General features: G+C 41.6%; 5 protein-coding genes and 2 long non-coding RNA genes across 12 annotated transcripts in view; 1 reads left to right on the top strand and 6 right to left on the bottom strand.

Annotated features, from left to right (window-relative positions):
- Positions 1-5,782: 5,782 nt before the first annotated feature.
- Positions 5,783-99,454, bottom strand: CABIN1 (calcineurin binding protein 1). Of its 5 annotated transcripts, none has more exons than XM_085238163.1 (38): positions 99,278-99,453; positions 98,391-98,452; positions 97,864-97,926; positions 97,137-97,229; positions 96,876-96,989; positions 96,585-96,719; positions 96,152-96,332; positions 95,502-95,631; positions 94,990-95,139; positions 94,276-94,568; positions 93,781-93,949; positions 93,283-93,419; positions 92,688-92,905; positions 91,924-92,002; positions 91,478-91,665; positions 90,856-91,005; positions 89,910-90,098; positions 88,945-89,181; positions 88,049-88,202; positions 87,691-87,806; positions 83,974-84,135; positions 82,497-82,703; positions 81,995-82,140; positions 80,562-80,823; positions 78,792-79,052; positions 78,018-78,169; positions 77,311-77,489; positions 69,302-69,484; positions 67,284-67,621; positions 62,619-62,732; positions 37,002-37,165; positions 34,818-34,914; positions 33,015-33,650; positions 32,481-32,555; positions 20,771-21,065; positions 9,951-10,115; positions 7,806-8,032; positions 5,783-7,165 (listed from the first exon to the last, which is right to left on the bottom strand). In XM_085238163.1, exons 3-38 carry the CDS (start codon positions 97,876-97,878, stop codon positions 7,022-7,024), a joined length of 6,555 nt encoding a protein of 2,184 aa, XP_085094289.1. In that variant the 5' UTR covers positions 97,879-97,926; positions 98,391-98,452; positions 99,278-99,453; the 3' UTR covers positions 5,783-7,021. The 5 variants fall into 5 exon arrangements, with proteins under 5 accessions (XP_085094289.1, XP_085094291.1, XP_085094290.1 ...); XM_085238165.1 differs by having other exon boundaries at positions 77,398-77,489; XM_085238164.1 differs by having other exon boundaries at positions 94,285-94,568.
- Positions 37,176-47,026, bottom strand: LOC146543190 (uncharacterized). Its single transcript, XR_014886912.1, has 4 exons — positions 46,545-47,026; positions 46,030-46,445; positions 44,383-44,452; positions 37,176-44,274 (listed from the first exon to the last, which is right to left on the bottom strand). It is a non-coding gene; the product is annotated as an uncharacterized LOC146543190 (long non-coding RNA).
- A 1,968-nt stretch (positions 99,455-101,422) lies between the features above and the next one.
- Positions 101,423-102,742, bottom strand: DDT (D-dopachrome tautomerase). Its single transcript, XM_085238161.1, has 3 exons — positions 102,529-102,742; positions 102,280-102,455; positions 101,423-101,700 (listed from the first exon to the last, which is right to left on the bottom strand). Exons 1-3 carry the CDS (start codon positions 102,634-102,636, stop codon positions 101,628-101,630), a joined length of 357 nt encoding a protein of 118 aa, XP_085094287.1. The 5' UTR covers positions 102,637-102,742; the 3' UTR covers positions 101,423-101,627.
- Positions 102,743-102,761: 19 nt separating this feature from the next.
- LOC146543189 (uncharacterized) lies at positions 102,762-106,196 on the top strand. The gene is made up of 2 exons (XR_014886911.1): positions 102,762-102,904; positions 103,418-106,196. It is a non-coding gene; the product is annotated as an uncharacterized LOC146543189 (long non-coding RNA).
- LOC100538595 (glutathione S-transferase theta-1) lies at positions 104,105-114,416 on the bottom strand. Of its 2 annotated transcripts, XM_085238158.1 has the most exons (6): positions 114,144-114,410; positions 114,001-114,063; positions 109,658-109,745; positions 108,657-108,807; positions 106,756-106,932; positions 104,105-106,382 (listed from the first exon to the last, which is right to left on the bottom strand). In XM_085238158.1, exons 1-6 carry the CDS (start codon positions 114,253-114,255, stop codon positions 106,182-106,184), a joined length of 792 nt encoding a protein of 263 aa, XP_085094284.1. In that variant the 5' UTR covers positions 114,256-114,410; the 3' UTR covers positions 104,105-106,181. The 2 variants fall into 2 exon arrangements, with proteins under 2 accessions (XP_085094284.1, XP_085094286.1); XM_085238160.1 differs by lacking the exon at positions 114,001-114,063 and having other exon boundaries at positions 114,144-114,416.
- Positions 114,417-119,429: 5,013 nt separating this feature from the next.
- On the bottom strand, positions 119,430-124,724 carry LOC100538440 (glutathione S-transferase theta-1-like). Its single transcript, XM_010720323.4, has 5 exons — positions 124,543-124,724; positions 122,605-122,692; positions 121,890-122,040; positions 121,133-121,309; positions 119,430-120,310 (listed from the first exon to the last, which is right to left on the bottom strand). Exons 1-5 carry the CDS (start codon positions 124,652-124,654, stop codon positions 120,110-120,112), a joined length of 729 nt encoding a protein of 242 aa, XP_010718625.1. The 5' UTR covers positions 124,655-124,724; the 3' UTR covers positions 119,430-120,109.
- A 778-nt stretch (positions 124,725-125,502) lies between these two features.
- The window catches only part of DDX51 (DEAD-box helicase 51), a 9,109-nt gene continuing 7,206 nt past the window's right edge, over positions 125,503-127,405 (bottom strand). The window contains exons 14-16 of the mRNA XM_085238156.1: positions 126,953-127,016; positions 126,573-126,707; positions 125,503-126,076 (exon numbers count right to left, since the gene is read on the bottom strand). Of these exons, the coding sequence (XP_085094282.1) occupies positions 126,050-126,076; positions 126,573-126,707; positions 126,953-127,016 (226 nt within the window). The 3' untranslated portion in view covers positions 125,503-126,049. The remainder of the gene's footprint in view (positions 126,077-126,572; positions 126,708-126,952; positions 127,017-127,405) is intronic.

Here is a 127,405-nt window from a genome sequence, read left to right as displayed (position 1 = left end):
TTTAGATTCAATTTATTCTTTAATTTACTGGGTCTTTGAAAAGGGAGAGAAAAAATAGGCTGAGAAAGAAGTGGAAGGGGTATCAGTGACTGATCTCACAGCAAAAGCTGCTTTTTAACACATTTGTTGACTTAGCTTTAGACAGGCAGTTTCCTTTAATATGACAATGTGCTTAGACATTGTGAAGTATTCCTCCCACTGGGATTACATAATTGAATGCTTTTGTACTAAGATATATATACAATCATTTAGTTGCACAGATAGCTCCTAAATGCGGGCAGAAGTGTGATTTTCCTTTTCCCCATGGTAGAAGATTGTTTTTCTGATTCTGCAGTCAGTCAGCCCCAGTTACATCTCTCTGTCCTATTTCATGCACACCTCTGCAAGACGACTATAGTGCTTGATCTCAACTCCTGACTGCTTTAGGTAACAGAGATCGTTACACCAGATTTTTTCAAGCTTAAAAGCTCCATATTTCTTTCCTCATTCTCACATGAGCTTTTGCCCTTAATTAAGATTTGCTTTCATGAAACTAACTCAAAACAGTTTACAGATCTGAGCTACACATTTATCACTTACCCCCAGGTGCTGGTTACAGTGACACAAACCCCATGCTACTGTAATGAACCAGGTGAAATTAATCAGGACTGAGTATGATAAAGCTAAAAGCACTACTTGAGCCTTTTAGCACAAAACTATCAAAAGATATTCTTTTCTTCTTGATATAGTGTACTGAATGTTAAGATAATGAGAAATACCCAGTAGGTTTTTTATAAGGGAAAAAAATAGGAAACCAACAGATTTAATATGAAAAGAAAGCACAGAGTGCATCTGTTTTCATGCTAGAGTTGTCATATTAGTAACACAGTGAGCATGAACCTTTCTGGGTGTTTTTTGCTAACTGTATTATCAGTATTATTGGTGGTGGGTTGTTTTTGCAATGATCACGAATGAGAGACAGGATACTCTAAAATTATGAGGATTCTCCGTTCCTTTGCTTGGAATCAGACAATACATGTACAAAGAGGACATATGGGTTAGTAGAACTGTGGAAGGCCCTGGAAGCACCTAAGGTCAAAACCAGCAATGTAAATCCGTTTCTCAGAAATTTAAGGACAGATCCTTCCTTTATTTTTTCCCTGTCCTAGGGCACCCTCTAGCGCTAAGACAGCAGCAAGTGTAACTTCTGAGCAGCACAGGACAAACGCTGGGCACGTCTATAGAGATGCCCTGCTACCCTTGGATGGCCTTCCAGCCAGGCCTGCCACGTGTCTTGTTTTAATTCACACACAACATTTTATGAGGGATAAATCCACTCATAGGACAGAAAATATTCTGGAGTTAATATACAGGAAAGTGCTTTTGCATCCATACTTACGGCGCCGTGAGGTTGCATCTGAGCCTCTGCAGGCATGGAAATGAAGGCATGGCAAACAGCTCATATGCTTGCTATATAGAAGGCTTGTGGGTAGTGCAGCAAAAAATAAAAAGTGAGCATTTGCGTTCTGTATATATGTGCTCTAAGACTGATTCTTCCTAAAGGTCAGCAGTGGTCAAAAGAAATCCAGAGCAAGGTTCCCACAGAACAGTAACACAGGTGAGTAAATCGTTCTCCAGAAGCCAACAAAGCTCAGATCTGTTCTGTGTCCCTTTGCAACGCTGCTGTACTGTGCCACAGGGCAGCTCTCACAAAGGCTTAATTTGGGCTAGTGCAGCCTGCAGCACAAGTGCCCCAGACTTACTTCCAAAACAGTAACACAGGCTTCAGAACTGCCTTTGTGTCTTCCTACTCCCTTAGAGAAAGATGGCAGCTGGCACTCAGCATCTACACTAAGGCTCTTACCATTGTCTTCAGAGACAGGAACAAGGCTCTTTCATTCCAGTTTTACATAACTAAGAATTATGCTTGCTACCTTTTCTTCTGAGTGTCCCAGCTTACTTTCTTTGCCACCCTTCTCCTTAAAGACTGTCAGTGCCTGAATGAACTATGCACTTTGTGTGGAGCTGCATGCAAGCTGCATATGCCATTGGTTCTCCCATCATCCTCAAAAATATCATCACCAATACCAAAAGCAGGGTGTTGAATTCCACGACAGCGTGATCCCACCCTCGGTAATAAGAGTTGTTCTTGTCTCACCTAGCTCCTCTGCTGCCAGTCAGTCCATTTTGTCTCCAGCTTCTGCTGCCATGCCTTCCTCATCTTTTCCTGGTCCCTTTCTCCCTGACCATACGGTGCTTATTTTGGATGCAAAAGATATTAATTTCATTATTCATGAGAAAACTTCACTCTAATTAAAAACAAAATGAAACAAACAAAAGAAAACCCCACCCCAAATAAATAAATAATGATTTTTAAAAACCACACCAGTCCCCATGTCAGAAATTCCTGATGCTCTCAATCATCTGCAAATTATGCAGTTCTTGTGCCAGGAAATGAAACATGGTGCTACATGCCTTAAGAAAACCAATCAGTGCAAGTTTCCTTACTGTGTGTAAAACCAGTGCCCAATAACAGCACAGGGAACATAACAACCATACACAAGTTACTCTCAACATCTGAGTGAAATTGTTTTTTTCCCCCACTTTTTAAAACAAACGTTTCCTTGCTGTCTGCCCAGATGTCTCAATGGTTGGGTTGTCAGTAGCCAACAGGATTTGATTTTAAATTAATTACTGGCAAAAAAAAAAAAAGAAGAAGGAAGAAGGAAGAAGAGAAGTAAAAGCCTTCCCCTGCTCCCACCTAGTTGGTCTGTAGATGATTTAGGATGCACTGAAGCTTACAATTCTAGACTGACCTGAAAAAGACAGTCACTTCACTGATACACACACAAGACTTATTATGATAAAATAAGAAAACAAAAACCATCATGCAGGAAGCAGGTAATAAGAAAACTGCTTTTTCTTTCTGTATCTGTTTCTGTGGGAAATTGTTTCTAACCACAGCACCTGCAAATCTGCTCAGTTTTCTAGCTGCAAGTGTTCTGGACAAAAATGAATTTTCAGTTGGATGATGTATTTTATTTAGCAAACATTTCTATCTTTAAAGGTCTTCCAATGTTAGAGCACTAACCTATAATAGACTTTTGGCTGCATGTGACAAAAACAGCTTCTTAAACTTAACACAGAACTTACCTTTATGTTTCCTTTAGGCACCAGACATGCTTTTCCCTTCAGCCTCACAGGAAAAAAACAACTATACACACACACACACACACATATATATATATACAGGAGCAGTATACTTCAGTAGCAGCCATTTATTTGTCTGGCACAACATCACAAAGACATCTGGGAACACAAATTTCAGAAGCAGTGGTTATCCAGTAAATCCTGCAGATAGCTGTGGTGTTTACATTTGATCTGCAATACTGAAGGGAAGGAGTTAGAAGTCTGATCTTGCCTGTGCTTGGATGTCAAGCTAAAACAACTAGAATTAGATTGAAATCAAAGAAATTACTCAACTCATCACTAATTCATTGCAGTTTTACAATAAGGCTGTTTTTTTTTTCCCTTGAAAATTTCACAAAACTAAACTGTCAGGCTTCAGAGGGTGCTATATTAAGTGAATATTTCTGTTTGCATAGGATTTGAAGATCTTTCTCCAAAATAACTTTAGGCAGTGTGCTTGAGACAAACATATGTTACGTATGCAGTGCATCCAAGCATCTTGGCATCTTCTCTCCAGAATATGGTTCCTATGGGCTGCATCAGAAGAGGGATGGCCAGCAGAGCAAGGGAGGTGATTGCCCCTCTCTTCTCTGCTCTGTGAGGCTCCATCTGGAGTAGTGTCCAGGTCCAGGGTCCCAACACAGGAAAGATGTGGAGCTGTTAGAGAGGATGCAGAGGAGGGCCACAAAGATTATCTGAGGTCTGGAACACCTCTCCTATGAAGACAGGCTGAGGGAGCTGGGCTTGTTCAGCCTAGAGAAGAGAAGGCTGTGGGGAGACCTCATTACGGCCTTCCAATATTTAAAGGGAGTTTATAAACAGGAGGAAAATCAACTTTTTAAATGGGTAGTTAGTGACAGGACAAGGGAAATGATTTCAGGCTCAAGGAAAGAAGATTTAGATTAGACATCAGGGGAAGTTTTTCACTGAGAGAGCGCTGAAATGCTGAAAAAGGTTGCCCAGAGTGTGGATGCCTCATTCCTGGAGGTGTTCAAGGCCAGGCTGGATGGGGTCTTGTTCAACCTGATCTAGTGTTTGACCTAGTGGTTGGCAACCCCACCTGCAGCAGATTGTTTGGAACGTGATGATCCTCGAGGTCCCTTCCAATCCAAGCCATTTTACAATTTCACATAAACAAAATGAATGGCTCCTTTAGCACAGATCAGCAGTAATTCCCATTGTGGAAGATGCCCTGTCACGTCAAACAACACACCAATTAGCCACTGGCAGAAGAACAAGATCTGAAGGAGGTGGCTTGTACAGTCATGGCAATCTCAGTAACTTGAGATTGACAAAAAGCCCTCCAGCTACCTGACACATAATGGGAATACAAGATTTAAAAAAGAGAAAATCAGATAAAACTTTTGAATATAGGATGACAAAAATTTAAGAGTAGATCAACAACATTCATCAGCTCTTTAGTTGACTTGAACAGCTTCACTTGCTGTTCTAATTTTTCTTCAACAAAACATTAAACCTTCTCAAAAAAGAAGGACTAGAAATCAAAGAAAGAACAAGATCATGCATATTAAGAAGCACTGGGAGGGAGAAAAAAGCAAAATGTTTAGAAGAATAAAGAAAAACTATCATTTTCAATGGGCAAATTCATTTAAGACAATCAAATGTTCAGTCTTCATACCTCAAACCAATGCTGGAAGCACAGACCTATGAATTTAAACATCATCACAGTGTTAGCCTTACACTTTGACGAATGTACGTTAGTCAGTAAATGTACTTAATTTGAGTGAAAGAGAACTACTTAGAACGAGGTATCCATGTTGTCTTCCATTGCTCTTAAAAAAGCTGATTTCTATTTTTTCCATGCTATCTTCTGCAACAGCAAATGTAATTCCTGATTTTCTAATGCTACCTTAGGCAATAACCGTTCAACGACTACACAATATGCTATACATCGTGTTTACAGTAACTTACAGCAAATTAACGAGCAAACAAACACTGAAAACACATTACTGCTGAAAACACCCATTTGCTTTTACCATTCAGTTACCCTTCCCCACATCTTTTGCATCTTCCCCACATCATTTGCATCCAGCTCACCTATCACTTGCAGTAAGTGAACAAGTCACAGGAGCAACTGCTAACACGCTCAAGATGGAAACACTCACTTCCCTACAAATTACATTTTGTTCAAAACAAAGACACTGAGTATGAGAATAAAGTTGCAGTATGTTGTTTGACAATGCTTCTTTTTATCTAGGATCCATTCATTATTCTTACAGCAAATGAATGACCACTGCAAAAACAGATTTAATGCTGGGCTGTACATTGAAGTATTCTTCCCATGTCATCATATTCACCGTGTCTTCTTCCCTACGTTCATCAGTATTCAAAGACATTCAGACGAAAAAGAATTCAGATCATGTCTCAGTAGAGAAGTGAGCCCACTGCATGCATTCTTGGCAGCACTGCCTGACTCGGCTCAGGGTCACTCAAGACCAAATCCATCCTAAGATTTCTGGAAGTCTTCAGAAAAGAAAGAGGATTTCTCCCACCCCCTTCCTCCATTACCCTCTCTCCAAAAGGAAGGGAGGAGCAGAACATTTGCCAGAACCATGGCACCTTGCCCTCTCAGATGAATAGAGGAAGCAGTAGGTACATTTCAGCTTTATTAGAAAAAAACAAAAGTTTATACAAAGCTCTGCATTTTACAGAAAACCACCTCCCTCAAACACAAAGAAATCCAACATGGCAAGCTGTATGCATTTCCTTTTTTCAAATACATACATATATATATGTACACAGACATATATATGTATGTGTGAGCACGTGTGTGTATATATAGTGTGACGTAGGTTTTTTTTGCATGGATTGCATTCATTATTTTACAAAGGTAATATTCAGTAAAAAAAAAAAAAGATCTTTGTTACCATTATTTTCTCATATAAATAACTGTGAGCAGTCCCTCTGCAGATAGATAAAAAACACCTTTTCATGTCATTCTGTAAAAAACAGACATTACTGAAACGGTACTGAAATCTTAAGTCTTTTTCAATACCACCATAAAAATATCATCTAGCCCCCAGTTCAAAATGCTTGTCCAAGGCATTAGAAGAGAAAGGACTGTAAGACAATTCTGGAAAGATCAGTTCGTTAAGCCAACATTCAGGTTGGTAATTTCTGCTGGACCTTACATTGGTGTGAAATGAGCACAAACAGGAGGCCAAGCCCTCTGTCTGCCTAGATAAGCTGGTTCTTTGCCTACTGACACCAAGACAAATTCCAGCAAAGCACACAACTGTGCCAAGCAGCTGACAGCCTGTCCGCTCACCCTTTTCACCCCACAACAGACTTTCTTAATAAAATTAAATCCTCTACCAGCTCAGCAAACTTTTTCTACTCCATTCACCTTGAAAGGAGCTAGACTAATCATGGCAAGACCAGACAGAGATTCCACTGTTGAATTATTGGGAGAAAAACTTAACTAATGGCAAAAATGTAAAAAGACAACTAAAAGGAAGAAAACGATATAGAAAAGAGCTATTGGATTGAATCCCAAGGCTCTGGTTGAAGAAGCAAAAACAGTACAGAGATGCCAGTTGCAGCTAAAAAAAAAAAAAATCCTTGCATTTACTGAAGTTAAAGGTGACGGTGTGGTCCAAATGAATTAACTGCCTGGTAAACAATCGTTTTTCTTCTGTTAAGCACCATGATGGGGAGAATGGCGAAGATTTTGAAGGCAATACAAGTGGTAGTGGTGGTAACAAAGGTAATGAAAGTGAAGAACACGATGCAGATTAAATGGTGAGCAATGCCAACGAGGATGTTTGGACTGCCAGAGATGTTGGCAACAAGAATGGTTATATGGTTGGTGTTGATGATGGCCAGAATTCATTCATATGTCCATGTAGTCATCATCTTCATCAGTATCACTTTCCAGTGAGGACTCCTGGCTTGAGGTCTCTAAGATTTCCAAAGCTGGCTGACAAAGGCTCTCCTTCTTTACATTCGCTGCGGACTGAGCAGACAAAATAGCAGACTGATCCCAAAAAGAGAGAGAGAGAATATATTGCTAAATAATCAGGATAAACCCATGATCACAGGGATAAAAGCCAACTGGTTGCTATTCCGTCACATTCCAAAGCCCTCTTACTTCCATAAAAGATATGGCAACCTAATGTGAAACTACTTAACATTAACCAGTAGGTTTCCCCATAGTCACTATTCTGGTAGCTTTCACTAATGGAAGAATTGCAATTGCTGCACTAACTCCCTCACACATTTTGATAATTCTGTTTAATTCCCAAGAAAGGGAAACAGACTAGGATAGCTCTGATGCCACCCATGGCAGGAATTTCACCACTTCTTAAAAACTGAATCTTGTTAGTAATAGCTAGCTTCTTAGAACAAAATAGAATAGTTCTGCTGGAAGTGACATACAAAGATCACCAAGTCCAACTGTCTGACTACATCAGGGCTGACAAAAGTTAGAGCATATTATTAAGGGCATTATCCAAATGCCTCTTGAGCAGTGACAGGCATAGGTCTTCCCCTATTTATGCTACTTCTGCTTATGAACTGGGGACAGGAACAGTTGCTCCTTTCGCACGAGTATTTTATTGAGGGGCGAATTAAGATAAAAACAATAAGCCAAAAAATTACTGTTTCCCTTTTATTACCTTTAATTTTTGCTTGGTCTCTTCTGAAATGCTGCCCTTTGGAGAAAGGAGGGTGGGAGTGGGTGGAGTGACAGTGATCTCAGGTGGAAATTTGGTGACAGATGAAGGTATGAAAAGCTTTGGCATGTTGGGCAGAACGCGAGTTTTTACTCGGGTGCCATCTGTCTTGTTCTGCTGACTTCCCAAAGTCTGTGAACTGGAGCTGAGTTCAGGCTTGGAACTGGAGGCTAAACAGAAAATAATAAGAAAAACATGTTAGGAAGCTATGTAGGATTTCAGATGTCAAAGAAGAGCGAGCAGTTGATTGTCAGACATATGGCTAGCTCAAAAGGTCTTTCTTCAAGTTCTGCTTTAATTATGATTCAGAAACAGAAGAACAAAGCGCCTGAAGATTCTATAATGGCAACTGGAATTCAATAATAATTTTAAAAAATCTTTCTGGGCAGCAGAAACTCAGTCTATTTAAACCAAGCATTAAAGTGGTAGTACTGCACTGGCCCACCAACATCTAGATTAAAGGCTCCCCCAAATACCATTTTCCCACTCACTGCAGATGCAATCATCTTACCTTTGCATTCTCTAACTGGTTCCCCATTCTGTAATGCACCAAATAAAGCTACTTAGTTTTACTTAAGTCTTTTATAAACTTCCTCCACTATAGAGTTGTCTTTTTAGTAATTGAAATGTCAGCTCCTATTTCCTATCAATTCATATTGTCAAGATCCCCCATCAGTTGGCTACGTTTTCAAACAAGGCCTTTGTAGTTTCCACTACTGTCCTCACAAATTAAGAAAAATACATAGTAATATCTGTCAACACTTCCTCATTACTCTCTTCAAATTCTGTCATAAAAAATTTTAGGCATAATGTCAGCAAAGAAGCCAGATCTTTGGTGTGCTCATGTTACTGCATCACACTGATTAGCACCATCATGTAATCTCTACATACTCCTCAGCAATGCTTGCTGTCTTTACCAGCCAAGGTTGCTAAGAAAGGGCTCATCTCATGAGGCAAAGAAGGATCTGGCCCTTTCTTAGGCACTATCACAAAACAATACATATGCAACAATAATCAGCAGGAACAATGCTTTCACATTAAAAACTGAGAATTTAGCATAAATTTATTGATATTTTACTAATAATGATGCTTCAAGTGGATTTTTTTTTAAAGTTGTATGAATGAAAACAGATTATCCCAGATGCATAATAATAACAGGTGTTTTAATACATTTAATACATTTTTTTTTATTCAGTCTTGTTAAATCCTTCTTTGAAGGCTTCTGGAATTGACAAAGCTACCTAAACATGGCAAAATAAAATGCCAGATCCCTGATGCTATCCTGAAAAATAAACATTACACTGACTACTAAGGGATGTGAAATTGAATTGTATGTTCTCAGCAGTATACAAGAATGTAAGAACTGCCACAACAGATGAAGCTTTCCAACAAGGTCAGTGACCCATCTCCATTTGGAGACAATCAGCTCAGAGCAGAGTACCAGAAACACTGCAGTAATCAGACAGAAGATAATCTGACTCTCACAAATAAGAAAAAAAGAGAGATACCCTGAACATGAATATCTATGTTTATGCCTGTCTGAAAAATACAAATTTTACATTTTTCCAGTCTAAATATCAACTCCTACTTCTCTTGGAAAGGGGGCAGAGGAGGGATAGAAAGCATTAACTGTTGTAATGCTGCTTTTTATGTTAATTTGACTCAGTCTGATTATCACAAAAAATCATTTCCTTCTGCTAAACATTCCAACAGAACAATCGAGTGTTGTCATATCGCCCTGTGTTAAGATTTCAATTAAAAGAAAAGTTCGACTTTCAAAGAAGCTCAACCTACATAGCACAATAGCCTGGTACTGGGAGGTTTTTTTATTTGGCTTTGCTGCTATGGTACTTGGTATGTGAGTCATGCACCAAAAAGAATAACCATTAAGGGCTACAAGGAACTTCTCCAAGAAGCCGTGACATAGCCAAGAATGCCTCTATACTCTGAAATACTTTACTGGAAGACAAGCAGCAGAAAAGCTCTGTAACATGCATCACAACTAATGCATATCTAATCAATCAATCTCTGCAGACTGATACTCAAAGAAGAACAAATTTTCAGCACCGAAGCACAAAAAGCTCCTACCTTGGGTACAAACATGTCCCGAATTTGTGCTGGTCACTGATTCCACTTGCCAACAAACAGGCTCTGATGATGGTGCAACAGTAGCCATTTTCATCTGCTGACAAAGCCGTGACTCCTGTTGCTGAAATCCAAGACCCTCCAAAGGCACTTCAAGCTCTTCGTCCTCTTTATTAATGAAAGATAATTCACAGATTAACAGACATGCTGATCTCTTTCCTAAGCCTCAGTCCTTCTGCTGTCTAACCACCTGGTGGAAGTTGCTGTGGAATTTTTTTTTTTTTAATCTTAATTTCTTAACTATAAAATGATTGAGCATAATTAAATACTAGGGAGCTAAGATGGCAATCACAACTTTTTTATACTTGCTGCCATCAGTTCAAATTCTTAAAAAATGTTCTTTAAAAAGGTGAAGAAAAAAATCTGTTCTACAGCATGTTGTTACCTCTGCAAGAAACAAATTCATGCAACTGACCATTAACCTTTGCAGACACAAGGGGTGATCACTTGCCATACATTCAAAACAAAATCCATCGCCCTTAATGATGAGATGTGTGATCGATGGGTCTCTCTGATCTGCAATCATGGGCACAAGCTAGACTGAAGTGGAGCTCATTGCTAAGAAAGATTAATTACTGTGAACATCCAGCAACAGGGCCAAATCTATTCTATTTTTCTTCTTTATTTAATCAATATGAAGCTATGTAAAATGCTCAGTTTTCAGTGATAGGCTGACTCAATCAGCCCAAAAAAGTAATCTAATGTTCCCACCTTCTGCTACTCCAGAATTTGGGATCTTTACAACTCATATCCTAGTGTGTATGAGCACAGTCTCATCATTATGTATCCGCTGTACCTGCTTTTCTTACACACAGGGCTACATGCTGTACCTAGCAGGAGTCATTTTCACTGAACTACTATGAGCTACTAATGACAGCCCTTTCTGGGAAGGGCAGAGTGAAACAGCTAGCATTTCAAGGCTATAGGTACACAAACAAGCTCTCATTCTCTCACAGAAATGAAGACATCCTTCAACAACAAAGGGCTGCTCAGACAAATATGAATTATCTTACATTAGCACGGGGTAAGTTGTACACAGGCAGCTACTGCAGACAAGGAGATGCAATATATATTCACAGCCTAACTTCTCTAAAATCCTCATATGTCCACATTCTAATTTAATTTAGGATTTTATCTGCAAAATGACTTAAAAGGGATTATTTTTCAACTTTTCCTCATTGGAAAACTGCTCTCCACCCCAAACTCCCTATGCGTTGAAAACACTTCACCATTGTAGAGTTAAAATTGAAATTCTTGAAAGAGCTTGGTGGAAGTCAGGCAGATGCAGTTTGAAAGATACAACTTTTTAAATGCATTGTATTTCTAGGGTTCTTGAATAATTTGCATCAAAAAAGCTTACCAAAGCAGGCTGTTCAGCTCTTTCATTCACTAATTTTCATTGGTAAAATAAAAGAACCCATTGTCTAAACTGGTAGCTGGCAGCCAATACAAGCCTTAGGATAAATGAGTTTGCTTGCAGAGAATTCTCCTATAGTTCCCAAAAAGGAAAGGTCACACACTACAGCACAAATCACAGCAGCCTCTGTTCTGTGATGTTCCACTCTCTATCAAGCACAAAATGGAACGGTCTAGTGCAGAAGAACAGTTCTCATTCTCTTTCCTGCACAAAACATGGTCCTGACAGTAGGAAAAAATAGTTGCATCTGACCAATTCAGCTTAAAAGGACAGAGAAGGAAGCAATAAAACAACAGGAATCTGGATTAGGAGAATTCTAACTCATTGTTTCCTTGTTTGTGAAACAGAAGAGAGGCTGAAGATGACTCTATGTACGTGCCTGCTCTTTACATAAGACAGGCATGATTTAACTGCGTGCTGAGAAATACAAGGGACCATATGAAGAAGGATCAGCCCTCATGTGGCCCAAAGCCAATAAACACACATCCCACTACACCCCAAGCAGCTGACAACAAACGGAGTCTAAACCCAGACTGCCGCACTGAAATGGCTACAAGATACTCGGTGGGAAGACAGAGCATTACACCAACCTCTGAAGAAAAGCAAGATGAAAATGATGTCTTCAGATCATCCTGCAAGGCAGCTAAGACAGCAACTCTGTTTTGCTTACTCCATCGCTACAGGCTCAGAGTCTAAAGAATCTAGGGTAAGTACCAACAGAACCTTCCTTATCCACTTGTTAACCAAGGAGACAAAACACCAATTCATTTGGCAAATACAAAGCCGTATCAAGTGGAGATCCTGTAGCTTTAACTACACTGCTAACTGAGAACTATTTCCTATGTACTCAACTGCTAAATTACACTGGGGACTTAATAGTTCACCATTCAGAATAAAAGCTCTGATTTGCATTATTGTTTAATGACTAAACTCTACCTCTTATGTTGATTATAATCTTTGTTTAATTATAAGATATATCACTGCTTAAGCTGATTTGCTGAGCTTTACTTAACTAAATTATGCCCCCTGACAAAGCTCTTTTGAGCAGTGTATTTCTAACCAGACGCTGCAAGACTGATACAAGTCTACTTTCTTTTACGAGGCAGCAGCTTCTCACACAAATCTCCATCTTTTACATCATATTTGCTTTTCTTACTTTTGAAGGTATCGATTTGTAGCGTAGTAAAACTAGATTTAATTAGAACAAAACGGTGTGTCAGCCCTTTTTCATCTAGAAGTGAATGGAAATGAAAGGGCAGGACTTTGGCACACCAAGCATGTATTTCTATTACTACACTTCTAGAAACAGCACTTGTTAATATTCTATCAGGCTGCATCTCTCAGTACATCCAGAGCCACTGCCTGGTAATGAATCCTTCATTGTCAGGTGCCAAATACACAGTGACTGAATTTTATCCCCTGATTGGGTGATACACTTTATTCTTTTATGACTGTGCAAATTTGTTTTTGTGGTAACAGTCGCTTTCATGGCATTATTTCTAAGTTAAACATTAAGTTAATGAGAAAAATACATTTTTTAAATTTTTTTAATAAGATCTGGCTGTTCCAAGTGTCTATAATTTGCACTATCACTACTTCAATACAGTGCACAAATACATCTTTTTTCATTACAGAGAAACAGGGCAAAAGGCAGAAGGATAATCAGGAAGCAACACACAGCTGAATCTCCTGTCATTTGTCTGCAACAGATTTCCGAAGAGTATCTCTTGGTATTTACCATGTGGACAATGCTGCCACAGCCCCGAACATAACGTCCTAGTTTTTCCTAATAAAAACTTTCCCCAGGGAGGGAAAGACTTCACTAACTCATGAGCCACAAAATTCTTCACAAGTGCAAGAGCACAAGAATATAACTACAGCACAATCCAAAGGTGTTCTGAAGCTCGGATTTAATCTCAGTTAAGAAATCTTTTGGTAATACATACGCAGTACTTGCACTGTTCTTGCAGGCTTTCCAACGTTAGCTCTACAATCCCAGGTTAAAACAAAACCAGTTTGGGAAGATGTAATATGCGTTGGTCTCCAGGCTGAAGATGGGACAGGTTCTGCACTCTCACCTCGTAACGCAACACACAAAAAAGCATAGAGAAAACCCACGGATTTGCAATGCATATGAATATTTACATGGAAAAGTTCATCTCCAACCGAGCTGAATTATAAGTATTTTTGTCAGCCTTCCCTTTCCCGACAGCTGTCTAAATACATATAAAATAGTATACGCATAGAAAGAAGGACATCATACCTCTCAACATCTCCCTGCTTTAGTGAGGAAGAAACAAGCTGAAAACAATTCAATGCAACAACCTACTCCAGCTTTCCTCTCCAACCTCTTTCCACTTGTTGCCAGGGCAACCAGTGTTTGCAGATGCCTATAGCGGGCGCTGGGTTCATGACTTCATCACAGTTAATATTCTCTCGCTGCCTCTTTAGACAGAGAATACAGTATATACATACATCCCTACACTATAAACACAGAGATTATACAACTCCCCCACCTTTATTATAGTCAGACGACAATTTATGTCCTATTTGGACGTGTCTGTATGAAAATATTCACTCGGCAATTTGCAGATGTGGAGAAAGTTTAAAAGCAGCCGCACTGTAACAGCAAGCAGCTGCTCTGCTGTCTGTGTGCTGTGCCCTGCACTTCATTGCTCAATTTCCTTCTGCTGTCAGCTATAAGGAGACATTAACATCCCAGTGTTATAAAACATTTTAGCTGGGTTTTCGAGAAACCCTTTAGTCATGCACTCAACCTATTACGTGAGGGCTGGAAGACAAGCCCAGAAAATGTGACTGGCACCTGGAAAAATGCCTTCCAGTTGCTGAGGGAGGTGGTGTGAAGTATTAAAGCACAGATATGTGAAAGGCTACAAGCAACTCACGGCGCGTGCACAAAGCATCATTTCATTATGGGGAAAAGGAAGGAACTGAGCTTTGAACTCCAGAACAGAACACCAACACGATTTCAGAAGAGCATGCTTGGAGAAATGAACAGAGAAGAGCTTCAAGGGCTTACACAAACTGGTTGTGCCTCTTGGCTTCACCCCTCTGCAAAGCACCTTCCCCAGCACTTCTGTGTGTCAGACAAAAAGCCTGAGAATACATGACTATGATTTAGCAGATCTGTACCACCTTGCCCTCCAACCACTTCAAAAGAGTAACGACTGCATTCTGTGTGCCTGCAGACACCAAGAAATACATGCTTTATTTGTCCCAGTGACAAAGGATTTACTTTATATTTAAATGGCTACGCAGGTACTTGTGTCACCCATTTACCATACAGGTGGATATTTGTATGTTGATGGAAATGCACCTAATCTGTCGCTCCCTGACACGATGAAGTCAATATCCTACCACACCTCCAAAGAATAGCGCTAATGTGTAAACAATTAATTTTCAATATTCCATCTGCCTCACCCTCTGGCGTGCTTGGAATTTAATACAGTTTTTTTCCCATACAGCAGTTGCAAAAGGGCATGGAAAGCTTGAATTTGCAAGAGCTCAGAGTTTCCTCATACACTGTGCTACCAAGTCAATGGAAAGACTGCGCTGGAACACAGGTTGGTTCAGCTGAACGCAGCTCGGTTAAGAATGCTGACCCACAGAAGCAACAGAGCCATCAAGTAACTGCATTTGTGATGAGGTGCTACACCATACACCACAGCAGGCAGCAGTCAGTTCACCAAGGCGTATAGTAAGTATACTCTTTTCCTTACACATTTACCTTCTCCATATTAATTCCCACTTTCCTGCCATGATGTTTATTTCTAAAAATAACAAAACACAATCACACAACAACAAACAACGAAGTCATAGCTGCAGAGATAAGAATTTGACTTGAAATGCCAAATTCAGGAAATTACATTCAAAGCTGACACACAAAGCCATGTGTTAAAATTAAGCACCAGAGTAATTTTGGAAGCAGAAAGCTGTGCAGCACAAGTTCTACGGCTCCCTGAAATGAAATAAATTCAAACAGTCTGGTGAACAGAAGTTGGCACTGTAATAAGATGGCATACTGCTGTATTTATAACTGTGGTCCTGGCTATTAGACAGTGGTATCAGACATACCCAACGCTCCTCCCTAATGCCAAGGTCAGCTGTGACAGGACAGCACTGATGGTAGTAAAAAAACAGGTGGTTGCTCTGAAATTGCTTCTTGGGAATAGCCCCCAGCCCACAGTAACTCCCAGGCTTCCAGGCCCCTGGTATGGAAAAGCCATGCTGGGGCAGGCTAACAGTGCTGCCAGTGCAATTCTCGTGTCCAGAGAACACTTCCTGCTGCTCTCAAGCTTCCTAGAGATGCAGGACGTGCTGGTAAAGATACGCTCTCAAGTTCAGTAGTAACTTTCCTTCTCTCTTTGTTAAAAGCCCAAACCAAAACAAACAACATAGCAATAATCCCCAACACCTTCAATAAAAAAAAAACATCAGTGGGCCTAGATCAAAGAGATAACAGTTTTGTATGCAATTATGTGAACTTTCAAATGGCATTATAAGAAATAGTTAATTGATAGTTGTGTTTTACTACTGGATTTAGCAAGAGTACATCATTTCAGAGCATCACACACAGTACCTGTGGACAGTAAGTCACTCATCTGTGGTCTGCTCCTTGTGAATTGTATAGACTGATTATTCAACAAAAACCATAAGCCCCTTCTTCCTCTGCTAGTATTTTTCATCCTCCTCTGACCTGACAGCCAAATTAAACACAATACAACTGGGCAAAAGCAGCTCTTAGAACAGGTGAGTTTCATTATACTATTTCAAAAGAATTTTCCTAAGAAATCTGTAAATGCAAAACCTGTGCAGTAGGCTTATAACTACATCTCTCTTCAGTCTTCATTTGTGCAGCAGTGTGTAAAACATTCATTCTGCTGGCAGCGATCTAAAACTAGTGCAACTGAAACATACTGCAACAATATAGCATCATTACCATGTTCTTTTCCAAATCTTTGTGGTCTCCAGAAGACATCTTCTCTGTTAGTGCAAATATCCATATGGCAGAGCTTTCCCAGGATTTCCAGGATTTCTCTCTGACCCCAAGCCTGCCCAGCCCACACTCTGCACCAGGCTTCTTACCATCACCTCACAGGCCAGTTTGGAAGCTGTTGTTCCTGCCCTAATTGTTCTTACTGATTAACAGGGGTACATACAACCAACAACAATTTTAATTTCAATTCTGCACAATATTGGATTGAATAAACAAAATTAAACAAAATCCACCAAACAAAAAGAACAAACAACCCAAAGGGTAAAGATTAGAAATAGGCATTAAGTGTAGTGAAAAACTTTTCTGAAATGAATTTGTTGCAATAGCAAACTGAATCAGTTACTTCCAAAGGGAAGAGGAGAAGACACAGCTGACTGGAACTGCCTAAGCATCAGGCAAAAGGGAATTAAAGAGTCATTCACAAACAGGAAAACCCCTGCTGACATTCAGTGGTGAAGTTGTTTTCAGAGCACATCCACTGTGAAAAATAAAAAGCTTCATGAAAAGGAAGGATCAGATAGGAGGAAGTGAGAATGCCAATGCCAGCACAGGAGGCAGATGCAGAAAGAGAGCACAGAGACAATGCAGAGCTGGCTGAGGTCTGCCTGGTTGATTTCTATTAGCAGCCCTACAGTCACTAACAGATGACTTCCACTCAAGGATGCTACAACAGGCATGAGGTTACAAGTGCTTAAAGGTGAGATCTTTAAAGCCCCGGAGGAAAACAGCCTGGGGAACGGAGGTAGAAAGCTGCCAACATGGAAAACAAAGGAGGAAATAACAGAAGTCAAGTTGATACAAGATCATCGAGTCAAAGGACATGCACATACAAGAAAATCCTTACAGCAGGTAACTGCTGGAAGAGCAGTGTGAAATGAAGCTCACGTGAGGCCCCAGGCCTATGGTCAGTCTATAACATTTTCTGTGTTTCAGCTTTTTTGAGCTACTTGTTGAGATCGGCTCTGTACTCTAATGCACAATTTTGAATTCAGCAGAAAAAAAAACAGTGGAAGAGACTGATCATAAATCAGATTGAACTACTGCAGGTCCTTTCAAACCGAAAGTTTGAATTGCATTCCATAGCTAAAATAAGGTTAAACAAAATTAAAGCAATTGAAATTCATTTCTCACTGCAACAACACTGCTGTTTACCCTTTCATGCAACTTTCTTCACAAGCTCGTTTGTTGTAGTCTGAAAGTTCTACAGGTTGAAAAACATTCAAACCTCTACTGCCCTGCTGTGCCTGCATAAGAAACATCTGAAATTACAGCAAAGTACTTACATGGCTTATGGGCTGCGGCTTCCCTGCACACTACAGAAAGAACTGGTAGTCTTCCTTAGCTCTGAATTTCTAAGCCCAGACACCTATATCATGAACTTCCTGGTTTTCCATCAAAACATTTAGTGCTTCGTGAATTCAGTGCACATGAATTTAATGGAGGAAGGGGAAAATTGCTACTCTTCTACCTTTAATTTAAATGACAATTTGCTGAGTTGATTCTTTTAAGCAAAACAGGTATTAATTCCAAGTAAACAAACCTTCAAAAATAGGATATGAAAGTTTTCCTGTCCATCCCTTATAAGAATCATTATTTGGATAAGGACAACAAAAATGAAAAAGTCATGACTTTCCAACAATTTAGAACAGTGTATCAACAGAGCAATGTGACGCACTGGAGAGGGTTTATCCTGATTACCCTATTTACTTTCCCCAGAAAAAACTACAGGCTGCGTCAAAATACTCACATTTCCAGAGTCTCACATACAGTTATGCCTACCTGCAGGAACCTCTCATATCAAAACTACCACTCCTATTACTTTGATGCTGAATTTCATCATGCTGTATTCTGCCCTAGCTAGTTATATTAGACATAAAATCCCACTAAAACATTCACAAAAGAAATGAGTGAATACTTTTGATTTTAAAGCCATTACTTTTTCTAGGTGAAGGCACAGAAAATGATAGCAACTAATACTCTGACGTGCAATATTCTCACAGAAACAAACAGACAGATAGAAGAGGAGGTCACAAAAATGAGAAGAGAAAAAAGATGAAAACAGATTACTCTGAATCAGGAACAGAGCTAATGAGAGGCAGATGAAAAAGGAGTAAAACTGAATTAGAAATAATCCTTTTTAAAGGAGGTGGGAGCAAAGGTAGGAGAATTTAAAAGAGAAGAAAAGGAAAGGACACAGCAGTAATTGGTATCTTTCTCAGCTAGAGAAATGACCTGTCAGGTAAGTCTGAGAGCAGAAAGCCAGATACAACACACACACACACCCCGCACTGGAATCAGAGCTTTGCAGAGAGAGCCTCTTGATCTTCAGATGCATGGTTTCGGGGTTATAATTATGGCAGCTAGCTCTTCCATCTCCCTCAACCAAGATGATGTATAGAAAGCATAAAAGAAGAAAGAACAATGTGAAACCTCCCCACCTTAACAAAGCCTAGGAAGTCAAAAGATTAAAATAAACGTTCTAATCACTGCAAGGCAGCCTGGGAAATTGCAGAGAGGAAAGCACGTCAGAAATGCTCATGAGTTTTGTTTGAAAACTGAGAGAATGTGAGAGCTCTTTATTTGCACTGTCATTCCTACCAGTCTCCTTCGTAAATGCACAGCAACTGCATGATCTAGAGGATTTTCTTCTTCGTTCTCTAGGCACAAATCTGAGCGAATCCCTGCAGAACAAGCCTGCCAAGATATCTTACAACACCCTGCAACACCATTCCTTCAGCAACATAAGAACAACAATAAATGTGCTTTACACATTGACTCAGTCATTCCCTTCCTTATCATTCCCCTTTCCTTCTTCCTCTCAAGACAGATTTCTCCCTAGTTCTGTGAAAAGGGAGATTATTATAGATTATTATAATGCAACTCCTAATATAGGATATTAAATTTCAATGTCATTCTGTACCCAAAGCCCAACAAGTTGGGAAAACTGATTTCTCCCTCGTCTGCTCTTCACTGCCAATGAATTCAGAAGACTATGTGCATTTAGACACCAAGGCTGCTTATGTGAGGAAAAAAAATCATAAGTATATGAATAAAAGTCACAAAGCGAGATTACTTTAACAAAATATCCAGAGTAGATCACTCTGCTAATTATGAAATGATATTATGCAACATTGATTCCAACAAATATAGGTACTATTTCCACTGTATCCTCATATGCCACGTTCCCTAGTACCTGTATGTGAATGCTTCATTCAAAATTTTATCTGGGCTCTTATTAACCTGCCTATGGCATTTTGAGTAGGTTTAAGGTTCAAGCTAGTGAGCAGATGGAGTGAGCACGAAAAGTAGCAGAAGCTTTTTCAGAGAGTGTTCCTGCTAAGGATGGAAAAAAGTACAAGCTATAGCAGGTGCTCTGCCACCTTGATATGCACAGCATCCCACAGATAAGCACAGCCGCGTCTTTGGGCACCCAGGAGAAGTCTGGGGCTAACTGGGGCTAATCTTACTTCATTCCTGAAGTGCAACAACACTGCCTTGCACAGTGATTTTGATTACTGCTAACAGTGTCAGCCTGCCATGATGGCATTCTCATTTAACTCTTGTCATCTAGACAATCTATATAGGACCGAATACATAACACCATCCTGAGCACATCACATCATCTTTCTACAGAATAAATAACATTTGTTTTGCTTCTTCAATCCTTTTCTGTAGCCTAACCTTGCACATAGCCATACTAGGACTATAAATATATTTCCAGCATTCCAGTCCTGCCAAATACTTCTTTTCTCAAATGTGAAGCATAATGGTGGTGATATACTAACTTTATGAGTCATGCAGAAGCTTGGAATTTTCACAGTATTATTTATCTCTACACACATATAAGTGGCTGTGGTATCTATGCATCTAATTATGTTAATCAGTCACTTACAAGTCAGATGTAGGCTATCCACCAGTCTATTTCAATTGCAATCACTTTTAAAACATTTGAGGTATTTTGAAGAAGTTTATCTTTACCTCTTTGAAGAAAAACAACAAACCCTTTAATGCCACTAGAGACTTAAATTATGTATCTAAACATAGTTCTATTTTTAGGCTGCTATTCCATGATTTCATACGCAAGTTACATTCAGTGCTCTTTACTGTATCCTAGTAAATAAAAGATGTATTAATTTTATACATGCAACCCAAAACAAAATCTCTGTTTTATACATGCACCCCAAAACAAAACCTCTATTTGTGCAGCCTTTTGAGTATGGTCTAGTGATCAGAAAATGAGACAGAATCAGAACTCAAGCACTGACTCACCATGTGGCCTTTGCAAACAAATCAGAGAAGGCCAAGATGTTCTGCCTCCCTGAGACTTACCACGTGCAAGATCACTCATGCTGGGAGCAGTCTCTGCATTCTGACTCCGGAGATGTTCAGTGTCCCTGTGTGACTCCTGGGATGGAGGCACTGAAGAAGATGCTGAGGAGGAGGACGATGAAGAGGAAGAGGCTGGTTTGGATTTGGAATGCAGATCGTTCAATCTCAGGAGATTTTCAGGAGTCACAGTGTCTGGATTCACTGGGGCAGGATGCAGGGTGGCTGGTGTTACTGGGAAGAAGCTCTCTCTGTTGTCCTTCGTATGCTTTGGGGTTGTGGGTGTTTCTGCTGTGGACTGTGTAAAACAAAAGAGGGTAGGGACAGACATGAGAAAATACATGCCAGTAATTCTGCACGTGCTACCTGTTTGAGTGACACCTGCAGGCAGCTCAATTATTTGTACACGGGAAACACTATAAATATATATAAAGCAAATATAAAATCAATCGTTATTATCAAAATAAAATAGAGAACCTCCAAATGTCATTTTTTACAGATTTTTCTGTTCCTTAATCTATTTATCAAACAATTGAGCATTTATTCATATTCAAAGTTATAGTGCTTTACTTAACAAATCTCTCCCAACAACATACTTTCCTCAAATCCATCAGTAAACATGAATTACAAACTCTTACTAACAAAAATTAATTTATTTCATTCAAGAATATGTTGACAAACCCTTGGCCTGAATGAGCAGGCAAATGATTAAAATAAATTATTCTTTGTAGGTGGTATGAGAAGAAATGGGGAAAATAGAAATATGTATTTGCACACAGAAAACCAATCAGCCTAATCCTAAATCATAAATTTCCAGTAACTGCAGAACTGAACAATGTTGGTGCCCTATTCAGAACAACACATGGGAAAATGGTTGTGTTTACAGAAGTTAACAGTTGCACCAAGAGCAACACCTTCCTCTAAAGCCAGAACCAAGAATTCAATGCAGTGCTGTCAGTTACGTAGACTGAAGAGTGACATAAATTCACCACGGAAGGAAATCAAAGCACCCACAGAATGAGTATCTTCTCTATAACTTTTATCAGTAATAAAATAAAGCATTCTTGCCCGTGAGGCCACAGGATGTATTTATTTCATGTTCTTTCCAGTCTTCATTAAATGGAGACTTATAGTACCATAAAAGATACAGCTGAGTGAAACCTCAGCTGCTTATTCTCTGCCTTATACCTTTACCTCTCATATCTCTAACATGAATGATTTTAACCGTGGTGATTACAGCATGTTTGGAATAGAAATAAGGAATTCTGTGGTCAGATGTAGAATCACATTAAGCCCTAATATCTTAGATTTATTACAACGCCAGAAGAATCAGCAGAATTTAACTAGGAGAACAAAGTAAACATCATATGGAAAAATGATGCCTTGCAGTTCAAGGCTGGAAAGCATACACTTAAAAAATAAAGAAAGAAACAGTGGAATGTATTTTTAAAATTCCTGAAGTTAATTAATTAATCTCTAAATAGCATGTGATTAAATCTGTGAGATCTTATGTGCACACACACAGAAAAATTTAAAAAGCAGCTACATTCAAATCAGTTGCCACACAGGATCCAATAAGGTCTATTCTACCTCCAAAACCAGCAAGTTCCTGATGTATAAAGCATCAGTTCCAAAACCAAAGGTCTCGAGATGCACAAATGGGATTACATAAAGCTGAGGGATATTATACTGCAGAAGCTTTATGCCAGAAGTGAAATCATTAGAGGAAATGTTCTCAGCTGTGATTTAGAGGGAAAACCCCTCACACCCATGCATTTCATTAATTCATATAATACATTACATAGAACCTGTAATTTCTGTGCTCGTATTGTATTCATTGTTTTTCCCCAGCAGAAATATACGAGAGTACTACTAGTTAGTTGCTTGCTAGAAATATATCTGCACCTCAAATGGCATTTCTCTAACAAAGTACAACTATTATCAGAGGATATTTGGAAAATAACTCAGCAGACTGGGACAGAACTCGGAAGGAAAACGATTACTGACAGAAAGAACACGGCATCACGGAGTAATTCCAGCTGGAAGGGCTCTCTGAAAGGTTCTTCGGTCCAACTCCCAGCAAAGCAAAATTGACTTAGCTCAAGTTACTCAGGGCCTGTGTCCAGCTCAGTTCCATGCATCTCCAGGGATGGAGGTTCCACAGCCTCCCTGGGTCCCTGTTCCAGTGCTTTGCTACCTTCTCGTTGAACATTTTTTTCCTATCACCTTATCCAATGTTCTCTTGCTGCAACTTGTGACTGCTGCCTCTCATCGGGCTCCCTCCTCTCTACTGTAGATGGCAATTCAAGCTCCCACCCTCCAAGAGCCTTCTCCTCTCCAGGATGAACAACTCAGCTCTCTTGAACTTCACTGCCATAATGCCACACTGCAGACCCAGGTTCAACTTCTTATCCCCCAGGACTCCAAGTCTCTTTTGCAAAGCTGCTACAGCCAGTTACATTGCACAGGAGTCATCCTGCCTCAGGTGCAGGACTCTGAATTTCTCTTTATTGTTTGTCACTTCTGTTGCAGTTCCTGTCAGTGCAAGCCTCTACAGATCCTCTGCAAAGCAAACCCTGCTCTCCAGCTTTTTTACTATGCCCTCCGAGATGATACAATTCATGAGCTCCCCACAGGATCAGTATTCCATCAAGGGATTAGAGAAGATGCCACAGAACACCGCTGGGAACTGGCAGCTGAGCAGAAGGCTGGTGGCTGCCACATCACATCTCACTAGGCAACAGAGGCACCAACAAACACTGGTGAGAGGAAGGCCTTCCTGTAACTTGTAGATGATCAGCACACAAGGAAAAAAAGTTGAGACTGAAATAACCCTTATTGGTATACAGAGATTGAATGAATTCATATTCCTATTTCTCTCAAAATACAAATGTCCTATCAGGGGCAAAACAAAAAACAAATTCTATTTTTAATTGGTTCATCCAGAAGAAGTTGCAGGGTTTCTTTTTTCCAGAGATTTTTTCCACAGAAAATCAGCCTGCCTCATAAGGACAGTAAAATTTTAATTGCACATAAAGTAAAGTCAAAACTAGTATGTTTCTGTCTCAATAAAATCTTTCCTTATGCACAGTCAAAAAGTACCATCCTGTACTGAAGAGTAGCAACCATAGATTTTTTAATTAAGAATTTAAAAGGAGCCTTTCAGATATGACCTATTAAAGAATTTCTTAATCTAACAGCAAGAATTCTAGCACCTCTGATCAGTAAGTGATGCTACTCACAAAACCCAGGTTAGAGTATGACTGCTAGCTATGCTGCTCACCAAGAATTTTGGGGCCACATTTTTACCCCCATGCAGGTGAGTGCATCCAGGAAAACACCAGAACTTTTAACACTGTATTTGAGAAACAAACCCAGAAAAAGTCATTACAGGAAGTCTCCGATTTGCCAAAAACACGTTATGTTCATCTAGTTCTACTGCTATACAGGCAGTAAGGCACCATAAAGATTAGTAGAGCAGGAATTGAGCAGCAGTGACAACCCCTCTACCAGTGTTTTATGTGGTTTTTCATGAGGATATTTTTCTCAGTTTCTCCTTTCCATTGCTAAAAGAACAAAAATTCACCTTCCCTCATTCTCCAACCTACCTCACCGTGCTGAGCTTCTCCATTATCACTGCTGCTTTTGAAATACAGTAGCTCGATCATGAATTGGCTTTAGTTACCATGTCTTATGTTCACAAGGATGCTATTCAGAGAACAAGTGGATACAGCTGAAGTAAGATGAAAACTTATCTGCTTTCTTCCTAACTTTTGTTCTAATACCACATTCATCTGGTCAGGACTGGACTTTTTTCTTGGTTTTTCTGGAAATAAGTTGAGTTACAGAATAGAAATACAGAAGTATTTCTATTTTTGTCTGAACTACTATACTATCAAAGTGGATAGAAGAAACATTTAAGACGTTAATATCCAAACGTGTCACTGGCTGTGAGAAAAACAGCCCAATACTTCCAGAAATACCTGCTATCTTATTTCCTGTCCTTTCAAATATCTAGGAAAACGTTCTTCATTGTGAAATTTGTATAAAATCAAATTTCAAATGAACACTTAGCATGCATATTTGCTTGGATTATAATTTACACACATACAGGAGTGCATATAAGTCTCTGTATTTGCTCAAACCTTGATTGTTTCTTCATACTCCTTGCAAAGAGGCCATTCAGCTTCAGGAAGCCTATGAGGAAACCTTTATCACAGTGGAAGCTGGTGTAAACAAAGAACATTCAGGAAAATGGGCATTAGGACAGCCTACCTCCAGGAAAGGTAGTGGTAAAAATAAATGATTTTTTTCAAAGATGTTAGTGGAAAAAAATAGCTTCCTGTAGTTTCCCAGTGAGGCACTTCAGTAATGAGACAACAAAAGCAAAGAAAAAAAATTGGGCATTAAGTCAAGTTATGATAAAATTGTACTTTACAGACTACCTGCCAAGACACGAGCTGACAACTTGATCAAGGTTTTATTTCTGCCTTGTTGTTTTCAAAACACATTCTGAAAAACAAGTAAATCCTACAGGCACCTTACTGATACTGCCTCTGGAACACCTTACTGCTCTGTGGCTGTGGGAAAAAGCAATGATCCAATGTTCCATAAAATGGGAAAGCGACAGTCTTCCCAACAGAAGTTTCCTAACGAAAGATGCTGGCACTGTAACTGTTACATAACGTTTGGTGGTGGTGGTTTTTTAAATTGGTCTCATGTTGGAAGTGTGGGATCGTGGTGGGATTGAAGTCAGCATCCACTTTATAGAAAGGTGCACCAGGAAGCCTGAATGACAACCCGGCTACGTTCAATGTTGTGCTTTAATTACTACATGTCTTCTCACATTTTTTCCTCTCAGTCTCTCCATAGCAATATTTGAAGCTAATCTCCTTTGGAAGTTTTCTCCCAAGTACATTAGAACAGCAATATCCATCATCTGTAATCCAGACTCTGAGGAACCTTTTATTTCTTAATATTACGATTTTATATACAGAACACAGTGAACGTTATATACATCTAATTTAACTGCACTCCAGCCTAACAAAATCCTTTGTTGACACTTAACGTCCAACGCAGACAACATTCCAGCAATACTTTCATACACAAAATGGACCAAGAGAGAAAATGATGAAAAACATGGATAGACAAACTAAAAGATAAAACAGTGACTTTTTCCTTCATGTTCACTTAATGATTGCTTTTTGCAGCAGACAGAAGGAGGAGAGCTGTTAATTATATCAAGAATACACCTCCAGGATAGAGTGAGAGGGGGATGCCATGGCAACTGGCAAATGCAACAGTGAACAAATGGTCACCCTTTGGTAGGAGTGAGACCATAAGAAAAACTGTCCTTCTGTCCCCTTGACCCCCCACCTCCTACTTCCCTTCCTTCACCATCTCTGAGGCATTAATAAAGCATGCATACAACTCAAGAAAAACAACTTTCTCTGTAAGCAGCCTCTGACGTCTTGATGTGCAGGAAGATGAAAATTAGCAGCATGTGGGTGGAACAAAGGGAGGGGAAACACATGAGGTAGAACCAGAGATTATTATTTTCTAATTATTTAATATTTTCCTTATCTCCTTCAATTTCCAGCAGAACAATTTTACAGAAAGCTTTTAGCTCTTTCTTGAAGAGAACAGCTTGCTGTGGGTTGCTTTTTTTTTCCTGAAGCGAGAATTCAAGAAAATGCTCTAGACATTTGAAGTAGTTCACACAAGTCGTTCTCAAGTTCTCCCCCTGAAGAAAAAAAGCCTAGAAGACTCCATCACTGCAATGCTGACAGCATTCCACTGCACAAGGGGAAAAGTCCACAGAAGTGCCCTCCAGCTTTACTCACAGTAGACGATTTTCTTCTGTTCCAAACAAGAGGTCACATTCCCTGTAAGTTCCAGCACAGAGACTGTAACATCACTATACTGACACTCAAGACTCAATTCCAGTACTTTGCTCTCCAGGCCATGTCTGGTTCCAGCCCCAAGTTCCATAAGCCCATTTTCTACATTTCCCTACAATTCCTCACTGCTAGGCTGCAAGTGAATCACAGAATCACAGAATTGTAGGGGTTGGAAGGGACCTCTAGAGATCATCGAGACCAACCCCCCTGGGTGAAGACGACCCCACTGCCAGCACTGGCAAAAGTGGGATCCAAAACCTCTGATACCTGTTCCAGAACTAGACGTGGGCAGGAGTGGCAGCACTACCACACAGCCTTCCCCACTAAACACTGCTTTTCCTATTACAGCAGAAGTTCACAGAAGTAAAAAACATGCTGGCAGCCTGCCAGGAGCCTGGAGACACGTCTCATTTGCATAACCTGATTGTGCCTTTGTGTTATAAGAAAATTTACTTGTTTTGATTGATTCTAGTTGCAGCTTCTTTATGAAGCATCACGTTTAATTAGGTCTGACATTAAAAAGTGCTGAGGAGTTTTGACTGCAGGTTTAGGAAGGGAAACAAGGAGAAAACTCAGCTCGGCACCAGTAGATAAGAGAAGGTGGGCACAGATGTGGTACTTTTGTAAAGGTGAGCAAAGCTGTGGGCCAAAGGGAGGATCTCATCTATAAGCAGCACGGGAAGAGCTCAAGTTTGGCAGCTAGAGTAGGAAAGGGGGGGGGAATGAAAAATTGCTTTTCTCTCTCTCACTCCTCAGGGACAGAGCTGGTCCCAGAGCAGGGATGCTTTGGCAAGGGCAGTAGTGACTCTTAAATAACTCAGCAATGTTGAAATAGTCCCTTCTCATGACATTTAGATGATATACAATATTGTGAGGAGCCAACAGAAATTTTCAGCTGCTACAATGCTATCCATCAGTAGGAATTTCTACATACAGTTCCCTATTCTCAAGGGTCACAGCATAGGACTAGAGACTTAGTGGCATTTTGGAACTTTGCCTTTGAACATTATTGTATTTTTAGATGTTGAGTCTAGACCTCTGTGCAAAGTCCACGTCTGCAGAGTTTTCTATAAATTCAGTTCTCAGGACTGGTAAGATATAGCATATGCTAAAACACGGCCTGGAAGTTTCACCTGTCCCCTTCAAGCTACCTGTCAGGATGGTTTTAACGTGGATGAAAGCTCTAGTTTTACTATTATGGCACTCAATGTATAGTTTGCAGTGATAAAAACACCTTTTCAAATTCCAGGTCCAGAAAAGAAGGCAGGTGTGTTCTTACACTGAAATATTTCCATGCGCACTAATAGAATACCTAGTGTACAATGAATCTTTCCCTAGCTTCTGCTGCAGTAACTTTTCCATGCATGCATGTCTCAAACAGCAGCACAGACATCAGTATGATACATAAAATGAAGAAATTGGTAGCATCAACTTCAGGTAGTCAGTGGAAAGGCATGTTAGAAATTCTCTAATTATCTAGAAGCTTTCTAAGTGCTTTCTGCTAGCGTGTCCCCTCCTGGTCCTTAGGATCACACAATGAAGTGTAATGCTATGTCAAGGTCAATCCAGTCTGCCTCAATCTTTCATTTTCCTCAAAAAGGCCTCCTAGGTATTCAGTTTTCAGGGACCATTAATTCCATAAGAAAATCATTCTTGGCAAGACTAAAAATACACCTCATAACTCAGAGCAATAGCCAACTCTTTTAGGATGCCTGCAAATCTTTTTAATAACTTTCTCAGATTGAGAAAATTAAATGAGAACAAGTATCCTTCAAAATACTGTTTGACCCTTAACTAAATTAATTTATCACATAATCTCAGCAAATTAAATACTAATGACACAGGGACTACTGCTGGATTGCAGTTTCAATACAGTTGATGCGTGTCTATCAAAAACCTTGCTCACAGTGAACTTAGAGAGAAAAGCTCAAAAAGAAGAACGACTGTCAGGAATACTTATTCTCCATCCCAGTGCTGTGTGGCCACACAAATGTCTGTGCCAGCACAGATGGCAGCAGTGGGGCAGTCTGACAAAGCGGTGTTTGACATGGAAGTGCGTATGAAGCAGAAGTGTGTCACTGAATTCCACTGTGCAGAACAAAATACCCACCAGCAGGACATGGGAAAGCAAAACTGTATTTGCTATGGTAAAACATCAATTACTCTTAAAAGTAAGAGCTGGACATCATTAAGCTTGCACGGATGTTTAGCTGAAAAGGTTCCTCACCACACTAGAGCCCAAGGCTATAGCATTTTATCTAACTCTGTACTGGGTCAATACAGGTACACCTTTCTGTTAAAGGTATTATGGCCTAAGCACAAGCACACCATTAAGCATCCTGTAAAGATGTCTAGCAATACTTTACACATGCTGTTGCTGTGAATAGGAAAAGGACACAGTTTTGAAATCGAATGTTCTGTCCCTGACATGAGAAGAATATGCTGCTACCCTACAAACACCTCATGCCAAAATATCTACGTTACTTTCTTTGTTGATTTGTCTTTTTTTTCAAAAGAATGAACACAGGAGCTTACGCGTGCCATAATGATGGTTTTGCACCATCATTCTCTTCTGCCTCCTTCAAAGCAGGCAGTCAGCTTTTCCAAGTCACTTCCCCATGTACTGAGCTGACTTTGGAGAAGATGCTAGAGAGCCTCTTAACAGTGACTCAGTCATGAAGACCACAGAGGGTTTCTGAAATGAAGTGGAAGTGTCACACTAGTGCCAAGCTATTAAAAAGATCTCATCACAAAAGTATAATAACCCACTTTGTCAAATTCCGTTTACTGATTGCTGTATTGTTTCCTGCTTATGTCTGAAGAGGGATATAAAAAGATTTCAACAGAGCTGCTAAATATTTAGGTTAAAAACACTGACTGGTCTGGAAGAGAGTTGAGAAGTCACAATTCAAGCATCTCGGAATTCAATAGGAAGTGACAACTTTCATTAAAAGAACCCCGTACACTGTCTGGAACTGCAAAATACAAAAGCCAGCAGAGGAAGACATAGATCAAGGTGAGTTTTGTGTTCATTTTTTGGTCTGGGATAAGGGACTGAAGAACCACAGGCCCTCTAATCCTATTCAAACTCTCCAATAGCAAAGAGCTTCTCCAGCTTATGGCAGCTTTACGCATGACATCATTTGTTTACAGAAGGCAAATACTTGCCAATTTTAAATAAAACAGGATCCAGTCTGTTGAAGACAGATGTCTACAAGAGCGGCCATTCCTGTGTCTCCACGCTAATTCAGGTTATACGAGAAACAGTAGGACAGCCTCACACTGCTAACGAGATCTGCTAGAAATAGATGAAAACGAGACTGCAGTATGTGATAATCTCATTAGTTGGGACTGCTTCCTAAAAGGGAATGCTTACAAGCTTTGTAGTGCATCACATTAAGAGATATGTTTTATTTCAAGTGATTAAACATGAAATGTCATTGCCTCCAGGGCAGTTAAATACTAGCTCCATTATTATATCTATTTCAAGATTATCTGTGTGCAGGTTTTTTACCATTCTAACATTTTGCTGCACACATGAGGAACTGTTGACTTGGCTGGAAGAGCTGGCATAGCATACTAAGAACCCTTATAAAGGCCCAGCAAGAAATCTGGCTGATATGTGAGACTTTATTAAGTAGTTTTTGAAAAGGAAAATAAATCCAAACAGCAAACAGTTCTATTACCATCTAAAGAAGCTTATTAGGAAATTCCTTTTATTCTGAAGTCTTAAATCGCAGTACAACGACTTGTATTTTTTCCTCCAAAACAAATTATTATAACTAAAAGAGTCTTAATAGTCTGAGAAAAGATGTACTTATTAACAACAACAACCACCTGCTAAATACCAGACTGCAAACGAAGAAAGATTTCCACTGCACACCTCTCCTGACATTTCTGTTCATTTCCATGGTTCAACAGAAAAATGCTACAGGCTTCCTCAGGGGCAGAAACTGGAGAAAAATGTTAGTTCCTTGAAAATCTCAATGAAGAAAAGCTTCCTTTACTCTTACATTCTCTTCTGTTTTCCTGCTAGGAGGTGCACTGTCTAAATGCACATGTTAACTAGATGTGCTGTTAGGTAATTCTTACCTTAGTACTAACAACTGGGAACATTTATGGATGCTCAGGACTCAGACACAGTACAGACAAAAAAAAAAAAAAGGGCTGGCACATCTCCAGACAAACAAAAATTCATACCATCTCAGGAAGAAATTTAGTGTGCAGGTAATCTTGTACAGAACAAATACTGTGTAACAGAGCCTGCTTCAAGGGTTTGAAGCTCCTCTAGCCACCTCAACAAGGCCATGATAATCAGTAGAACAACATTCAGCAAAATGAGATGAGAAAAAATTACCTAGAGATTTAAGAGAGGGGTGCATGAAAATGCAAGGTTTATACTCCAACAGAAGGCACATGTACTGAAATAAAATGGAAATTAAAAAAAGAGTTCTGAAAGGTTTCAGGTATTTCACAGAAATATCAGGATTTCCTGAAGTTGCAGAACAGGCAGGACTAACTTCATGGCAGGACCTGATAGCCCCAATTTTGTACAGCTTTAGTAGAAAGAAAAAAAATAAAAGGGAGGCTTCTACCTCTATATAATACACAGCGTTCATTTTGCAAGTTTCTCTTCCTATTAACCAGCATCTAACGCCACTGCGCTTCTGTTCTGAAAACCCATCTGCCATGTGTGCTAACACACTGAAGGAAGGAACACGAAATATACATTATTTGAGGCCAGGAGGAAGACATATAAAGAACAGTGGCAGTGTGTGCTGGTGATGGTTATCTGATTTGTTTCACAATCTTGAAGAATTATCTGAAAATTTGAGATACGTATTTGTTTTGAAGCACAGGTGAATCAGGTATTCGGATCTATTTTACATAAAGACAAAAAAAATTGCTAACATCAGAGATACACCTCCTGAAAATGTTATGTTTTTGCAAAGCAGAGACAGCTATATCCTACAGAACAAAGGCCTCAGCCAATTTCAAACACGGACAGAAATTCTCCAAGACTTCTTTTGTCCATTTTAATGAAAATCAATACATAGCCAAGGGGGAAGAACCAAGCAATGGAGAAGCTGGCAACTGCTGCCTGGGAAGCTGTGATGCATTCAGTGCACATCTCTAGATCAGTCAACTGTGTGTGCTCCCCCTCATGCACTTCTACTAGGGAAGATGCAATGGGGAGATGAAGTTACAGGAGATGTTGGGAAGATTAGGCAAAATGAATCACCTCTAAAGATATCAGTGATTCCTTTCAGATTTCTTCTTGGCTTTATTTACAATTGAAGACTGATAATAACCATCCCTTTAAAGCTCAACAGTTGTTTGCTGGAGAAATTCAGAAACTATAAGCCAATATAAACTCAGTAACTTAAAGAGTTAAAAATCAGAGTTCTCAATGGTGCAAGTTGAGAGAAAAGATATTTGGTATCCGAGGAGAGTGCAATGTCAGCAAATGATGAGGTTGTCAACTTCAAGGGATCAGAGAGAAGTAATCACCATCCTGAAATTCTGAGAACGTGGACGTTCAGAAAATTGTAGTGTGCCACAAATACTTCAGTTTGAAGATTATTTTCCTAAAAACTCTTAGGCACACAGACTCATTGTCAAGCTAGACATACAGCAGCAATGAACCAAAAAAAGGATGAGCTCCCTCCACTAATGTGGTTCCAGTTATCTTTAGACAACAGCAATACAAGAAAATCAGATATTTCTCATTTCTGCAAATACTCAACCACACATTTGTCTTTGCAGACAATTTAATAAAAGCACGTTTTAAGCAGAGACTTCACAGAACTTACCTGTTTCTGGGCTGATGCTCCCATATGCACCTGGCAAAACTTGACTGCCTGTTCAAGTGCTACTTCTTCATCCACCTGAACAGAAAACCACAATTAATGAAGTCATAATTACTTAGATCGTCTATATATCCAATTAAATTCAAATGAAATGAGGATGTGGGGCATAGGGTAAGTGGGAGAAGATGCACTTCTGCAGCAGAGAGCGATCTTAAATTATTCAGGATTATAATTTAAAGTTACATAACTCTTCAAACTAACATTTGGGATGAACAAACTCCACACAATTGGTGTTAAGAGTTCTGAACTGATTTCAGTAATTTAGGACTGGACTCTTGAATTACGAAACACGGAGCAGCATACTTTCCACCCACACACCTTAGCAGCACTCCTGTCAAGAGAGTGGGATCTTTAGGAGACACTCATCTCCCCAACCTCTGAACAAATACAGGGCTGATTTCATACGGCTTAGTTTGGTGATTATTGTTACTCTGTAATAATCTGTGAAGTCACAAATACAAGTTAGTAATAGAATACCTGCTTAATCAGCATGTATGTTTCAGACATGATCTTCTCAATTTTACCCAGGTCGTAGGCCATAACTTTCTGACCTTGCTGCCACACTCTGTAGGCATCAAGCAGAAGTGTTTTCCCAGACTCAACATCTTCCAGTAATTTCCTCTTCCTGCTTGATCTCTGGACAGGTTCTTCTGTAGGTACTGCTTGAACTTTAGTTGCCTGCTGTTGCTGTTTTGAGCTGATGCTTAGCTCTTCCAAAGACAGTTCTGCAGTCCGGCTCTCTGGAACTCTCTCTTTTGAGTTCCTGCCAGACTGAAGACGGTCCGGCTCACTGTGTTTACACAAAGTATCAATTTTTTCAGGGTCATTGGAATATCCATCAAAATCCATAGGCTCAACAGAACCAGGCCTAGGGAGCTCTCTAATTTCCTTGGCATTTTTGTCCTCGTGTTCCAATATGTCCATAGCACTGGGGATTTGTCCCTGAGTCACTTCTTTCACTCCATTTTCAGTACTGTGCACTACTCCATCAGACAAAACTGGTTTTTTGGGAAGGACGTCTTTGCCCTCTTCAGCACTAGTTTTATTAGAAACGTCTGTTGTCATCCTTCCTGAGGTGAGGTTAGAAGTCTTGGCACTCTGATCTTCTGAAACCTTAATAAAATAAATCATTCTCCTCTGTTATTATATATATAAAATTCAGAAAGCACTTCAGCACAGCCGAGTAATGACAACGAGTACCTTTACACTACTGCATCTGCTGAAGAAAACACATTTACTCCAGTTTCATTCTTGCTGGTTCCTGAGTATTAATTAGTCTAGGCCACAAGTGCATTAATCAGTGAAAACACCACAGAGAAATCAGCAGCACAGGTTGAACCAAAGCAGCAATCTTTGCCTCCCCTCCGCCCCAGTACTTCATCCCATGCTATGGAATCCAAAAAGATGAAATTCAAGGTTAGAGTAGCACGAATTTTACTTCCAATGTATTACAATCAAAAATGAACCTGTTTCTTTCGGCAGCTGGAGATCAACTTCTAATTTCAGAATCTTCCTTTTGGTCATTCTTGCATAACTTTCTTCTTGTTATTACATGAAGAATTATGCAAAACACAGCTATAACATTTGAAATTTTGTACCTTTACTTTGGTAATGGTTTAAAGCTAGAAAACATCAGCACACCATCCCTTCTTTCTTGGCTTATGAACTATTCATTTATGAACTATTTTATACAGAGATCCAGTGTCCTTGAGGTTTTTTTTTTCCTTAGTTTGTTAAGCCTTGACACTAACATGCTAACTTGGAAAAGCCTGAGGAACGAGTTCTTCCTTGACAGTATTTACCAAAAAATACTTTCAACTTCTAGCTATTTTAACCTGAAAGATGATTAGTGTCTAAATGACATTTAAAAATTAAATCTTTAAATGTAGCAACAGATCTGGTGCTGTCAAGGACTAGCATTTAAAAATTGGCACACATGCAATATCTAGTTGTCTGGTTTTGTTTTGCAAGAGGAATTTCACTTCATTTTGTAATAAAGTTGCAACAGACTCCACCTGAAAATGCTGCAGTTCTTATATTCCACGTAATTACTATTACTCTAAATTTAAGGGAGAGTCACGTCAAACTTACTGTAATCCATTTTCAATCACTGTATTTAAAACTGAATTTCAAAAATAGAAGAAGAACTGTGCTAAAAGAAAGTTTTATATGTAATTGCATATAACTGAAAAGTATTAGAAGCAATAGCATCCTTCAATCTCAATAGATGTAAGGAATGAGCAAACTGAATCCGATGACCATGAAACACTTTTGCCTTACCTGTGTCAGATCGTTCAGCGTGTCCTCCAGCACCTTCACTGTCAGCACAAAGGCTTGCTGGGCCAGAACCTGGCGATCTGCATCACGTAAGTACTTCCTGTGCCACAGTGAAATAACACAAATGAAGCTAACTGCCAAAAAGCTGTATGACTTTAACAGCAAATGCTAAGATTTATTTCAAAGCAGCTCTAAACACGCTAGATGAAACGCAAACAAAATGTACTGTATGTGAATATAGTATATTGAAACATAAAACTTCATCCATGTTTTCTTCCAACTCTCCACTCCTATCCCCAAAACCACTGAAGAAGATGTGACAAAGAGAGAGGCTGTGGATGCGCCGTCCATCCCTGGAGGTGTTCAAGGCCAGGATGGATGGGGCCCTGGGCAGCCTGGGCTGGTATTAAATGGGGAGGTTGGTGACCCTGCCTGTGGCAGGGGGTTGGAGATTTGTGATCCATGAGGTCCCTTCCAACTCTGGCCATTCTGTGATTCTGTGAAAAGATGGATTTAGTGCTATCTACAAGTGGAGGAAAGGAAAGAGGAGAAATGCTAAAGCCACAAAATAAAACAGACAACCAGGATTACAATTTTCTGTTGTCAGGCCTCTGGAGCCCCTGAAATACTAGCTTTCTAATCAAAACTTTCTTGAAAGAGAGTATTAATCACACAAAGCTATCTTGAACTGTCAGGTGATTTTCATGTTCTGGATAAGCTGTAATGTGACAATAAGGATATCAGCAAACCTTTCCTCATTCACCAATTAGTTACTTTTGAATGTAGGCTTTTAAAGCTAAAACACTGGTGTGTCAACACTTTTTTTCCATTCACTATTATAAAAACCTAATACTCTACCTCTACAGAATATACCCATTCTATGGCTTCATTTAATTTACCAAAACATGGGAACTTCACAGTATTACACTCTAGATCACTTTGAAGGAAAACATTTCCAGCTAACCACCCTGCCCAATTCAGTTTGACAGAAAATAGGGTTTTTTTGTTTTAAATTTCAAACAGGCTGGTTTTTATAAAAGGGCTCAAATCAAGTAAATAATTGTGAAGAATATTACTTGGTCAGAAAGCCAACATTTTTAATGAACGTTTTATCTCTACACTATAACATTCTGAAAAGTAATGTTTGCTTTGTCTTTCAGGCAACATATATAAAAACTTATCATTACTTCTAATTAATTATTCATAAAAGTTGGGATGCTGAGGCATGCACCAGACACACCCAGTATTTATAAGTTCCTGTAATGACTGCAGTTCATCATGGCTGGCACTGGCTGGTCCAACACATCAAATCACTTGTTTGTTGAATTCAGACCAGACTTATAAATAACATAATATTTTTAGTACTACTTCAGGCTTGCTTAGAACAGAATTTAAGCCTTCTATGGTCCAGTTCTTCCGATATGTTAAAAGTCAATTATTTTTGGCTTCAAGTTTCCTGGACATGTGGTGACATATTCCCAGACATACTATGATCTATGCAAATTCATATGCACTCACGCTTGAAAACATGTGAAAACTGCTTTCAACTTACTGCCATCAATCATTCAGCTCAATCTCTTCAGTATCTGCCAGATTAGTTTCAACAAATCCCCCTCAGCAAACAACTTCAAACTACTGCAATTGCTTCAATGTTTTCTTCAGCTGTTTATTTTGGTCTTCCCATTGATACATATCTGTATATAGTTCACGTTAAATGGCTTTTTTTTCCTCTTAAATAAGGCTAATACAATTAAAATTAGCTCACTCCTGAATAGGATAAGCTTTTTAAATAGCATCAGCTGCCTGTAGCACCATTGTTCAGGCAGTCAGGGATTACAGGAAGGCAGGATGCCTGTGCTCTGACCTCTCTCAGTGGACGCAGCTCTTACACAAGAGGCCCTGAGGGATGCGATGCTCTGTTCCACCAGTGAACTCCTTCACGTGACAGCAGACCTATGGATATCTGGTAGGGCAGCTGTGTGGCTGCTCTGAGTTCCGAGGGAAATGAAGAAGAGCTCTAAACTCTATTCTGGAATCATAATCCTGAGAAAATGTAACCACCATCCCGCTATATTCCCAAGGAGGTCTGCCTATAGACTTTTTCCTAAAATAAGAACGTCTTCAAATAAAATGGTTATTCAAAGAACAAAACATAGGCAGCAGCAGATTAAAATAAATGCATCGTACTTTCCCTGATCAGGGGTCCTCTGTAGCATAGATGAGACTTTCAGCAGGGTGTTGTAATCCTTCAGCTGTGACAGCACATTGAGCAGCAGGACTATAGAGCGGTTCATATGAGATGCAAAACTGCCCGGGCGGTCGATTTCATCCACGGGGATGCGCCAGATTCCCTGCAGAGAAGAGGGAAAGCCTGAAGAAGAATCCAGCTGATAAGGAGAAAAAGCTTAAAAAATGCAGCTGGTCCTTCAGCTTAACAGATTTTCATTGAGGGTCATGGAATAAAGGGCTAAAGGACAATGCCCCAGTCCTTCAAACACAGAGATGTCGACTTAAATCCAACCAATTAATACCAATCTTAGCAAATGAGGAGTCTTGTAGAAGCCTCCACACACCTAAATATGTTTCTGAGTGATCCCCAGAAAGAAGCAAGCAAAGCCTACATTATATTGGGCAACTTTCTTAAATGCTTGCAATCACACCTACCCTAAGCCAAAGGTCAACAACCATAAACAAACAAGTTACTTAAAATAAGTTTTCCAGGCCTGAGACCTTCAACTAGCCCAGCCACAGCAAGTCTGCATCTTCAGACAACCTATAACTAAAGGCACTGGGAGCTGAGTTGCTGCCCTGATGCCAGCAGTGCTCACTGGAGAACTAACCAGCCCCATAAGAAAAACCAGATTCCTCAGCAGTATCCACTGTGGAGTGAATGTTTGGGGAGCGAGGCTGGAGATGGACAGAAAATACAATTTAATTATAGTTAGTCAGCTCAGATTTTGCAATGTCTTATAAAGTCGAAGGCAATTTTTCATTCCCCCAATGTTTAATAAGGATGCTGCTGTCAACAACTGGCAACTGTATTTGAAGAATGAAATTCAAATAACACCGTGCACGTAGCTTATATTGGGACCATTCACAAAAACACTGCTGTTACAGCAGTGCAAACCCTTCCCTCGTTTCTTCTGCTGCAGCTCCTTACGATGAAAATCCTCTGGGGTCTTTTGTACACTCTGTTGCCACGCAGGAACCCACAGTCTCACTGATAAGAGTATTGGACCGAAAATGACTTCTGCTTTCCAAGCCCGTGCAGGGAGCAGAATATACAAATATTTACTCTTTTATCCTTGCTTAAAGGTCTTGCTTTGATATTTTTAGCTTTACTTTCAGCGTGAGCAAAACTCTTCAGACCCTAATAGAATGTGAAAGCAAATAAAATGAATGCTGCAATCACGAGCGGAGTTGAGCACAAAAACAGCAGATATGTGTTTGTCTGTCTGCAGAGCCCCTCCATGTTTTCAGAGAATCTGCAGTTCCCACGTATGGGAACTTGGGGGACACCACACAAAAAAAAAACAACAACCAAAACCACACACAAATATCAGTGTTTTTAAATAGGACACAGTGACTTCAGCTAGATTTAGTGCACAGATTGTTCTGCCAACTTTCCTTACTCTTGCTCCCTAGTGATCAGACACCCGTATTTCCTCTTCGTTCTCTGAAGCTGTCTTTAAAGCTTTTTTGCAGCTTTTTTTTCCATAAAGTACCCAAACTCTCAGCATGATCGACCCCCAAGGCACAACTGTCACCTCCCACCCCCAAATGCCAACATCCACAGTACCCCCCACGGCAGCTGCAAAAGCTTTACCTGCTCAGACAGCTCAGGAACACTCACCTAGGCAGACACCTCATAGGAAACAGCTCCATAAAGCAGCACAAACTTTAAACAGAGAGTCTTTTTCTTCCCCAGAACTACACAGTGATTTTGCTCTCAGGCTACAGATGAACACACACATTCTAGCGTGGATATTTTTGCCTGTCTGCACATATGTAGGCTGGGTTTCTGCCAAATCCTAAAACAACCGAAGGCATCATAATGGCACCATATTGCAACAACCCACTCAGCCAATTTAACTATACAAAACAATTTATGGTCAACTTAGATGCACACTGCAGGAATGGAAGACAGCCAGCATGTAGGTTCCTGGTCTTTTTCAGCATTATCTCATCCTTTACTTGAGTTAGGCAGCTCACTTGGAGTGAGTTTGAGAATATCGTATCCAAGATCAGATGAGATTAATTCTGCAGATCTCACCCATATGTTCTGTGTATACAATCACCACGTACTAAAGATCACTGATTTGGAAATATCCACGCATCCTTTCTTTCCTTTAAGTGGAAAATGTGAGGGAGAAGATCAGGAAAAAAAATCTCTGAATCAACAGATTTAGTGCAACAAGAACGTGCAGGAAGGACCAACCCTGTGCATAAAACGTTAGCCTCCTTAACCTGACAAAGTTCATCTGCTAGACAGAAACAAAACTACCTGCTTGGGCAGTGCTGCTCTTCTGCCTCTCTCCAACACTAGGGATATCAGAAGAGCTTGAACTACAACTCACATTTTATGTTTATTCTAACATTTCAACAGAAAGCCTGATTTCAAAAGGAAAGAGGCTGACTTGTCCTGTGTTGCCTTGCAGTTTTACAAATGCAGAACGGCACAGCAGAAGATTGCTGTCCTGTTCCACATCTGCCCAGCTCATATGCAGCCTGCAGCCAAAGCAAAAGGAAGCCCTCTGTTGGGAGTCAGAACAACCTTCATTCCATCCACTGCGACTTCATTAAGCAATATGCAGAACAATTCTGCTCAAGTGAGTTTTTCAGATTCTACTTTGTGAGCGATGCTGAATTCTTTTCAAGATTGCAGCCTGAGCCAGAGGAGAAAGAAATGGTCTCATCCCAACCTTCACCGAGGTTTAACTAATTCCATCAGGCGTATATTTTTCCTTGCCAAGTATGAGAATCCTTCAGGAAGAAGAGTTCTGAATTTAGATGAAATACTGGAACTTCTCCTTTAAAAATGGCCAAACAGCTTTTATAGCAAAACTTCAGAAATGCAAAGCTTGAAACAGAGTAACTGGGGAGGAGACTGGAAAAAGTTATTCAGCTTCACTAAAGCTTTCGTACAATCATCTGAAAATTCAGATTTGCTAGCAAAGTATCTCCCTTGAAATCACACAATGGCAGGACAAACATCTTCAACTCCTCTGAAGGCATTTAGTGCTGACTGTCACCACACAGGCCACCTGACAGAGCATCTCCAGCCCAAGCCACCAGCTGGCCCTTGCAGCACAGCGCTCTGCAGTGCAGCTCCTGCTGCTGGCCTCCGCTCTGCAGCTGAAAGGTTCTCCTCCCTTCTGCAACAGCCAGCAAGGTTGTTTACATGGAACGGGAGGAAGAAGCGAGAGATGCTTCCAACAACTCCAGAACGGCTCTCAGGATCCAAAACATCAAGCTGCTTTTCATGCCTCCCTAAGCTAAACAAGCTCCTGAGGGGGGGGAGAAGTAAACCCAATACATGCTGCTGGGAACGATAAATCTGGGATTTTCTGTAAGTGAAAATTCTGAAACAGCTTCGTCTTGAACTTTACGTTGAATGTGAAGCTGAATGCTGAACTCAGCATACGACACTGCCCATGACACTTAGCTGATTTTATTCGGCTCAGAGCTTTCTGCACAACTTTCACATGTACAAGAACTCCAGACTCGAGGAGGGTGAGAAGAGAAGCACACTGTGCAGAGCTCTGTAAGCAGGAGCTACAGCAAGAGCAGTACTTTCTAGTTCAGCCACTGAAAATAGCAAGGAAGGAAGTGCTCGTTATTCCTCCACACTGCTCGCTTCAGAACTTGAAGGGAGGGGATTCCCTGGGGTTTAGGAATGCAAAGGAAACGCTGACAGTTCTCAGCAAACCCCAAACATCCTTGCAGATAACTGCCGTGTTTCAGAGTGAGCCATTTTCTAAGCAGAGGTCAAACTTTACTCCTTCAGCACTGCATGATTTCCCCCAGCGAAATGAAGCAACAGTTGTCACGCACCAGATGATCAAATTCACATAAGACAAGCAAATACATAAAGTAAGTATTGCTGCACAGGAACATCTCCCATCACTTTGGACTTAATTCCCAATTTATTACAAGGCCCCCAGAAGTGAAAGCTGCATCAGATAGCACCATCTCAGTTCCACTGCTGCTACCTGTAGGTGACCAAAGCAAAACCACTTTTCTGACCAAAACTCGTCAGTCTGAGTAGCGTCCTATCAAGAAAAGGCACTTTACTAAAAGCAAATCTAATTCGTATTTTTTACAATTGTTATAAAATATGACAAAACTAACAAACCAACCAGACAAAATGACCCAGAGAAGCCACCAACTCATAAAAAAGCCTATACAGTATTCTAAAATCCAAAGGTGAATTAAGCATAACTGCAAAACCCCTGGAAAGCCCATACTTCCCTAAACATGTGTATTTTTATAAATCCTTTTTACTCCAGGGTTAAACACACCACAGTGGAGTAATACTAGCTGTCCTGTGACATCCCTTCCCTGCTTTCTAGGTCAACATTAGACCATGCACTGAAGACCTGAAAAGGAAAGGAAGACAGTTCAAAATGAATGGTTTCAACACACACAACTCTAAATGTGGCTCTTCTCAACTCAAGAAAGCACAGTACAGCCCTTCAATGAAGAATATCTCTGCTCCTCCCTGCAAGCATTGCTTTATTTACTGCTCAACTTCTTGTGTGTGTTTGCTCAGCAACTCTCACGACTTCCTGCTAGCTCTGAGTGTAACCATCAAAAGCTCCTCCCCACCTCGTTTAGCAAATTACTACACCAACTTTTCCCCACCCCATCTTAACATGCTCCCATCTTGCTTATTATTTTGCTTTGTCACCTGATCTGAGTTTTTCCTACTTTGTACAGATAATTCATTATTTTCCTTTCTTCGTTGTTATGAAGAACATAGCGGAACAATTCCACTTCTGCGAATAGGACTGCAGGTGAGAGTTACATTCACAATATTATTATTAGCTGAAGAGAACTGCACCATCAAGAGAAAAAAGGAGCTCCTGCCTTCAGTCAGCAACCTGACTGTCAGCAGGGCTAAACTCAGATCTTACACACTTCCACAGAGCATTTAGGGAGCATCCCTCTCGGCTGGTTTAGTCTTGTTCGCACTGTACAGCAACAGAATATTAAAAAAAACCACAATATAATAACCAATAAATGACATTTTAACAGTCTAGAAATCTAGAGTATGATGCTCCATGTATGCTTTCTGGAAGAACTGTGGGATCCTGCAGCATGAATATAGCAGTCTGGAAAACAGTGATAAATGAAAATTCGCCACATGCTCCAATTATCATAGGCTGAGCAAAAAAAAATAATGCAATGGACCATTTTCACCCTTAATTTCTCCTCACAAAATCTAATTCTTGGAATTTTCACTGTGACGTGGTGTAACCCTACAAAAGCACACTTGTGAGCACAAGTCAGGGATGTGTGCATTTGAGATGCAGGGGAAGGGAGTCAACTCCTTGCTGAGTAAGCAATTACCTAAAACCAAAATGCTTCGTTAAGGTGCTGAGTTACAAGCTCAGGTGGAATCTGTCCAACAGCAGCAGGGGTACTGATAGCCTCTGCAAAACACTGCATTTGGGCCCCTGCCAGGCAGAATCTCGAGGTTTTAGTTTGCTTGTTCAGGAAGCTGGAGGAGATTTCAGTGCAATGTTTCCTGCGTACCATCTGATTGCACAATAAAGTCAACAGGCAGACACACACACACCAACAGATGCAAAAAGAAAGCATCCATTCCGCTCCACAGCTGCAATGAAAAGGAATACAGAGGAGTGAGAAGGCACAAGAGGCTGCTCTCTCAACACAACCTGTTCTGAAGGTGCCATGTCATTTAAGAAGAGACACAGCTGCATTGGCTCAGAGCTCTGCAACTGCACAACTCATCCCCCAAAGCTTGGTGCAGCTCCTGCTTTAATCCCCTGCAGACATTACAAAACTCTCATTTTCTGACAGCACATGGGATTTATTCAATTTCAGATGTCCATGACACAGACACACACATTCTGTGATATTATCTAGAAAACTTTTACAGAGAATAGGGCATTTGGAGGATGGCTCACCTGAGCCACAGGCTCTGCCCCAGGACAAGATGAGCTACACTCTGGAAACCACTCTCCCCTATGTGGAAAGAAAGCCTGGATGAGCAAGTCATAAAAGATAACAAATGTTAGGGGGAGACAGACCTCAACTGGAACATCTACAGGTGGTTCTGACTGACATTACTGGCACGCTGAGCCCAAGTCCCCATTCACTCTTATCACCAGGGGAGGTGCTACAGAACCAGAAAGAGAAGTGGGGTTAACATAAGGCTGGGAAAAGCTGGCAATTCCCCAGTTCCAAGCCAAGAGATGGACAAGGATCGTGAGACTACCACAGTCCTGAGAACCTGGCACATTATATCACTAACATTATTCTAACAACACTCCTGCCTAAAATGAATCCAAGAATAGTACAGCATAACCAAGACTAGGTAAAAAGAAAGATTAGAGACAGAAGATGTTAGAAATCAGTATTAGGAATACCCAGCAACATAATCCAGGGACAGAAGAGTTTAAATTTGGGTGCCAAATCTCAAATGTCTCTGTCTCCAAAAGGTGGCCTCTCTGCTGCTCTGAGAGTAACAACCAGGCAGTGCTCAAATGGAAAAGAAAGTCAAACACTGGCCAGATGTTCAATGACACAATCTGAGGAATCTCCAAATCCACCAGGAGCAAAGCAGCTGCTAAAAGCAAAAGAAAACAGATTTGTCACAAGAATATCAGCTAATTGTCAAGGTGGGCAGATGTGTGCAACAAAGGAAAAATGCTGAATTTTACCCTCCTTTCTTATAGGTACCTTTCTTCAAGCTGCTTAGATTGGTTCACTTCTAACATTAAGGTCATTAAACAAGATGCTACAAGCAAAATGACAGCAAGAGCTTCATAATAAGAACTGCTGTGTTAATTATTGAGATTCAGCACATTGTTAATGTAGAATTATGAGTTGTTCCGAGCTTCTTCTTGCTGAAACACTGCACTGAAAGTCTCCTTCCCATACAGGATGTCACCTCTTCACCTACACATCCAAGCTGTACACCTAATGGTTTACCCAGCACCCAAGACATAGGAGACTTGTTTTCACAGAATCACAGAATAGTGAGGTAGTCCCCACGTACAAGACTTAATGGATTTTGAGCTTTTCAAACAAAGTTCTCAGAGAGTCAATAAGTCCTTCAACTTTGGTTGGCATAAAAATGTGAATGTTTTGGTAGATCTTCTTTCTCCCGTCCTTTTCTTGGGAGCAAACAGAACTCTCAGCTCCTGCCCCACAGCTGACATCCACGAGTCCTGCACTGACAGCAAGAGGCTCTCAGATTTTAGACTCTCTTCTGTGTAATGACACACAAAAATAGCAAGATAAGAAGCATCAAAATCTGAGCCTTTGAAAAATACTTCAATGCACTCATACCATACCTAGAAAAAATACCATCACCCACCTGTACGCCTCACAAATAGACGGACAAGTTAAATCAGCAGCTTATCAGAAGCTGGAGGGTCTCAGGTTAGCTGCAGAGGAAAACTTTCATCCTTTTTTGGTTTTCAGCACCAAACCACACAAATATATGTCAGGGGTGGATTCTGCTCTAGGAGATCTTTGAGCCTGAAGGAACAGGAGTCAAAAAGTCTGCACTGTTCAGATACGCGAGTTCCTTTATCTCAGATCATGCAGCCGAAACACCTAACTTTGGGACACCACAAGGACTTTTAGAAGGAGCACATTTCTCAGTAACCTGTTGGGCAAAGCTTCTTACAACCAACCTGGTAAATATGAAAAGAAATGTGTTCTTCCACCTCTGAAGAAGACTGAAGCGATGCAACACAAACCTCAAGGGACCCAATGTGTGATACACACTGCAACTTGGTTGAGAACAAGGGAGGCTGTCATTAAGAGGTGACGTGCTGATCTGCAGCTGTAATGACTACCTTTGGCTTGGTACTAGCAACATCACATCAAATCTTAGTTACGATCACAAACTCATGTTTAGTAGCTTCTGAGCAACAGGTGGGGGTTTTGTAGCTTATGTAGGGCTAAGCTGAGATTACAGAAAGTTAAAAATTCCACTGAAAAGGCTGTGAAATGATTCACAGAAGTGTAGGAAAACTGTGAAGTGGAATGTAATGAAGACATCAATATTTTTAATACTATGAAAACAAACAAGTGCTATCAATGAGAAAAAATATCATATTAGTAACAGTACTCAGCAGTTCATTATTAGCCATCAATCTCTATAATGCTTACTGGAAAGCAATAGGAATAGCATGTTTCCAGCTCTGAGCGGTGTCTTGGTATATTCACGAAACCCAGAAGCACAGAGAAATATCTGCACCTTTCATTGGTGTTGAGAAGAATAAAAGGAAGAGAGCTGAACTGAACAAACATTTAAACTCCTCCAATGATCCAACAGAGGTAAAATAACAGCAGAAGCCAGTTAAAAAGCCTTTTAATCTCTAATCAAAATCCCTTAAGATCTGACGAGAGTTCCCTATTCCTGTTCTTTAAATGCTAGTTTTATAAAGGCACACATTTGCAAGTACTTGACTCAGTTCACAGCTCTGCCTAAGGTTTCATACTGACATAGGAACGACAGAAGTACACATCTTGGATTTCAGACTGTTTCTGAGCTAAAGCTGAAGATAGGAAGCAACTTATTTGAAATAGGTGGTTAAAAATACTCTGAGTGATTAGGAATCAGAACAAGACATCTGAGGAGGTAAAAGGGCGTTAGGTCTTGGGGAATGCATGCTCCTCTCAACCCACTGGAGCTCTACGTGAGCTGGCAAATTTCATCCTCGCCAATTAAGCCCCTCAAATGAAGTTATTAGGAGCTGACAGGTAACCCATTTCATCACCTCTTCTCTCCCCACTACAGCAGCACTGTAGAATACTTCCCTCTTCTGTCTAGCAAGTGGAGGCTCCGAGCGACTCCCGACGGCTATAAAAGGCAAAAAATTCTCTTACAGTTATGCACCCATAGCTAAGCTCAGAATATAGTTTCCCTAACCTCAGAATATAGCTTCTCTTCTGATAGAGGAATTCATATAATAAAAGTGAAATTCGTTAACACAGTTATACAGCACTTTACCTTTATTTTTTAGGTTAGCATCTAACGTCGTCTTGCTTTCAGAGACTCCCTTGGCAATTTACGTTAAAAGAAGTAGCTTTCTCATCCAATGATAGAGTTGGTGGAAATGTCAGACCCAAGCAAGCACTCAGCTGGTCCTGCCCAGCACCCCCGCTGGCGCTGGCTGACCGCTGATAGCACCGGAGGAACAAGCCGTGGCTGAGGCTGTAATTCAATTACCCCATTTACAATAATGCAAATCGCAGCACGCACAGATCTTCCATATTCAAGCGGCAGCGATATCCCAGCGGCTGAGCCCGGCAGAAGGCACGGCAGTGTTGGGGGAGCTCGGCAGAACAGAGCACAGCCTGCTGGTGTTTGATTCCAGGGACAGCATGAGGCAACAATGATTTGGTTGAGGACAGCCGGGGTAATTACTGAGGGGGAGGAGAAAGGCCTCAGCATTCAGAGTATTTCAGACTCAAACAGATGCTAAAAACACACAGAAGTCATTTTAACAAAACCAATCCGAATACCTGGGGTTTTGGGATGTCAGCCTGACCGCATTGCAATACACACATCCTGCAGCTCCAGGATCCGCCCTCCCAGGGAAAGGAGAGCCTCCCCGGCGTACGCTGCAATTCCAAGATATTTTGCTCCCTGCAAAATACCCCCCGGCTGGCACCGAAACCCGCCGCTGCACAAACAAACGCACGCTGCAGCGAATTAAAAACCCGAACCACAGAGCTGCCAGAGCCAACGCCGCAAGCAGCGTGCGGCAGGGCGGCGTGCACACCAGCGTTCGCTGCAATTAAGACACGCGATCTAAAATTATAAGCATGTGACGAGACAAAGCTGACTGGTCCCAACGAACCGCTAATGCCGTGGGAATCCTCTTAGCCTCCCACCGCTCCGGAGCAGCGGCTCGGCAGGGCTGCGGGGAAAGCCCGGCTCCGGGCTGAGCTGACAGCCGGGGCGCTCACAGACGGACAGACCGACAGACCCCAGCACCGCGGTCCCTCACCCGCGCGTCCCCCCGCCCGCACTCCGCTCGGCCGTTCCGCTCCCCATTCCCGTCCGCTTCTCCCGCAGCGGAGCCGCACCGCGGAGCCCCGGGGATTCCCTCCGGCCTCGGATGACGGCCCCGCCGCTCCGCACACCTCAGGGGGCTCTCGGCCCCGCACGGGCACGGCGCGCAGCCGCGCTCCCCGCGGAGCGGACGGAGGGGAACTTTCCCTCGGCCGCCCCCTCCCCCCCGCACGGGGCGGCCGCTTCCCACGCCCGCGGGGCCGCCCCCGCACTCACCATGCCCGGCGGCGACCCGGCCTCGCCCCGCCGAACTTCCCCGGCGGCCCCGCGCCCGCCCCGCCCCGCTCCGCCCGTTCCCCCCCCGCTCCGCTCCGCGCCGCCCCCGCACCCCCACCTGCCCGCAGGCCCGGCCCCGCTGCGCCCGCCTCGGCGCTCGGCTCGCACTTCCTCTCGCACCGGAGAGAGGCCAACCTCTGGAAACCGCATACCTCAGATTTCCTGCTGCCGCGGTTATTTATTTATTTATTCTTCTTTTCCTCCCGCCCCCCCTCCTTCCTTCTCCTTTCTCTGCCCGTGTCTCACACCCTGGCACGGCACGACCCGCCGCCCCCCGCACCGACTGCTCCCCCCTTCCACCCATTCACCTTTCATCTTTTAACTGCGTAACACGGATTTATGTTTTAAATACAGAACTTACAGACCCGCAATGATCACTTGCTAAGTACCAATGCCAATAGGAGCTTTCTTTTTGACCCACGGGTTTTAATCCGCTCAGTTATTCCACATTATAGCAGCACAGCTCCTCTCTTCTCTCTCTCCTTCCCTTCGTACTGTCATGTATTAGTGCAAATTAAGAGCTTGTTGTACCTGGAATTAAAAGCATCTGAAAATGCTTGAAGTTAATAGCCCGGGGACCGGGTGTGCACCAGATTGGAAATCAGTCATAAAAATTCCAAGCAGCTTTGGGCCATAAGCACGGCAATGTAAGAACTGGGTTTTTTAATTACTCCTCTTCATCTGCCCTTGTACCATGAAAAGCATAAGAAGACACCTTTAGATGATGATAAAAGGTAAAACAGGGATTGTAAGACTCAGTTTCCAGGTTTCAAACTGCCTTACAAATGAGCAAAATCTGTTTAACATCACTAAATGGGATAGATAGGCTAGGTCTGATTCGCTGTTGCTTTTGTACAGAAAGACTGTTTTAGAGATCCATTACCAAGTTCAATCAAGGAAACAAGCTGGTCTCTTAGCAGCTTAGAAGGATAGGGTTTTCTTCAATTCTGCAAAAGTCCAACTGGAAAAGTCCCATTTGTAGGGGGGGTGGTTCCAAAAAAAAGAGGGGAGATGTGGAATGGATATAAGGAAGTTGTTCACAAAGAGGGCAGTGAGGCACTGCACAGGGTGCCCAGAGAGCTGGTGGTGCCCCATCCCTGCAGACAGCCGTAGGACGGGGCTGTGAGCAGTGCTGGAGCTGTGGGTGTCCCTGTAGGACCAGACAAGCCTTTGGGAGTCCCCTCCAGCTCAAACCATTCTATGATTTCTTAAAGAATCATTTTTATTGATCACCATTACATTCTCTAGGTTTGCACTGCATGCTCCTACCTCACACACCCAGCTGGCAGGGTCCACTGTGTGCTATTTGGACACACGTGTGCATAACTTACAGTGCTACTGAGGGAGAACACTCAAATTGCTACCTAACATATAAAATAGAAAGGCATCAGTTCCCTGTACCTATGGAAACCAGCAACACCCGATGGGACTTCCACCTTCTAAACCTAGAAGGAAAGAGATGCCATAAACCCAGTAGCAAAAAGCAGATAAAGCCTGCTTTTTTAAAGTGTACCTGGTGTTCACAAGTAGGGATTTAACATTGGGTGCTCATGTCAGCATAGCCTCAGTGGTTGGAGCACAGCCCTAACGTGACCTGAAGCTACGGCTCTTCCTTGCACAGCTGTGCTCCTGCTGCCTACTGCTCCGGGCTGGCTGGTGAAATGGCTGCTGCAGAAGATGGCTGGCACCATCAGGCCCGCATCCTTAGTTCACACACAGCACTATGTAATATCAAAGGCCTTTTCATTAATTATTTTTTACACAGTGCAGAATTTGGGACATGCTATTCAAGGCTTCAGGCTGATGAGGGGTGAAAGATGAGATATTTTCTTAATTGCTTAATGACTTGGGAGACACTGTGCAAATGAGGGCTGCACGAACAGCTAATATCTCCTGCTTTTTATGTTTAATTTGGGTGATACAAGAATGAAACAGCATGGCTTTATGCGTTTTGGCAAGGAAGAATGGATGGGGAAACACTGGCAGAGCAATTACAGGAAACTTGAAACATGCCCAGAGTCAACAAGATGACTTAACATTTGTCCTTTTAAGAATAAATGCTCATAATGATTACTTGCAGTTCAGCAGATAGTCTTCAAGAAGGAGCAATCATTCGAGGTGCAATAGTTAATCCTGAACGACTGTGTCTTAAACACACTTCTTAGTTATTTTTGAGGGGAAAGGAGGATGGCAGAGCACGACTGCAGACCATTAAAAAGTGACCAATTTATATTGCAGTGTTTCCTTAAAAGGCTTAGGTCATCAAATGCATTTTTAGAAAGCTGTATCTTTAAATCGATAGCAACCAAAGCAAGACTGAGGAATATCTCAGCTGGAATCACCCACCGGGTTGTGAACTCTAGCACATGCTTTCCAATGCCACAACACTCCGAACCAGACAAGCCAGAAAGGGATTTTCCACTTTTAAGCATTTTTAACTCTCGCACACTGGGATTTCTTGAAGTGCTCTGAGATGAATAATAAATGCTCAGAAATATTCCAGACCTCTCTGCACTGTAGAGATAAGGATGCTGGCTTTCCACGCAGGCTTTCCATGCAAACACAGCATATGAGTGTGTTAAGGTCAATATACACATTTGAAATTGTTTCATTTTAAGTGATGTTCTTCTGAGGATAGGCACCGTAAATCCTCGCATGAACTCTGTTTCCATGTCTTTTCTTTTAAAGGAAGTAGGATATTGTTTTCACTGAGAGATGGCTTTTTTCCCCCCTCTCCTTGCATAGAGAGAAAGGTAATCTCAAGCTCCCATGACAATTAAAGTCCTGCAGGAAACAGAAAGCATTCTTCCTTCAGCAGCAGTATTTGCTTCCTTTCATTCAGATTTTTTTTAATCTTCTCGCAAGCAAATAGCAGTAGCTATCAGACCAGAATATTTGCCTGGAAAACCCACTCTAATCCAGAGCAACGAGTGTTATGGTAGGATGTAATTATTTTACAGGGCAATTTCCCTTTTCTAGCAGTGCTGGGACTGCTCTAAGGAGATCACTTCTGCAGGGAGGAGAATTAGCTGCTGTTGCTGAAAACAGAGATGTATCTGCACTGAAGCTAAACCACAGGATGGGCAGCAGGTAGCTGAAAGAGGTTTTGGAGAGAGAAAAGGAGGGAGGAGAAAAAGCTGTGTTTCATTTTTTCCTTTAAAATACACCAATTTTATTATCCTGAGATGTTCTCCTGTTTATATACAGGTTTATGATTCTTGTTTTGGAGTCATTTTACTTTCCTTTGAATCTGAAAGACGAATATAGACCAGCAAGTGCCAAATCCGGGCTCTCAGGAGACTTGTATCTATTCGAAACTTGTGCATTTTCAGTACTTGGTGAGTAAGGGTAACCAAATCTTTTCTGACATTTACTACTCTTTCTTGAAAACCACAACTTTCACTGAGAAACAATATTTCAACTGGTCCTGTGTCATTTATACTCTGGCAAACTTACAAAACTATTAGAAACTCCCCTTGCAAACACAACTTTTGCTGATTTCATATGGACCATTTGTTGTTTTGTCTACAGACAAAAAAAAAAAAAAGTAAAATAAAATACAACCACCCAATTATTTGTCCTACATTTAAACTCTTGTTAAAGGGGCAAGAAGAAAGAATAAATGCACATGGAAAAATAAGAGAGGAATGTGTCAGAAGGCAGCAACAGCAGTAAGAGAAATCAAAAGGAGATTAAGAAGAGAAAACTGTGTGTCATCTTGCTGTCTGCATACTTAGAGAATTCCGATTCAGACTCGTCTCCTGGTGGGCCTTTCATTTTGTTAGCTTCAGGCTGCCACTGGAGATAGCCCTCAGATGGAAGTTTTCAGCAAAAAAAGAAAAGCTTTGCTTTGCTTTACCTTATTGATCTGAGACCATACAGAGACAGGAAATGCTATTCTGGCTCAATTATTCACAACAAAGCAAGCAAAGGACTGTCAGATTTTGGAGGGAGAAGAGTGACATATTGAAAAGAGTGACACAGCAACCCAGCAAATGGGTGGTCATGGGAATGGGTCACCTACCTACAGAGCCACAGTAGCACTGTGCCCAGAACATCCTGATTTCTAGCAGACTCTTCAGGAGTGCAATATTCACCAATTAATAATTTGCAGATAAATTTTTTCCCTCCCTTAAAAAATCTGTTTGTTTTTCAACATCATAACTGTCCCTTCCCCTAAAACACACACAGCCATGCACACACATGCAGAGTGAAACTCAGGAAGTCCTTTTGCTGTTGTTCCTGTTTAATCCCTGTAGGACAAGAATTTACTGCCTGCAGAAACTCTGCTTGGTGTTGAAGAGAAGGCCTTTTTCTGGCTTTAGGTGCCAATCAAACACTACTCCTAATTTAAAGCAGTTTGGGATAGTAAAGCCAATCACTGAAAGCTTTGGAGGGTTTGTTTTTTCTTTTTTGTTCTTTTTAACATAGGAGCTTCTTTGAGGAGCCTCAGGCTGAAATGAGAGGTTAATCAGTCAGTGATAGGAATACTGATGTATATCTCAGCTTAGGTGCCCACCAGAAAAGTAAAAATAAAAAAAAATAAAAAAAAAGTTGCAAAATCTTCGGTTTAAAACACTGTTTGTTGGTTACCCTTTAAAAATAAAATACCCGTGTTACTGCAGCATGACTTAGGAGTAGGGTGCTTAAAGCTATGTTTGGAAATCAGTCTACCTGGTTTGAAAGCTGTGTGTCTGTGCTTGAGTTAGAAGTAATGGCTAAGGATATGAGAACTGCAATTGTTCCTAAATCTTCCTTTATCCTGAAGCCAGAGTTGCTCAACTTTTTGTTCCTATCAACTCTGACAGAAGAAAAACAAAAACACACCTATCATTAATTTCTACTTTTGTCACTTTCTCATACTTTTACCCTTTATGTTCCCATAGAATACTTTCCCCTAAGTGACAAAGAAAATGCACTGCACTACATTCACACTGAAGTCCCATCTTCATTTTAGCCTTCTATCCACGCTCGTTTTTTAAAACCTTTTTAAAACCTGATTGTGATTCTATTCATGTCTTTTAACACTGAATTTGCTGCTAGCTGCGTTACACAAATGGAGCATAAACAAAATTTGTACTCTATGTTAAGCAAGTTAAGATGGTCTCAAGGTGTCACAGAGTTTGGAACAGCCACACACTTCTCCACAGACGAGCTGAACAGAAACTAAAGCCTGACAGCACACCCATCTGTCTTCAGGTTTGTCCAAGTGTTTCCCACAGGAAATACTTCAGAGTCAGTAGCACTGGAGTGGAGCTCAGTGACCCTTAAATGCTGCATCTGATGGTTACACTTTGATTTTAAAAACAACCAACCACCAAGCAAGAAAAACCAGCACGTGCTCTTAAACTCTTAGTGCAGTCTGTCAGGGGGAACAAAGTAGGTATGTGTAAACAGAAATCATTTCAGCTGTTATAACAAGCTCATTAAATTATCTCAATCCTCTGAATACTTAAGAAAACACCATTAATTTAATGACTCACACTAGTTCCAGTCTGCTAAGCAGTAGATCACAGTTTAAGTGCTGGTACACTCTGAGAATACACACAGGGAGCAGTTCTGAAGTGATAAAGTTTTAAATTGAAAATTACTTGGTAGGAATTTTCAGTTTCTGATTTTTATTCTGTCTGCAAGCCAAACAGCAGGCAAAATTAGTCATTCATTCTGAATAGCTCCTAGAAAGTGCTTCAAGTGAAAGGTCTGTGCAACTTCTGTGCTTTGCTTCCTCTAAGCTACTGAAAAATCAACCAACTTAGTAAAAGCCAAATTCATGAAGCTGTTTATTGACAGGACACAAGTAATCCAACTGGCAGAAGGTGATGTGTGTGCAGCTGAGATGAGTTCAGAAAGCTCCTGGAAATGCACTGCTTTTCACCTGAGCTCTGATAGGAACCTCCCTCCTGTATGACACGCTCAGGTGCTCAGCACCATGACACCTTGTTTAAGCAGTCAGTGCTTGAGGTTTCACCTATTAGCTATCAAGCAAACTCCAAGAAGTGCTCATATTATGCCAGGAAATACAATACTCCTCCACAAGAGCCAAGGAGTCTGAAGCAGTAATACACTATACAACATTCAGCATTTTTACTCTCCTACCGTTAGGAAATTTGCCAAAGATGGAGCACTGTTAGGAAGATAACTCCTGCTTCAGCATCTTCATCTGAGCCCCACACAGTGACACTGTGACACAGTGACAGGCGTCTCAAAAACAGCTCATCCACATAACAACAGCACGTATTCTTACCTATCATCACCTGCCATCTCATCTCCTCACCTCCATCTTAACCTTTTTAGTTTTGCCAATTAAAGACTTTCAGATTAATGGATACAGCAGGATATATCCATAAATACGTTCCACTTGCACAGATGTACGCACAGACTTGTATCACTGCTCTCACCCACATTCTCCTGTTTTCACTTCTGCACTGAGGCAACATATATCCATACAAAATACAAAAACACTCAGATCCTTCTGCTGAGAACTGTAACTCCAGGAATTTTCCTCACGACATACGTTGCTTTAATAAAATAAAATTACTTTCACTATTAATTGCCATGCAAGTTGTAATCAGTCACAATGCCAGGTCAGTTGAAACCACCTGTGGTGCAGCATCCAATTGTGGCAGGGTTTTGGGAAGGCAGTGTGTGCTGTACATCTGCTGCACATGTTTTGGCATTCACTGACTGCCTTTGGCTCCTTTAATTTTCAGAGTAAGGTTGGTCTCTTTGCACAGACAAGATAAAGCCATGAAAATCTCACTGCCATATCTGAACATGGGTGGGGTGAGCAGATACAGAACTGACACCTACCTCAACAGCAGTCCTGGAAACATTCCCAAAGTGAAGGATATAGAAGTAGTAGAGAAAACTGCATTGATTAATGCCACAAAGTCCTCACAACACACAACTGGCAGAAACATCTCATTAAAAACAGAGTGAAAAAGCACAGTTCACCTTGGATACATCACTCACAGCTTCACCTAAGAAAGAAGTCTTTCAGAAAACAACCCTGATGTTTTGATTCTAGCCATATGCACATAAAATTTCCATTCCCCAGAGTATTGCTATCAGTTTTAGAACAAAAGGAGAGGTTTTTAAAGACAACGAGACATGACTTCAGACACACACAGACAATTTTCAACACGCCTGTGTGAACTTTGCACATTGTGACAACAGGGACGCATGAAAGCTTTCAGTCACAGCCTTTAGGTGGGTTTTGTTTTTTTCCTTTTAAGAACTTAATTTTAAAACTAACCCCGTTCGGTGGTTAAGTGCCTAAAGGTTACTTCTCCATTCATACCTGATACACAGCTAGCAGATGGCTAATGGATTTATTCACTGCACATTTGTAAAAGGACACTCATCACACAGAATTCTCCAAGCCAACCAGCACCATCCAAAATGCTGTTCAGACAGAGTAAAATGGTTGCTGTTAAACCTTTTAAGATCCAGATTTAAAACTGCTTTATGTCCTGTAACATGCTACAACCTCCACAACAATTGCTCTTCTATAAAAAACAGCTTCACTTTTTTTTACTGGTATTTGTCTTTTGTCTAAAAATATATCTATAACAACTAAAGAAGAAACTTTTCCTAGGGAAGCAATGGGGTGGGGAGGGGGGGAAGCTGTTTAATATCCACTGGCACAAACGACAGTTTAAAACGCCATGCTTGGATCTCCAGGGATTTAGATTTATTGGCATCTTTACTCGCTGGGCCTTGAAAGCCTGCAAAGCCAGCCAGAAAGAACAGTGTGTATATACTGAGGCAGAAAACTTTGCAACGATGGACATTTTTCACTGATGAGTTCTGTTTTTCCAAGAGGATGGAGCGAAGAACTGTAAATAACATGTTGGGCAGAGGTTAAAAAGTTATCTAGCTTTTTATAGGCATCTTTAAGATTTCATTGCTTGCCCAGTTTCTGGTCTTAATCCAATCACTACAAATGTTTCACTTGCATGGTTAACTCCTTGCTTACCTTTATTTTCAGAGTTGGCGTTAAGATTGCTTGAGAGAAAGAGCACACAGAAGAGCAAGCAAGAGACAGCGCCATCAGATTCATCTGTAGCAAACTAAAAGCATTCTTCCAGTTTAAACATTAGGAAATCTGGACAGGAGGCATATGAGTACAGTTGTAGAGTTACATTAACATTACAAGTGAAAGAAAAAAGGGAGAACAAAGGAGACTGGCTGGTTACTGGAAGAACAACAGCTATCAGAAAAGAAATCATGCCACCTTAGCTGTCATTATAGGGGCAATGAACATTAGTGCTTCCCCCACTTTCCCTTCTCCCAGTGGAACCTATGTGCTGCACTGGATGACAAAAATAATGGAAATTTCTATGCTTATTTAGCTAAAACAAGTGGATTCTCTAAAAGCTGCCTTATCTACGTACAAACATTCTGTCTGCTTCAGATACAGACAACAATATCAGCAAATGTAACAAAGAGTGAGAGAAAACAGTCATTCTCTTCCACACACCCACTTCACAAATTGAATTTCACTCACAGCTTCAGAAAAAAGTTAGTGTCACCTCATTATGTGTCTTAATTAACCAAATTATAAGAAATCTAATTTTCATTTAAAAATATTCTAGACTTGGTGACAATGCAAAAATAATCTCACAGATGTGAGTTGTATTTAACCAATGCAAACATACCTTCCTGCACCTGCAGGATGCCCACCTGTGATCACAGATGAGTTCTCTGCCTTGTGGTGCACTGCACACTCATGGACTGGTGCTCAGAATTCAGCACCCACCTCTGTGCCGTGGCATTGCTCCACAGAGGTGATATTTGAAGGAAGATTGAGCAAATTAACAAAAACCAAACAGGAACAACATCAAGGAACAATGGATGGGAAAACACTCATTTGGTTTCACTCTGCAGTAGTTCAGACTTATACCACAATCACAAAATAACTGCCTTATACAGCTGATTTTGTTTACAAATTAAGTCACGGGATTATGAATCATTTGGTTCAGAAGGGATTCCTAATGGGGTTATTTATTCCTGAGAAGCTTTCCACACAAATATCTCTTCACCCACACCAGAAATGGTTTCCTCACACAGCTGAAGAACAATAGCTTTGTAATGACATTAGGCAGGAACGTAGGCAAAGCAATGAAACACTTGTTAAAATTTCAGAGGCAGCAAGCTGGGCAGGCAGCACGTTAGCTCCAACACATCCCCAGTGCAGAACAGCAAGGTCATCCCTTGTCTCGCCTTAAGGAGGGGTGCTGGGTGACCTGCACAGCCCCGACTCACACAGCAAAGCTTCCCTGCAGCACAGGGGCTCCTAGCAGCATGCCAGGGCACTGCTGACAGTCCTCCTTCCCACCTTGTCAACCATTTCAGCGAGGAGCTGGCTCTCCTGGCAGAGGAACAAAATGTGCATGTCTTGTACTGAACTGTCAGTAGAAAGCTGACAGTAAGAATTTGCATTGACTGAATGGCACTTGTACTAAGTAGTAAGCTCTTTGTAAGGGTCTCAGCTGGGGCCTGCAGAGTGAGAACAGACATCTCATAGATGGAACAGGCCATCTCCTGGAAGGATTATGTCTTTTCGAGTAGGTGGGGACTTAACCATCCTCTAACCAGATAGCTCTACCTGCCTACCACATTACAGAGCATGAGTACATGAGACTGATGACATCCGTTGTCATTATGCTGTCATTTTTTTGTTTTATCCAGCTGCACAAAAGGTCAGAGTCAATGGTGGAGGTCACCTTTTCTAGACACAACTTTGTGTGCCGCCAATTAAATGCTACTAACTTTAATCAAAGTGTTACTAACTGTTAGAATCAAAAGTTTATTTTTTGTATTTCTAATGAACCCTAGAAGTATCTTGAGTCCTTTATGATTTCTGTTACCTTGTAGTTGCATAAAAATGGCATCCAAAACTCTCAAAAGCAAGAAGAGCGAAACTGAACAGCCAAAGCCCTTGTGATTTCTGGGATGTCACTTGAGTTATTTTTTTTTTTTTTAAACCTGATTTGGCATCCTCTCATTCTCATTTTCACACAAATAGAAGTGCTAAAAAGACCTTTTTTTTTTTCCTTTTTTTTTCTTCTTTTTTCCAAATTGCAACCAATGAGCAAGCTCAAATACACCCGTTAGTTCTTTTGGACCCCTATACATGACTGAATACCAACTCCAACCTTGCTGAGGCAGAACCTCAGCTCACACAGATTCACAGCAAACTCCTTTGAGTTCTTCCCCTTCTTCCCCTCATTCAAATGGAACTATTTCTCTTAGGAGACTCGTTTTCCATGCAGCAGATGTCTCGGAGCTGGGAACACATTTGCCAACTGAAAAGACACACACAATTGATGAGCAGGAGAAGAGTAACCCAGATCTATCAGCAGCCAGGGACAGAAAGAAAAGCAGAGCAGCTGAAGTTATAGGAGAGCAATCTTGGACTGATGTTGCCTCTAGTTTCAGGCTTTTCCAAACAAACTGAGGCTACTGTCAAGCTACCCATGGCCCTGGGGAGCATTTGGGATTTCTTTGGGTTAACACCAGTAGCAAACAGGCTGGATAGAACAGAAGCCTGGAATACCCAACAGACTTTGTTTCATAATGGGGACCATCCTAACAGGTTTCATTCTTCCCTTCAGTGATATACATCCAGTTTTCTCTGCCACATCATGCGGCCAACAGACATTAAAATGCTGTAGCAAATGTTGCATTTTAATTCAAGTTATGGAAGTCATCAGTGCTGAGGTGATACTTCAGGAGCTGGGAGAAAAATAAAAGGTCTGTATCAGCTCAAAAGAAAATTCCATATACTGAGTGCCACGTTCCTGACAGTGATCAGTAACATGTCTAAGGGCAGATATAAAACCAACTGAGGCATACAGTGAAACTTCTGTGATACAAATTCCCAGCTTCCCCCTCCAACAATGCTGACAAACTTTTCCCCTACGATTTTACACTAGAGACTTCATCATAGCCTTCATTTCCTATCTCTCAAATTCACCTATCTAGCTCCAGTTGTACAGAGCCCCAAACCACAGTCAGTCCTTGCAGCTTGCTCTCCTTTTCAGAATCATTTTCGTCTGGAAAGACTGAGATGTAGCTTCCAGGATCTGAAACACAGCTAGGGAAAGAACCAGCTATTTGAGGAAAGCAACCAAGTATGCACTGCCTATCACCCTCTTGTTAGGAGAACTGCCACTAGAAACCTGCAGCTCTCATCCTTCAGCTGCTCGGTGCTCAGGTCTTGCAGGTCTGTACACCAGAGGTCTGCTACCAGTGCCTGCTTGCACCCAGTATGAACACAGGAAGCTGAAGGAAATCACTGCTATCTCAGCTTGGGGATCCCAGTGGGTGATGCTGCCTTTGTGTGATCCTGTTTATTCAGACACAGAACGAAGAGCTTTGGGGCTGCAGCAGAGAATAAACATACCACCTCTCTTTTGGAATCAAAAATAGAACAATTACCCTTAACAGTTTGCAGCCTTGCAAGATTTCATGCACATGAATGTCTGCACTATATAGAATGTGTGCATGCAGAGTTTTCATATATTTACTTATGTGGAGAACAGCTACCAAAATTGGAAATCAAGATCTTTATTACTGGAAAATGTGCCAGGAAAATACAACTCCAGTGTATTAAGCCATATGGAGAAGTTACTGAGACACTGAGCTCAGCCATCAAAATGCTTCTTCCACAATCACCACCCACACACAGACTGATGAATACTCATCATCTGTGCATGAAGTTTCACTTTGTTTTATTAATGACGGCACGAAATCTGAATAAATAAAAATGTGCCCTGCTATATAAAGCAATGTTATGGTGGTTTTTTGATTTTTGTTTTTCCCCGATGAATTAATTTCTAATTTAGTTACTATAGAAACCATTCTGAAGCCCTCTTCGTTTTCCTGCATATTTACACACACAAAGAAGAGGAAAGCTGGAGTGAACCCTGACACAGAGGTTACAGAGAGAAGTGCAAGTGGTCAAACCAAAACTACTTCTACTGAAGCACTGCTAGAACTCCTGCAAGTCTAACTGCAATCATCACTGCACCAGTCCTACAGCATTGGGGCTGTTCTCTTTCGTTTGGGAAGCAACAGGGTACTGTGAAGCAATGAGCACGCTCTACTTGAAACATAAAAAGGCCAGTTCTGCACATCCTGGCATCTCCTGATATGTCAAATAAGAGGAAATCAGGCTAAGCAAAAGTCTTTTTTGCTCATTCTAAAGACAGCAAAAATAAAGAGATTTCAGTCGCAGCTGAGTGACAGCTAACAAGTTAGACAACAGACTGACACACAGAGTCAGACGTGCAGTCCTGCAGTAAGAGTGAACGGGAGACAGTTTGCCCTGTGTTTATTTCTTTTCATACAGTGCTCTCATAAACATTTCATAAATAATTCTACTAGGAGTATGCATGATTTATAAAATGTCTGGGAGGAGCAGGCTGGCACAGTCCCTGCTCGTCTTCGAGCTGCTTAGCTTTCTCTTGCACATTATTGTTTGTACTTGTAAAAACAAGCCAGCTGTAATTTCAACAACCCTGAATCTGTCTGGTCAAGAGACTAACACCACCATTGCTACTGGCTCCAATAAAGTATAGGATATGGTATTGCTATGATAAATTATATTCAGAAAGCCACTTAGACATTCACTTAATTCTTTTGTAGCATGAAAGCTAAAGAGTTCTCAAAAAACCAAAAATCAAACTCGTTATATGGAAGCAAACAGACATCCTACATGAAGTGTTTCTGTTCAAAATACCCCAGGGAAGGCATTCATAAGCTTAGGTTAGCCATTTAATTTCTAAGATTATGTGACTGCTTACTTGTGTAGCAGTCTTTGGAGTTCTTGTTTTATCACCTGAGTCTGTAAGCGAAGACAGCAGTGGGGCCAGTGGGCTGTGCCACCATCTGGCTGTGGTGGATGACACATAGGTCTATATTCTGAGCACTGACCCAGATGGTGCAGCACATGTGCTTTGCTTACCACTGCCAGCCTAGGAGCTCTGCATGGGAACGAGCTAGTTGAGGTTTAACCCAGAAAGGTTTTTCTTTCCAAGTTGCTCACAGGTTTAGGTTTGTCCCACTCTGGAATGTCAGATGACATTAACAGTTTTTTTCATGTGTACTTGTTGCCATTTCTCTCTCAGATCTGGATTTTCTCACTGTGCTATGTTTGTGTCATCTGTATTGGATTACTGCCACATGTTCTACAAGCATTGCTTGAAGAGGATTTTGAAAATATAGCTAGTAGAAAATGACATCACCAAAATATTTAATCACGCTAAGCTCATTATGTATATTGTATCTGTTAACAGCAAGAGTAATCTGCGTGCCTGCAGGAGTAATCAAGATGTTAGCACCAATTCACCAGGACCCCCACAAGCTGTGCCAGCCATCCCTGGTTATGCTGTCACCACAGCAGAGCCACACTGCAGAACTCGAGTCCCCAGTGTGAAATGTCTCATACCTGATTGCAACATTCTAAATGCAAAACTTGGGGCTAACATTGACCTATGTCCAAGCTGAGGCCATCACTGTCACTTACTTCCTCACTTTTCTAACAGTGTTGCTGGTGTATTGCACCAGGCTAGCATTATCTTTCATTGAAAACTATCCTTTATTTCAAAGAGTTTATCAATCCTAGCATTTTCATCTTTCAGAGTATAAAAATACCAATATGAGCAGTAAAGAATGATTGTTCTATAAAATAACAATGGAAAACATGCACCTAGGGATGCAATGGAATCTAAATTAAATTATCTAGCACTAGCATTCAAAAACTAGATATCATTTAAGTCAACCAGTGATCTCTCAATGTGGTAATTCACAGTTGCAAGTAGAAACATTCCCTTATACACAGTACTGAATTCCTCATTCCTCAAACATGAAAATACATTCTTGACACTTAATGCTGCGATGATGAACAAGTCAGCCATGATCATGCAAAACTCACACGTGACCTTAAGAATGATGAATAATTTCATTAACATCTACAAGAATACTTGGTCAGCTGGGCTGGAGTCAAGATATTCACAGATGTCAAGTGCTAATCACAGTGCAGGATTCTCAGAGAGAATGCAGGCACATACTGAAGGACAACGCCATGCAGTCATCAATCGGGCCGCTGCTGTTTGGTCCACAACCTATCAGGCTGGCAGTAGTTGTTAATGAAATTTTTTTTCTAGAAAGACAGAATGACGTTATTCTTTTCACAGATAAATCCAGGATATCATTCTGAACTGCTGTCGATATCCCTTAGTTGTTCAGCCCAACTGAGGGACTGTAAGCAGAGGAAAGCACAAGAAGTTCGTGCAGAGGTGCTAACTAACACAACATACAGCAAAGATGAAGACAGATGTTAACAAGTATAAAATGGAAATAAATTTCAGATGAATCAAAATATCAAGCTAGGCTATAGCATTGCATGGGTATGCAGAGGCAAAATTCTGTCACTGCAATCACAAGAAACCACATCATAGTCCAGAAACAAACAGAACATTTCTAGGTCCTTCCCACACACCACAAGCCACAGAACGGTTACAGAATCCTATCACAAAAAAGCACAAAAAACTAGAACACAGCACAGAGAAGCCACAGATACTGGAAGACAACAGCAGTGCATTGGGCCTCAGTTGCAGCAGGGAATTTGGTACGTAAGTGCACATAAAAGTCTCATAAGTATGATTTCCTACGTTACCCAGAGAAGCAGAGACCACCACGTAGACTAAAATATATCACATACACAGGGACAGTCTATTAGACAGCACTGCTGCTGTGCTGTGTGGCTTGGAAATGTTCTTTTTCTGAGCTAAAATATAAAAGCAGAATGCAAGAGCTCCTTCCAGCTCCTGAGATTTCTGAGAGCAACTGGCACTACTTGTTGAACTTGAGAACTAAAAGTCCATTTGAGAAAGAGTAAACAAGAGGATAATTACAATTGATAGAATTATAATTTTTAGAGAGTTCTCAGCCATTAAGTACATGGTAAATGATGTGTAACAGAAGTGCTGACACCTCTCAACATATTCAAGCTCATCAGAAACAACCCTCTCATGTGTTGCCCTCCATGAGGAGAAAACCCAGCAGAAACCTCTATTCTACAGTTCTGCCTTTTTGTTCACTAATTATGTAGCTCATTTAACATGCCTTTCCCAAATTTTACATTACCATCCTTTCATAAGTCTTTCGAAAGAGAAACAGGTGTTAAAATGATAGCTGAGAAATTAAGGATATGTTTATCAACGGTACAGACTTACATTGAAGAAATTGGTCTTGTTCCTCTCGCAGAAGAGCCCCTGTGCAGGCATGTGCTTCAGCTGCTGCCAGGGCACGCCGCTGCCCAGCAGCACATCACGGGCCCACTGCAGGTTCTGTGGAAGAAATGGGGCGGGTGAGTTGCAGGAAGGTAATGCCATCGCTTGTTTTGATTTAATGTCCTACGTATTGCAGATTGCTGCTGTTCCAGCAGCATTTGTGGATGTGTGGTTTGGGGATGATGTCCCTCGGGGAAGACAATCCACCTTGCTTCTCAGAGTGAGCACTCAGACTGCTCAGCTCCAGCTGAGGATCAGTCAGTTCCCTATAGCTGCAGAATGCCACCTCACATCATAGACTCATAGAATGGCCAGGGTTGAAAAGGACCTCAAAGATCATCTAGTTTTAACCCCCTGCTATGAGCAGGGTCACCAACCAGCAGACCAGGCTGCCCAGAGCCACATCCAGCCTGGCCTTGATTGCCTCCAGGGATGGGGCATCCACAACCTCCTTGGGCAACCTGTTCCAGTGTGTCACCACCTTCTAAGTGGCCATCCTCCTAGCATCTAAACTAAATCTCTCCTGTCTTAGGTTAAAACCTTCCCCGAGGTTAACTACCAGCAAACCCACCAGCATTAAGGTCAAACACGAGAGGTAACCACTAAGCTTAAAACTGTGGCCCTCTTTCATTGGGCTGCTTAATTCAAGCCTTTTATCTTTACTCAGCCCTCCATGTAATTTTACTTGATCTCTTTGGAAAATTCTGTGCCTATCATCAAATTTGGTTAATGCTGCTGAATGGATTCACAAAGAAAGCATTGCTAGGGGAATAAATGATAGACAACAATCACAGATTTCTAAGAGCACTACCTGAGAGACGCATGTACATCTCTTGTTGGTTGAGAACTAGGGACAGCTGTTGGCTTTGGGCAAAACATAGTATTTAGGATTACCAACAGATGGGACAATTATCAATTGCAAAGTTTTGCTGACAGTAGTTTTGATTTGCTACATTTTTTTCTATCAGTATTAGAAAGTAGCATTGGAGTTGCATCACACTGAGGATGGTTTGTTTTGGTTTGTTAACTTCCTTACAGAGCAGACAAAAGAGAGGAAGCCATTTGGTTTTATAGACACAAGTAAGTGCTCAATTCAGATTTGTTTTCTAGGGACTGGAAATATGCTTCTGTGAATCTGAAATGTGATTAAAATGATGTCCATCTGACAAGTATACTCCACCTGCAATATCACCTCGATACTTGTGCTGTTGGTAGCGAAAACCTTAGCTTGTTTTCCAGATGATTTTCTCTGCAAGATTCTGATGAAACACTAAAAGCTCTGCCTAATCATAAGTGCTTTGTCCTAGTGACAGCAGTCATGCAGCAGTTGCCAATGTCTTACAAAACTGGAATATCCCCTTTAGCAAAATGCTGATCATGGATTCACGTGCAAGAGAGCTGAGCATAGGAAAGATTATCCAGATATTTATGGATGTCAAAAACAGTTCATTCAGAGAACTGATGAAGGTGTTTAGCTACAAATGTAGTCCTGAATCCAAGTTTTATACTGAAAATATCAAGAGATCATTAAGGGCAGTGTCATGCTCTGGTGATCTGCTATGCATGTGATACTGACCGTTCACAGGCATGTATGTTTATGGCACATATAATTCATAGGCTTTTATTGACTATGATGACAGTGACCGAGGCGAGAGCAAAAAGATCATCCAGACAAATGGGATAATTATCTGGGACCTTCGCACAATCAAAACTAACGAGAATTTAAAAAATGTAGTTACAGACTTTCCCCTCCCCTTCTCCTTAAATCAGCACAATCAGTTATTCCCACTAAATACGCCTGAACAGCTCTTCCAACTCATTAGATTTCACAGTCTGCTCTGCTTTGTTTTTAGCTGATGAAGTTATGAGCGGTGGCTGAATGGATCCAGGACATAGCAGAAGGGATTTATTCCTCTTGGCACACCGCTTGTCGGCCTGAACTGCTGGATTTAGCTGGCTGACTCAGGGCAATTATAGAGCACTCTTTCCAGTTCAGCTCTTGCCTCCCACATCTTCATCACCCCAAGATTCAAAGGCAAGATGACTGACAAGGTAAAATAAACTGCCAAAAAAAGTCTACTAGCATTGTTAAAATGGAAAAGAAAAATCTCTTATGGTCAAGCAAATGGAAATCTGAGTCACCTCAGAGATGGACACCCATTAGAAAACAATGACAAAAGCCACCAATACTTAACTTGGAAACTCTGGGAAGTGCTGCTTAACCCTGACACCATTAGGCATGCGCTCACTATTCACAGAGCTTTTTAGCAATAGTGATGAACAATGTCCTGCCAAGTCCTGTCTTCTTCCTTTCCAAAGTGTGCCAACACTCATTTGGGAGATAAAGACTGAACATCACAAAGGATGAAAACTTCAAGAGAGACACAAGGTGAATCGGAAACTAAAACTACTCCCAAAACTAGTGATGAAGTAACTTTTGAAAATTCACCTTTGCTTTCCTGCATAACTGTTTCAACAAAAACCAGCTATGTAAAATTTCCTGTGATAACGAAATAAGATAAGTAGCCTTCAAAGAGTAAGTGGGGTTTTGATAGGGGGGAAGAAGAAGCTAAATATATGTAGTCCAACAGTATGGAAGGTTTTTGAAAAAGATGTTAAAAAGAAAGCTCTCTACTATTTTTATTAATCTTTCAACAGCAAAACATGTAATACTGCAAAAATGGGAGAAAACAGATTGCATAAAGAAAACTTGTTTTTCTGTGCAGTGTGGAGACCTGCCAATCCTCTGCTTTCCTGGCGAACCATGAATTCTGGCCATCAGTCTCCATTCTTCATACATATTCCTGGCACTGGTACATAAATGCTGAATTTTCCAAGATGGTATATGCATTTTAAGACTCATCTCAGCTTTCTAAAATTTCCCAGTAACTCAGTCTGCCTCCAAAGCGACTCAACCTGATCTAGTTTATTAACTTTTTTGGTTGGGCTTGTCACCAGGATATCCAAGCACACTTCTCACTCCAATTATCGCTGCAAATGCATGGATCCTTGTCATGATTTTAATTTGTTCAGGAGTGAAACTCCCACTATAGATATATTAAGGTACCATTAAACCATAGATATTCAACACTGTTCTACAAAAGGACTTAAATGAGTTGTTTAAGAAAAAGAATTCTAACCTAATCAACATATGTAGTCTGCCTGTATCAGTTGGAAGTCTGGGTTTTTGTTTTTTGTTGTTGTTTTTGTAGTACTGAGTAGTTGTTTGTTAGAGAAATAATAAAAATGGATATTAAAAGCCAATATTGCTCCTTGAAACCAACCTGATAACTACTAGGCTCACATGAGCAAGATTCAATTATTCTGAGACAAGATAAGTCTAGAAAACAACATGTGTTTTATACAGAAAAACATCACAATTCAATATGTTGATATTTATATCTGGAGTAGCAAAGGAGGAGGCATCATCACTGAGAATAAAATGAAGAAAATATTTTACAAGTCATTCCTCAGGCAAGGACACATGCTATTTGAACCGCTGAACTGAAAATAGACAGCCTTTCTTGTTAAATGTTGATAGAAAATCATTTGTCAGCAACAAGTGACAGATTGCAGGAGTCTGCAGCTCCTCTTAATGATTAGTTTCATGAAAAAATTAACAACTGTCACATACAAACAGCATAAGAATGTTTGCAAAACAAGTTATCTCTGAAAAATGGTCATATTTGTCTGGATAATCGCTCTACAGCCGTATGAAATATTCATCACCTTTCATCGCATTGCTAATACATGCTATTGCTCAATTTGCAGCAGTACTGGAAATATGTTTTCTACTATGAGTAAATGCTGTTATTGCTTCTGTTAGCTTCCCTTCCCTACCTGACTGCACACCAGAGATTTGATTTGTGAAAGCTTCAGTGGTGGGAAGGAGAAATCTGGAAGTAATGCAGTGCAGCATATAAGAGAATTTGAAATGCGATATTTGTGAGTTTAAATCTTAATTATGACAATTAGTGAAAGAGCTCTGATAATTTCTACTATTCACACACATAAATAGTATACAATAAATATATTACTTTTAATTGTTTCAAATGTGCAGAATCAAATTCTTTACTTTTTAAGGCACCCTCTCTCACCTTACATGCAGGCATACAGCTAACATACATTCAAATTAAGGAGGCACATGTGTACATGTGATGTTTAGAACCAAACTGCTAGTGGTCTCCATGCTTGGATGCTGGAAAAACATTCACTCTTACAATGACCCAAGATAGCCAGAAAGCTTATCTGGGTCACATGGTTTGTTTACATCAATACTAAAGAATTTCTGCTTCCAAAAGACTTTTCAGCCCAGTTACTCAGGAGGAGAAGCAATACTGTCATTTTTATTAGAACACCTTCATTTAGGTGATGTATCTAAAAGCTAATTCTCTGCTGAACGACAAAAAATAACTTAATTCAACAATAATAATTTAAAAAAAAAAAAACCAACAACAAACACCACATTGCACTAATCCAAACTAGAGAAACAAACTTATCTGCTGAACTTCAACACTGCAACTTTTGAATCAGTAGAGATGATAGCACAGTTTATTTACTGAGGCAATAAACACAGCTGGTCAGCTGTTGTATCAGTGCTCTGCTCACCTTGTGCGTTTTGCTGTAAGTGTACAGATAAGCCAGTCTGTAGAGGCTCTTGTAGTGCTGAGGAAAGCGGCTGAGACACAAGCAGAAGGAGGCAACACACTGCTCTGTCAGGAACTTCCGCTGCTCCTCGAGGTCTGCTGGAAGACCCTGAGGGAATTCAGATCCATCTCCACACGTTTCAGCTTTCTTCTTCCAGTCCCATTGCGAGGGTGGGGGGATTGCAGTTTTGGAGGGATTGCCAGAAGCAGGCTGAGGGTCCACCAGAACTTTCTGGCCAGCAGGCTCAACAGCGTGGTAAGATTCTGAGCTCTCCAGCAGCTCTTCTGATTTTCCTGTAACTGGAAAATTGAGAGAACTAAACATGACAATGAAAATGACAAAACAGCAAATGACATGTACAGAATAACTGACATGGGCTGCAACAAATGGCAATCCTTTTCTCCATGACTACGTAGACGTATTTAGCAAATGCTTTCTGAAAAAAATTATGACTATGCTTGATGTTTACCAAGTAAGATAACTGCGGGAATGGGGTGGCAGGGAAGCAAGTAAGACTTTAAATTCAATGAAATTTCATTGCAAATAAAGTAAAAAAGAACTGAAAATTAAAGCCATCCTGCCAAGTGAAATGTGTTATTCTCAACAATGTACCTAGAAGAACACAATTCCAGAATCCAATTTAGGCTCAGAACTATCAGCAGCAGCTAACCCAGCCTTGTAGATGTGCACCTGTTTTCTATTTAGTACATGTAAAACACACATAACGAGTAGAATAACATACAGCTAACATTTAAGTTTACTAAGCCTTAATAAACCTTGACATTGAATGGGATTTGGAGACGAGTTAGGAAGGTACTTTGCAGTTACAACATTTTTTCTAATAAATGTCAGTAGAGCAAGAATTCAACACAGTTTTCCTGACAGACAACTGAAAACAGTAACACAACTAACTCACTGCAAGCCTGAAGAATAGCCCTGGTTTTAGTCCATCACCCAGAGGTTACTGGATTTAGAGGTTGTGTAAATACCAGTAAAAAAACCCAACAAAACAGGAATTGGTGTATACTTGTTTTGATGCAAACATCACCACAGATTTCCCTGGCTTAGGTATGTGCTGAAGCATTCTTAAAAACAAGAGACCGGGCTGTCAAAGTTAATGAGCAAAAAGATGGCAGTGGGCACTTGCTCCTAGGGAAATCAGTGAAGTGAATCAGGGCTATCTATCCACATACCATGCTTTGTGGTTCTGTGAGACTGGAAGAAATTAAAGCATAGCCTGAACTATCAGAAGAGCCTTAAGACACAAAGTGCCTACAACCCAGAAAAGTGGGCATAATTAATACATTCATTTTGTTTCTCTTTCCCTAGTGAAGTGCACCCTCACCACTGCCATGTTCAACTGTACAAATAGTGGAGAGAGGGAAATTCCAGCTTCTGGACAAGGTCTAAAAAAATTCTGAAACAATTTTTCCAGTGGAATTCAGAAGACTTCATACAGAAGTTTTATTATATGTGGAAAAGTGTGGTAGAAAGCAATTCCACTCTCCAACAACATAAAATATCCAGTGGAATAAAACATTTAATTCCACTGCTGCTGCTTTTTTAAGAACTGAATATCAAGCAGTTGCTAGGTTAGAACAAAAAGTGCATCTATATTTGGGAAAGAAACTATTTTCATTGAGATTATTTTGAAATGAGTACTCAAATTACTTAGAGATTTGGAGCATTGAAGTAATAGTAATTAATACTCTAACAGAAGGCAAGCAGGTCACAGGGTTACCACCACCAAGAGTTTATCATGATTTTCTGATTTGTAAGGTTTAACAGGCATTACAAATTGGGATGATGGCCACATGAGCAAAGCATAGTTCAGCTTAAAATTATAACTAATATATTCAGCAATAATGCCTAGTTAAAATTCTCAGCCACAGTGCAGCATATTTCAGTGCTTCCGCGTGCCAGAAGAAACTTTTTAATGAGAAAATACTAGCTGACATTATCCATTAAGATGGGCTTACTCTTCTCCTCAGTAGATCCCAGGATCTCCTTGCTGGGCATCACGGCATCAGCACAGGCAGTAGTAATCCTCTTCTCTGTGTAAGACTTCCTCAGGCTGTCTTGAGAACTGGCAGGCTCATTAAACATATCCTGTGTGGAACTGGAGTCAGACAGCACTGCTGCAGTGCTATCCTGACTCCTCTCTGCAAAACAGATAAAGAAGGAATGAACTATTTCGTACTTATGGAGCTGCACGTTGGTAGCAGTAACGTAAAACTGCAGCCACTCTGCAAACATCTTCCCAGTACAATACAGGGTCCCTAACAACCACCAATTCTGTTGTCTAAAAGGTATTTATTTTCTTTCAACTTGTCTACTTCAACTCATTATTTTCATCTCACTTCTTTGCGTTAAGAAATGAAAATCCCAGTATTCTTTCACTTGGTATTATTTAACACTAATGTGATAGAGAGCTCATTGACCCATCAAATTTTATCCTAGAATATAATCCTGGAATTTGACTCAAAAGAAACAATGCTTAACAGTGACGAGCAGTTAGGTTGAGAACAAAATATTTCAGTTGCTGTATCACCCTCAAATATTTTGCAGCTTTACTGTGCAATTGCCTTGAGAAGCACCCAGTAGAATTTAGAGTCTGACACTGCGTCTGAATCTAGAGTCTACTGATAAAATAAAACTGAACAACAATAATAGTAAAAATTACTTGTGAAGGACAAAAAAGAACCCAACTTGGCACCATTAGAGAGGAAAAAAAGACTTACAGGAATGATCACTGATGCCACCTATCCTGCAGGTGTTAGATGATGTTCACCAAACATTCTGAAAGGTGGTTTGATATGGCAAACGACCCATCAAAGAGCTAAGTCTAAGACAGACAGGAAAGCTCTTAGACTTCTCTTTTGACTAAGGCAATAGACAGAAGAGTAGAAATGAATTTGCCTTGACAGAAATCACTGAGTGGAGTGGTGCACTGCGGTTGCTGACAATGTCATGGTCAGAACTAAGCTGCTAATCTAACAACAGACCACAAGACAATTAGCACAGGATCACAGCTGCAGGGGACAAAATTCACACTCAGGACAAACAGGCAAGAGAAAATCTTCCACATCCAAAACCAACCTGATACAACCCAAGTTCTTCTACATCAAGGGTTATCAGAGACAACCTTGCACAACTCATATGGGAAACGGCCGTTTTTCTGTAATATCGTGCCAGCATAATTCCATGTCCAAGCAAAATTGTAGGCAATTCTCTTTACATTTGTAGCCCCAAACATAAATTTCCAGTTTCTGCTTAAGGGAGAGCGATAGCTTAACAAAGAGACATGCTAGATATGTTGCCTAGGTATTTCCACTGCATTCTTATTCATTAAGTTCCTTGGTATGATCAAGAAAGAAAATTTAAAAAAGCAAAGGCCTTTCAGATGAGCTGATTTTTTAATTAAATTTCTCCTTTTCCATCCAAATCACTTATGTTCAAGAGAGCTATGGGCCATCTATGAATTTACATTATCAATATAAATCCCTCTGCAGACCTTCAGCTTTCAGGTCAGATTTTCCTTATTAGGATTCCAGCAGAACAAAACCACATTTGATACAATTCTTCAGCTTTTCACTAAAACACAAAGAAAACCTTCCCTTTCAATTAACTGATACTAATAAAACCGTATCTCGAAAAAGAATGGTGAAAGAGTATTTGTTTCTTAATTTGAAGCTTTATGGTTGGATAATGATGACAAGTTTTCTACAGAAGAGATATAATCGGGATGAATTGGAAAAGAATGATTCTGAGGAGAGGTCAGCCAAGCTTTCAGTGACTCACTTACAGAGCCTTAATAACATTCTGTGGTACCACTGAACTCCCAGCTGGCATCAGCAAAACATTTACAGTAGCTCCCTTGGTAATTTTTAAAGGAAGTTTCTGCATCTGTAGTAAAAAGGCTGAATTACTCATTAGGGAAGAAAAAAGAAAATTGCAAATTTCCAAATTTTGCCATAAGCTCGGAGGTCAGTTCTGATGTGTGGGTTATGACAGATGAAGCATTAGAATGTAATTCAAGAACTGCTAGAGCAGTAACAGATCACTAGGAGATTACACTAACCTCTCTGCATGAGAAGATGGACTATAATTCATATGATATATGATGTGATATTTCAAATATATGTACTGCAGGGAAGTTTTTCTCTAGAGGGAGTAACTAGGGGAGGATTGCCAAACACACAGAATTGCTCTCCTTAGTCACTGAGTGCAGCAGAAAAGGCAGTAGCTTTTAACTGCAGCAAGAAAGTTCCATGCTTTTTCTGAATCTCAAGTTTAACTGCTACTTACAGTTAAAAAAAGAGCATACAGAAGCAACAGAATTGCTGCAGGTTTTCAAGCACAGGTGGACAAAGAGCCATGGTTTGTCAGGTAATCATAGATGGGCTTTTATACAGTTTAAAAACAAAACAAAAGCTTTTATGGTAACCTCAGTGCCACAGTTCGTAATGCAGAACTCACTGCAGTGGCACAGAGTAGCATTGGAATAATAGCAATAATAAAAAAGTACTTTTCCTATAACAGTGCTCTTCTGCCTGGCTCAGAAATACAGGTGCTGTGTGTCCCTCAGATTATACGTATATTTACATTCATTGCTAAAAGCTGACTGTAGCTAAGAGAGATATTCACTAGTGTTATTCAACCTACGAGCCAAAGACCACTGCAGTGAAAGAATTACAGCACCACCTAGGCAGGATAAGACCCTTAAGATTACCAAGTCTAACATCAATCTGTGAGACATGAGAAGTAGTTGCTAATTCCCAGCTGTTGATATTTGTCCATTTGGAAGACAGCCATTAAGAAGAACATCGTAACTTTTTAATAATTATTGCTGTTATTAAGGAAAATTTAATGCAACTGCTGAAGTAAACCACCTGAAGAGGCAGACATGCACTTCTAATGACAAAGCTCTTACTGCTAAGTATGCCAGCTAGGTAAAATCAGCTCATGGTACAAACTGACATAATTTATTCTCAGGGGAGCTGAAGTACAGCTTTACCATGCCAATATAAATAAGGTACCCCATCTTGCCAATTAATTACTATGCAGCTTTGTAATTGTGTTGCCTGTCCTCCATTCCTTGAAACTTCTTTGAAATGAGAAGAGGCAGGGAGAGGACCTCTGAAGCATGTGGGGGAAGGCTTAGAAAGCCAATGGGGTGTAACTGACTTCTTCTGAATAATGTCTTACACATACTCAGCTATAACAAGAAGGAACCTGGAAACGTCAGAAACATTCAGCTACTCATCAAAAAATCAGAAACAAGTGGCAGAGAAAGGTTTTTTTTGAAAAGCTATGTAGGAGGGCTGTTCCAAAAGTAATGCCTCCTATTTTATGATGTTGGCTCACACAGTCAGAGGTGGACACTGGTGGTACAGCAGTAGAGGTTGAGCCTTCCCACCAATATCCCATTCCACTGCTGTGTGGCAGACGGCAGCAGAGGGGCAGTCTGATAGAATGGTGTCTCACATGGAAGCACGAATGAAGCAAAGGTATGAAATGAAATTCCTCCATGAGGAAAAACTGGCCCCTATTGACAAGCATTGACACTTGTGAACATTTATGGAGAGCCAGCAGTGGATGTGAGGGGTGGGTGGTACATTTCAGCTGTGCAGATTTTTACAAGCACGGCACGCAGGCTCTTCATCATCACTGGCAAAAATGCAGAGCTAACAGTGGTAACTATGCTGAAAAAAATGTTTTGTAGCTGAAAATTTGCTCTATCAGACAGTGTTATTGTACTCTTCGTATCTCTTATAATTTTCATGGAAATCAACAGGAGGCATTACTTTGGAGTGATCTATATATATAAGCTCAGTTTAAAGTAAAGAAAGTTTCTGCCACACAGCAAATGAATAAATGACTATGTATTAAATATATATATATATATAAATAGGTATACATACTCTCATGCAAAAATAAAGTGGATTCTTCCAAGGCTGTAGACCTATAAATTCTCTCTCCCTGCCCACCTGACACCACAGCCCCCTCCTTCTTCTGTGTATGTATGAGCATTTTTCTCTATTGCTCTGTGGTCAGAAACATGATGCATCAGACCATTCTCATTCTTGAAACAGTTTCTACCATAACAGGAGACAACATCCAACTCTGCAAAGCCATTTGCACGCTACTGAAAGCAAAAGAATTGCAAAGATTTGCATAGGAGCAGGTTAATTTCTTGAGGACAACAAATCCCCTGAACATACAAAGGGAGTTCTCTTATAAAATGAATCAGATGAAAGTCACTGTACACTGACCACTGAATGTGTTTTGGTAACTTGCAGTCCTATATTACTGTTTTCAAATGTTTGCAATGCAGCAAAACCTCATCAGTGTTCTGTTCATTTGGTCAAATTCTTTGACAGTGCTGCACTAATCAGCATGAGGTTAAATTGGGGAAAAAGTAAAAATGGAGCATACTGCAATAAACTGGATCTGATTCATTATTCATGGAGTCCAGTGTGCAGTCCCCATGAACATCCAGTACCATGTACCAGAATAGGATATGCACTGCAGACCTGAAGCTTTCATTTCAAACTGTGGGAGAGATGGAATTTTCAAGAGTTAGATTTTAATGTTCCAAAGTGCAATGTGGACGTTCTTTTTATGCACAGAAATATCCCCTCCATCTTTGAAACTTATTCACTTTAACATGAGAGACAGCCTATGTGCAGGAAGTTTCTTAGAGATCACCTTCGTCTCATCAGGATGCTGATGCCCCTCATACAAGAAACTGCATCTTCATAACATTTGCAGAATTACAGGACCAACATACTATGAAGGGAGACTTCTCCCACAGCATGAAGCAAGTAGCCTTTCCCAGTGAGGTTATCATGCAGGATTTGCCAATTACTTAAAGCAAGCCGTGACAGGTAAAAGCAGGAAGAGAATGCCTGGGGAACAGAGATTTGTAAAAAGGTTAGAGGCAGCACGGGCAATATTGGTTGCAAAAGCAATCAGGCAAAGACAAACACAAAAAGGATGATTACATCTAACTACACACAACATACTACATGACATGGATGGAGACTTAAACAATAAGACAATTTTAACACTGCAGTAGCAATGAGTACTGAATACATCGTCTGCATACCACAATAATTTGTAATTGAATATCAACACCACAACAGCATATTACAGCAAAAAAAAGACCACACAACAATCTCTAGCCTACGCTTGGAAACTTGCTTTCTCTGATTATTATTCTTATTATTTTTGCTTTGCTTTGCTTTCCTAACCAATTTTTATGATTAGCTCCCAATTTAGCAAAACTGATTGAAGGCTGTAGTGTGACTGGTTTTTAATGACTGCACAAATCCAGGTGATATAAGTATATCTATGAGCTTGTCTGTTCTGGTATATAATGCTGGCCATGTAGCTGTGTGAACGTGGGGATACCCCAGGCAATGAGAGCCTCGGCCCCCACTGTGTTCCTGATTCTTCTTGTTCCCCAGTTTGCTCTTGGAAAATTAAAAAAAAATAATAAAATTAAGTCTCAGGCTTCTAGTATCAAATGCAAGTATTCATTTTGGAGAGTTATAAAACAGCAACAGGCAGGGGTGACAACAGAAAAGACAGGATTAACAGCAGGAAGGAAAGAGAGTTCCTGAATGGAAAGACAGGAGAAGAGAAAGGAGGCTGCCTACTTTGCACACACAACAGCAGCTGGTCAGCCACTAAATACAAGCTGCAAATGGACAATACTTGTCTCCTTGAGGAGGATCTCTACTAGGAGCTGCCATGAGAAAAACAAAGTTCAGTTACTTCACAGGCTGTACTTACTTGTTCCTTTGTGGATAAGAATCTGTACAATGCTCTCATTCTGTTTGTCACATACGATCAACAGTATTGATACAAGAGATATTTACTTTTGCAAAAGTAAATAAGAGTATTGTAAAGCCTCAAAAAGAATACATATCTAGGCTGACTTCAGGTCAAACTATCCAGCCCGTGAACAGCAATATAGGCACTTTCAATTACTGTCAGAATGGTTAAGAAAAAAGTCTAAAGAGTAGTCAAATGATGGATAGTTTCTTGCTATTTTTAGGAACAGTACAATGGAAATACAGGCACCAGTTTTTTTCAGTGATGTGATTATATGTAAGCTGTCAAAAGCATTTTACTTCAGAAGTATGTATTTTAATGTAAGTAAAATGCAAATGAATGCAGAGAAGCACAATATATGTAACAATATAAAAGCAGGAGGCTTCCAAGCACCGCTCAGCCCGTTAGCTCTCCTTCCGTCTGCAGCAGCCCCAAGGCAATTATTTCAGTTTCCTGGAGCCCTTCAATGTGCTGTATCCAGAGTTTAGTTTTGCCAGCAACTTACAAAACACAATGAATGATGCAGTACTTCCCAATTCTACTTGTCATGAATGCACACTGCCTTCCTAAAGATCCCCTTAACTGCTTCTTTCAGTAGCTGACATTTTGAATTGCTGTGATAGCAGCAAAGCTAAGTCCTAACAGCCCCAAGAACTGCTGTGCTAACAGGTGCAGATGTTCCTTAGCTTGCACCTTCAGGCTTTGCTAAGCAGCCAGCTTTGCCCCCATTGGGCAGTCAGTCTGCCAAAAGTCGTAATACCTCACTGTGAGCAAATGTACTGACAAGTATAGGAAAATTCATCTAACTTATCTGTCTCCTGGGGACACTTCAAGTCTGCAGCACCTGAGCAGATGCAGTCTCCTTAGTCAGAACTGCTGCTTATAGGGAATATGGTTTAGAAAATACTGAAATATTTACTTCCTTCTGCTTTTGCTATTTCAAAAAGAAGCTAACTGACATAAAAGTCTGACCAGTACACCAACATATCACGTATGATATCAAAAGAGTCTGATTAATTAATCCAGGTTTAAATGTAAGCATGCATAAAATGAATATTTCGATATTCAATTCAGTGAAAGAAATGAAGGAAGTTCTGTCAGTTTCACCAAGAATTATCTGTTGGGGAAAAGAAATAAATTCATCTTGCAGAGTTTCCAGGTCCATGAACATTTGTTTCAAAACAATGCCAATGTAAGGTGTTTACAAATGACCGTTCTTCAGAAACTGACAGCAGGAGGCACCCCACCCTCCACAAATAAATTCCTATCAAGCAGAACACCTCTCCAGGACCCTACCACATTCTATCCACACTATGCTGTACACTTTAGATATTTTACTCCTTCTTGAATGCTGATATTCATAGATCCAGATGGATATACAAATGACCAGAAGAATAGAATGAGAATAAAATTCCTAAGCCCAATAAAAATGTTAAATTACTTAAACAGTAATTTAATTTCTTCTGTATTCTACATGTCAGTAATGCTGACACCATCCTACCTTCTGCTGCTCTAAGACAATTATTATTATATCTTTATAACCTATAAAGATGAGCTACTAGCCAGTCATTGCAAATGATAAAAATCAAAAGATGAAGTCTACTGGATTGTCATGCAAATCACTTCGTGCTGATACACAATATATTCAAAACAGTTGCCATCTGCCTCCTTCAAAAAAGTAAAACACTGTTTCATACTGTTTTGGTTTGCTTTTTAGCAATTTGTTTTGTTTCAGCCACAGTTCAAATTTTCACCTGGTCAGTTCACACAGGCATTGAAAGAGCATTCAATCTTCTAAAGACTGAATCCACCTCTTTCCTAGTAAGCTCAGACACTTAGCTCTGCAGAAACAAGAAAGAAAAGATTAATGAAAACTCAGGCAGCTGCATTCTCCTTCTGTCAACAGTCCCATTTTGACTAATTGACAGGTGTTAATGGTGGCAGGTGACAACTTTGACTTCTGTATTTAAAGCTCTGACTGTACATTGATTCTATTTAAAGTACTGAATTTATAAAGCATCAATATTGCCCGTGATACCACAGACCCATCACCCTCCTTGAAATGAGCAGTTTGATCATTTCAGGTCAGACCCCCCATGATTAAAGCACCTCCCTGTGCTGCCAGTATTGAGAACAGGGACTGTACCGTCCGGCGTTGCCTGCTGACAGGGTTTTTTACATTTGACGTAATCGTGGTCAACTGGAGTGGCTGTGTAAGGTGGGGATGTCAGACCTGGACCAGAGGATGAGGGCAGGGAAGTCCCAGGGCCTGGCACTGTTCCAGCTGAAGAGTGAGAGTCTTCATCAACCATGCAAGCTTTTTCCCTGGGAGAGTAAGGAGGAGAAGAACTTGCATTAACATATCGGTAACACATACAGAGAAAGAAAACAGGCTACATCATGACATTTCCAATAAATTTATCAAATCTTACTAAAATTCCAACTAATGGAGTTTGATCATATGCTCCCTATCAGTGTTCAGCAGTAAAACATTTATCTTTTGGTTTTTAAGATGACAAAATATGAGGACTGAACTCTCTTAACCTTCAAAATAAAATAAAAAGTGTTTGCTTTTGCAATTTTGATTGTTGATATGAAAATAAATAAAACGGTCGTTTCAAAACAGATCACAAGATCAAAGCTGTTCCATTTTATTCCATTCCCATCTACACTGCACCAATTACTGAGAAGACCTTTTGACTCTACACGGTGCCTGATATTGCACATATTAGAATTAAATTAAATCTATTCCTTTGGCTTGGTCTGTATTTCATTCAGTTTCATTTTAATGGTTCATTATTCAGCAGTTTACAAGTATGCCTTTCAATGGTGTTCCTAGCAATTAGCACTCACTTTTCTGTAGCTTTTGGGGTGTTCTTTTCCTCACCCCTGGCAAAAGGTCCCTCAGAAGCTTCTTTCATGAAGCTAAGTAATATCTCCGCATCTACTCCAGAATCTGGCTTCCCCACAAGTTTCAAAATAGAAGCATGAAGTCGGAAGTACACCTAGAAAACACCCAAGTGCATTTAGTCATTAGAGAATGCATAGCTCTGTACATAACAAACAGACTGTAGCAACTGCAGGAAATAGTATATGAGGGTCAGCTTGTACGTTAACTTCTCTGAATAGACTGTGTCCTTGTTTGCTAATGACAGAATCTGAAAACTTGAAAATTTTAATAAATGCAACCTAAAGAATAAAACAGTGAAAGCAGACAAGGCTGAAGTCACCGCTGGGTATGATCCAGATGCCCTGTTTTTCCAGACACAAAGAAAAACAAAGGTGTTATCACCACCATTCCAATTCATGCATTAACTTATGCTCTCCCAGGTATGAGAAGCTTGTGAAACACTCACTTTGATTTTGATCAAACCTGACTAATGCGCTGTGTGCAGCAAAGCAAAAACTGTCCAATACTGAGACTGTACATGTAAGCTGTCTTTAAAACAGGAACAGCCTGAGTAACAGACTTCACTTTATTCTCTAAGTTAGTCTTGTAAACGTTGCCAGATGCAGGGCACCATTTATGCTCTGCATGCTTCATAATATAAATCAATAATAACTGGTACTTTGTTATTTATAAAGAACACTGCTTTCAAGTCTAGGTATTTTACTTTCTCCTTTTACCTCCAGTGCTTCCATGGCAAGTTCTGGTGGATTATGGTAGTGAATCTTCTTTGGATATCGGGCAGCCTCCTCGTGCAGGTAATGACCTGCCTGCTTGTAATGAAGCAGATAGACGACGGGAGGCTGTTTCTGTTTCTCAGCAATCTTTCCCAGCATATAGTGAATAAGCCACTCCTCTTCGTCGCCGTCCCCCTCGCAGCGAGATGCTGACGTAAAGCACAGCTTGGCTGTCTCCAACATGCTGTCTCGGCGTTCTTCCATCTGAGATGGAATGAAGCATTGAGAAATACATGAGTTCACTGTGGCTACAATGAAAAATGCTCAAAACACACTCCTGCTCAGAAAAGCGCAAAGATGAGGAACATTCTTTAAAGCATTTTCAACCTTTTGCGTACAAGAAACTCAATCCTGAAAAATATATATTCCTGGAAGGAAGATTATATTGTTCAAACTTAGCTTTTAATATAACAGAGCTTTTGTTAATTGAAAAAAAAAAAAAAAAAAAAAAAAAAAAAGGCACTTTTTAATTCAAGTAGCGCTAAATAAACATTCTGATTTAATCCACAACTTCAGATGGTTGGTCTGCATTGTACTTTTTATCTGACAACATGAAATAAGCTCAGCACTATCCTGAAAATCTCTAGCAAGCTCCTTGTAGCCAAGAGGCCATGAGACAGTCAGAGCAAACCTTTAATAGAACAAAGACATAAAGCATAATACTTAATTTTCTGAGTAGTTTTGAAGCTTTTATGATGTTATTAACAAATAACCCTTATATGTATATATATGTACTGTTAGATGCCACTGCACGCATAGTTATTGGGGAAAAAAAGCCAACCACAACACAACACTTGCCCCCCTTTAGCATATGTGCTTACATCACCTTTTTGGGCAGAGGGTCAAACACATATAAGCAGCTAGAAGGAGAGCAACTTTAATACAGTCACACATGCAGCTGAGATACAAGACCCATCACTCTGCTGTGAGTACACTGTCCTGGTAAATAAGTATGCTCCAGTGCCACTCTCTGTAGTTCAACCACTAGTAAGTTTCATAACACAACAGTAATTAACCCAGCAGCAGTGTTTCTTTTCCACTCTGTTCCCACATACGCTGAACTACATAATATTTGTGAGTCAGAATAATTAAATCAGAAATTTGGCTTACTGGTCCAAAAAGACAGACAAAACATTTCTCCTTGCAACTCCATCAAGGTCAGAAAGAGTACCTTGCAATTGCTCATTACTAATGAATTCATAGCAACTTTTTCTACGAAAATGTATCAAGCTCCGTATTTTGATATTTCATGTGAGTAAGTAGCCCCAAAGCATAGAAAACAGATGGCTTTAGACACAAGAGATGACACATGAATGCAGACAGAGTAACTCCTGATCTTTTCACTACTTAAACACATATATGTTTCACCTATTCCTGGGAAAGTGGCATGACACTTACAGAAAGGTAAGGTAAACTTTTTAACTCACCTTTCGCAAAGGCTGTGTCTCTTAAAGACAATTCAAAGATTGGGCTCAAAATATTTTTATACAGAAAGAAAAACAAAACAACAACAAAAAACAGTAACCCCAAACTCTTTAAACAGTGCTTGATGCCAACTGCTTTTATGAATGCAAATTAGAATTTCCAATATTACTAACATTCAGTCTAGTAGGGAGCCACTACATGCAGCAGCACGTGAATATTTAAGTTACTGTGTCAGGAAAGACCATTTAAAAGATTTAGAAGTCCCCACTACACTAAGTCAAGTCTCACCTGCTGCACAACTTCAGGAGGGAGTTCTGATTTCCACTGCTTAAGCTGTCGAGATGCAAAAGAATGCAGGGCGTAAGAAATGGTGCCATATTCTATCCACAGGGAGAGATTAGAGCTGTCGATCTCGAGGGCTCGCTTGAAGCAATTCAAGACAGGAGTAGAATGCTTCCAGATTGGGCCATCACTTTTCAGTTCATTAGAGTTCAACTTGTCCTGAATACGACTTGCTCGAGCCAGAGCCATGCCTGCCCACGAATCAAACCTAGGCAAGCAAGAAAATAACGTATCAACAACCTCCCTCACACACACTACACTGAATGGCAAAGACATAGCAGTCAGCAGCCATTCAGACTTTTTGAGTCGTTGGACTGAACTGTGAACAGCTTTTATCATCACAATTATTTCCAATGTAGATATCACAAAGAACAAATTCATATTGAGAAATTTCAATAATTAAGAAAGATTGCTTTCTGAAGTAAACATTCAGTAACCAGCCCTGCATTTATTATATTATTTACAACTGTCAGAATAGATTCCCTATCACATAACTTCAAATTAACACCTGAGGTTAATGGTTCTGGAATTTTTATTTTTTTCCACCACAATTCTAACATCAAAGGAATAATCACAACATTCTCACAATTTTGCTTATTAATTTCTTGCTAATTTGAAAGCTCATTTTTGGGTCAACAGACCTCAACAGAGACATTTCCAACAGAGGGGAATGGAAAGGGAACCATAATACAGAAATCTTTAGAAATAGTATCTAAAATGACCAGGGCAAAAGTAGTATGCTACCACACAAAGCATCTTATTCTGAACAACGAAAATTCACAGAATAAAGTCAAAATGCACTCTCATTTATTTGTGACATCTACAAAATTCCAGAGAAATATGTTGGATTTTTTGTTTTGTAATTTATCAAGTTTCAAGCTAAAGTTCTAGCAATCTCCTAACCAGTTCCCAGACCGAAGATTCAACACCATTAAACTATGTCTATTTCCCCTGTAGACTTCACATGTAAAATTGCTCTGTGCCCTCACCTTCCCTCCTGTCTCTGTTACCTGACTGAACTTAGAAACAGTCATCTTAAGTAATTTAAACTGGAGTTTTTGTCATTTAAATTGGTCTACAATGGGAACTGAAATGACAGCTAACATCCAATATGCAAGCCCTAAGATTTAATCAATTTTTAACATGAAATTGCTTAATCTTGGTGGTATTTCAGTAAGTTTGATGCTACTAAGAAACAGATTTAGTTTAAACAGCACCTAAATACCATACTTAAGCATGATAAATAAAAGAGGTCAACAGAGTGCAGGGTTGCTTGCTTTTAACACCTGAAACAAAAACAAAGTTTCATTTTTATGCTTTCCTAATACTGAAATAAAAGAAAAGAATGAATATCATGTGTAGGATGCAACAATACCAACCTGTTTGGGCAAATGCAAATGTCATGCATGTAAAATTTGATGGCCTTGGACTGTTCTTTATTCTTGAAGTGGTAGTCTGCCAGAAGGTAATACAACTCAGTCACCACTGGTGGAGAATAGTCTGCACCATCTGGGAGAGATGGCGCCTGGAGATAATAAATTAATAATAAAGATTAATAAAATGTACATATTAAATGAGCTGAACTTTTGCTTCTTCCTTACAGTGAAAGTAGTCTTTCCATCACAGAATATGAAGGTGTTGAATATGAAAACAGTGAAAATATTCCACAGATTTACAGAGCACTTAGAACATGTCACATTGACTCCGTTTAACCAATATTAAATTTCAAGACCAGAAGCTTTGGAGGTGTCATTTCATTTAAATGCAATTATCTAAGGAAATCCAGTATTATTTAATAAATCATTCCCTTAACTATCTGAAAATCAACACAAAAATAACACTACAGTAATTTAATCTTGTTTTTATAGGAACTCATTATACCTTGCTGCATGTTCCTTCGATATAGGCAGACACAGTATCTAGGCTCAGCATAGGTTTGTCTGTCCGAGGAACAATAGTAGCAGTCTTCTTTAAAAGGTTGGCCAAGTCAGCAGAAACGGTGCTGGTTTTGTAACTGTCAAATTCTGGAAGAGTTTTAGGCTTAAAATATTCAAACATAAACAAGGCATCTTCCCACGTGAGATCCACCTGAAGAGGGAGGAGGAAAGAGGGGAAAAATTATCTCAAATTCCAAAATTATTGTCTACTAAAAGTGAGTTTATATGACTTTTCCAGTTACCAAACAGTACGTGTTACTCCAGAAGGACTCTAATTATGACACCCTGTGGCAGGGGGTTGGAACTAGCTATCTTTAAGGTTCCCTCCAGCCTAAACCATTCTATGATTCTATGATTAAACCTCTCAACAATTAAATCACTCCTAATACCTGGTACTCACAAATACAGCATTACTGCTTCACCAATTAAAGGACTAGCATTTATTTGCAACTTAGTGTATGCCACTGAAAAATAAAGTCACTCCACTTGTTTAGACAAACTATTATTTTTATTAATACAGTTCTCTCCTGTTAGACCAAGTTTTTACCTTTTATTGTTCAACTTATTCCTTACAGTAAATTTTGCTTTTGTACATGAAGCTGTACTGCTAAGAACTCCATTTTCTTTTTAACAACTTCAATGAGAACGTTTTCAAACAGAGATGTAAAAATGTAACTTTTATTTCTAATGTTATGCTCACTTACATTTGGTAACCATAAATTCATCTGGAGGTTTATAAGCAAAAAATCAGTGTTTCAGGCGGAGGACTGATATCTCAATTTTTCTGTCCCTTCTTTAAGATTATAACCCTTTTCATGTGGCACTCAGTAGTTTTTCTTCTTTCAAATTCAACTGAATCTCACATATTTCTGATAAACAGCTAATAGATATTCACACCATCATGGTTCTGACAAAATAAGTTGTATTTTTAACGGTACCACTTTTCATAAACTGCAAGGTTGGCTGCTAAAGTTTTTCTTCTTATAAGCTGACATTTTCATTTTCCTCTCTACACTTCTCAACCTCAAACTTCTCCTTCTCTGTTGAAAACAGGAAAGGCATGGCTCAATAAAAATCAGTTTGTCAGTACTTTCGAAACAGCAAATTACTGTGAGACTACACTAGCATTTCATTTCAAACATGACTCTTTGTATTCAAAAAGTCTCCTACATTTTTTTTTTTTTTAAAGAAAAGTCTGTTTTCTACAACATGCAAATTACATAAGTTTTAAGAGGGGAAAGTAAAAATAATAATAAATTCATATAAACACCATACACACTATATACACACACACACATATATACACAAACACAAAATAAAAATCTTTTTTGTAAGTACCTTGAGGTACATTAACATGAAGCAAGGCTGCATCTTCCAGCATCACAGAAAGTTTCACTGATATTAAGCAATACATAACTTACCTGCTGTACTGAATGTTCTTCTAGGTACCTTGCTTTGCTTTTTTTGCTAGGAAAACCATATAAACAATAAAAACATTGCTCCAAAGCTGTTTCCAGCTCTTCTTTGTATGGGTGAGTATCTTCAGAAGTGGATGCTGCAAGTTCTTTTTCTAGTACCTGCACCTACAACATCACAAATATCAATGAAAATGTCATCTAAGATCTGAAGCTTGTATTAAATTACCTGGTTGTCTGGAGTTATGTGCTGAAAACAGCCTAAGAAACTATCCATTTCTCCCAAACCACAATCAAATATTCCCCGTATTTCTACAATCTAGTCTCAAACAAGTAATTTAAGTGGCATTGTAACTGTGAGAAAAGTGCTTTCACTGTTTTCTACATTAATTCTTGAAGTCTATTTTCAGTCAAGAAAATTAGCTATCAAGAGATAGTTCAGTTTCCCACTACACATCAAGTTGCTTTGGTGAATATGAACACTACAGTTTGTCAGTGCTGTGAATAAGCCAGGCTACCACAAGGAGAAGGCTCCAATGCACAGACATCAGTGTCTTCTGCACCAAATTCTGCAGTCAAAAATTGAAAACGTAAGATGTCCCATCCATTTGCAATCCCTGGAAAATATCTTACTACTTCTATAGTACTTCTAGAAGAGGTTTTTTTGTATGGTTGGGTTTGGGGTTTTTTTGAGCCAAAACCCTGAGAAATAAGAGTAGTTTACATTAGAGCAAGGATAATTCTTAGAAGGCACTTCAATGAGATTGTGAGCATCAGCAGTCACCTTCAAGTCACAGCAGTCTCCTTATTTCCACTACTTTCCCTGTAAGGACTTGTGAGCAGCTTTTGAAATTTAAGAAAGCGTAGATAAGTTGACAGGAAGATGCAAAGCCCACAGGACACTGTAACAAAAGCCTGATACTCCTACTGCTGCAAACAAAATCACATCTAACACCCCTAACAGAATTATCACTTGAAGAGTGTTCAAAACAACCTCCTGCATTCTTATTTCCCTTTTAGCAATACCCCAGAATAATTTTTAGTAACAAAGGAATTAACTGTGTATTAATATATTTTCTTGCACATCTTCTTCACTTATATGTAATAAAATGTTTTTCAGCACATACAGAAGATGAATATCAGTTTATAAAACACATTTCTATTTAGCGTTCTTGAAGCTGCCACTCTCTTCAAATAATTTGTCCCATTCCATTTTTCCCTTTCTTTACCCTTCCAAAACCCTCTTGTTTCTGAAAGCTGAATATCTGTGCTAAATAATGCTATTTCATATTTTAGTTTAAAAAGCAGGCAGCTCTAAGACTGAAAAATGAAGATCTTATTCAGTGTACTTGATAACATTAGCGAAGATCCAATGGTAAATAAATTTGCAGCTCTCAATTATCTGTAGTTTGTCCAGGCTCACATGGCGTGCATCAGATGGACCAGGCTGTGGATACAGGCACACCATACAGACAATTTAGATTTAGCACTTTGGAGTGCTGCAGCTGCACAGCACTTAGGGCGAGCCTGAGTCTGGAAATAGGTTATCTATTTTCATGAAGCGCAGTGCCTGAGCTAAGAAGCCCGCTGGACCCAAAGGCAGATCTATGCACAGGCAGTCAGGTGTAACAGTATTATGCTCCAAATACCAGGAAGACTGAGTAGAGAGGGCTGCAGAGATAAGCTAATAGCACCACACTCAACCAGCCTCAGCTCCAACGGCGTTCATTAGCTCCAGCCCTGCCAGGGAGATGTGACTCTGCAGAACCCCTCAGGCTCTCCACACCACCCTTCCCAGCTGTCTAAATTATTGGCCTGGCCATGCTGCTGCTCAGACACAGAGGCAGATGGAGTCTGGCACTGAGCTGCAGTTAATAAGCTCCAGGGAGTGCCAAGAAGGGAAATGAAGAGATTCCCGAGTGGCTCTATGCAGAACTAATCACCATTTTCTTGTGGCTGAAGGTAATAACCCTCAATGAAGTTGAGCTGAATCTGTAAAGTGCCACTGAAATATCCCTGTAGAGCACTGCCCACTGAACACCACAGCACTGTATTACTTGGGTTCTGCCAACAGCCAGGGTAACCCAGGCTGTCAGTACTCTGGGCAGCAAAAAGCTGACTGCAATTCAATTTCTAAGGCAAGGGAAAAAGGAAATAGCAACATGTTTAGAAATATCCTACTTCAACCATGGGGAATTTCTCAAGGAATTATCTTGAAAAGGTTAACAGAGAGTGGGCAACTCCTTTCATCTAATAATGCTACTGCCCAGACACACACACTGCTGGAGCATATTAGATTTTATAACACACTCATCTGAACAACTGAGCAAAGAACAGCCTTGAGACACAGAGAGAAGGACTGAAGTAGTTCTTCATTATCATCTTTGTTCAATAGATCAGCTCTGTAAATATAAGCTGAAGTTATATTTAGCTCATAACACAAAAGCAACAGAAGTACTACCTGCTTCAGTCTGCAGTATAAAACCAAAGCAGGTACAATCAAAATACCCAAATTTAGCAACAGCAGAACAGTCACAAACATCACAGCTCCAGGACCAAATCCAGGTAACAGCACACAGTCTGTGAGGGATCAACAACATTCCAGATGCCTAACTGGGGACAGACCATGTCCTAGAAATCTTTACTCTAACAGTTTAGAAGAAATAAATAACTAAGTTTAACTGCAAAATTCAAAACTGAATTTTCATTTAAAGACTCTCTAAAATACCAGATAATATTTACCTATAATGGAAACCACGCAAACTTTAAGTAACACTTGGCAAATTCTGTTCTGTGAATTGAGCAGCTATACATCTAGTCCAAAACTTTTTAGAATCACTAAGATGAAAGTGGAATCCCATTAGATTACACGTTTGCAGATGTAACACCACAGTTTTTTCAGTTTGTGAATGATGTAGAGTGCTATCGGATTGCTTGTCATTCTTCTTTCTCCTTCAAATCCTAGGAGGAGAATAAAATAACAGTGCAAAAAGCAAAACAGGAGAAGTGGAAGATAGCAATTATTCTTCTCAGTGAGAAGACCAAAGAAGAATGGTAATTATGACAGAAAATAATCTGCTCAAGTTTATTTTCAGTTTTATACCAACAATCAAGAGTACATTCTTATTACTTGCCAGATTTTAGAGAATTGGCTTCCAAATGGATAATTAACTTTTTTTATTCTAACACCTATGTATGCTGCCATTTTTCTTATGTGTGCTGTTCTTTGCTATTCTTTAACAAAGTTCTCACAATTAAGACTTTTGAATATTGCTTCACTTACTGAACACAAGTGAGCATGATTCTTGACCTGCCTTTTTGTTAAGAAATCACACTGAAACATACTTCTACAAGACTAAGTACTCAGTATAATCACTTCATGGTTCTCCAGGCATGGCAGACCATTTATAGCTTTCATTTAAGATGTTTGTATAGTACAAAAGTGGTTACCCAAAGCCAGCTCCTGTCTGACAAGAAGTCCTGTTTAGAAAGGATAAAAAGGAATGGGGTGTGGAAAAAGCAAACCTTCACTATTCAGACTTAGCTGACTCAAAAGCTGATCTACTTTGCAGAAGAAAAGTGGATCCAGAAGTGTATTTTAACATGAAGACATTACCCATGTAATAATATAATAAACTGTTTTGAGATGGGTGTTGGCCATATGAACTTCAGAGGGTTGGTTTTTTTTTATTTTTTTCCATATTCTACAATGCTAACACTTACATAGAACTTGAGAAGAGCACCATCTGAGTTGCAGCACCAGGATCTTCTTCCCAAATACTCATGAGCAGTGTTCAGCAGCATAAGTGAAGAAGGTAGCATAGGAGTATCAGGATTCACTGGAAGAAAGAAGTTGGAAAATATTTTAGTAGTACAGAACTGAGTTAACTTCAAACACCCACTTCAACTGGTGCAAAAAAACAAAAGGTGCCTCTGGGATAAGAATGTCATATTTGCACATCCATCTACTCCCTTCAGTCAGCAGACAAGATGACAAACATAAGTAATGTTTATTTATATTCCATAGTAAGATGGAAAGAATTTCAGCTTCAACATGTAGAAGTGAATTTAAAAAAATTACCTCCTTCACCCTGGTTCTGCTGCTGCTGGCAGCAAAGGGATCGAAAAGCATCTTCTTCATGCTGGATGATCCTGTGTAGGATGATCCATGGAAGAACTGAGGAGACATACGGTTCTTTGGGTTCTTCCTGGACTGCCATGCTGCAGTCTATGATCTAAGAAAGAAACAGGTGTTACACTCTCAAAAAGATACACATTAAGAGTCAGGAGTGAATCTTTAATGAACAACCTGAAGCTAATAATGCATTCTATCCTATAGGAGTAATCCTCAATTAAGTTTCAGCTTCTCACAATGAATAGGGGTAAGAAGTCCAACAAGTAAAATCAGCTGGCATGGGAAAAGGTAGAATATAATTCCCCAACCATATTTCTCTTGCATAGCCATTTTCCAACCAGTTATCTCTCTTTAATAACACATTCAGACTTTTCACAGTGAATAAATGTACAGAAGAAAATACAACAACTGAAAAGCACAACAACTGCAAAAGACCAGTCAGAATCATTAGAAGACATGATATAGATAATTTAAGCAAGTAAGAATGACTAACCTGAACAAAGTTACAAAATGCACTCAGCCAGCTAAATTAGTCTTCACACTGTCATCATTACAGAGCACAAGAGTTTTGTTCCTTCGGTTATTTTACTACAATTCTTTAATTACTTCAGGCAGCTTTGTATTTGAAGATACCTACTGTTCCTGATTCTAGAACAGGTGCACTTAGTGCCTCTCTAACACACTGACTTGAAAATTAAAACAACAATGTTCCTCTTTCCCTCTGCACCAGCAAAACTGTAACCCAAAATCCCACTGTGAACAGGTGACAGTTCAGCCAGCAGCTGTAGTCATGTCTGAAGGTCGACACACAGTGACTCTTATCAAGTGCCACTTCAGGTTACCTGAATCAAGTTGGTTGTTAATCGAACGAGGCTTGATGTTACAGAAGATTCTTTCAGGATGCTGTTGTCTGATGATAATGAACTATCTATTCCTATGAGCAGCTGTGTTACTGTAGCAACCCACTCTTCTTTAGCAGAGGCTGCCGTCATATTCATCATCTGCTGACTTGCTTCATTCAAGGCAACTTCTGAGCATTCAAAGCATTGCTTGTAATCTTGCAGCTTGAGCAAAGAGTCCTAGAGAATGTAAATATGAAAAAAAATATAAGGATAAAGGGTATATTCTTAAAAAAAATAAACTGAATACAGCAGAAGAAGGCAGTACACATTATACAGATAAGATAGTTTGTTACACTTAGTTGAAGTAAACACCTTTACATATGACATTAAAAGACAATAGGAGGTGTCCAGATCTTAGATGACAAATATACAAGTAGAATATAAATTTCAGAAATTGATTCAGGAACTGAATTTCTACTTGAGTAAGAGAGGCACGAAATACACATTTTCAAGAACGTGATACCTTATGGTTTAATAAATTCTAACCATATGCAGCTTATATTCTTGTGCTACCATTTAATTACTCCATAAATGTCAGAACAGCAACTACAAGACCAGTATTACAGCAACACCCTCCTGCTTCTCTATAGTCAAGTTTAGGTAAATGAAATTGTAAAGAGGCTGTCAGATTTGGCTCATTCCAGCTAAAACAGAGTCAGTCTTTCTTGTGATTATTTTTCCCCCCAGCAAAAAACCTGACTGCTCTAACCACTCCCACAGTTGAGGTAATTTGAACACATTTTCAATATTATATGGACTACAGATGCAGCTGTTATATTGGATCTATCTACCAACAGTTTGTCATTCATGCAGGACAGGTAAAACACTACACCATGAAATCATTCATATGCTAGGTAGTTTTTTTAAAGTTTTGGGTTCAGAATGGCTGTAAATCACCAACAAACCTGTAGGAGAAGCAGCTGTGCCGGTCTCTCTGGTATGGATGTTACAAATTCCAGATGTTTGACTCTTCCACTAAAGCATAATGTTGGGCGAAGCAGATGCACCACTGCAGTATAATCCCCTGCCTCATACAGTCGCTGGATCTCTTCCAAAGACTGGCATCTCTCCAGAGATTTTAGGTTTTTATCAATCTGCAAACATCACACATGGCACAATCCAACCTCCATTTTGTCTTCACATACAAAGGTAGAGGCCTTTACCTAATGTTTTAGCTATAAAGCTGTGCAAACTCTACAGCTACATCCAGGAATGCAGACACCAGGAAGAAAACTCCTACTATGTAACACTTCAGCTGTTCCACATGCTTTTAATTATCATATAGTATGGAACTATTGTGTAATAATAAACTTTCTTGCCTCAAATCCCCAAATCACACTTCTGTGCAAGAATGTGTCCATCAGATGGACTTCAAAGCGAAGATGGCACAACCTATGTTGGAGTTGATTCTCCAAAACAGCTACAGAAAGAATGGAAAATTAACATCCTTTTATTCAAATGTGTATGAAAATTACTAAGTGGAAAACACCAACTGCTGAAAAAAGAAACTCATATAGCCATCAGTGGAAGTTATGTTCACAGAACAGAAAATAAAACAGTGGTTGAATAATCTACCACTGCACATGCAGTGCCTCTAATAGAAAAGCCTTCTTATTCTGCATAAAAACAATCTTAAGTTGTACGAAACCAAGAGATCTGAAAGGCATCTTCTTGGAAAGGAGACAATGGCCATGACATCATCATTAAACCATGAACCTGTTCCTTTACTCTTAGGAGAATTCTAGGACAAAATTCTAGGTAAGCTTTCATCACAAAAGAGCTAATTCATAGATTGACCTTTAAGAATGAAAGGGGTGAAACGGAGCAATACTCCTGCAAATGAATTCTTACCTCTTCTAAAGAAACTACGGAATCAACATGCAGATTAGGTAATCGTATTATGATGTTGCTGTCATCACCAGCTTTACGCTGCATTGTAGTGGAGCTCTGCAGCATTTCAGTGCAAATATCATAGTTTTCAAGTGCCTGTTCCATGTCTCCCTACAGAAGTACAGTGGGGGAAAAATAGTAACAAAAAGAGTTCTGTCTGCAAAATGGCTTTCCAAAGCATGTATGAAATGTTTAAATTCAGTGTAGGCATTGCCAGTGTGATTACTGCACATAAAAACAAATCCAAAAAAAGCAAACCAAAGCAAGCAAACCAAGTATATCTTATCAGTGACTTTTGTAATAGGTAAAACAAATCAGAGAAATAGAATTCAACTTGAATTTGAAGGATTAATTTGGATTAATTAAAATTCCATTCTTTAAGAATGCAAAAGAGTAATTAGTAGAAATAATTCTTCCATTCATACTGATCAAAACACTGAGTCAAGAAACATTCTTGTATTCCACAAAGCGCACGCTTTTAATCGTCTTAAACTGATTTAATCCTCACACTTAAAATGAGCTGGGAATAACATGACTTTTAATTGCTGAGAAAAGTTTTGTTAAAATCAAGAGTAGAACAAACCTGGAGCGCCAGAAAGCGAGCTTTCAGCCAATACACCCGAGTGACAAACTCCATCCAGCCTTCCTCAAATAAATCTCGCTGCGAGGACGCGAACGATAACTGTAGCAGGTCTCCCAAGAAATGAATTCCTGGCAAGTCAGAGCCAAACTTTCCATTCACAGAGACAGCAGGGCAATTTCGTGGAGAAACTGTAAATCAATTATGTTTTATCATAAAGTTACCAGCATCCCATGAGAAGAGTCCCACATACCAGTTATTTCAAAAGTACTGATCTATTCGAAGACAAATGATGCAGCAGTAATAAGCACCTTTCAGATGTGTGTATACAGAGAAAGATAGCTGTATATAGAAGAGACAGTTCCAAAAAAATCCAGTGAATTCCTGGAATAGTTTCTTAATTTACCTACAGTATTTTTAGAATATAGAAAGAAGCACCTGACTCTCACCTGTAGAGTTCTTCCCTTTTGCCAGCAGCCACTGATCTAATTGCAGTTCCATGCAGGAAAGGCTCATCAGCATCATATCCTGCAGAAAAAAGTGTGAAGTTGGGAAAGAAAAAAAAAAAAAAAAAAAAGAAAGAGAAAAATTAAAAATAGTCATCATTTCCATGACATTGAATATGCATTCTAGTCTTACTGGTTTATTTAACACTTGATGAATAAAGTTCAGGAGCAGACTAGAAAGCACCATGGGTATCTGTCAGGTAGTTATGAGCAGTGAAGAATATGCTATTTTCTGATTACATTCATAGGAAGAAGGGCTACAAATCCACCTGTAGAATTCATGAAAATTTTTAAAGGTCCAATAGAGCATGGTACCAGAGGAGTTCTCTGGAGTCTCAAAACCCCCAAATTCATTACATTTATTATAATTTACAGATCGAGTTTGAAATAAACTCAGGGATTAAAGGGAAAAGACAAGCACGAGGACAGTGATTTTAATGGTATAATTACAAAGTACTGACCTTTTAAATTTTACATAACAAGAAGTTATAAGACATATTTCAATTTGTTAAAAAAGGATATACATACAAAAATACACAGATATACAATAGTACATACTAGATGTATAAAATTTTGACACCTCATACACAACAACACTGTGTGTGTGTGTGTTTAACTAAAAAAAACAGAGCACAGTGTTCTGAATTTGTTTTTCCATTTGCAACTAAGTAGAAACACTCGTGATATTAAAAAAAAAAAAACATTACCTTGATATGCTGATTACTTGAGTCCCTCAGTAATGGATTGGGGAGGCTCGTACTGTGCTTTCTCCAGCTAGTATAGATACTAAGCACAACCTCAGACAAGCCAGGAGGCCACTTCACCAGGAACTTCTGGCTGATGACCTTCAGATATCTCATCATCAGCTCCAAGATACCACCATTGTTCAGGTTATCCAGCAAGAATTCATGAACATCCTGCTTCTCTAGAAAGCAGATAAAAGCAAAGCTATGCATAACTAAGCTGTGAATTGAAATAAGTTATTTTTGACAGTGTTTTATGCACTAAGCTTACAAAAGGGCCACAGTATCATCCTGTGCTGCAGAGGCAGAATTAAGTTATTGGGCTCTAATATGTTAAAAAGGCAATTCCATGCAACACAGTGCTTGCATACAGCAATTAACCAGTCCCCAAGACTTCAAAATCACATTACTAATTGAGATACGAGTATAATTTTATTATGAATATATTGTTTTAATTTCACATTTGTATCTTTCTTCTATATATAAGACAGGGAAATACAGAAAAGCATACAAGACAGAATAACCAACAGTGAAAGAGAAGTTGTAATGAAATCTTTACCAGATTCCATGAATGTCGTAGAATCAAATGACATTCTATGAGGACCAACATGTTGGAAATTTTCTTCTTTGATCTCTGACTGCACCTCATAGTTATTGAAAGGGTCCTCCTCCTCCTCTGGATCTAATTTCCTTAATCTGTGTTGAAAGAGGGACAAAAACACTATACCAACAAAATCCTCATCCTTTCCTTCACTATTAAGTCAAATCTAAGCATGGCATGTTGTATATACTTTAGCAGTAAAAACACAGTAACTGAAGCACACTCACAGATTAAGTACTTGCAAATTCTGTTGAAACCAAGACTGCCTTGTTTGTTAATCCTGCACAATTTGACATCTGCATTGTCTTCTAACAGTTTCACCTTTCTAGAAGATTTCTCATTTTTAAATTAGTTTTCAACAGCTTTCATTAAAAGCAGTTTTACTGCATGTGTAAGATTGAAGGAGATGTGTCCTTCAAAAAATAATGTGGGAATAGCAGTTTTAAGGTCCCATACCTGGAGGGAAGGAATTTTACCAACAGTTCTTGAAAGTCAACCTTCTCTTCTTTTTTACACTTCGTGTTCCGGACTCTGGCAGATCTCCTTTTTGCTGTTTCACCACTATCTTCTGTAATTCTTCTTCGCTTCACCCCTTTCTTGGATTTATCTCCTGCAGATATATCACCTAAAAACAGAATTTAAAAAAGAAAAAAGAAAAGAAAAAGATATTGACTTGTTAAATTATCAAACAAAAAGTGGGAAGTCTTTTTAGGAAAATAATAAATTTTAATAAAGATAAATAAAAAGATGATTTGTGTCTGCAACTATCTTACTCTACTGAAATACTGAAGATTGATCATTTTCCTTTTGAACATATCAAAATTTAAAAAAAACACAACTGAATATAAACTGGCTGGAAACTTGCATAAAAAAAAGAAGCTGGTCTGAAGCAAATAGACTTGCTGAAAATTCTGCAGTTGGAAAAAGATATTTAATCTTAAACTGAAGTACCTTGCTCACCTACAGTAGCTCCTGGTTCCAATGAATTCTGACTGTGGCTTGGAAAGTTGGGTGTCACGGGAGTATAAGCTAACACAGGTTCTGGCATTGTCACCACTGCAGTGGTGCTGACAGGAGTTGGCTGAATGACACTGACAGGAGTTGAGGTAGGAGAAAGAACCAAATGCTGAACAGGGTCTCGGTATTCTGAGAGATCAATTCTCTTTCCCAGACTGGGCCGAGGAGGATCACATGTTGTGAGGTGGTGATACATGGCAAGTAAAGCTTCTCCTAAACACTTCCATCTGCACATGGAAACACAACACTATAAAAATCAACCCTTTATGCCTTAATAAAGATGTACTTTAAATATCCTCATACCTTGCTGTAAATAAAGAACTACATTATGTTTAAAAGTTTCCATTATATCAACAGTAAAAAATGTATAAAATCCTAAACTTACTTTGAACTTCACAAACTAGTCTAAAACAAAAAATCTAATTATACAGCTGGAATGGCTACCAAACCATTCTTAAGATTTTTTAACATTAGTCTGAAATGTTAAACCAAAGACCAAAATTGATACGTTCACAATAAATCATAAACAGACCAAACAAAAAATGAAAATACAAAAGCATCTGGACAAAAAATAAACTTATACAACATAGCTGCCAGCATAAGTAGCTTCAGATAAACATGTTACGAACAGAAAACACAATGACATACGTGAAAAAGGGAATTGGCTGGATCAGCTTGAGGTCCGGTTCTCTCTCTTGCACCAGCAAAGCCTGTCTTTTCTTACGTAACTCCAGAGCTTCATCTATGATTCTTCCTGTTTCAGCTGTACTCACATTTACGTTATGGATAGACATGTCACTAGAAAGTATTAAGAAACAAAGATAAGGGTTTGTTTGCTTTTTTAAGGTCTTGAGAGATTTATATTTTTCTGTAGTGTAATATGAAGTGTTAAAACAAGCATTTAAAAAACCCAGTTTTGCAAACTTTACAGCACATTTATAGAAGTGTTTCAGCATCAGAAATAATTGCTCACTTAAAAATTGAAAAATAAATGGAGATTGTCCTACTCTGTTTTTCAAATAGTGAGAAATGAAAACAGAAGGTGCTGTTTTCTTTCTTGAAAAGTGACTGATTTAAAAAAACAAAAAACACCCCGAAGTGCTTGATTAGAAAAGAGAGTTGACACTCCAAATGCAGTGAGGCTATAAGATAACATTCACCATTTGAGGAACATCCTTAAGGAATCTTTGCGGAGGAGAGGCTGCTCCTCAAAGATCTTCTCCTTCAGAACCAATCCTTTGCTGTAGAGACAATCCTTCTCCAAGGCTTTGCAGATAAAGTACAAACATGCTGACAGAGAAATACAATTTGAATGGTCAATCACTACTTTCACCATGCACTACTTTCATATTATTAAATGTCCTCATTTCAGATTCCACTGCTGCGACAGGCAATGAATCCCAGCAGGCTTTTGCTCATAGGGGCAATTACATAAATAAAAGTAGGATCATTACAGTAGGGCAAACCCATAGGATTTAACAGACTCAACACTTCTGCCACCTTGCAACTTTTCTCCTAAACACCATTTGAATCAGTTAATTCACTGGACTTTACTCAACAGTAAAATGCTTAAATATTTTAACATCAAAAGCAGAGATCCAACACCAATATGCAGATTGATTCATAATTCTTGATAAATACTGCACTGGGCATTTATTTTTAGGGTAATTAGAACAGATACAAATCATCAAAAATTCATCATGAAGTAAAAATCTCCATCACACCCTAATCTACTATCATCTCATTATTATTTAATATGAAATTACACATTTATTGAGTTTTTTCTTTAAAGGTCTACAATTGTACTTACTTGGGTAGTCACTGAGTGTGTACAAAATAGTGATAAGGTTATCTAAACAAGGCCAGTGGTCAGGGTTACACCTGAGACCTTCTTCAAAAGCATGACGAGCCAAAGGCAAGCGGATGAGTTTTATTGCCACACGACCAATTTTATACCACAGGTTGACATCAGTGGAGTCTAGCATTACAGCCTAGAAAGCATAACAGACAATGTTATTCACATTTCAGACACGCCTATCTGCTTGTTTGCAGAGACTATGACTGCTTTAATTTTTAACTGAGACACGACTGGCTCAGGGACTGAATGGTGGCCATAAAATATCAGAAAGCACACAGTACTCAGACACACACACAGATGAGGTTTGCTGAAAAGTGTACATCTGGATTTTAGCAAATTGATGCAAACATTGAGGCTCCAGTATTTTCTTTCACTTGTGCTGTACCTCCAAATAAAACTCCATGGCTGTCTCTAGGTCATCCCGTTGTGCTGCCAGTTGTGCTAGGTTCTTATAGGTGGAATATTTTAACATCAAGCCTGGATGTTTCAGCCCTTCTTTCTCATCACCAGAAAGAACTGCCTGGAAATAGTAATATAAACATGAGAATTAGGATAATTAGTTAAAAAAAAAGCAGCAAACAACTTGCCAACTGAAAACAGCAACATTTTGAATTAGCCAGTAAAACACCAATGTAATAAAAAGTTTCTGGAGTTTCATTCCCCAAGGAGCACTGACCTCTCGCAGAAGACGGATCTCGAGCAGCTCATGGTAAGCTTTGGCAGACTCTTCAAAGCGGTCATGTTTCTGAAGGTCCAAAGCTTTGTGGTACAAAGCAAAAGCTTCTGCTTCCTGTAGTGTAAAGATTCAAAAGATAAGACAGTAACACAACTTTCTTAACAACAAAACAACACAGATGACCAAAAAGAGTCATCTGTAACAAAAGAGGACAAAATTCCCATCAATCACATCTATTAGGAGAATTCTGGATTTACTTACTTGTGCTTCCTTTGTCTGTGTCTTATGACTTTTGAAGGTACCTTCATAGTCATCCTCAATTGTGGAGCTTGCATTCAGTGCAGCAATTCGAATCTAGAATGGCAGTTGAGATGCCACAAGAACTGTTACTTTCATACAGAATCACAGAATGGCAGGGTTGGAAGGGACCTCAAGGATCACGAATCTCCAACTCCCCTGACACATGCAGGGCCACCAACCTCCCCATTTAATAGCAGACCAGGCTGCCCAGGGCCCCATCCAACCTGGCCTTGAACACCTCCAGGGATGGGGCATCCATAGCCTCTCTGGGCAGCCTGTTCCAGTACATTTCAGTTTATCTTGCAAACTGGATGTTTATTTATTTTAACTTGGCAAACGTGTGAACTGCATATTCCCATATTGTGAAGGTTCTACTTAATCTTAGAAGAGCTGCTGTGAATTTAGGCATCATTAACTGCTAATAAAAATATGGCAAAGCAGTTTTTTCCTCCCAGCTCAGCTAATACAACAGTGAGGACTCCAAGCATCTTGCAAGCAATACTTTCTCTAGAATGTGCACGTGCAATATGGTTGGTTTTCTCAAAATTTACTGTAAGACTACCAATAGCTGCTCCAGTATCACTTCAAAGCCAACATTCTGATGGTGCCAATTTATTCTTAGTCCTAGGAAGAGGAGAAATTTTCAATTCTATTCTACCAAAACATCTCAAACACTGTAAATCCTTACCATGTTCATAAACATTCACTGTCCTTCTCCAGGGTTAGGAGGGAGGGCTAAATGCAAACAGGTCTGGAAAGCAAACAGGATTAGAACATTTATTCTGACCATAAGAAAAGCATTCAGAAAAAAATATTTAATATTTTAATCAAATACCAATAAATTGTCTTATATCATCATTACTGTCAAGAGACAAGTTGGCTTACCACAGAGGAATTATATTAGAGTGAATATTTACTACCAGCTAACTTAGACTGATAACTGCAAAGCAAGTAAGCATTTTTCTCTTTAAGTCACTCACTGAACATTATTTAAAAAAAAAAAAAATCAGATCTCTTTCAAGACAGGGAGTCTTTGTTTATTTTGCATATGGAGGCAACATATGAACAGAAATATCACCATATCTTTTTCCTAAAATATCAAACACCAGCAGTACTGGCAGAAAGTGCACATGCTTCCGATATCTAAATAAACAAAGCTGTACGACCCCAACTCAATTAGATATTTAAAGTGAGTGTTTTTAAAGTTCAACTTACAATCGCCTATCTCCATAAATGTGCTCAAGGCTTTTGCTGAATCCACATGGTCTCCTTCAAAGCTGTACAGGAAGTCAACAGGAGAAAGACTGTTAGCAGCAATTTACTTCCGTGGCTGCTGTGCCAAAGAGACTGCAAGCATAGAGAAGGCAGGGGAAACTTTAGCTTTGTTCTTTACTCAAGCACGAATCTTGGAACAGATACGGATAGATGGATCTAAGTTAATGTTGTAATTACTTGGAATTAAGTTCATAATTGTACAAAATACCAGCATAAAACAACATCAGTTAGGTGTAGTTATTACATGTGAGCACATCATAAAACGGTAAAAACATCCATTAAAGCCTCTTGACTTTAAAAATCACACCTCCCTTTTCCCTTAGTAGGCTGCAACGTGTGATGGCAGCTCCTGTGCCGATCATCTGTGAATCTATTGTGTGATTCTCTACTTCAAAACCAGAAACAAAGGGTGTGGTTTGGGCTTCCCCGGCTTTTTTTTTTTCTCCTTGTTGCTACACTTGGAATTATACGCTGCAAACATACACTTTTTTTTTTTTTTTTTAAGAAACACTTGGGGTTTGGTGCTTTAAATACGTATTGAATATTTAATTATTTTTTTTTTAAATCCCGTTTCCACTGCATTTCAGCGAAATTGTTTTTTACCGAAATGCGGTAACAAAAAAGGAGCGGAGACACCCCCTAGCTGCTTGCCAGGATGTCGGGAGCTGGCCGGGGCCGGGCGGGAGCACACGTCTGCCTGACAGCGGCCTCACAGAAGGACGGGAGAGGCCGCGCCGCGCCGCGCCAGGCTCACACCGCCCTCACGGCGAGCTGGGCAGGGCCACACGGCGGCCCCTCCGCGGGGCTGCAGCAGACACAACACTCACCTGGCGGGGCCGCCCCCGGGCTGCCGGCACAGCAGGGCACAGCACGAGGCTCCCGGAGAAGCGGGCTCCCTGAGGCGACAAGCGGTTCCCCGGAGACGCGGCCTCACCGGCGGTCTCCACGGCAACCTCCCTCAGGGCCCCGGAGCCCGTCGTCAATAAGGCGGCTTCTCATTGGCTGGACAGGTTTTCCTCAGACAACCAATGGGAGAGCGGGGCGGGGCGGGGCTGAGGTGCCTCAGGGCGGGAAAGCGCTTCTGCGTCGTGAGGTGCGCTACCTGCAGGGTGTAGCCAGAGCCAGCGCAGGGGCTTGGAAATTAGTCCAAAATGCAAGCGGGCTGTTAGTATTCCTGGCAGATCCTATCACCATAAAGAATAATTCTCCTAGTCTTGAACGCATGAACTTTGTGAGGGAAAATGGTTGCTCGGAGCTAAGAACAGGGCTGTCTGTCATCGACATAGGCTGCTGCACCACAGCATTGTGCCTGCAGAGTAATTCCCAAAGGGATCGTGGTTTTGTAATAGTTTTCTGACAGCAATGCCCTTTAGTTTGCTCGGGGTTTCACCAGTCCTCAGCCTTGTGTAAATACACAGAGAGGTGGTTCTCACTTCAAAGCTAGGCAGTGGTTACACAGGCCTCATATTCAGGTCATTACCTTTGAGTATGTAAACACTGACACAGTGCCCTGAAACAAACCAGCAGAGAGCAGACCCCATCCCATGGAAGCAGAACCATCTGCATATAGAATACAGGCAAAGAGGACTTTGTATAGTAATTTTTGGGGGGTAGGTTAAGGATAACATGTCTGTTTGACTCCAACTACCAAACACAAGCAACAAAAATGTGAGAAAAGCTCTAAAATAATGCACTAACCTAATCTGAAATTAGTTCAGCAGCAGCCAATACTGAGGAAAAGAATAGAAGCTGGGGCACAGGTCAGAAACAGGTTTCTGTAGTGGAAATAAAGACTGCTGCCCCTTCATGGCACAGAGGTACCTTTAGGAAAGGAGCAGTTTTCACAGCAGGATTAAAGCTACATTACATGTCAGAGATTTCACTCAAGTAGGTCAAGCGCCTTTGTATCTCCCTGGCAAAACCAGGGCTGTATGCCTTCTTCCCTACAGCAAAATATATTGCAGTTACAGCTGTATCTCATGCTCAGTTCACCTGCTTATTTCCTAGTTTTAAAAACACTCAGTTTGAGATCTGAGAAAAGGCAGGGATCCATGCAGACAGCATCTGTCTCCAAGCACTAAGCTAAGAAAAAAAAGCCAACAAACTGATGCTCATCAAAAGAGGTTTTGATACATTTTATTAATCAGATAGCACAGCTCCCCCTAAGGGGGGATTTTGCAAACACAGAAGATACTTACGCTGCGTAAGTATAACTAAATTCAAGTGATAATTAGAAGGGGAATTTTCAACTAGCTTGAGAGCTCAAGACATAAACAAACAAAAATCTAATCAGGATTATGAAGAAGTGGAGACTCTTCAGCCTTGTGTTTAATGGATCTCTACCTCTCAAGGGCATGCAATTAAGTCCTCTTTGCTTTTGTGCCTGGCACCTGACAAAGTCCCAAAGTGGAGGGAAAGTCTATACACGTTCTCATGTGGAAGGCTGAAATAACTGTGCTTTTGTTTTAGTAAAATACTATGTACATTCCAGTTATAAAGTGATGGAGCATATAGGTCCTAAAATCCAAAACACTTTAGAGTGAAGTGCAACAGCAACGGAAGTTTTAAGGTTGAGTGCAATAGGCAGAATGCTGCCTGTGTGCTAAGTCACTTGCAGACAACTACAGCAGCCCCTCTGCTTAGGGCAAGCAGCTGAAAAAATCAGCCACAGGGCACAGCGAGATGTCTATCCTTTTCCAAAACTCCCTGTAAGAGTGAGGAAATGAAAACTATTTTGAACACCAGGGTTAACAACAGCGATTAAAGGTAGGAAAGGCAGAACTTTCACAACATTTTCCTGTGGCATAGTGCAGCTCTTCACTAGCAGCTCCATCCTCTACACACAGCCACTGACAACAAACATCCAGCCACAAAGATTCTGTGGGCAAACAAAACTTTGTGGGAGCAGCCACCGGCAGCTGGCAATGGTAGACCACAGAGCATAAAATCAGACACAGTGCTACAAGGAAGGCTTGAGACAAGGACTTTGAACTACTTTGCTGATAACGGTACACCTGAATGCCCCACTCTTTATATGCACAATGTCCAAAAGCAGAAGAGAATCACATAGGTGAAGGTGCAGAACGATTAGAGCTGATTTAAGAGGAAAGGTAGATGGAGCAGGCCATCTCTGGGTTGTCTTCATTGCTGCTTTGTTCCAAACGGCCGCTTGAGGGGTCACAGGAAAGTCATGACTGTTCTGTTCTTGCCAATCTGCCAGGGCTCCAGTGGGTAAAAGCGAATGACGATCCTTATTGGGTACAAGAGCAAAAACATGGTGGACAGAAAAACATTATTTTAGAATTAATTATAATCCCTTCCCAGTTTGCAACCAACTAGAAAATCTTCCCTAAGCTCTGGCTGGCTCACACAGCGGTGTTAATTGAACAGAAGCAGAGACAAGCTGCGTGCAGGCAGGGTTCAAACAGGTGGCAGAGCTCATCTGCACAAACCCCAAAGCATTATGAACTGCAGCACTGCCCGCGAGAGACTCCAGCAGTACCCAGGTACCTCAACACCCAGTTGGGCACTTATCCTGACAGCAGCCCGGGGCAGGGAACGTCCCTACTAGCAGAGACAGGGACGGAGGGCAGAGGGGACACGGCTTACCTTCAGGAAGGCCCATTTGCACCGGGTTTGCGGCGATTATCCCAGCCGGAGTCACCGACATCCAGAGAGCAACGGTCCCCACGCTGCTCGGTGAGCGGCCCAGCCGTGTTTTAAACCGGAGCCGCCCCGGACTCGGCCCCCCGGAGCCCTTCACATCGGCAGCCAAACTTTGGTACCCACACCGCCCCCCAGCGGCCGCCCACAGACGAACCGCACTCACCGCTCGGGGCCGAGGCCCAGCTCCGCCGTCAGGAAATCGAAGAAGCGGGCGCTGTGCCCCTGGTTCTGCTGCGCCGAGCCCACCACGCCGATGGAGGAGACGAGCAGCTGTGCGCAGGGCTCGGCCGAGCCCGCCAGCACCATGGGCATCCCGCCGCGCACCGTCACGTTCACCCGCTGCCGGCACACGCGCGGTCATGTCGCGGCTTCCCCGGAGCCCCCCGCCCGCCGCCCCCGACCCCGCGCTCACCTCGGCGGGTTTGCCCAGGATGGTGGCTGTGGCTTCGCACAGCTTCATGGGCAGCCCCGGCGGTAGCCGCTCGGCCGGCAGGCTGGTCTCCAGCTCCACGAACGGCATGGCCGCTTCCTGCCCGTTGCAGTGCCCCGCTGCCCGGCGCCTCCTCCCGCTCCGCCCGGCCGCGCTCCGGCCCTCCTCTCCTCTCCTCCTGCCCTCATCTCCTCTCCTCCTGCCCCTCGGGCTCAGTGCGAGGCGGGGCCGGGCACCGGGCCTTTCTATTCCGCCCCCGGCGCATCCTCGGCACGTGGGGATTTTGGGGCTGGAAGAGTCTATCACGGGAAGGGAGATGATGTTGTAGAACAGCTGCTCCTCTGCCAGATGTTAAAAGGCAAGCAGGGAGGCTTATTGTTTTGTCCCACGTGAATTTCTTTACAGAGAGAGTGGTGAGGTGCTGGAACAGGCTGTCCAGAGAGGTTGTGGATGCCCCATCCCTGGAGGTGTTCAAGGCCAGGTTGGATGGGGCCCTGGGCAGCCTGGTCTAGTATTAAATGAGGAGATTGGTGGTCCTGCCTGTGGCAGGGGCGTTGGAGATTCATGATCCTTGAGGTCCCTTCCAACCCAGGCCATTCTGTGATTCTGTGTAATGATTCCTGCCCCAGCTTCTGCAGTTGCATTTGGGTGCCAAAGCTGGCAGGACTGCTGCCAGGCACTGGCTCACAGCTGCGGTCTCCTGTGTGGATCAGGTTTCTCGGAAGCTGAGCTCCTGTGTGGGGAGCACTACTTGTGCTGATTTACAGCAAAAGGCATTAGGAACCAGCTAGATGAAGAAGTCATCTTGCTTAAGGTGAAGCACTGTTGTGAAGACTGGCCCTGTATAACATGACTTTCTTGTTTTCCACAGTTACCGACAGACTTAATGAGAATGGATGGAGCTGCTGGCTTTGCTGGGGGAATTGTTTGGCCTTCGCTGTTGCCAGGGAGGACAATACTGGCAGGAGGAGCAGCACATGTAAGCCGGCCAGCAGTCAGACTGCAGATTTCTAGGAGAGCGATTGTGAAGTGAGACAGATCTGGCAGGGGATGGCCGTTTGCTGTGCAGTGCAGAAGCATTGCCTATGTGATATTTTTTTGCACAGTATTTACTTTTCTATAATAATTGTGTTTTCTGCAAGGGGTGGGGAAACCTTATTGCTGCATGGCAGGGATACAGCAGGGAAGATTTTAGGACTTGCCCACTGAGAAGCCCAGGAGACTCTACTGAGCTCTCTCCATCAGTGAACGATGAGAACTGAGTTTGTTTCTGAAAAACAAGGCACTGAGAGGACTCAGCCACCCTGCAAACCCCAGCCACAAGTCCACTGCCTGACTACAGAGAACCACTAATCCAACATAAGGTGCCCTTTGGGATCCATTTTTCAATTTCTCATTCCTTTTTAATATATTAAACATCTCTTCCAATAAATTCCGAGGTCAAAATAAAACCCCACTACCTAAAAATACATGACAAGAGATCAACATGTCAGAAGGCCTTCCAAAAGAAAAGGAGCAAAAAAAGATTAAGTATCAAAAGTCAGCAATTACAACAGCATGAAGGTCTGTCACAAACATTTTAATGATATGTTTTGTCCTTTGCTCCTGAGGGTTGACCACAAATGGCAAACTGTCCATGGCTTCAGGGCACAACCCAGAATCCCAGAGTTTTTATTACACTAAAGGCATTTGTTCTATTGTTTCTGTCCTGGAGCTGGCAACTCAAATGCTTGCAGGGGGACGAGCGGAGAGATGACACCACAGCAGCAAGCAGTCTCCATTTTGCTGAGCCTTTGGAAAATCCTGGTATTTTTTCCCATTTGTAAGCATCTGTGTGTGTCATCAGTCACTTAGCAGTTCCACTCTAAAAGTTCTCAAATGGTCAACCACTTCCCATTTAAAATTCATCTCAAGTGTAGACAATATTCCTCAATAAAACTTCAGCAAAAAATGTTTGGGGGTTAAGAGAAGAAAGGAAAGGTGGGAATAAACATGTACCTATTTCTAATGTTTTCAGTTCATAAAAAGAAAGAGCCTTCAGTCAGCTCTCTTATCCTTACAGTGAACATAAAAAAAGAATTTTTCTGTTACTGAAAGCTCAAGTATATAATGAGATTTTCTTTCCAGTTGGGGAATTTAAAGATCTCCCCAGGCTCTGGACTAAATCCATATATCTAGCAGTAAAACTTTAGAAAAAAAACCACCCAAACGTATCAAGTTGTATAGTACTTAACAGCAGAAATGTGAGTAGCCAAGACATGTTAGTACTGTAAAGAGAAGAAGCTATTCAGTTAATGAGAAATGTAATTCCCAAATTATTTACTAAGCAAGGATTTTAGGGTAAGGTTCAAGGGCAACAGCTAGATGTGAATGGAAGTATACAAACATTTCAACAGTTTTTGAATCCTTTGGTATTTTCAACTGAAAAACAAACTAGAAATGCTTATTTTGCTTCATTATTATATTATTATTTTGTGCTGCAGTACAAAATGGTTTCCCACTTGAGCTACAACTAATCAGAAACAGCACAACCAAGAAAAAGAGCCTTGAAGCTCCAAAACAACTCTCTGCCCTTTTATTGTGATGCATATGTTCTCAAGGTCACAAAATCTTCCTTATTACTTCAGCTTGCACAGGATGACTTGGTGAACTTCCATCCAAAACAACCTCCAAATATTTATCCCTCCTTTCCATTTTTTAGGAAGAATGTGGATTGCTATTGCATTATTACCACAGAAAAAAACGATTTGATTGCAGTCACAATCTCTTTAAAGAAGTCACTGTGAATGCATTTGTTCACTGTATTCCATATATGATATCAACAGAGGATTCAAGTAGGCATTATTTGGAGGCTGTGGCCACCCTCAGCTGTTTGAAGTTGCTCAGTCTTTACTACACAGATCTCCCAAGAACTGCCCCGCCACACACGTACTGACAGACCACATGCCTAAGAAACCCAACTTTGAAAAGTGGAGAGCAGTGGTTAAATTAAAGCACTACAATGATTTACAGTCGTAGTTGAACGTGAAGAAACTTCTCACAGGATCTTAAAGGCAAACAGAAGTATGGAATGTAGATGGGTGGCCAAGCAATATGCTCCAGCAACGAGAAAATTAAATTAAAAAAATGAAATAAAAAGTCTTCTTTTTACTTTAGTGACTACCTGTAGCTTTGTTCCATACTCATGCAGAGACATATGCTGAGAAGGTGAGGATCAGATTTGCTTTGCTGTGCTTGCCACATAGGAAGAAGCTCCGAATGTTACAAACACATGAAAACAATGATCCTCATCCTAGACAGTTCTCTGATGTTCCAGTTTGCAGGCTGGCTCAAATTTTTCAGGAAATACTATTCATGTTTCCAGCATTTCTGAGTGACACTGAAATATAACTCAGATGCATGTGTTAATTGACCCATAGGGTCTCTCCCTTTCATACAAATCTAATATTTCAGGTCTTAAAAATTCCCCAGCTCCCACCCCCCAAAGATGCAGGGAAGGCTTAGTGAGGTTGGGGAGGACACTTTGCAAGACTACATAAGAAATACAGTGTTTTTTTTTCCAGTTAAGTGTAGATCTGGAGATGACAGAAATAAAAAAAAAAAAAAAGCCAGGAAAAATAGTAACATAGGTTAATTCATTTCAACATCTTCATCAACACAGGTGCCAGGTGCTCTTTCAGCTGTGGATCAATCTGAATGTTGCTCAGTTCTTTGATATTCAGGATCATCTCATGGGCTTGGAAGAAAAGCTCCTTCCCCACAGCTTCCTCCACCCGCCTGCGCCACTCCATCAACCTGGGCCTGTCTTCAAAGATGTCACAACCAACTCCAACAGGCTGCAGAAAGCCAGAGGGAGCAACAAACAGTGAGACACTCCTTGCCAAGACAACAGGCATCAAAAGTGTTACTGCTGGTACAGGTGGGAGAAAGAGAGGGGAGGAGCTCATAAAGTTCTATACATTATCTCTAGAGGTCAAAAATAAAATCAGGATGAAACAGGAAGACATTCTGTTAGGGAACAAAAACAAAGGAGATCTGTTGCAGCCAGTTTCTTCTTTTAAAAAAACAACTGATTTTCTGAACCCACTGCTGCCTTCTACTCATTGTCTTAGTTGTGCTGAGATATGCCCTTACTCCTAACGAAGTGTTACTGCATCCCTCCCTGCCCAGCAGCATGTTTTCCCTTCATTACCATAGTCCAACACTCACTTGCATCAGCTCCACAATGGCCACAAGATCTGCCAAAGAAATCTCGCTCCCGATGATAAAAGCCTTGTCCTGCAGAAACCTCTCCTCAAATTGCTTCAGGGAAGTGGACAGCCCCTCCATCACCTCCTGCAGCTTCTCTGAGGGCAGTGGTTGCCCTGTGAAAAGGGGAATCAGCACCTGAGGAGAGAATGAACACAGAGCATGGTCAGCTGTCTTCCTGTGGATCTAGTGATAGTCATTAAGTTGTACCTCATGAGATACGCATGACTACCATTGGTGGTCACCTGCAGTCCCTTCGGGTGATGGCAGCAGGCCATGGTGGTGGCTGTGGTAGGAAGTGTAGCTGGCAGAGGAGCAGCTGCCAGGAGGGCAGAGTGGTCCAAAGACTCCAAAGACTTGCTGGCACAGGGGGTAGTAGCCTTTCAGTGAGATTTGTTGCCATTCACAGAGGTGTACATACCATCAGAGCCACCAGTATTTCACAACTATACCTCCTCTAATTATGATAGCCAAATAAATAGTTTATTTTCAGGGGAAAAAAAAGAAAAGAGATAAATTTCCACAGGGGTAGTAGATAGACTTCCTACTTACTGCTAGTATACTCAACGAATTCATGTTGTGATTGCCTAATCCAAGGCACTTTTTTTTTGCCAAGTACATTTAGAGTCTATTTCATCAGAAAATTCATGGCCAGTTCTCTTCCTAAATGTTTCCAATTACAAATGATGGGATCTCCAGGTATAGCCATTACGAAATGGTATCTCCTTTTCTGTATCTCAGGGCAGTTTATCTTCTCACAAAACCAGCAATTGTGCCTTCTATTACACAGTGGCTATATAAGTTTCCAAATTTTCAATTATTCTGATGACCTTTCTGTAACTGAGTTATTTAACTGGCAGCAATGAGATGGTTTTCTTTCTCTTGGAGCACAGCAATAACAGCCTGTAGAGATTTGAAGAAACTGATGTTTGTAGGAATCTGACTCATATTTGTGCTGCTCCTCTGGATTCTCTTGCCAAAAAATCAAATGTTAATAAATCAAAATTCTAAATGAGTCCTGATATGTTTTGTTAGGCATAAACATGGGTGGACTTCACACAGGAAGAGTGACGTTCTTATCTTCTTACTGGCAACCCTTATTTCATCTAAAATCCTCTGTTACAATCGTGCTTGTAGGGCTGTATTTGCACCTGGGCTTCTCTAAGGATAGCTGCATTAGGTTTCTGATGAGTTGACTGGAATCAGTTGTCCAGCAGAATCATCTGATACTAAATGATTTTCTGCTTCAGAGTGATTCCATTAATTTTACCCAAACGTAAATTGATTTGACCACACTGAGTAAAGAAATACTGCCATTCTCCCTGTATCTCTATTCTACCTATCCCTAAGCTCATTTCAGAGGAGTGTATAAGCATTCTGGAAGCAAAAATCTCCTTCTGGATTTCCACCCTGATGGGACTACAGAGACCTGATGTACGAAGAACATAAATCTTTCAGTTTCCAGCAACAAAGCACACTCTTGCCAAAGAAGCAAAAGGTCTGTGTGCATACTCTGCACAGCTGTGTAGGGAGGGGGAGCCCTTGGAGGCAATACCCAATCTGTTATATATTTGTTCACAAATCCAGGCAATAAAAGCCCGTGAGGCTTTGAGACCTTCTGTATCAGAACTACTTTAAGGAAACAAACAGGCAAACAAAAAACCCAGAAAACAAAACAAAAAACACCACAAAATGGCCAAAGCTGCTTTTGCCAAATCCTGATGTTGAGCAAATAGCTCTCTGACATCTCCTCTCAGCTAGGAATGGACAAGATTTTTTACTTGATGGGACAAACTCTTTCTGTTCAGTTTTCACCCAGGAAAGCATCATTTTACTCTCATCTTAATATCCAGTCTCCTTACCTTGATCCACATGGTCTTAGGAGCATTAGCCCGGATGTTAGCGTGATGCCACGAGAGGTATTCATCAACCTGGGCCCGTTTTTTTATGTCTGATGGGTACCAGTGGTCAGGAGTGTTGTACTTTCGACTCAGATACAGCAGAATGGCAGTGCTGCTCAGACATTAACGAGACAAAAAAGAGGTCAGGGAATGTTACAGAATGCTTTTACCACAGACCAGTTTTATCTCTCCAGGTATTAATTTGGCCTTAATAACTAAGTCAGACAAATAGAAGTAGCTCTGTAGTTTTCCTCGTGTTTTATATGCTTTAAACGATTCCCAGATATGTTTATAACCTAATTTGAGGTAAGTGCTTTCAGTGAAGGTCAGTTAAGCCAGGAGATTTGTTTACATTGTGAAAGATAATGCAAACAGAAAATGGAGATGAGGTTATAGTATTACAAATAACCAAGATATATAAGGTATATAAGGTTATAAGGTATGAAACTGTGGAGACCTTTTCAGTCTTTGCTCTTTGGAGAGCAAGACATTGGAAATACAAAAATATCATCACAATATTTTCATTAAGTCAGGACATATATATGAGTTGACAATACGTTAACCCCTTCACACTGAGCAATAAGGACATGGTGCAGGAAGCAAGCACCTGCGACATCAACTTAGGCAGAAAATGCTTGCTTCTCCATAAACAGACCTAATGGCCAGCTGAACATCCATAATTACAAAAGTTCCTGTCAAAGGAACATCTTTCTAATGACTTCAAGTTGTTTATCTCCAAGTATGGCTCAGGTCCACCTGAAATAATGCGTATCTTTAACTGCTTATCATAAATGTGCATATAGGTATCTAACTTTTAAGAACAAAGGAACTGAAATGCCAAAGCAGATCACTAATCTTTCCTATTCATAAATGCTCATGGCCAGTTCTGAGTCATTCGGAGGGAATGACACCACCTATTCGTATTACTGGTATCCAAGGAACTCCGAGGGCTGAGTTCTTACCATTCTGCTAGGGTGAAGTCTCCGTCCTTCAGTGCTGGTACTTTCTTCAAGAGGCTGATTTTGCTAGCCCCTTCACTATTTGATGGCCCTAAGAACATGAATGGACAAGTCAGAGGTTAGAAGAGTATATCATAAACACCTGTAACAAACTGGAAAATCTGTGAACTCCGCTGTTTCTTTTCCTATGTCGTATTTTGAAAATGAAATTGAAGAGTCAATGTAAAAGCCATCTACAGCCTGCAGTCTGCTCAAATGTCACGCAGCAAGGAGCAGTTCATTTCTACACAGGAATTCAGTTGTTTGATACCAACAACTTGCAAAACTTTCTGAAAAATCATTCCCAATGAGGCATCTAGAAAACAGATGAAGATATTGGTTATGAAAACACTAACTTGACTTGAAATCTTGTCCTATGGTTTCAGAAATGGGGGAAAGAAGACTTAAGATGAAGATAAGCACTAAGTGTGGTCTCGAAAGGCTGAGTTTGCATGCAGAGCACCCCAATGAGGGCAAACGGATGCCACTCCTGCTCCTTTTTCCAACATACAACACCAAAACAAAGTCATTTTCCTTTGGTTCGTTAACATGGCTGACACTAGTTGGGGTGGAGTCATGATGGAAAGCAATTTAAAACCTTTGTGCCCATGGAGATTCCTGAAGCAGCTAATTAATCAACGACTAACCGGGTGGCTTATAAGACTCATGAAGCAGAATCTTTCCCTTGTTTCACTCCAAAGAGTAAAGGAAATCAATCATTCCCAAAGAAAGCAAGTGAGTCTTCCCTCAGCAGACATGCAGCAGAGGGTAATTCCAGTTCTTGCTGGGATGGGAAAAACATGAGTATCAGCAATATAACAGTGAACTTGCAAAGTAACTCATCTGCCACCATGGCCATTCACCAGGGTCAGAGCAGCTCTGACACCTCTGTTCTGCATTACTCCCAGCTATAAGCCAGCAAGTGAACCTCCTTTTCCTCTGTCAGGAAAACATAGGAGGAAGAAGCCATCCCATAAAAGAATTTGAACTCCACAGTCACAGGAGTTTGAAGGCATTCATAGCTGACTATCTAATCAAGTTTTCAGTTTATCAGTGAAGGCACTGAACTTGTGAGTCAGCAGTTAAATGCCAGGGGATTGCATAAAACACCAGGAACTGGTACAAAAAAAAAAAAAAAAAGATTGAAGGGCTTTGTTTACTGTTTGTCTTACATGCTTTCTATAAGGAGACGTGCCAGGGTGCAAATCCTGTTCAAATCAAACCAGTATGACCAGCAGTTTTCATAACAAAAATCCCTTCTGTCCAAAAAGAAAAAAAAAAAAAAAAAGTGCTATTAACTAACAAGGTTCTACATCCCCAAGAACCATTTGCTGCCATACAGAACGAGGTGCTAATGGCTGCTTTAATGGACAGTGTGAAACATCTCCAAGCAGTAAAAAAAGTCTTTGGACTACAAGGTTTATTTACAGCTGGCTGTGAGAGAAGGGGTGGGAGAAAGCAAGATTCCTGCACTGCAACTTACAGAACACAGCAAAGTCTCTGACTACTTTCCCAGCATTGACTTCAGGTGAGATAAACCAAAGAGCAAACATTACTGCCCTATTCTCACTGCTAGCTGATGAGTCCCTGCCTCACTTCTTCTTAGAGAAAAGCTTTTAACTTCCAATACAAGTAGCTTCACTGGAGAGCAAGGCTCACATCCATCTGCTGTCTGCAGGGATTTAAATCCATTTCTCCCGTGGGCAATGTTTCTATCTGCCTGCAGTGACAATGCCATCAAGTTTAACTGGGTGAGAGGTTCTATGCGCAGAGCAGAAGCAGGCAGCAGTGTACAAAAGCTCAGAATAAAGGGTTTCTAAAGAATTGGAGCCTGACCGTGTGGGGTAACAAGCCCATTAATTGAGAAACTTGAACGTTCAAAAACACTCCTAGAAAATCAAGCCAGTTGGCAAAGCACAAGGGACCTTTCGTCTATGATTTATATCACAAAAAATCTGTATGGAAAATCGTGTACATCTCTTGTCATCCAAGGAGTTGCTCAGTAAAGTGCTTGAGCCTGTGCATTTAGAGGGGTTCCAATAGCTAGTGGTCATCACACCCAGCTTGGGCAAGGCGCGTACAGCTCAAGTGGTCCTTAGAAAAACACAGCATAAAATTGCAAGTCAGTAGCTTTGACAAATAATGAGCAGTTAGTTCTTGGACCTAGCTGGCTGGCTGTTACAATCTACTGTTTGTTTATTATCCAGGGTAGCAAGCAATTGAGAAACAGTGATATAAGAAGTAAGCAGTGGGTCAGGGCAGCCTGAATCAGATTTCAGCCTGTTTTCATACTGTATCAGTCCTAACTAACACAGCACTACAGCAGGTTTGACAGGAGGCCAGCATTTGTTACCGAGACTGCACGTGCAGCACAGAGATAGCATCTGACTTGCTTTGGTTCATACAGACAGAAAAGACCTGAGCAGAAACTTGGCTGCAAAGTGATAAAAGCTTTGGTATGAACACTAATTCTAGGTTGCTCCAGTGGGACTGGTTGTTTACTGCATTAACAAAGAGATCAGTACTGGTATTTGTAGTTCAGCAGAGTTTAATACTGTGCCTTTCCCAGCAAGCAGAGCTCATTTCTTGTTTGTGGCCCACCTTTATTCATCCTGTGGCATTCCCCTGACTTACAGTTGTTTAACATCAGTTGCATCTGGTGTAATTAGTAATATCAATTAGCATACTCACAAGGGTATATATGTGTATTTATAAATAGATATGCATACATTTCTGTGTGTATTGTTGAGCTTTGGGGAATAACTTAAATTAGAATATACACTGTCAAGAGGAAAGACAGTCTGCACACAGGAAAAATACCTCGTGTAGGGAAGATCTACTGATGGTGACAAGAGAAGTAGACAAAATTCTACAAAAGAAATGGGAAAAAAAAATTGCCAATCTCATCCCTGCCTAATAATATGTTCAGCCAAGGATTTCCAAGTACTGTGTTGCCTTAGACAACAGAAATAACAAATGATTTACCTGGAAAATACAGTATGCAAACGTTCAATAGTCTTCTTATACAGCTGGACAAGTCTGAACAGCTGAATGTTTCTAAGTAGACCAATCCCAGAGCAGTCACTGTCACCGTGACTAATTTGCTAGAAATGGCTGGAGAAACATTCCTTGGGGATCCACAAAAATAGCCTCTGCATGGCTATGGGACAGCTCTGGGAGCTCCATGGCCCAACCATTGTGCTCAGGAGTGCCTGCAGGGTGAGTGTTTAAAGCCACACAGCACCTGATGAGCTCAACCTTCCCCTCTGCAGGCTGAGCAGAGCTTGCAGGCTGGCAGCAGGTTTAGCTGTGGCGTGTGGCCTTGCCACCTGTTTTATGACTCCCAGGAAGGATGGGACGCTGTACTGTGAGGGTACAACCTGGGAAAAGTCTCTTCTGAGCTCTGCATCCCTGCACGCCCCTGTGAGTAGGTGATTTTCCAGCTCCACCAACTCCTGCATTTTGCCAAGTTCCAGATGGCTGCATCAAAAGATGCATGGTCAGTAGGCCAAGGGAAGTGATCCTGTCCCTCTGCTCCGCACTGTGAGACCTCACCTGGAGTACTGCATCCAGATGTGGGGTCCTCAGCACAGGAGAGACGTGGACCTGGTGGGGTGTGTCCAGAGGAGGACCACAAAAATGATAGATGGAGCACCTCCCTGTGAGGACAGGTTGAGAGAACCAGGACTGTGCAGCCTGGAGAGAAAAAGACTGGGGAGAGGGGAAAGCAGCCTTCCAGTATTTAAAGGGGCTGTAAGAAATAAGGGACAGACCCTTCAGCAAGGTCTGTGGACAAGGGGAAATTGCTTCAAACTAAAAGAGGGGAGATTTAGATTGGATATAAGGAAGAAGCTGTTTACAATGGGGCAGTGAGGCACTGCACAGGGCGCCCAGAGAGGTGGTGGTGCCCCATCCCTGCACACAGCCACGCTCAGGGGACGGGGCTGTGAGCACTGCTGGAGCTGTGGGTGTCCCTGTGCACTGCAGCCAGTGGGAACAGACGGCCTTCGGGAATCCCTTCCAACTCCAACCATTCTGTGATTTCACGTGATTCCTCCCACCGATGTTGAGCGTCCCTAAGCACTGATGCTGCCTCACTCCTCCTCCATCCCATAGCGGCCAAAGGAACACACCTGCAGCCACGCACAGCCATTCAACACTACGCCCTGAGCAGCCGCAGGGCTGCCAGCACCCGGCCCCGCCGCCACAGCGTGCCCCGCAGCGCGGCCTCCTGCCGGGGTTCGCGTTACCGCCCGGGCACGGCTCGATCCCGCGGCCCGCCAGGAATAACGGCACCGGCAGCTCACCTGTGCGGGGCCGCTCCGTGCCGCTCGCCGCCGCCGCCGCCGGCTTCTTCCCCAGCACCGAGTCTGTCAAGAGCCGAGAGAGGAGCGCTGAGCGCGGGGCTCCGACCCCCGGCCCCGCCGCCCGCCCTGCCGGCCCTCCTCACCTTTGAAGAGCTCCACGTGCTTGAACTCGAACGGGATGTTGTTGGTCCGGGCGAAGATGTAGATGGAGCGGCAGGGCTGCGAGAGCAGATCCAGGTACAGCTCCAACCCCATGCTGCCGCCGCCCGGACCCGCGGGACGCTCTGCGGACGGAGCCGCCCCGCGCGGGCAGGCGGGGGCTGAGCCGTGCCGGCCGTGCCCTCCTACGGGCGGGGACGCGGCGGACGGCCCCGAGGCGCCCGGCCCTGGAGGCCCCCCTGCGGAGCCGGGCAGCGGCAGGAGGTGGTGCTCCCGTCCCGCGACGTGACGGGCTGCGCTGAGGCCGGGAAAGGAAATGCAGCTGGCACCGCGCGTAGGGCCGCTTTAGGAAAGGAGCCTTGTGGGGCAGTGACGGCGACTGAGATCCGAAGAGGGCCGGCTGTCGCACCGCTGCCCTTCTACACCGGGTTCTGGCCCCGCAGCCAACTGCTCGGTCGGCACGGGCACCACGCACACCGGCGACCCTCCTTTCCCCTTATTTCTTATATAGGATTAATGTCAGGCTGAACTCGAGCCCTGCGTAGCCCCGCAGCGTTTCACAGCTCTGTGACTCGAGGAGAGTGCTGGTGAATACAGACACGTCTGTGACACCGACAGTGGTTGAACCGATCATAGCAAAGTCACCCTCGGTCAGACCCAGCTCTGACACTCCTTATCAGCACTGCGCCACAGCTCACGTGGCACACACAGCCCTTCAGTCACACACAGCCCTTCAGTCACACACAGCCCTTCAGTCACACGCAGCCCTTCAGTCACACACAGCCCTTCAGTCACACACAGCCCTTCTGTCACACACAGCCCTTCAGTCACACACAGCCCTTCAGTCACACGCAGCCCTTCAGTCACACGCAGCCCTTCAGTCACACGCAGCCCTTCAGTCACACACAGCCCTTCAGTCACGCGGAGCCCGTGCGTCACACGCAGCCCCTCAGTCACACGCAGCCCTTGTGTCCCGCCCAGCCCTGCGCTGAGCCGGAGACATTCTGTCACCCGCAGCCCTTCAGGCAAAGGCAGCCTTTCAGTCACACGAAGCCCTTCAGTCACACGCAGCCCTTCTATCTCCCGCAGCCCTTCTGTCTCGCGCAGCCCTTCAGTCACACGCAGCCCTTCTGTCACATGCAGCCCTTAAGTCACACGCAGCCCTGCTGCCACACGCAGCCCTTCAGTCACACACAGCACTTCTGTGACACGCAGTGCTTCAGTCATACATAGCAAGTCAGTCACTCGCAGCCCTTCTGTCACACACAGCCCTTATGTCACACGCAGCCCATCAGTCACACACAGCCCTTCTGTCACACACAGCCCTTCTGTCACACACAGCCCTTCAGTCACACGCAGCCCTTCAGTCACACACAGCCCTTCTGTCACACACAGCCCTTCTGTCACACACAGCCCTTCAGTCACACGCAGCCCTTCAGTCACACACAGCCCTTCTGTCACACACAGCCCTTCAGTCACACACAGCCCTTCAGTCACACACAGCCCTTCAGTCACACACAGCCCTTCTGTCACACACAGCCCTTCAGTCACACACAGCCCTTCAGTCACACACAGCCCTTCTGTCACACGCAGCCCTTCTGTCACACACAGCCCTTCAGTCACACACAGCCCTTCTGTCACACACAGCCCTTCAGTCACACACAGCCCTTCTGTCACACACAGCCCTTCTGTCACACACAGACCTTTGAGACCTCAAGGAAAGGGAGCTGGGGGACAGGTGCTGTTTCACTCATGCAAAAGGTTGGGAAAAGGTTTAGGTACCAAGCAGTGAGTTCTTGTCAGTAAATCCAAAACTGGAATACTCCCAGGTATTTCTTTTGTACCATTTTCCAGAACTGCTGCTCTGACAGTTCCTTATCAATGGAGATTACTGTTAGAACAACCACCTGTGAGTGACTTTTGACTAAGCTGTGTCCTGACACTGAGTCTGCAGTACCATGCACTGGTTTTTCAGAGGAATTCTTCAGATTTAGAATCACACTACAAGATTTTTTTGTTTGTTTTTCTTATCCCAACTAGTTTTGAGAAGGGCTCTCTGCACTCTTTAGTCCCCATTCAGGATATGTTATCCTATAAAGCCTCTGCATGCAGCAGAAACACAAAATGAAGGCTTGTAGAGTACTGTGGCAGGTGCTTGAGTTCTGTCAAACTCCTCCAGAGCAAGAAAATATTAAATGCTACCAGAGTGGGGAAAGAGAACATGACTGTGCCTCTGCCCAGGTAAAAGTTTTGTGTTTAAAATGCTTGCAGCCCCCTCCTCTAAACTAGAGCTGAGAAGCGCTCTCTGATCCCAGTGCTGGGTAGCAGGATGAGCAGTGTAGGATCACTGTGCTCCTTTTTTAATTCATTCTTCAGTGGAGCCTTTAGTCCTGACTGGGCTTCCAAGGGCTTTTCCCATGCCTTCTGGAAATGTTCTGTTTGCCTGTCTTTCTGCTGTTGCTGACTGCACTGCATCACCCACACAATCAAAGAGATATTTTTAATTTAGTCAAGTTATATGGCATTTTATTTCATTATTCTTCTCTAGGTTTCTAGCACAATATTTTTTTTTTAGTTCCATCACCTCAAAGAAAGGTTTTTCTCCCTGTACTTGCAGGCACTGTCAATAAAAAATGCAGTAGATGTCTTGGGATGTGTATCTGTTTTCTGTAGGTTCCTCTGATTTTGTGTATCCCAGCATGATTTTACTCTAGAAATCGCAGGCTCTCACTTATTTCCAAATAGCTCCTGGCAAGAATTGAGGAAAGTGAGTCAGAATGGCATGTTAAGCTGTCACAGGATGTGCAACCTCTCTGCATATTCAGCTCAAAGGGGAGCGGACAATGAACATTGCACTGCAGCAGGCAAAACTCTTGCACAACCTGTTGGGTTTGGCAGATAGAGAGAGCTGCTCTTGGGGTTTTCAGCCTTGGATCTGGAACCAGCTAAGATCAAATGACACGAATTAACCAGATGGGGGAAGCGGAGGGACAGCAGAAGACAAAGTACAAGGACGATATGCTTTATCTCCATGATAAAAACCAACAGCAAGGCAAGTCTGTAGTAAAAGAGAATTAAAAACTTTTTTACAAATATTAACCATAAAAGGAGGGCTAAAGAGAATGGCCATCCTTTACTGGATGTGGCAGGGAACATGACCACTGAGGATAAGGAAAAGGTTGAGGTTCTTGATGCCTTTTTTACATCTGTCTTTAAAGTCAGACTGATTATTTTCAGCGTACTCTACTCCCTGATCTGGAAGTCTGAGATGGGGAGCAGAGTAAAACCCCATGATTCAGATGGAAACAAAGACCTACTTCTCCATCTGGACTGTCACAAGTCCTTGGGACCAGATGGGCTCCACCTGAGGGTGCTGAGAGAGCTGGCAGAGGTGATTGCCAAGCTGCTGTCTGCCATCCATCAGCATTCCTGGTCAACTGGAGAGGTCCCAGAAGACTGGAGGCTTGCCATTGTGACTCCTGTCTACAAGAAGAGTCATAAGGAGCATACAGGGAGCTACAGGCCTGTCAGCCTCACCTCTGTGTCAAGGAAGGCTATGGAACAGATCATCTTGTGTGAGATCACACAGCGTGTGCAAGACAACTAGGGGATCAGGCCCAGACAGCACGGGTTCATGAAAGGCAGGTCCTGCTTGCCAGCCTGATCTTCTCTGATTGAGTGACCTGCCTGGTGGATGAGGGAAAGGCTGTTGATGTAGTTTACCTAGACTTTAGCAAAACCTTTGACACTGTCTCCCACAGTATTCTCCTGCAGAAGCTGGCAGGGCTTGGACAGATACACTCTTTGCTGGTAAAGAGTTGGCTGGAGGGACGGGCCCAGAGAGTGGTGGTGAATGGAATTAAATCCAGCTGATGAGCAGTTACAAGTGGTGTTCTCTGGGATCGGTACTGGGGCATGTCCTGTTTAGTATCTTTATTGATGACCTGGATGAGGGGATTGAGTGAACCCACAGTAAGTTTGCAGATGACGCCAAACTGGGAATCAATCTGCCTGGGGGTAGGATGGCCCTACAGAAGGATCTGGACAGGTTGGATTGCTGGGTTGAGGCCAATGGGATGAGCTTCAGCAAGACCAAGTGCTGGTCCTGCATTTGCTTTGGCTCACGCAATGGTTTCACATGCACAAAAGTTCTTGAGGTTCTGCAGGGAAATATGTATCAAGAAAGCTCTGCTAACAAGCTCCATTTGAGGGCTGTCTGATTTGGCTTTTGGCTTTTGTTGTTTCTGGTCTGTTTCTACTTGAACAGAAGCTGAGGAATTTATTATGCTGGTAATAGAAAGCTTGCTCTCTACAAAAAAGGGACAAGTTGGAGTAGTCTGAAGTTACACAAACAGTGCTAAAAGAGGTAGCAAGGAGGGACCTATTTTATTCAGAGTGAAGCTCAGCCAGCTGGATGTGGTAAGCTGCAGGTTGTAGAAGAAAGGAAGTGGTTGGCAGCATGGCATTAACAGCCTCTTTTCTTTAGGCTCAGAACTACAGGCAAGCTGAACCACAGCAGAGCGGCACCTACAGCAGTTACAGGTCAGGTGGCAACAATGCAGATACTCTCAGGGCAAGTTATTGAGTTTGCCGAGCAGAATGCAAGAAGACAATAAAAATTAGAGAAAACAAATTATTCTCTGCTGTCAACTCAGAAAATGAAAGCGTTTTTGGGCAAACTTTGCTTTTTTCACTACTGACATTTAGGATATCCTGCAAGCTGGAAGACCGGAAAGAGGATTGATCTGCCTGGCTTAGCTCATACCTGAGGGACACGCACTGCAAGCTCTGGTTCGTGGTGCCCTTTTGATCTAGAGGGCAGATTTACTCAGGAAACTCAAATACAGAACAGACAGATGGCTTATTCGCCAAAACTACAGGTGCAGCTGAAAGGATACGAGACTGTTTGAGTAGCTGTTTTCATCTTTTCTGAGCACTGCTGTCACTTAACTAGCATTAACATGGCAGACACCTCACAGCCACTGCACCACACAGCCATCACTGTGGGCAGTGTAACCACCTAGCAAACCACAGCACAGACTTCCAGCTAAAACCAGTGCTAAACAAGGAGGAAAAAACAGTTATGCAAATTGGGACGATTCACAGTTCTTACGTGGAAAATGGAAGGGCAGAAACAGGAAGAGGACAGGAAGGCGTGCAAGGGGAGGCAGTGAAGAGGTTATGAAAGGGAACCATACCAGTCTGTGTAAGGAATCCACAGCTGCCCTTTTCCCAGTTCTGTTTACAAATCCAAACAGAGCTAGGACACATTGCAAGCGTAACGATTAACTTTACTGGAGAATATGTCATGACAGAAGAGTAGTGGGACATGAACATTATTTCAGCATTAGTCAGCTTGCTTGCTAAGCACTGCACTTGCCCTGGGGCTGGCCACCAAGCCCCCTCCGCCCCCAGTACAGGCCCAGCCACAGCAGCATTCAGCAGCAGGGAACCTGGTTTAAATGCCTTCCATAGAGCTGCCTCTGGGGAAGGCATGGAGCACCGATGTGGCTTGAGGAAGGCTACCACGTGGTTGGCAGTGGTTTCACCTAGAAAACCAGCTTTTCTCAACTGTGCATAAGCTATGTAGATAATGGCATAAGGCTATTGTTGAGGATCTTCGCTCATGGGATTCACCCCATCCTTCTCAGACCTCACTTGAGAACTCGCACAGCTTCCTTGCGCCTTCCCTCCCTTCGCTCTGATCTGTAACACAGCAGCCTCTAGTGGCCAGGTGCTCCCTTACCCTCTGGGCAGGGGCAGCAGCCAAAGGCTGGCTGGCTGCAGTCTAGAATGTACTTTTCTTCCCTTCTAAGTTGCAGAAAGACTGTAACTGAAGTGCATTTTCTGGAATGCAGTTTTTTTGTACTATTATTGGAGGAAATACTGAAATATTACTAAAAGCTTACGCAAAATAATTCATTTTAATTGGAGTGTGACGCCCTTCGTTCTAATTGACTTGCTTTAAGAGCTGTTGCTTTAAGTGCTCCCGCAGCTCAGGTGCCATTTTATCAGCAGTCACATTCTTGGCATTCAGGATCTCTTCATGTGCTTCCTGGAAGAGCTGCTTCCCCACGGCTTCTTCCACCCGCCTGCGCCACTCCGCTAAGCGGGGCCTCTCCTCAAAGAGGTCGTAGCCAGAAGCAACAGGCTGCAGAGAGAGCAACAGAACCCGGGCATCAGGCTTCCCAGCCAGCAGCCAGCCAAGGGGTTTGCCAGGGCTGGGAGCAGAACGAAGCACAGATGTGCTTCTCGTTTGAGGCAACAAAGTCATGGAGTTCATTAGGTGGAGTTCATCTCTGCTTCTTAACCTGCAGAAGCAGTGCTGTCCCCTGGGAGCTGCAGTGGAAATACAGCTGTGACAGACCCCCAGACTGTTGGACATGGAACACACAAGTCCACACACACACACACACACACCCCAACGTGTCTCTTCCAAATCCCTGTGATTTCTGTAGCTCATTTTATGACACTGAATCCTGGTAGTGGGAGACAATCAAACAGATTTATTCTCCCCTAAAACAGAAAGTGACTTTATTCCTAGACAGCACAGATAGTGCTTCAGTACTTCTGTCTAGGAAGGAGGGTGAGGAGTCCCTGCTCTGCTGCTCAAAAGACAAAGCAGTGCTCAATGAGCACCTTACGTTCAGCTCCCTCAAGACAAATGCAGTTTAGCTTCTCTCCTGAATTTGTGTTCTAAGTGAGCTGTTCTTTCAATCTCTCCTTCATTCTCCTCTGTCTGCTTTATAATTCAACTTCCTTTTTTCCTGGAAGAAATACCAGAAAATGAAAACTTTGTCCAAACTTCTATAAAGAGAAATTCCCTGGCAAACTCAATTCTGCTTGTGGTCAAAAAGGAACAAGTTTTAATTCCACTGAAGATTAAACTGCGGAGAGAAGGATCTGTCCTACAGAGATGTGCTGCTGCCCACAGCCCAGCTTGTATATCTGACAGCACGTGATCGATGCTCACCTGCATGAGCTCCACCAGGGCCACGAGGTCTGCCAAGGAGATGTCGTTGCCCACGATGAAGGGCTTGCCCTGCAAGAACTTCTCCTCAAACTGATTCAGGACAACATTCAGCTCCTCAGTAGCACTTTCCACTTTCTCTGGAGGCAGTGGCTGGCCTGCAAGGAGAGGTATCAGCACCTGGCAGGGAGAAGAACAGACGTTGCTTTTTACACGTTTCCCTCTAAACAAAGTCCAGGCCTCAAACTGCCTTCTTCTAAGGATCCCCCAGTGTCCGTGCCCAAGAACAGCTGTTTGTTGAACAGAACAAGCTGTTGAACAGATTAATGTCAGTAACCATCCTTGCTTCCCATCTGTCTGTGTCTCCTCCCTAGAAAGTTTGAAATTTCAACCACGCGAGTCTTCTCTCAAGGGAGGGCTGCATCATCTTTAAACAGCTGCATTTTGTTTTCCAGTGGGATGTTCTTTCTTTCCATGAAGCTGGGCGGAAGGCAGCAAGCTATGCCTGCTGCTTGCTGTTCATACATTCACCATGCAAACTGCTTGCTCTGCACTGACAAAGAATGAGCCCCACAGACTTCAGAGCTATGGCTGCAGCAGGAAGGATTCAGACTACTTCATTTGGGCAAAGATCTGTCTCTACTGACCAGCCATATCAATCCCAGGTCTAGGTTTGTTCCTGGTTTGTATGCTCACTTTGAAAGGCCCAGCACACAGGGATGCCGTAGCGCTCTCGGTTTTTAGTGTATGATGGCCTTACCTTACTTAGGAACACCTTGCTCCCCTTCCCACGAATGTGGGCTTGCTGCCATGACAGGTACTCATCAACTCTGGCCTGTTTCTGCAGGTCAGAGGGATACCAGTGATCGGGAGTCTTGAACTTCCGGGCCAGGTACATGAGGATGGCAACGCTGGCAGAGAGCAGGACAGAGCAGTGAGTGGTAAGCTGAGATGAAAGCACCTCATCTTTTCTCCTTCTCCCTAATACTGCACTGCTGTGCGAGCAGCAGTACAAATGTAATTTAAGTCAGGTATAAGTGAGAATGTGTAATCATTGGGTGGTCACAGCACATGGCAGAGTTCGTGCTGGCTTGCTGGATGCTCAGGGAAAGCAATCAGCCATTGCATCACCAGCAGGCCACATCTGCCTGGCTGTGCTACAGTTACCCTGCAGACATTTTAGAGCATACATAAACCACAGAATGAGTTCATTCCAACTCAGAGCTTTGCGTTGCCAGGCCATCCCACAGCAGGTGCCTTCTGACAGATCTACACATTGAACTACAGCCCCCAGCTGAAGGCAGAGAGCAGAGGACATAGGGGCAGGTGTCTGAGCTCAGAAATACTGCCTGCATGCAAGCTAGCTCCAAGCAGCAGCTCAGAGTTTTCATAGCCAATGCTGTCTGAGAAGAGACAGAACCCAAGCATTGGCACAACAGTACTTCAGCAGAGGACTGAGCTTATTTGTGCCTTACCTCTCTGCTAAGGTGAAGGAACCATCCCTCAGTGCAGGCACTTTCATCAGCACGTTCACCTTCTTGAACTCCTCGGTCCTGTGCTGCCCTGAGGGAAATGAGAGATTTTTTCTCATCAGTGGTGCTCAGCACCCATCTGGGATCAGCTGAGGAGCCCACGGGCAACACTTGGACCGTTTCTGGCTTTGACTGTACAAATACAGCCCTGTACCACAGGGGTAGATTCTGGCTTGCCTTATGATGTCAGCTTACTTATTGCCTGCATACCAGAACAACCTCTTGACAAAGGTCAAAATGGTTCAGAGTCCTTTCATACCAGCAATGTTTGTCAACTCAGGGCGGTATCAGCATGAAGTTTGTGCTTGGAGGTACCTGTCAGGGCACAAACACCAAGCAGCTTTGGGGGGAAGGGATCTCAGTACCACAAACACAGTGGGTTAACCACAGGGACAGTGAGGAAAAAAAGGAATTTTTCCTTTCCTTTCTTTTTTTTTTTCTTTTTCCTGGAAAATAAGAAAATTCATATTAAACTCTCTTTATAGTCCTCTGTTTAGAGGAAGCAAATTCCTATGATTCCATATAAAGCAATGAGAACTTTATTACAAACATATTAATAAGCTCTTTGTGTGAGTTTTCCTTATCATAGATCAGAGCAAAGGCAGAGGCGAGTTTGCTTTTAAGCCCCGTCTTTTAGGTCACCTCTGTAAAGCAGGCAGAGTAAAACCAACCAGAGGTGTTTTGTTCCTTTGGAATCCCACTGTGCTTCTTTACCTCTGGACCCAAGCCCAGACACCTTCGTTCATGCCAGCCTCTTCCCAGCCCCTGGCTTCAGAGTCACACACGTGCATCTCCACAATCACATCTCTCCAGTGCCTTTCCCCCTGTCATGCCCTCCTGTGTGAGTCACCTGGGAATCTTTGTGCCCCAGGAGATGCTCTGGAAAAGGCTTGTTTTCCCAGAACTTGGCAAACCCAATCTCTGAGTAATTCTCTTTCAATTTTTCCATTCCTCTTCATGCTCTCACTGCTTGCCTGCCAGCCTCTTCTCACTTGGATCAGCATTTCACCACAACCACTCATTGGCAAGAAGGGAAAGGACACTGTATGGGCTTTTACCCCAGCTGCAATCAGCCTCTGCTGAGACGGGTCATTAAGAGGAAAGCAGCATCAAGTGCATCGGTGAGCAGCCAAGGCATGAAGGGGAACACCCAGAGAAGAAACCACAACACCCTGAGGTTTTTCTAACAACAAGCTGGAGCCTCTCTTGTTTCTCTATCAGTTTGAGCCTCGTAAACCTCCTCATCTTGCATTGTTTTTAAGCCCAATACATTCACTGAATTTCACAACAGACCACTGGAAAAGCTGAAAGGCACTTTTTACCAGCAAAGAAAAGAGATACAGATCTCCAGATCGTCCTCTGGTGAAAACATACGATCCCTCTCTGGTGGGCTCCTACCCTCTGTCAGTTGGTTTTAGAACAAACAAAAGCCCTTCTCCCTTCTGCAGCCCTCAGATTTCCGATTCTGGCTGCTGCACTTCACCCCCGCTGCCTTCGCCATCTCCCAGTGCTGTCAGCATGACTTCACCCCACCGTGCCCCACTGCAACACCCAGGGGAGAACCACACCGTGCTGCCAGGCGCTGCACACCGCAGCACGGAGCCCCTGGAGGTTACTTGGAAGGGGCGAACCCCACGCTGCTGGGTGCACTTCCCATCTCCTTTTGGCTGGCACGCCCCGAGGAGCGTTACTTCTCAGAAAGAAGTCTCTTTTCCTGTCCCCCATTTTCTGATGGACTGTTTTCAAAGAGCTCGCACACAGCCCTGCAGAACCGCAGCACGAGGTGGGGACGCGGGCAGCAGCGCTGCCCCGTAACAACCGGAGTTGAAGCCCCCGCCCGCTGCTACCGGGGGGCAGCGACCCCTTCCCATCCCCGCTCACCCTTCATCAGCTCCACCCGTTTGAACTCGAACGGGATGTTGTTGCACCGGGCGAAGAGGTAAACCGCCCGGCAAGGCTGCGAGAGCAGATCCAGGTACAGCTCCAGCCCCATCCTGCTGCTCCCTCGCTCCCGTCCCGTCCGTTCTGTCCCGCAGACGCCGGGACGGGGCGGAGCAGCACCGCGGAGGCGGACCCGGAGCTCCCGCCCCGTTCCTGGCCGGCTCCGCTCCTCTCCGCACCGCCCGAACCGAACCGATCCGGAGGTGGTGGTGCAGCCGCCCCTCAGGACGCACAGGGCGAAGTTCTGGCGCGTATCATCAGGACTTGGTTCGGCTTAATCACTGTCCTTAATCACTTAATGATAAGAAATGAAGGCAGTTGATTAATGGGATGCTATGCCCGGGCAAGTTCGCTCATGGGAACTCGCAGCTCTGGTGTAGGGGGGGTTGTACACATCTCCTACACCAAGACTAAGCAAAACCAACTTGACAGACAGGTATGGCACCCAAGCAGCAGGAGGACAGAAGCAGGCTCCGCTGCTGTGACAGTCACACGTTGCCCCTGCTGTGCTTTCAGCACGTGAACACCTTTCCTGACTTTCATCCCTCCAAGCTTTCCAACACCCTCCCTTTTATTTTTCCTCCATCAATGTATTGCCAATGATGGTGTACATTTATATTGTTTTACAAAACAACAAAAGTCAGAACTGGATCTCTTTCCTGCACGTCTCCAAGGGCAGGTGGAGGCTACAGCCACAGGGCAGTTGTAAGCCTGTCAGGGACAGCTGAAAATACCAGAGGTAAATATAGAATTAAGGCTTTTAAATTCACAGTAGACAGGAGATGTTTTAGTCTGCGTTAACAGTAACACTTAGCACAGCTGCTGCTACCCCTTGTACTGAAAGGAAGGAAACAATGCAGGCAAGGAAATAACAAAGACACAGCAATACAACCAAAAAGCCACTGTCATCACCTTTGTATTTCAGAAACTTTAAAACAGTATATAAAAGTCTTTTTAAAACTATGTCTATTTATTTAAAAAGTTGCAGTTCATTCAACCTACAACGGTTCTTTGAACAGCATTCTGCTCCACGCACTGCACTGCATGCATTCTTATGCTTTCATGAGGATGCAGCTCCTTGCACAACATGGCAGAACTGAGCTGTCCCATTTCAGAGGGAAAAAAGGCACAACCCACACATCTGGTGACCAGCAGCTCCATCAGGCCCATGACCAAGAACTGGACATGGCTCTTCTGTTCACTGGAGGTAGTTTTACATATGCCAGTTGGGTAATGATGCAAAATCCTCTTCAATTGCATTTGCTTCTCGAAAGCCAGTAAATTAACCCTGTTTCCTGTCCTTGTAACGAGAAAGAGGCATGTAATAGCTGATTTTAGACAAGATAAGCTTGAGGAGATGAGCACCGAGCTCAGGAACCACATCTCCTTGTTACTGTGCTGGGTATCTTCAGTGCCATGAAACACAGCCACCTCTGCCTGCGTTCATTCAGACTCGTTTCTGTGCTCGCTCGACCTGTTCAAAATTAAAGTTGAGAAAGTGACTCGAAATGTTTTTGCCCAGGGTCATACAGAAGGGACTTTGGGCAGTAACGTAACAGTATTGTTATCTGTTCTGCCCTGCCCCTAATATTCCTAATCTGCAACTCAAAATTGCAATTCTTCAAGAACAAATGTTTGTTAAGTCCTCAAAGAAGAGAGCAGAACGCTTACTCAAATCATACAGCCCAAAACTATCTGTTACAGTTCCTGTTACAGTTCCCTTGTCCACCAACGTGGCAAGTTAAATGCTATCCTGCTTCTGTCCAAAAGCTCTCAACTTTCCCACTGGTGCGTAAAGGTCTGCAGAAAATGCTTTCCTTCACACCAAAACAGAGATGTCTCAGTCCAAGAGAAGGATTCTGGACACTAACACTTGTGCTTGTCATGACTTGCAATGAACTGTGTAAACTGTAGTTTTGAATTTCTAATTTCCTCCCCCATTCTCTGCTGTTCTCCCCTCTTGCAGTTACCTTGACTGTCCTCTCTAGTTTAGACAGAGCCTCCTCATATTGCTGCACCAATGGCTTTAACAACTTGCCCTTGACCAAGTGCTGCTTTATGTCTGGAATGCCAGCATCCTTCAACATCCGCAGAAACCTGCGTTCCTGCACAACAAAACAGACACAGCAGAAAAAGAAGTGAGTACCTCTCCTTCACAAGGGGCAGCCTGCTGTCTCTCAGCTGGAAAATGAGCATATTTTGGGATTTTCTGCCTAGTCACAGAGTGACCGAATAAAGATTTTCCAAGTACAAAACAGCTGAGTGGAGAAGGTAAAAAGTAGTAAGAACTTTCTGTTCCTTACAGTCCTCCACCTTTCCATTTCAAATGAATCTTATACCGATGACAAACCTGGATTCTGAGGACCATGCTGAAAGCTAAGCCTGCTTTCCCTGCACGAGCTGTTCTTCCAACGCTGAAATCAGAACAAGGAACATCAAGTCAGTTCAGTCATGCAGTAGTCACTGCCACTATCTGCCCCAGGAGCCTGACTGTGAAACCCTCCAGATGTAGGAGAAAGTCTGGGTTTTTATGTTTAACAGGGCTAGCCATGTGCTACAAAGGATGAACATTTCCAGAGTCCATTTACAGCTGCTGAGCCTCTGCAGTGTTCTGAGTCTCTGGAAACCCAACTTGACATTCTCCAGGACAATGTTTCTAGCTCCTGTAAAATACAGTTTATGTAATAGGGTGCTAGATTTCTGTTTTAATACTACATTGCTCCATGATGCCATGAATTAGCTTCTGATTTAAGAAGTTAGTTCTACACTGAAGTTAAAAGGAGTTTCAGCTGTGGATTTTTTT

The sequence above is a fragment of the Meleagris gallopavo genome, chromosome 17 (genome assembly GCF_905368555.1).
Source record: "Meleagris gallopavo chromosome 17, MGAL_WU_HG_1.1, whole genome shotgun sequence".
NCBI classification, from domain to species: Eukaryota; Metazoa; Chordata; class Aves; order Galliformes; family Phasianidae; genus Meleagris; species Meleagris gallopavo.
Note: the sequence above shows the minus strand (reverse complement) of the source record. Positions and strands in the feature narration are given on the sequence as shown.

Coding starts and splice junctions, on each gene's coding strand:
- LOC100538440 (XM_010720323.4), bottom strand. CDS start 124,654: ATGGGGCTGGAGCTGTACCTGGATCTGCTCTCGCAGCCTTGCCGGGCG. Junction 122,041..122,604: donor TCCTTCACCTTAGCAGAGAG/GTAAGGCACAAA, acceptor GCTCTCTGCCAG/CGTTGCCATCCTCATGTACC. Junction 120,311..121,132: donor CCCTGGTGGAGCTCATGCAG/GTGAGCATCGAT, acceptor CTCTCTCTGCAG/CCTGTTGCTTCTGGCTACGA.
- LOC100538595 (XM_085238158.1), bottom strand. CDS start 114,255: ATGGGGTTGGAGCTGTACCTGGATCTGCTCTCGCAGCCCTGCCGCTCC. Junction 114,064..114,143: donor GCACGTGGAGCTCTTCAAAG/GTGAGGAGGGCC, acceptor GGCTCTTGACAG/ACTCGGTGCTGGGGAAGAAG. Junction 106,933..108,656: donor CTAAGACCATGTGGATCAAG/GTAAGGAGACTG, acceptor TTCTCTCCTCAG/GTGCTGATTCCCCTTTTCAC.
- CABIN1 (XM_085238163.1), bottom strand. Junction 92,906..93,282: donor TACGACATTCATGGAATCTG/GTAAAGATTTCA, acceptor TCTGCTTTCTAG/AGAAGCAGGATGTTCATGAA. Junction 82,141..82,496: donor TCGAAGGAACATGCAGCAAG/GTATAATGAGTT, acceptor TATTATCTCCAG/GCGCCATCTCTCCCAGATGG.
- DDT (XM_085238161.1), bottom strand. CDS start 102,636: ATGCCGTTCGTGGAGCTGGAGACCAGCCTGCCGGCCGAGCGGCTACCG. Junction 102,456..102,528: donor TCCTGGGCAAACCCGCCGAG/GTGAGCGCGGGG, acceptor GTGTGCCGGCAG/CGGGTGAACGTGACGGTGCG. Junction 101,701..102,279: donor CTGGGCCTCGGCCCCGAGCG/GTGAGTGCGGTT, acceptor GTACCCAATAAG/GATCGTCATTCGCTTTTACC.